Here is a 108,164-nt window from a genome sequence, read left to right as displayed (position 1 = left end):
ACGTTGTGGAAGCCGTCGGAGGAATTTTTATAAAAAAAATAAATGTTAAGTTACATATGAGGAGGAGTCTATTTTCAAAAACGACATAATTGGGTAAAGATTTTCAGGTTAGGTTCCTTGAGGATCGAGGATGATCCTCCCTTATCAGTAATTGATAAGAGGATTTTTATCAGTGTTTTTCTTATCAGTAATAACACTCACAATCACCCACAGATCTATATAAATATATAATAAACTAAATTGCTAACTAGCGATAAGAATTGAAGCCGACGGTCCGCCATTTTGGTGGGATTTATGTGTGTTATCAACGCATATATCATGTACCTGTATATATTTTTATATCAATATTATATAAATATATATATATATATATATATATATATATATATATATATATATATATGATTGTAATGTATGATTATAAATATATATTATTCTCGCGTGATGAGGTTCTAATTCCCACCAAGATGGCGGAAAATGGCTGCTTCAATCTTCTCTATTGGTGGCATGTACAGTTCGCAATCTAGTTTATTATATATATATCTGTGCGAACACCCTTTTTTAAGCCAAAAAACCCTTATCACTGATAACAACTCACTGATAACAATCCTTTTATCAATTACTGATAAGGAAGGACGATCCTTACCACTTATGCCCTACTAGACTTTACTTTATGATTTTATAATAAATATTTGTGAAATAAAAGCTCTGAAGTGCATACACGACGTTGTGTATGAAGATTTATTTTAAAAAATGATTATTATTATTATTATTTTTTTTTTACCAGAAAATATATTTACAATCTATACAGTAAGTACATTAAGCAAATGTGATGAAAAAATTATATACATGACATTGAAATTAACGTTTACGGGCAGTCACTCGGAAAGTTAATACATTATTTTACTTTCTATTGAGTTATTGTAGAAGATCTCTAGGCCATCTTCTGGGAGCATTATCGGGAAGAGAGGCCGAGGATAGTTGCTTGATTAGGGGACTAGGAAGAGTATTTATGATTGAATGGAAATTTGAGTACTGCGAATTTGCTAATTGGTAGAGTGTTGGTACGTTTAAATCTTTGTGCAATTTTTTATTTGTGACATACCAAGGGCAAAGGTCATTAGACGCAAGACGTTCGACTGGATAGTTTTAGTGTTTGAAGGTTTGGCTGTGTCCCATAGTGGTATGCTGTTGGACCCAACTGGACGGATTAAAGATTTATATATGATTAGTTTTTTGAAGAGAGCTTATATATAAGTAGAGGTCTGAGAAGATGGATCAAGTGAGTTTTTTTGTCCAAAGTAAGACTTAACTGCGTTTGCCGTTTGAAAGATTTGATTGATTATTATTACAAGAATTAAATAGATTTATAATTTTTATGTAGCTGGTATGGTTGTCGATTTCGTCCTATGGCTGTGTTTGAAACTAGCAATTTAAATGTTGTATTCACATATGGCCGGTTTTGAAACAAACATTGTCTGATGGGTAATTTTGAAACCAACCACAATTTTTCATTATCAGTTATGTTTGATGTTCAATATTTTTACAAACCGTGTGTAATACAGTGTGACCGTTTAGGAAATACAAAATAATCCTTTTTGAAAAATTCGTCTTTTAGCTGGTTTTGAAACTAGACGCCTCAAAAATTGTTTCTGTATGTGTTTATTTTTCCAAACCAATATTAATAAAGATTTAGTGGAAATAATATTATAACCGATGATGGAACTGTAAATTTGATGTTGGGCGGATTATGTACATAATATATTTTTCCAACGAGTTTTTGTAGCATTTTTGTTCTAATCTACACAATATTATATACTTTTTTAACAGTTTAATAGTTTTTGTCGTTTGGTTTTTATTATTATGTAATAACTGGCCGTGTAAAAGAACCAGTTATATTAATATGATGTCGACTTGTGGAATGCAATTAAGGCGGTTGTAAAAATGCGACGAGGTGACGTTGTTTTAGCGTAGGAAGGAATGTTTTCGTTTTACTCAATAACGTTTTTGCAAATGAATGATATTCTATCATTGTGTTGGGGTTTTTTGCTTAATTATCCAACGAGAGTCCGTCAGACCGAACGGGGTGTCGTTTTACAGATGCTTATAATACACAGTAGGTAGGTATAAAAAAATATATCAATTTACAACAGCTTTTTGAACCGTAGTATCGAATAACGTGCTTAGGTGTATTAGTTGACGAAAAACGACATTTGGTAGATGTATATTTAGGGGCACGTGTCTCGAAATTCTCAATAATATATAGAATAACAAACAAACGTTTCGGAAACAAGTCCACAGGGTTGAATAATAAGGGAAACGTTAGTTTTGGTGTTTCATACTTGAAGAGAGTCTGTCAACACTAATATATTGTTACAACTAAATAACCTTTTTTTGTTTGCCAAAATTGAAATACATTACCACTGTACACAAGTTTATGTCTTTACAGCTGTTTACTTGGACGAAAATTTCTGAAAATTCATCTTATAAGATAAGAGAGATAAGAGATAAGAGAGATAAAATGTCTCCCGTGATAGCGGACTGGTACGCAAGCTGTTTTTTAATACGATTTTATCGTAGTTATTTAAGTAACATCTTATAAATGGTCTAAGAAATAGTATTTTATTACAACTGGCAAGTATATTATTATAAGTCGAGCAGATTGAATTTTTACACGGTCTAAAAACTTTCAAGCGCTATTCATATCGGCTGTACAACGCAGGTTAATATGTTTTATTTGCTTCCTACGTGTAGCAACTATATTGTATATACCAACTATTATTATTTAGTTCACAAGTACACCACGATAAAATAGTATTTAACACGATATTTCCATCGCTTACTGACCTTCCTGTCACGGTTGTTTGCTCTTGGTTTTTTAATGCCTACCTACCTTCTTCGAAGCACAGCCCATGTAAGATTGTGGCTTTCGCTGTTATAAGCATATTCGGTTTATATATATAAAATATAAATACAGCATACCCAAGCGATTTGTTCCAAATCTAATAACGTTAAATCTATTACATTGTATATATGTATTTAGTTCTTTGAAACCATCAGGCCTCGGAATCGTCCCACATAAAACATCTGGAATCAATAAGCGCAATTATCTACTTACCTTGTATGCGTTAGATTTTCGGTTTTTTCCCTCCTGTCCTCTGTAAATTGAATATTATTATTATTATTTTTGATAGAATATAATTTTTTGTTTGGAAAACAGTTTAAAAGTTACTTGTATAAGTTGTACTGTCAAAGTATCATAATTCTCTTCATTTAAAGTCTGAGTGTAAAAACACATACAAGACATACATAACAGTATTAAAGAGTATTTTTTCTCTCAAATATATTAAAAAAGCCAACGTTTTAAGTTGAAGTTAGACTAAGAATTGCACAATATATTGTTATATCATTATAATTTAAAAAAAAAATCTATACTTTGCCATCTATTTGACTCTCTTTAGTTTATACCAATCATGTCTGTAGATTTCAAACACTGGTTTGGTTTTTTAATTTAAAAGTTGTAATAAACAGGGTAAACGTTTTTTAGTAGGTTTTAAAAGTTCTATTATTTTAGAATATTGGAGTTTAATGACCATAGTATATTTTTTGTCCATCTCTTATTATAGATTATTATTATAATAAGCATCACAAGAGTGTAATAGTATTGTAATTTTTACATTGGTCGGTCGTGATTCGCCCGATTTCGGTGTTAATATAATTATTGGGATGATATTATTATTGTATGTATGATGTCTACCTACTTATTAGGGCTAGGTCTACATAACGGACCTGTCAGGTCGGGGTTACAGGTGAAACACACTTGATGAGAAAACACGGCATAGCTAAATAATGGGTACATTTTTTTCTTTCTTAACGACCGTTTACTTAAGCAGTTTGTAAGACACAATAATACCGTTTTTCGGAGACGCTAGACCCGGAAACGCGATTACCAATTGTGTTATTTTTTTTTCTTTTATTTCCATCTTCTCTCTATTGTCTGTGCGTGCGTGCATAGACATATTATATTATATATTGTATTTTTTAACGCTATTAAGCTCGGTCGGACGAACACGGCGGTGAATCCATCCAAAACGGCCAAGACAGCTGCTGCAGTTGAAGAAAATGGATATATCTGTCTACCTATTTTCAACATACAGGGTGTGATGGTAGTTAAAACGTGAATGTCTCAAATTGTAGGACTAAAGTCAGTTGGAATACCATAAATACCGTTATCAATATATCTTGGTGATAAGAGTATCAATACGTAAAAACTGTTTTTATCACATAGAGTACCAACCGCAATAACGATGTGGATTTTTTTGTCCTCTTGTGTGGCCATACTGGTTTTAGTCCTACTGTTTACTTCACTATCGCATCCCTAGTTTTACAACTTAATAATTATTCAAAAGTGGTTATCGACAGTAGTCAAAATATGCAGTACTTTATTCTCAGTTTGAAAATTAAATTAAATATTTATCTTACCGTTTAAGTTTCAAAAGTCAGAGTTTCTTTGAATCTCAGTGTCGTCCAATGTGATTAATAGCAAGCAGTTTTGGTTTACTCTGCAGAATTTTCACACCGGATTTTTGGTAATGCTGCGTTTCACTTTTTGACAATTATTATTACAGCTGCATAGGCCAGTGTATTGTTTTTGATAAAATGAATGATTATATATTGTTATTTTCTATTCAATTATTATTTTGGGACCACTAGTTATAATATGGAAAAGGAAAACAATAGCGCACCAGTACTGTAACGGTACAATATAAATTTGAAACAATACTAGCTGCAATGTCGTCTCACATTCGGTTCACAGAAAGTATCCGTTTTGAAGTGTTCGTTCATTAATTATTATTATTATTGCCATTATTCGACCTACAAAACACTGTGTTTGCATTATATATCCAATTCAAACGGGCTTTGTACGCATATAATAATACATTGTAGGTATATCTGTAGGTAAAGGTAAATATTTCTATGACTAGGTAATTGTATAGGGGCCGCAAAAGTATATTTCCAGGTTAGTGAAACTTTAGAGGTTAATAACAATTATTGTTAAATGGTTGTTCTGCACGAATCTACTAACGTCGTAACAAGTCGTTTAAAAATCAAAATTACATTTAAATTGAACTATATAAACGCTTCAAAGGGAACACGCACAAGTTGTTATGTGATATAGGCAAACCGTGTTTTGCTATAGGACTATCTATAATAACACAACATACTGCGTGGTACCTATTCACTGATCATTTAAGACTAATAAGCAATATATTGTTAAGTACCATAATATAAAACGTTCAGTCAATATTGTATTAATAGTTTAAAGAGTAAAGTTTCGGTTTAGTTGTGGTTTTAGTGGCTCACTTTATGTTTTTTTGGGGTGCTTAACACAAATCTGAAGTTGTCCAACAAAATCATTCACTGCAAATCATCAAAAAACGCTAAACATTTTGGTTTTCGGCTTATTTCTTAAAAAGTAGGCTTTTTACGCAAAAGATAGTTCTATATAAAAGTAAAGAATAGAAAAATACCTACAATTCAACTACATATTATGTTTTTCTGCGACTTATGGTTTCCGAGCAAGAGGGCGTTGAAAATGAGGAAAGAACTAATAATTTTTGAAAAAAAGCGAAAAACACATTTTTTTTTTATAGCGATTTTCCTTTCATAACACAAAAAGTAAGCATTTCACTGTAAACATTATTCTATACTTAAAAAAGCGGATAAAATTCTCTACGATTTTTGTTTAAATAATATAATTAAATAGTTAGCTGCCTAACCTAACGTTAAAAGCTATCCATGGTTGATAAGTAAAAAAACTGTGTATTACAATAAACCTAACCTAACAATATAAAATTATTTTATTTTATAACCACGGTTTAGTACCTAAGAAAAAAACAATTTTACACTTTACTCTCCGAGTTGTTTCATTATTTCTCGCGAGTCGTGCGACGTTTTTAGACTTAATAATAATAATTAAAACATGTGTTGTGTAAGTTTAATGTTTTATTAAAAATAATAAATTATTTCGGTCCTAGCTGTGTTATGCAATACCGAACGCCGTGAATGGATAAGATTGTAAAAAAAAAAAAACGTACTAGAGAGGAGACGCTCCCAGCTAAGACGAAGGTGGTGGCCGGTTGAAAAAAATAATGGTTTAATGCAGTCAAGGTAAACTTGTTTTTGATTGTCGTGTGTTCCACAAATAGAGCTAGCAATACAGCAGCCAATCGTTTTATACTTTTAACTGTTTAACCGTGTTGCCCGGATCGGATAGTGCCTAATTTGTTTTTCGTGTGTGTGTGTGTATTAACCTACATAATAATACATTATAATATTATCATTATTGCACAGCCACGAGTCACCCAGAATGGCTGTGTTCCAGTGCCAAGTAACCGAAATTCTGGTAAAGATAGTAGGCAAAGAAAAATATGTGTCGTTCGTTGTAAATGTCAATATTATCTCCTTGTAATATTGAATTTTGAAAACAAACAACAAGTATTCATTTAGGGTTATCTGTTTAAAATGAAAGATATGACTGAATGTGAATGCAAGCCAAAAAATATGTGTATTTAAAAAAATTACAGTAACTCCACTTTTACATATATATTATCAGCTCTATTGGGAATTTTTGAAAGTCAACGCTAGCCGTCATTTGGTTATCTTGAATAGGTATTAAGACCAGACAAGCCAGAAAATCGGTTTTGACATGCTGCATTTTCTAAGATTGAAAAAAATGTGAAATATTTGACAAATTTTCATTGATTTTAATTTTGGACACAATTTAGCAAAATATTATAACAGTTAAATGTGTTTAGCTTAAAATTTGAAGTAAATCTATATTGACTGAAAAGCATCATGTGTCACTATTCTTAATCCATTAATGTTTTATAACTATACATTGTCGGTTAAAAAGTAATAAAAAATATATATATAAATAACATAAGTTGTTATATTAATTACAAATTCGTGTTTTTTTAAAAAATTTTTTTTTTTGTCGGCTGTAAAAACAAAAATGTGTTAATTTTTATCTTCGTTATAACGACAAACTGCTTGGAAGTTTTTTTTTTGTGTTTACAAGTTCAACCGCATTACTAAAAGTAAACGACCTACAATATAGTTATGACAGTTATAAAAACGATGAAAGCTATCTCATCAAAAGTTATAGCCTAGTTTAAGACATAAATTATAATATTGGAATAACAAATGAGTTGTATTATCTAAATTGACGTTATGAGAAATACAACTGGCATTATTTATTTAAAAAAAAAACCCCTATTTCTAACAGTGTTTATTAGTGTTATTAACTTGCAATTGTTCATCAATTTTTTGTAAGAGATATAAACTTTATTTACTCTTTTGATATTCACCTCTTTGATTGAATTCTGCACACCTGTCACCAACTCTTAGAATTATTTTCGTTGCTAAAAAAACATGTAAAGTAACTTTGTTGTAAGACAAGGAAATAAATTACAACAAATTAATTCACTTACCCTGTATAACCCAATTAATTGGTACAAGCCTAAAAAATATATATTTCATTGCCTTGTAACAGTCTAAATAGTATTTTACATTGAAGGTACCAAAAAAAAATTTTGTTATAATATAATCCTTGATTCGAGTTGTATGTTTATTTCAATGGAAATGTATTTGAATGTTGTCAAACTTGATTCAAATAAACATGTGAGAAAAACATTTAACAACCTCGACTCATGGGCTGTAGTATCTAATATATCAATAACACAGTTAAAACTTGCAGTTTTTTACATTAACTGTAAAAAAAAAATTTTAATTGTGCCAAGATCGATGCCTTGAAAATGTTTGTGAAGAATTCAAACGTTTTTCATAACATAAATCGCAATGTTTTTAAGTAAGTTCTCTTGCCTATACAATGCGCCTTAATAAATGCAAGTATACACGCTACTTAATGGTTAAAAATGTAGGTTGTGATTTAAAATTCTTGAACAACTGGCAATGTTTGTGATATTTATAATTAAATTTTTGTAAAAAAAAATAAACATCTATGTGCCGAGATTAAATCTGGGTTAGAACAACACTAGTTGATTGGGTTTTCCAACTTTAGGGGAAAAAAAGCAATTACAATTTTTAATCGATACTAAAATTCTAAATATAATTATAATATTCTAAATTATAAATAGCAGCCATTGCTCGACCCAGACAACTGACAAGTCATATTTTTCCATTTTGTGTAAGCCAATTTTAAAAGCATATCGGTATAATTACACCAATAAATTGAGCTTACAAGATAATAGTAGATTGTTAAAAATCACAGTAAATAGCTGTTTGTATATATATTTATTAAGGAGGCTCTACACTAGCAATTATTAAGGCGCATTGTATAGGCAATTTTTCACTAAAACAACATGATAATGGGTATGCAAAAGACGCTGTGTTATTATTCCAAATAGATATTAAATAACAGCTTTGTTCATAAAATATTATTTTTTTAATTTTATTTGTGTACAAAACCAGAATAGACATAGACTAGAACAGTGTATATAAATTAAATGTTATTATGGTCCTATTTGCGTTTTAAATTTGAAAAAAAGTATATAAAAATATATCCTTCTTTTCTATGGTAATATGTACGTTTAAAAATACTAGCTGAATGTTAAGGTTTAGTTACAAATCGCTTATACAATGTGCTTTAATCAATTCCAGTGTGAATGACCTTTAAGAAAGTATTGTGTATGTACTTGAAAACTAATAAAATACCATGATGATGTCATTTATGTGATTATCATCAATAGACATTGCTTTGGAGAGTGTGATTTTTTGCAAAATCATTAACTATAATGTGTATTTAATAAATACTGTCAATTAGTCAAAAAAAACTATTGTTCAGTTATTGACTCTTTTTCTTGGTACCAAATTATTAAAAATTATACATCATTGTTTGCAAAAAGATTTTTTTCTTTCATTTTTACCATTGATGATAAAACTCCAAAGCCACCATTATGGGTAAAACGTATTCTACCTAGTTAGGTTCAATGATGCAAGTCTTACTAAGTTTTAATCAACTAAAATATTGTCATCTGTCAGAAACATTGTTTTCGGGTTTCTTTTTTTCCATAAAAACAAATGTTGACTACTGTTTTTTTACACAATATGTTATAGGTATTACGTTAGACCTATCTTCGTACTAATTTTCAGCTCTTAAATCGTAAAATTGCGTCTGAAAAATAAAAATAAACACTTCCATATAATAATTATCCACGGTAATAATAATATTATGGCAATATATATTATTATATTAAATAATTATTATGGTTATTGTCAAACATTTTGATTCAACAGTTTCTTAACAATTTATCAATTCACTAAACCTAATTAACAAAAAGGTAAAATACATAACTACTAGGCCGTAACAATATATCTCATTAACTGCGTGTAAACACAATATATATATATAATATACATGTATCTAATGCGAGAATAGATCAATACAATAAATATAGATAGATGAGTATGAATATCGACAGATGTATCAGAAACTATCACATTCAGACAACAAAATTATTTATACTTAAATATCATTATAACAATATTAACATCTTGGTATTTCCATCGACGAAGGGATGTTCAATGGAAATACACATATTATAGTAGGTAGTATAGGAATATTTCTACAGTTGTATAAGTCTCTTATACGTTGTATTCGGAAAAAGAAATCTCCAAGAACATTATACAATCCAACGACCACATGGGTTCATTTGTTAGCATTTCTTGATTTTGCCGTTTCAAATCGTTTGACGCCATTTCATACCAGTTCGATAAACTCGAAGTCCTCGTCAGAACCTGCAAAAACAATTTAATTTTATATTACACGTGAAAATGGATACTAAAAAGGGGCAAAAAAAAAACAAGACAATTCACTTTAAGTTGAAACTAATATGCTCTATCATTATTACCAACTAAGCGTTCTAGTATAACACAAATTAGATAATGAAAAGAATTATTATAATAAAACATATTCAGCAGGTTTCACCGACTATTATTACGAGTAAATACACTTTTAACATAATGTTAGTTAACAATATTCATTTAAATTTAACACATCTGGTTAAATTAAGTAAGTTTCACCAAGACATTATTTTTAATAAATTCTATTTGTTAAGTTAACCGTTAACGAAATGGTAGTTTGGTTACCAAAGCGGTTACCTTAATTCCAGCGTTCTCATTGGTTATCGCGAAATGTGGTAACTGATAAGTGATAAGTGATTATAATTGTATAATCAAAACAACTAGTACAGCCGATATATTTAACAACTAGTTAGTGAATTAATCACCCGAAATAGGTTGTTAAAAAGTTAAACAGCAAGTTAAATCCTTAACAAATGTTGGTGAAATCGGCTTAAATAAATATTATTATTTGATTTCTGGCGTACATTGCATTGGTCAGTTTATAACAAGTATAAGAGGACGCCTTACAAAGGTATTGATAAAAGTAAATCCATCTCCAACTCCAACTCAACTTCATCCCCATCTCTCTACAACAGCTTGCGTACGAGACCAACAACCACGGGAAACATGTTATCTCTAATCTCTTATCTCTGTTATCTTATCAGATAAATCATCTGATATTTTCGTTAAGTTTTTTTCCCGTCGATTTTCCCCGGTTGTGCTAAAGTAAAGACATAAAAAAATGTCAAAAGTTTCAGGGTACGCGGGAGTTGTTGAATATTTAGACTTGAATTCAAGTACGAGACTGTTCTCACCCCAACCCCATTCCATCCCTAATCTCTTTTCTCTTATCAGATACCAGCGTAACACTTTTTTCGGTTATGTGCCTGAGCTAAGACATGAAAATGTCAAAAAAACCTACATTGAATCACTAGAAAAAAAAACATTTATGAAACACACATTGGCCGTTTTCGATGCATTACCTTGTTTGTGACGGCGAAACACTTGATTCTACTTTCGGTGTAACTGGCATAGTTGTACCATCTGGTATTATGTGCAGCAGCATTACTGTCGTCGTTGTAGTGCACGAATAATTCCACCGTGATAACGACAGTCGGTGAAGTCAACATGACTTCGCTGACGATATCCAAAACGTCTGGTTTGATTGCTCTAAAGAACTCGGACGCAGTCGTATGTTGTGCCCGGTGTTTGGGCAATAGTCTCCGACGACCTTTTACGTCGGATTTCCTATGCGACGTCTCCAAGTGTTCACTGTAGTAGTCCCGGTTGAAGAAGTTATTGCAAAGCTGACACCGCATCAGTCGCATTTTTGGGATTTCTACACAAAAAAAAAAAAATTTTAAAAAATACTTTATTTGAACGGTAGGGGAATTGCGACCACTTAAGTGGGAATTGAAATATCTTTGCAATTATAAGTCCAGAAATTCCGTTCTTTCTTGAAATCAAACTATATACTTGTTAGGTGTTATGCATATGTTTCAGATTTTTTTTAATTAAGTTAACTTTTTTTTTTTTAACTGCGAATGACCGCCATTACCCCCATATAGCTCTGGGTAAATACCAGTCGCCAAAAAACACATAGGGAAAAATTTTAAGTTCCTGAAAAAACATACAAATTATGATCAAAATATCATGTTATCAGTACAGACCTATTGTACAACGATATTGTTCAAAGACATTGTATGTTTAATGGAAATGTTAGTTAGGTAAGGTTATTACATAAGTTATGTTAGACCGTTATTACCCCATCAGTTTTTACTGGTAATTACCCCTATCAGACTTTTTTTTAAATGCATGTATTTACTTAAAAGCTGTAATATTTAGGTATATTTTGAGCCAATAAATGCAACCCTTGCCAGTTTGTGATATATTAGGAACAGTCAATATAGTAAAAAATTGGAAATTTGGAGGGAAAAAAAGTTTTTTATCATTTTAAAACATCTGGTATTAGGTTCTGGTAACAACAGTTATCAAATTGCGTGCTCGTCTAAATTTTAACTATCATATTTTAAGAGATATTCTATTGGCCGGTATTACCCACTGACTGGTATTCCCCCATTCTCCCCTACAGGGAAAAAAAACCAACAAAGTAACTTTTTTCTAATCAAAGAAAAACATGTTTAAGTAATGCTAAAAAATATTCAGAACTTTAAAAAAAATTGTTTGTTTATAACTGTGCTTAAAAATAAAGATCAGATTCGATTTGTATCAAAACGAATTTTATGACAAAAAAAATGCCATTTTTAAAAAGTGACTGCTGGGTTTTTCCCTGTACCCTTTCATTTATACGTTATTTTTACCAACTACTTGAAATTGCAAATAAAAGTATCAACGACAAAACATGCCGTCGATACATTTTTATAAAATTATTTTTATGACTAAGAAACCAAAATTAGAACATAAATTATTACATACACCACTGTATTGTGCACATTTAATTTAAGCTAAAAACATATATGATTACAATAACTACACACTACATACCTGGCATAGTGTTCTCGGTTGACTCGTTGGAAATAGAATTTGCCGGCATATTATGGATTACAGTAGTTTTGTTAGTAGACAGATGAACAATATCTATCAACGATTTGACTACATCAATTTTTAAACAAATTATTCCCTCCAACGACCAACGCGACCTTTGGAAATTCTCAGTTTGATACAGAAACGAGTTAACGATATCCTCATACAACCAAGCTATGTTAGTTTCACCGGACATTACCTGTACAAAAAAAAGAATAGAGTCCTAATTACTCAACTAATACATACACATCACAGTCTGACCTTTAAATTAAGATTTTGCAAAATAAAACAGTTGTTTTTGTTCATGTCGATTTTTATGATTAAAAAATTAAATAATTTGTATATCCCACGTTTGAAACTAAAATTTGTATTCCTTAATGAAACCTGTCCCAAGCATAAAAGTTTTGAATTTAGATACATATCTACAAATAATTGTATCATCTTGTCTTGTTTATGGCTAGAACCATATTTTGTTTAAATATTTTAGAAATTTCATCTCCAACATTCCCAAACTAAACCTGTCCCAAGTATATAAGTTTTGAATTTAGATACATATCTACAAATAATTGTATCATCTTGTCTTGTTTATGGCTAGAACCATATTTTGTTTAAATATTTTAGAAATTTCATCTCCAACATTCCCAAACTAAACCTGTCCCAAGTATATAAGTTTTGAATTTAAATACATATCTACAAATAATTGTATCATCTTGTCTTGTTTATGGCTAGAACCATATTTTGTTTTAACATTCCATCTCTGACATTCCCAAACCCCTAAAGCCAAAGGGTTATCCAATCTTTTTAATAAAAACATGTTAATCTAAATAGAAATGTGTTTTAATAAACAAATATTTTGGAGAAATGGAGGGAAAACTTTAAATTTGACGTCACCAAGATACGCCCAACAGCTGTTGTAGAATTTATTCATGCATAATGTCCATACCTACCAAAAAAAAATGATTCTTACCTTGTTTTTAACACTAAATTGTTTGCCTTCGGCTATGTTCTTACTGTCGTTGGACTTTTCGCGGTACAGCGCAAACAGGGAAACATCCACTTCGACGGCAATGTGTTCTTCGACCACGTGGTTGACCAAGACGGTAAACTCCTTTTGTCTGGAATTCAAAAACTCCAACATGGTCGAACACAACACGGATGGGAACACATAATAGTCGTCGAAATCGATTTTATCTTTGAAAAAAGCAACCTTGTGGTCGACTGTCTGAACGTGAGCCTGGTAATAGTTAAACCCAACGTCAATTTCACAGTGAGGGCAATGAATAGTCTTGCTTTGATTGGTCTTGTTGGCATCTATTACTATGGAAAATTTTTCAAAAAAAATCAATATTACCCTACAAAGGGTGCTGTGTTAGTACAACTGTATTTTATCAAAATCACATTAAACTCGTATTGCAAACGTATTTGTTTGTCAGTTAAAATTGTTCTTTGTTTTCATAATGCCATGTCATCTCTGTTGCACTAACAGTGAGGTTTTATCTTTTATGTGGTTTGTCATTGAGTTGCACGTTTTAGCTAACGTTTGCACGTTCTTTGAATGTTTTATATTACTACTAACGCGAAATTGAGATTTTATACATTTAAGAACAAATTTATTAGAAATAAATAAAGTTATACCGCACAGCCAAATTGCAAATAACCGGATAAATAAACCTAAATTATCGAAAACTCTATAGCTTTAAATGAGCTTTGCAGTTATACACATAAGATTTGAAAAATTAAAACTTAATTTCTACTTCAGCCTAAGTAGACAAGTCACTTGTCGTCTGTTGAATCTAAACTAGGATTTTTACTCAAAAAAAAAAAAAAAAAAAATGGTTTAAAATAAAATTATATTTCCTTGCTAGTAATAAAGGACATTGTTGTGTATGATTTCTTTGTGTACACTATTTTTGATACTTGATGTTTCACTGACAGATTTCACAAGATAAAATTGTAATGGGTTGGAATTAAATTAATGGGCTATTATTTTTTTTAAGATTAACCACCTCCTGTGGCTTCAAAGAATAAATATGTATATTTTTAAGCAAGATTATTCATTTAAACCGAACAGTGAGCCCTCTTCTATTCAACATTACAGATTTGCCACGTCGCTTCTTTGAACAAGGCACGTCTCGCCGCCACAAAAAAATGTACTTAGCAAGCAAACCTTGTAAGTTACAGCGTTATGTTATGTACAGTGTGCGACATGGAAAACTCGAAATAAATAACATTATATAAATATTTGAATATTCCCATTTAAAGGTAACGTAAAATAAAGTTTTCTTTTCCTTTTTATTCTCAATTGTAATGGTCGCCGGTTGTTAGCTTAGATAGAACCAGTCTATTCGCATTTTTTCGCTGTCGGTATTTAGATTTAAGTAGAATTTAATACACTTCACGATACTGAATTAATACACATGGATTAAAAGCCTAAACCGACAACAAAACACTATGCATATTGCATGAGGAGGCCAACCCTGGGCATATAAACTACTAATATGCACTATACTACTTGGGTTAGATACACAGTCTCTAAAAATAAAATGTGAAGTTGACCAGCTTAATTGTGATTTGAATAACGTGAATACGTTTTTAAATTACAATTTTTAATCAATTTAAGAGTAATTTAGAAACAAGTAGTTATGACTTCTCCATAGTAGTATTACAAAGAATACCATTTAACCCATCGCCTCGCTTCAATACTTAATTTACACAATTATAAAGAACTTTTTAAAACACCTAATGATTTTTAATCATTTTTAATTCAATAACTATATCGGTAATATATAAATGACTTATTGAAATTATCACGTTTCTTATATAGATTTGGAATTTTAGTATAAAAAAATATACCTAATAATAATTTAACGAATTAAAGTTTTTCAAATTTGGATTTTACATTATTGTAATTTGTTTATTACTTTGGTAGGCCTGTGAAAAATTGCCGCCCTCAATTACTAGACAATTAAATTTAATTAGGTATAAGTAAGTCGAACAAATTTTATTTAAATGCTTAAATACTCGAGTTGAAATATTAAAAATATGAACAAGTAATAATACTTTTACTTATTCATATTTTTAATGTTGGTTAGGTATAATATATTCGAACATGATAATTACTAATTAGACTACTGATTTACGTCGACATTTGGTTCTTGTATATGTGTTAATTAAATTTGTTTAAAAATGTGTCGATATTAAAAAAATATTTCAATATCTAAAGATTTTTCTCTTAAATACTTGCAAAATTGATACTCGATGGTGTCACTAGTGTTAAGTAATCTATGTCGATGAAAAAGTATTGTCCAAATCACTGGGATATATTATTTTTTGCAATATCTCAGCGCACTCAAGTATATTCAAATAATTTAAAGATGTAATTTTTAGCAGTGCTTTGAATACATCACAAAACGTTTTGCAAGACTGCAGTTGTCTTTTGTCAAGTTCATTTTATCAATAATAACGTTAAACGTTTCTTAACTCAGTTTGTAAGTGTAATTTTTTCTTTTTTTTGTCGAGTTGTATCCACATTGTACTCGGTAAACTTTGATATACATAGTTTTAGCTTTAGTTTCATATTTTTTTAAATTATCTAATGTACCATAGATGAATTGGTGATGCATAAATTTGAAAAACTTTATCATTTCCAATTTCAACACATTTATTGTGATTGCAATATAAATATTCGTACAACCGCCACGTGTTGGTAAATACTATAGATTGTATTATTGACTAAATTGTCATTCATACATTAAAATATACTACCTATTGATCGCTCACTGGTCGACTTTTTGACGGCAATAAGAAACAATAAAATAATAATAAATCAGTCTATAATTTATTACCAACGCTATTGTTGTCAAAAATAGTAAAAATAGATATCCTGTTGGCTGTTGTGATGTAGCTATTAGAATAATATACCTACATAATATATTTTACAATAACACAAAAAAACAATATGATAATAATTATTATCGCCGAGTCAATATGCAATACCTCTACTATCAATATTGAAAACAAAAAATTGCCTCTATTACTTACAGCTGTTTATCTCTGAAATTTAATTAAAAAAAAAAAAAACATTATAAAAAACCAGATGGACAAAAAATCAACGAATTTTTGCTTGTTTTGTCTACAACTTGACAGAACTGAATTTTTATAACAGACACAATATGATCATTATTTGACCACTGAACGGATTTCTTTGTATTCATAATCTATGGATAAGAATTAGTACACCCAAGGTACTTTACATGACAACTAAGGGAAAAGAAACAACACAACTCATTTACTGCGTTTAACTACTACAAATAGGTATAGTAAATAATTCTGTAGAAAAAATAATCAAAATATAATTGTATACTTACCATTAGACATATTTTCTAGTTTCATAAACGATTTTATATCTACGAATTCATCGACATATTTTGTGTTCATACAACTGTACATGTTATAAGTTGTATCTTTTAGATCCATGACGTCATCATTTGGAATGTCGATTGTAGTAGGTTTAATGTCTTCAAAATAATATTTTTCGTGCGCTCCATTGGAAGTTATAATAGCTGAAATAGTTTTTAAGTACACATTTATAAAAAAATTATGCAATAAACAGATAAATAGGTATGATTTTTTAATTTTTTTTTTTGTCTTAAAAACGCTGATTAGATTAGAATTAGATAGGTACATCGTTATTGGCAATATAAATATAAAAGTTTAAAATATTTCTGATAAAACTGGTGCAACGTCATTTAATAGTTATCAAACACATTATACTATTTATTATATTATTCCTTGTAGTTTTGTAGGTCCCTACAAAGAAGAGCTGATGCTGATCCCAATGGTTTTTTTTCGATAATCTATTTATTAAAAAGATAATGTATTATATATTACTTTTATTTATGTTATTATATCGTTAAACAACTATAAAAACTCGTTCCAAATTTAAACCTGGTTGTATAAACGTTCAATAAAAATGTTTGCTGAACCAATAGAGCGTTAATGAATGATTAAAATATTTATCGGTTAATTAAGAGCTCGTTGAACTTGTTGATCCTTTAATTTAATGGTTACCAGCAGTTCATTATATTAGAATAGATACTATTTTAATGTGTAAATACTAAATATTTTAAATTATTTTCACTTACCTGATACGCGATATCTCCTCTTAGTAAGATACACAAGACTACCACAATACACAAGACAATTATCATTTTAAGATAACACAAGGTGCAAAACCAGCAGCTGCTGCGGAAGGCACCTGCGACCTCGAATGGCGATTGGCGAGTGAACGAATATCAAGATTCAAGATTATAATACACCGCCTTAATCTAACAAAGGATATAGGAGATCCAAGGAGAATACAAGTGTACCAAAAAAAAAAACGTCGATGCAATTATTATTCTCATTATCTGTACTGTATAGTATATATTATATCTATATATCCACGCCCACAGGTTTGTACCACGAATATTTTTTTATTACTAACAATAATTTTTTTTACCTTTTAGGGGACAATCTTAAATAAAATCTTATCACGAGTAAATGACCTAAGTAAACATTACATTTGTGCGGGAAGTTGTGTAGTAAATATATATTAACGTCGATTGTTTTATGAGACAGGTTATAGTTTGTAAAACCTATTTTTTCAAAACACTAAGACAGGGGGTCTATTCTTGAAACCATTCGAAAATTATTCGTATACGACCGATTCGTATACGAAATGTTCGTATGCGAATATCAAGAATACCATTTAAAGCAGTGTTATATGACTATTCGTACACGAATAATTTTCTACTGCGGTCACTCAAAGCACTCGAATAACATTCTATTACGGGTCCAATTCGTATACGTTGCAACTACTGGGGTATAGGCAGTAGAATCTATGATTCGCGTACGAATAACGATTACTTATACTCATACTTATACTTATACGAGTACTTTAATCCATAATAACAATAATAATAATTTAATCTACATTATTTATAGTAAATAATATGTGTACTACATAAAATATATATTTAGAGTATAAATGAAATTTACTATGCTATATTATTATTATAGATTAACATAAACGTTTAGTATCAATATGACGTGAAATACTTATATTTGATAATGACAAATTATTATCTTTAAAATTATAATAATTATAAAAATCAAACAATAGTTTCACGTTATGACAATAAAAACTCAATTCATCGTTATATTACTTACATATCTAATATTATATTTATATTTGTTACATATTTATTAGTTATTAAATATGGTATCAAAACATATTTAATAGAATATATAGTCCGCGGGCATATGTAGTACGCCAAAAAATAATAATTGGATGCAACAAATGCATGGTTAGGGTTAATGGTATTACATTGGATTTTATTGTACCTATGTATATTGTATAACTTTCTATTATACCGATGTGACACATATATTGTCCGCCGTAATGATCACATAATTTTCGTATTTTATGCGATATTGTTTACAATAGAAAGATTTCATAAAAATTATTTATCTAGTCTCTCTAGTTAATCCATAAGATATATTATTGTACTTATAATACTATTTGCGGTGTTTGTACTTTGTTAACTACGGTGTCATAATTTATGAGAATGTACTACAATCAAAAACTTTAACTTAATCTTAAAAGTCGAAATTACCAATAGTTGTCAATTTGTATTGTATAGTCAACAGTGTCGACTGTGTAATGTGTTTTACTGAATTTACCATAAATTATTTTAAATAATGTGTCACCTCTATTGTTGACTACGTTTGTCGATATCCATTTATCGTTTAGTGATTACTGCCGGTGTCTGAACATTTCCGCAAGATTATTACTAAAGACCGAGAACCCACGAGATAAGTAAGGTCTGCCTTGTCTAACTATAGGTTTTAAAAAAGCTAAGTATTGTCATTACTGCATAACTTTTTTTTTTAAATGGATGATGATAATGATTTAATAATGCAATTATTTGCTATCGAAGAGTTGGAACAAAGAGAACTTGACGGAGAAGTAACTAGGCGAACTTATGAGCCTATTGATCCTTTTGAATGTAAGTACACAGATTTAATATTTTATGTTACTATTAAAATAGTTATTATATTACTAAAATGAAATATGTCTATATAATATAATATATTATATATTTTAACAATTTGCTGTCATTACTACGTACCCATAATTATTAGCATGCAAGACTGTTTGGAGAAGAATAAAAAAATACAAATTAATTCGAAAATTTCTAATCTATAAATACTAATATTTAGTAAGTACAACTTTCTAAGTTAGTTCTTCCTACCAATAATTTTCATAATAGTAATAAAGTCTTAGATAATTATAATTTTGTATTATTATTATATATTGTAATTAATTATCAACTAAAAAATATTTTCAATACAATATAATGAACATAAATCAGAACCAACCAACCAAATAAATGATTTATTAAAATTTAAACATTACATTAGTGTACTATAGAAAGTTGATAAAGTGCATTTTGTACTAAATACCACCTACTAAATATATAGACTATATTTTATAAAGTATACATTTAACTAAATTTAATTTTACTATTTAGAGTAATCATAAATATTTAGAATTATTAAATAGTAAACCAATTGTATATTTAAATATTTGACAAGATTTTAGACTAGATAATATAATAATTCAGGTAATATAACGTAATTCGTATACGAATGCCTAGTAGAATAGAAAGAGTAATAGAAAACGCAATTTCAAGAATACAGTTTTAAAAAACCAGTAGAAAGTCACATTTCGTATACGAAATGGTAGTAGAAAATTTTCAAGAATAGACTCCCAGATGAATTTACAGCGGAAATTGTTTTAATTTGCATTTTCTTAGTAACATCTTTGGATATACAAATAATGTATCTTTTTCTCAAACAATTTCAATTCGTTCCCTAATGGATCATCAAATTCTTAGAATTCTTTAAGCAATTTGTTAAATTTGCATTGTTTCTTACATTTGTTTTATTGCAGCAAATTACAGTATAAAGATGTACGAAGTTGTAATTACCGTTATTTGTGAAGGTATCTTCGACGTACTCGAGCTTAATTTTTTTCGTTATTTCATCAGTCACATGATTTTCCATTACACCTACAAAATTGTGGACAATTTTATTATCCATGCCAGGTACTGCCAAAGTTGACTTGTGTTCGTTTAATTTGTTAGCCACTTCGGAATTTGTAAGTTCTACAACATGTGAAATGAAAAAAAAAGGCATAAATTATAAAGCCAAAATCATTTATTATATTTACTATTGGATAATGAGCATACAGTTCTAAATAGAAAATAATTTATAAACTAAAAATCACAACAGCATCGTGCTGCTATATTCATACATTCGTATGTTATAAATTATATTTTATTTAAATTTTAAGTAGACAGACGCCTTACGGCCTTTTTATAATTTATGTACAATAAGAAAAAAAAATTATTCACATAACATTAAAATGCCTTATGAGGCCACCTTTTCTCTCGTCAAAATGACCAGACGCATTACCGTTGGGTCTTTGATAAAATCATTTCTTTTACGGATACAGCATCTTCCTTCTGACTTCTAAGCTTTGTGACTTAAGTAATTAGACCTTAATCGTGACGGGAATGAGTATTTTTCAATATTAAACAACCACCAGATAGTGTGGAAATTCTATAAGAAATGATTGCGTTGTCCGCAAATAAAAGTCCTAACCAAACGACAAGTAAAAACACACAAAAAACTACACTATCGTCCAAGATTGTCGATCCACTCTAACCATTACTCCAAATAATACACGGTTGTAAGTCGTAATTGGGGACTATATTTAATTATTCTTCGATATGGATTGGTAGTGGCCTTATCTGTAAATATCGAACCTTAGGGATAATAAACTTCACTTAGTTTTTGGCACAGAAAGAGTCTTCCCAGGATTATTTAACATTTATGCCTTTTACAGTAAGAACAGTTAATAGTATTGACATGGATATGTGTCTTACAGCTGGTGGTCATTCTGAAACTTTCTCCAGCTAGTGTTCTTTATGTCTCATTATCGGTGACAGTATTATCGATGGGGATCAATATTATTATTATTTGATGGCTAATAAAAGTGCTACTGTTGAAAAACCAAACAAAATATATTGATTTTAATTTCAAATCTTTACCAAGTCACAGAAAACGAAGAGATAATTCAAAATCGAAACGCTATTAAAAAAAAAAAAAAATTGTCTACATATTTGTGAAACTAAAAACATATGTTTCCATTTGAATAAAACGAGTTCCGTACATCTTTAACGCATGAGGGTTGAAGATAAATATGTACCTAAAAGTTTAGGGGGAAAAAAGTCTGAAAATATGAATATTTTCAGGAAAATGAGTGTCTTGCCTAAGTTGGATTAACCTTGTAGGTTACAAAATTATATAAATAATTAAATAGATATAGATATGGAGGGTCAGTCTGAAAATAAAGTTAAGAGTAAGACCATATATTATCTAACTGGTCAAGTTAGGTTAGGTTAGCTAACTGGCCAGAAACTATAATTATATGATTATTTCTGATCTATAATCTCCTTGCGATAAATGATGATAGTTTAGTCTTAATCAGGACATATCCATGTATTGATGTATCTGCATGAAGTGTGGATACTCTTAAATGAGTTAACTCAGTTACCAATAGTGGCATGCGTTAACTACATAAGGTTATACTTTGTTTTTTTTCAATTCATTTTCTATCTATGACGGTGTGCTTAAGTAGTTAATGCTTTGGCTCGGAACCCGTTAAAAATAATTTCTTACTAAATTTTGTTTTGCTTACTTTACAATAAGTTAATGTGGGTCATTTGTACCGATTTTCGAATTGGCGTTATTGTTATACAGTTCATAATATAATACAATTTTTTTTCCCCTTAATTTATTGACTTATATTCTACTCTATACTACACCCCCTTAATAAAAAAAAAATATGATCTCATATTTTAAAGTTTTTATATAAAAGTATAGATTTCCTTTTATTTTTTTAAAGGCTGTTTAAGATAGTAAGTACGGATAGATTCAATGATTTGTTTTATCTATATCTCGTTTTGTTTTTCTCAGTTTAATGTTTTAGTTTATGAACATGTATATCTACATTCAACATATATTTATAATGTATATTATGCATGAGAAAAACAAAAATCTTGCATTGATTAACAATTTTTTTTCAATTTCATGTCTCTTTTGCAAATTTAAGAGTAAATTTGTCAAACGTTCTAAGTGCTAAAGTAAAAAATTTGAACATCATAATTTGATTTGTATTTTATTCATTATTGGAAACAGTTTTGTAATTTTTTCAAGTGAGGAATATGAATAAAAAAATGTTTAAGTGTTTCTGGTAATGAATAAAATACAAATCAAATTATTAAGTTAAATTTGTATACTTTGGAACTTGGACCGTTTGACAAATTCACTCTTAAATTATTCTGTTTGTTTGTATACATTTTTTTTAGGGATAAAGAGAAAAATTGTAGTCGGTAGTAGGAAATGAGTGGATTCATGGCATGTTTTTTTTTTGTACAGTTTCTTAAAATTTAAATTCCATTTCTTTTTTTTTAATGTCCCATTTTTTTCTTAAAATTTAATCCCATTTTTCTAAAAGATTTATTAAATAATTTTTTTTTATTAACAAAAATTTATTAAAACTACATCACCAATTACGGCTCTTTTCTTATCCATCGTTTCCGGCGGAACTGCCTTTATTGTTTGGCTCGTTGCGAGTTGGTGAATTGCTTGTTTTCGTTTTGCTTCCCTCTTCTTCAGTCTCCTGATGTAATTTCTTCCATAATATGGTTTTCCTTTTAATAAAAACTTTATCTCGGTCTTCTTTCGTTTGATCATCCTATTGATGTTTTTTAACATTTTCTTTTTTTCTTCTGCGGTGACTATGATAACTTCGGTTTTTTGTGTCATGTTGTCTTGTCAAGTGGACGCGAGACACTAAATTTTGCTTGGGTTACTATTGTCTGTTGTAATATCCAATTGCGATTTTGATCAGTGTCATGTGTTTTTTTTATAAACGTTATTGTCAGTCAATTTGTTGTGTCAGTAATATAATATTATCACATTGTCACATTATCTCTCTCTCTCCCCCCCTTGTTTTTTTTTAATCTATCAACATATTTGTTTAATTTTTAAAACCTACCCTTTTTAATTGGAAATCAAAAACACATTTTGTGAGTTTCACGTCATAAGCCTTAGAAAAAGCTGTATACAGAACATCTACCTGTAAACTAGAGCCAAAGGCGTCCAAAGTTATGCTGGTCAATTGAGAGGATAGGAACAGAATAAATGATATTTATTCGAAATAAAAACTACTTAACCCATGGGTGTATTGTTGAAATTTACCAGTCTTTAATTTCTCTTCTATTATATAACAATTTGGTTCAGCAGATATAGAAAAGGCAAGGATAAGACTTAAGCGTCAATCGCGCCCCCTCCCTACCCCCCCCCCCAAAAAAACTCTTGATACGTATCGTTTATACTTGTATGGGTTATGTAACTTATGAACGATGATTTTAATCTTAAAATAAATAACACAAGATAATAGATGACCTTGAAGTTGATTTTAGTTAGGGACACAATGTGGGTCGCCGTTAAAATCCCATGGGTGGTCACCCATCCGAGGTGAAGAGACGGCGGACGTAGCTAAACTACAGTCTACAATGCCACACCTTTTCCAGATACTGTTACTTGTTGCCTAAAAGGTTAATTAATTGTCATAACGTAGGTATCGACAATCTTGTAGTAAAAATAGCTTCGACATTTTACGACTTATAAATAATATCAGAAATTATATAATAATAAAAAAAGTGAATCGGTCAGATTACCCAATGTGTGCTGTAAATAATCTAGACTTGGATATATAATCGGTTAAAACGTTATTACAGCGGTCGACGACGTTTAGTCGATCGCTTTAAAATCGTTTGTACAGCATAATATATTTTACTATATTTCATAATATTATACTATATTTAATTTGTGCTACAGGTTTTTTTGAACCCTTCGTTAGACAAGGTGAGGCGAATACGACCCTAGAAATGAATGGCTTTTGCGGCCGTACCTATTTACCCCTGGGTTAATTAAAACGTTATTTATTTAAATTTAGCCAGGTAAGTTTTCACAAACGGCTATTTTTTAGTTTATTCGGTCTAGTTTTTTTCCTACATAGGTATATTTTATACTAATATGGACAATAATAAAAATTGTTAAAACTTGTACTTACCGGTAGCAATGCCTTGGGCTGGTATTTTAGCGGGCGAACAAGACTTATGCTTTTGACCGTCATCCAAAGATCGTTTTACCTGCAAATCTGATACAATTACTCGGTTTTCTCTGCTATCCGTTTGCAAACTAGATTTGTCTGTTGTTTCTACCGGTTTATTAGCAGCAGCTGCTGTACCGCCAAAAGTTTCTGGACAATTATTTAAATCAGACATCTGCTGGTGCACCTGCTCGGTCGACCAATGATTGTTTTCCACCTTTAACGGTTTCGATGACCGTTCTGTGTTGTCCGTCACGGTCGGATTCATTCTTGGTAGCCAACGTTATTGGAAAACTTTTATTTTAAAATTTACAGCAGGGGTAAAACAAAAAAAAATTAATGAATGACAAAACAAGCTCGAAATAAATACACAAAACACCTTTGACCGCAATAAACGTCTACGTGTAACTATTGTTTGTCAGGTAACGACAACTGCGGTGTGTTGATGGTTCTCAGAAATAACCGATGGGATTTACCCCAAACGAATAATAATATTATTACCTTGGTAAGAAGTTTATCTTGGTAAGGCACGGCGCCGCACTACACTAAAACTACAGTCGATCGACTTCGGATATAATAATAATTACAATGCACAATGGTCAATGCCGAACAGACGAAATTAGATAACACATTATACTTTTATTATTCTGTTCGATTCGCAGAATAGTAAACACGCCCAGGCGAGTTCTAATAATATAAAGTAATATATTAATTTAAATTATACCACTTTGGTTTGTATACCTAATGTGTGGTATATATGGTTACCGCCAACCGTTGGTTGGTCACAGAGTAAATTATTATAATACAAAACGTTATAATTTTAAATTCAGTAAGCAATTTTTTACTTCCAAGTTGTAACATTATTGTTTTGATTATTGAAAATTGTTTTTTTTCGCTATGAACAAATTTAAATTGTTTACTCGGTATTTTTTTTTTCTAGTAACCTACTTTTGGTGTCAATGGCAAAAAAAAACAGAAACACGCCGTCAACGGTAAAACTATTAAAAAAATAATAATTTAATTATATCACAATATGTTATTAGGTAGGTTTAAACAATATATTTTATCAAAAGTTTAAATGGTCTCGAGAAAATTGTGTGCATCAAGGCCGAACGCGAAACCCTATTTTGTTTAATTATAAGCAGTCGAAAAACTAAAAACTACATATATAGTTGTTTTAAATAAAATGTATACATTTTTTTTGTTATTGTCAATAAAAAAAGGGATGCGTTTTTATTCTAAATGCGATCAAGTAATGTAACTAGAATACATTTTACTGGTCACGCTTAGATTTTATTATAAAATGTACAAAAACAAATTAAATTTTAAATTATATTATTTTAAAAAATATGCGTTTTTACTCCTCAAGTATTGCTGGTAAAAGCGAAATTTCCCTTGCTCATATAATTAACAAAAAAAAATACACATCTTCTAATATGTATTACTTTGTAGTTCGTCATAGAGCAATCAAGTATTTTTTATTTTTACATTATGTTTTGTACATTAAAATATTTTATCAAAACAGACTTCCTTGTTTTATTACATCCAAAAAAACCCAAAATATTTTTTAATTATTAAAACTAAAAATCAAAATTTTACTATTATTGAAAGACACAATTTTTTGCCTTTATAACGATTTTTATGTGGTTGACGTGAAAATGAAGTTTGCTTTAATAGTTCTAAAATTGTAGCCAAACATATGATTTTAAATGCTTAAATTTGAAACATTAAAATAAGTAAAGGATGTATATTTTTTTCATTTATATGGAACAATACTTGACTTGACTTTTCTAGGTGTGATAACTGATGTGAAATAAAATTCAAAATTTAATATGAGAGCAATAATTATACTTAATTTGCTTGATGTGATTTGTTAGAAGTGTGCTTCAGATAACACTATTAGTATAATATTGAAAATAAACTATCCCATTATGAAAGACTAATAAAAACATACTTATTTACAACTGAACAAAAAATCCTGTTTAGGATAATAAGTGGAAACTGGAATGTTAGATTGAAGAAAAACAATAAATAAAAAAATTAATATTCAAAATATAACTCATTTAATTTAATAAAAATAACAATAATGATTAATGTATAAATTAAAAGTGGAATGAAAGAAACAATAATAAATTACAAGTACACATTAGGGAAATAATTATATATTATGAGTATAACCTAATATGACTGTATTAAAAACTGAATTGGAGTTTTTGTTTGTATCAAATTATTCAAATTTTGTTGTTTCTTGTGAGAATAAATTAAATATGCGGTTGAACAATATTCAATTAATACATATTTTATAACAATGTCTATTAAGTATTCTACCAATTCAGTTTAAAATACAATCTTTAGTAATTATTTATACAATATAAAAAAATAGTTACATTCAAAAATAGTTACGAGTTGCATCCCTGTTTTCCGCATTTATCATTTTTTTTTTAAAATTATTTTTATACTCAGTAATTTTCATATCCACAGCCTTCTTTGTATCAAACAACATAACATTTGACCAACATAGTAATGAGGAGAAAAAAAAACACATAGGATAGTATTAACTTAGGACTAGACGCGTAAATCAAATTGTCTCAATATCATATCTTAATTTTGACATAATAATCAACAATGAAATGCACTGAAATGATTTATGATTATGATTATAGTAAAAAAAAAAAAATTAATATTAATTACATTTTTCCTTTAAATAATATAGTGATGACCAGAATGTTTTAAAACAAAAAACATACAATTAAGACGAAATTATAAACTGGCAACAATAATAAAAGACAAACTTAAAATCAGTAAACATAATGAAAGCGTAAGCCCTTATGTTTTTATATTTAAAAAATATATAAAACGGGTAATTAACACCAGGAGAAAAATGGGCTCTTATTTTGAAACCGTTGCGTAAAAGTATCACTGAACGAACGAAACTTGGAAGTCGTTCCTACATGTCCTTTAGATCTAAAAACAAAAAAAAAATCAATTATCATTTTTAATAGCATAAATAGTACACACACACACACACACACACTTTTTATTATCGATAAAAAGTTTTCAATTGAAGAATTTAATCGAATAAAGGCACAACACAGAATTGAAATCGAATAAAATTTGGATTGTTGGATATAGAAACATAAGTTTTTTTTAAAATTATTATTGTTCAAGTTCAATAAATCTAACTTATAATCTTCAATCACTCCAGAGTTAGGTTAGTAGTATTACAAAACTGATCCATAATTGTTTTTAGTCGAAACATTGATTGTTAAGGTTATAAGATATCGGAAATAAATGATCATATAATATAGTAAATATTACATTCAAATTATAGAAAGGTAAAGAAAAAAGAAAATATATTTGGACAATGGAAGAGTACTGTTATTTGAAAAAAATTGTATTCAGCTAAACTATAATATATTTCTTAATTTTTTACCGTTCAACAATAACAGCTGGCATCTGGACGAGTTGTACAGGACTTTTACCGTCTTTCAAAGCTTGCGTTAAGTTTAAAATTTGTCCACGCATTACACTCATCTGCTTTTCAAACATGTGCCTATCAAATCCCTTATCCATCTATAATATAATAACAATATAATTAAATTTATATTCATATATATATATATATATTTTTTTTTTGTATTGTATGATTGAATTTTACCTTGAAAAGTGTATAGAGATCGTCGCATAAATCTTGTACAAAATTCATATCGGACAAAAAAGGTAGAACGAGCTCTTTGGTTTCCTTACTAAATGGAATTTTCGCTTGTGGAAGCCACGCCCAATGATAAGGGTAAGCACGCCAAGAGTCGGGATGTTTGAATGGAAATGCTAAACCATTGTCGATAGCGGCTATTTTTATATCTGGCTCTTGTATAACATTCCATTCCTAAAATCATGTTGAAATTTAATAAATCATTACAAACAATACAATAATAACTAAATTAACAAAAACTGCCAACTTTTTTATACCATGTGATTCATCCTTTTAACAACCCAATGCTCAAAAAGATACAAAATTTGAATATTTTCTAATATTGTAATATAGCATAAGCAAAAGAGTTTGCATAAAGAAAAAAATGCAAAGTATCAGTTGTTTTAAGAGAAAAGAGAGTCGTTAAAAGAATCACCTGGTATATGTATACATATATTATACATGTCAACTTACCGATGAGTTTTCGCTTATTGTTGAGTTGGTTAGACTTGCATTGGGGCTTGAATTTACACTTGGTTGGTCATACCTAATTAGCCAGTTGTCATTACCTCTATCGGTATTACGAATGATATAATCTAAGACAACTAGCTTTTCAAATTGAATTTGAAAACGTGATTGCAGATTTAAAGGTAACGGAGCCAATTCTAATCTTCTTAACCAGTATTCAGCATCTTTGTAACCCTCCATGAACAATTGAAAAGACCCTATCTAAAGTAGTAACACACACATATTACATTGTGGATGATAATTTATACACACAAACAAAAATTTAATAAAATATATAAATAAATTATTGTAAACAGTAAACAAACTTCATATGTAATACACAATTAAACTTCAAAAATGTCTTCTTGGAATGTAACTTGTAGCTGTACAATCTTTATTATTATTCTTAGTATAGTTATCTTTGATGTAAAAATGTGAAAGTAATCTATTTTCATTTATACGTATACAAACAAGATATTAGATAGACCTTACTTTTTTAAAGCAATTCGACCCATCATTTAATGATTAGGTATTTATCTTTATGTCAGTTAAGTAAAGCTGTCGTTTTATAAAAATATTCGGGATTTCCAATAAGTTAGTAATTAAAATATACGATACAGTGAAACCTGTCTAAAACGGAATTACATACAAGAAACTAAAAGAAAATTCCATACTAAGCGCAGTAATTGTCCATCTTTTAATAGGATGTCCCATATGTATTTATATGTTGCACTTGGATATAAATAATTAAGCTATTATAAAAATATTGTCAAAGATAAAGTTTTTAACTTTAAAATGAAACAAGTAAGGTATACAAATTTCATCTTATACAATTTTCAGGCTACTTCAAAGTTCATTTTGGACAGGTTCCGTTCACTGGTATCTTTATGAATTTTATACATACTTTGGGTCTAAGGCCAAGCCTATGGAATCGTCGTCCTAATTTTGGAAAGTGATCATTAATTGCATGTTTCACTCTAGTCTTCTCTCTATCAATTCGGCCATAATTAAATGTTTCACTAACCAGCTTGGCTACCTTAGTCTTTGGCACAATATTCAAACCCAATTTAGTAGAAACTAAACTGGCACCAGCTTCAGACAAATAGCCTTGATTTGGTATTAAGCACGAACGGCCAAAACAACACGGGCAACAGTTTTTATGTAACCATTTTGTCCATTTGGGATTTAATAAACCATACGGTTCTTCGTCTTTAGGTTTGAAAACTCCGATAATTTTCTGAAACATTTAATCTTTTTTATAAAACACTATCTACAATAAGGTAATCAATTAAGTTACTAGCATAAAATAATAAAGTATACAGATTTACAAAAAAAAAAATACTTACGCAACTTGCATCTTTAACAAAGTAACTACCGCTGGATCCTTGATAAATTCGTTCTGGGAACACGCTATTGTCAATAGCGATCTCGGCTTGTTTGATGACCACACTGAAGGCTGGGTCATCTAAGAAAACAAAATGTTTAATCGGTAAACTAAAGTTTAACAAACAACAAATAGAATACTATTTTTAAGGGAAAAAGTTTGCAATAAATATCCATAATTAATAGTATGTCCCAAATATAAATACGTATACATAGCAATTTTATTTGATATAAAAAACAAGCGGACTGTCTAATAATCTTAGGTTTCCAGGGACGGACACAGCATACTTTTCAATACTAGGCTACATACATAAGATGTTCTTAAAATAATAATAATAATAATTAAGATAATGATAAATAACAATATTTTTAAAGAAAAAGTAGTAGTAGGTAATACACATTCACCATACTTATATAGATTTGGAACCGATCTGGAGAACAAATTCTAAGTATTTACCATTATTCACTGTATTGTCGTAACTAATTATATCAGACGTGCTGTCAATGTTGTCGTACATTGCAATTGTGATGGTGTAATAAAAGTGATTTACAATTTACATGTTCTAAAAATGCTAAACAATTTTTAAACAGGTAACTAGAATTGTGTATTGAAATCTACACACAATAGCTCACGACTATATAGATAAATGATTAATGAGTTATTTTAGTGTTAAAGCAGCTATTGTTTTTTTTTTTTTTTATATTAACTTCCCACTTTAGTATTATTGACGCGTCAATACAAATAGCTATCAAAAGCTAGAGGCGTGGCGTTAATTTTTTGTTTATTTTCTGTCACGAATCTAGTATCATTAATACGGTAAAAACATAATATACGAGTTTATCTTTTGTGTTATCTAAAATAAATACCTATAAGATAGTAGTTATTACCCAACTGGATATTATTTTTTTATTTGAAAACTCTACAGAATATGTGATTTTTAACCTTTGATACCAAACCTCCTAACCTTTGATGATAATACAATATAAACCTAATTGGCAATTTATAATATATATATATATTTTATTACTATCAATTTATCTCAATATTAAAAATGTATACTAAAATTTGTAAGATACACGTTGTAAATGCTGAAAATTATTTAAGATAAAATAAGTAGGTATAACTTTGGTGTTGTGTTAGGGTACCATGATTTTTATTTTTTAGTTTGATGACTCATAATTAATGAATTTATTATTTGTAACTATTAATTCCAAGTATAGGCCTATTAATCTGTATTTAAAATAACAATAAAATGTTAACATAAACTATGGGAATCGATCGTGTATAACACACAAACCAAATCAACATTATGAGTCAATAAGTATCTATTTTATAAACTGAAAATTGACAATAGTAATATAGTATTTAGCAACACTATAATTACTCGCATGTCTGGATTTTACAGTAAAATCTAATAAAACTAAAGAGAAATAAAAAAAAAAGCATCAAATGATACATAGGCAATTATTACTCATCTATAGGTAATATACATATTATTACAACCATGTGGCTGTATCAATAATGTAAAATTAATAAGATTTAAAAAAAATGTTCAGCTCTCTCAAATAATTAAAAACGTAGATAACAATCAATGATAGTTATACTTAGTTCTCAATGTGAAATTTAATAGCAAAAAAAATGCATTAAGATAAAGGAAAATGGCCTTGGAGGATGGATCATATTATAACATTATATAAAAATATACCCACTAAGAAATGGGTAGGTTAATTGTTATGGTAAATCTATACCATAACAATACTAAGTTAAGGCAATATTACAGCGTGTAATCTACACTTAATTTGCAAGTTAAAGGCATGTATTTCTGAGTTTTGAATAGTTACGTTCCAGAAATATAGTGTCTTATCAAAACATGAATAGGTTTATGAATGTGATGAAACTTTCATGGATTGAAATATCATGCGGACGAGTTTCAGATTTACCAATGCCGCTGGACTCTGCAAAGAATCCGAATCGTCGGCTTAAAACCAGTAAATAATGGATAAATCTGAAACTCGTCTGCATGGCGAACAGGTTTGCCCCTATGATCAAATACATTTTTTATCTATAGTGACAATCTATTTTCTTTCTCTGCGGTTTCTTTTTTTTTTATAGAGTTTATCGACAACGAACAATTAGTTTTTACAATTTAAACACGATTTACACTGAATTGTTGTTTACCTGGAAATAAATTGTAACCCGGAGTTTGCTCCATACGTCCCAGCAACGGTTGATTCTCCCTATCTTTGGTGTCCAGGTTGTCGCTAGACGGTTGCTCGAAATCAATATCGGGGACTATTGACTGATATACAGAAGACGTTGGCGAATGCTGTTGTGGTTTTCCGTTGAACTGTGAGCTATCCTCGTTCATTTAGAAGTTTTAACACAAAAACCGCACACACAAGGACACCGAGGGGAGGAACAATCGCTGCAGCGCGCCGTTCATAAATCCAATTGTTTCCATGCAACATGCGCTATTGTGTGATGTAGTATAAAACAATTGCAATGATTAATCGCGACAAAAACAACGACAATGATTCTCTTTATATTATATTTTTTTTTGTATACAACAGACCGCGTAGCAGACCAAGTTTAAAATCACATCACACACTCCAGTCCAGTCCATGGGAAACATATGTTATTTTGAAAAATTATTACCCAACATCGGACATGGATCCTTTCCATTATCTCTCTACAACGTTGTCGTATTTTGATAAAGAAAAATGTAACAATGACAGTAATTTATTCCTCCATGAAATTTATCATTCATTTATTCCTCCATGAAACGGCAACGTTGAAAAATAAGAATAATTCAGCAACACCAGTCAGCTCTGATCTCATACAGAGTAGAGCCATCTTACTATCTAGTATACTTGTCTATGCATCTGCCATGCACAGAACTGAAAGTTTAAATTTCACATACAAATCACAACACCTAAGACCTAGATTACCAACGTTACACATAAATAGACTGCTATATTGACTATCGAGTTACTTATTTTTTTGTAAATTACACGTTTACTGTGTAGATCATATTTACATTCTGTTTAGTGTTATATGATCTAAGCCCTAAAGTTACCGGACATCTTTGAGGCGATGTCCATTACACACATATACGACTCATTATTGCTCAGAAAATAATTACAACTATGTAGTTACTTTTTGAAAATTGTTTTTGTACACAAAAATATCACAACATTCCACCCCCTTTCTAAACTTAGGCAATTATTCAAAACTGGTTATCACCCAGTCAAAATTGCCAACAAACTATTCTTCGATGTCGGCATACTTAGGATTAAATTTGTTTTTTTTTCATTCCTTTGAATTCAGCTAAAACTGTTTATAATATTTACAAATTCTCTTCACTACATAGACACAATTTACATTTTTAAGATTTTGCTCTAAACAAGCCGATAAGCATATTTTAATTTTTTAAACATATTTGAATTGTTGCCAATGAGTAATTAGTATTGTGCAGGTACTGTCGAAAATTAAGTGTGTGAACATTTATAATTTATAAATAAAACTTAGTGTAAAACTAATAGCTTCTCTGCACCATAATTAACTATAGACATGTGTAAAACGTAGTTTTATTAATTTGTTTGAAAACAACATAAATAATTGTAACATATTTCGTAATAAACTATACATTAAGTGTAACTCAAACTAAATACTTAAACTACATTGTCTACATTTTTGTTTCCTTAAAGTAAATTGCAAAGGCCTCGTTTGAAATGTAATTACAATATTATACAATAATGATCATTATCTATAGGAACGTTGAATACATAATATTATTTTGTTATAATACTTGGCAAGTTAACTAGTAATTAATATTAATTTTTTTTTTTAAATATTGAATGCATGTCGTACATGTTTAATGTCAATAGGATTATAAAAAGTTTCATAGAAAATGTTTCCGAATAAATAATTAATTTATATTACAAATAAGTTAAGAACTATCGAATATCACAATGATTATTTATAACGTCAACAGTCGTTATATCAGTCGGGTGGTGTAAGCATATAACATAATTATATAGTTATACTCTAATATCCTAACTATATATATATAAAAAAAAATAAACAAACAACAATAATAAGCTAATGAACATTTAGTAACTACTCGAATGATATGTCAGATTTTCATCTATTTGCAGTGATGGCAATTTAACTAGGAGATTCATCAAAATCTGTACTTAAAATATTCCAATTAAATCTTTTATTAATAGAATTGGTTAACGGAGGTACAGGAGGTTCTACAAATGACCAGTTGTTAATACCGTCTGTCGTCAAAGCAACTAACCCACAATACGGAATGTGTTTAACCATTTTTATGAAGTTTTGCTTAGAACGTGGCACTTCTAAGTTTCGCTGCACTGGAAGGTGATTGTGTCCATCATGTTGAAGCTCAATGCGGTTGTTTGCATCGTCAAGCGTAATTGTAGCCTTGGCAGGACAGTAATCATTAGCCTTCTTGTTACGTTGCTTTTCGCAAACCAAATACCTAAACAAAAAGGTAGAGCTTTTAATAAACATTTAGAATTTTGTTATGTTATATACTTACATTTTGTTGCGGTATACACTTTTTTTATAGTATTTATAGTGCAAATTGTCTATGTATACATCGGACTTGTTGTGCACTCCGGGTAGTTTTCTGTAAGTATCTGGTCTTACAAATGGCACTTCCAAGTTTTGCTGCATTGGAAGGTGATTGTGTCCGTCACGTTGAAGCTCAATGCGGTTGTTTGCGTCGTCAAGCTTAATTGTAGCCTTGGCAGGACAGTAATCATCAGCCTTTTTGTTACGTTGCTTTTCGCAAACCAAATACCTAATCAAAAAGGTAAAGCTTTTAATAAACATTTACAATATTTTGTGATGTTTGTATACTAACATTTTGTTGCGGTATACACTTTTTTTATAGTATTTATAGTGCAAGTTGTCTATGTATACATCGGACTTGTTGTGTACTCCGGGTAGTTTTTTGTATGTAACTGGTCTTTGAATTTCTAAAAAAATAATAGATTTACAAATAATTATAAAGTTAACGTATTATTTCCACTAAATATTTATTACCGATAGCCGGTTGATCTTCATCATCTTCGTCCGTAAGCATGCCATCAGCAATCAGAACTAAAATCAAGTTTATATGTTATTATTAATATTGTAAGCCAAATTTAAATATTTTGATCAAAATTTCATAACCACGAAGTGTTTACATTATCATTATAATTAATTTTTCACCATATAACACAACGTTCGAATAGTTAATTACAATTTAGATGATAAAAAATATGTCATTCTCTTTTTTTTTTTGCATATAGTTATTAATTACCTTTATCAAATCCGTCTTCAGAATCTGAATTGTCTTGCACTACATCTAATTAAATACATAATGTATTAGATAATTTAAAAGTATATTGTATTAACAATAAGATATGTTACGAACAAATATAAGAAGAAGTACGCTTTAATTCACATTGCAAAACTAAAAGGAGCGACTTCTAAGATACAATTTTCTGATAATTACTTGGAATGTAGTAGTTGTGTTCGATTAGGTGCTCAGGAACAGCAATTTCATCCTCTACTCTATTGTAATTGTGATCATTTGCATCAACAATTTGAACAGCATTGATGTCCATGTCCATCTATTATTTCAGTCGGTAATAATATAATATTTAGGCTGTGGCCATTCAATATCGTTATCACTGTCTCTATCAAAAATATAGATTATGTTATAAAACTATTCAATTATTATCAAGACATTATTTATAGTATAAATATTTATAGTTATTAAGCAATAGGGGGTATTGTTAGGGGTTAAACTTACTATAAGGCTAATTTATTGTTTATTTGTAGAATCTATAACTATTTACTGCATTATACTCTGCATATTATAAATAATGATAACGGTGTCTGGACTTTATAATAAAATTTATATCGAACACCACATCATTGTATAATGTATACCCAAACAAAAAGAGTATTCAATATGTTAAACATCCTTCATTTGAACGCATTATATTTATATAATATCACTTAATACAATATACAGATACAAATCAGAGAGAGTTAACGTGTCTACGAGAACAGTTTTAGAAAAAATACATTTGGTTTACTTAATTTACTTTATTGTGTCAAAAACTATACATCTAAAACTAATGCATTCTAGAATTGGCAGACTGATAGAATGTGATTTTATATTTTGATGTGTCGAGGTTGGTCACACTGATAAGATAAAAATTTGTAATATCTTTTGGAAGAACTCTTATAATTATTCAAAACTGGCGACCAGTCAAAATTGCCAACAATTTATTCTTCGATGTCGGCATACTTAGGATTTAATTTGTTTTTTTCGTTCCTTAGAATTCAGCTAAAACCGTTAATAATATTTAAAAATTCTCTCCACCACAAGACAATTTACTTTTTTAAGATTTTGCTCCAAACAAGCTGATAAGCATTTTTTATTTTTTTAAACATTAAAATGTTACTAAATGTATATATTACTGTTATTATCTTATTGTTACATTAATACATTAGTATAAAAGACTTATTTAAATTGGTACCAATGAGTAATTAGTATTGTGCAGATACTGTCAAAAATTAAGTGTGTGAACGTTTAAAATTTATAAATAAAACTTAGTGTAAAACTAATAGCTTCTCTGCACCATAATTAACTATAGACATGTGTAAAAAGTAGTTTTATTAATTTGTTTGAAAACAACATAAATAATTGTAACATATTTCGTAATAAACTATACATTAAGTGTAACTCAAACTAAATACTTAAACTACATTGTCTACATTTTTGTTTCCTTAAAGTAAATTGCAAAGGCCTCGTTTGAAATGTAATTACAATATTATACAATAATGATCATTATCTATAGGAACGTTGAATACATAATATTATTTTGTTATAATACTTGGCAAGTTAACTAGTAATTAATATTAATTTTTTTTTTTAAATATTGAATGCATGTCGTACATGTTTAATGTCAATAGGATTATAAAAAGTTTCATAGAAAATGTTTCCGAATAAATAATTAATTTATATTACAAATAAGTTAAGAACTATCGAATATCACAATGATTATTTATAACGTCAACAGTCGTTATATCAGTCGGGTGGTGTAAGCGAGATTAATTTTTTATACGACATAAATAGTGTTGGTGGCAATATGTAATTATTAAAATAATTTCCCATCTATTAAGTATTTATAAAAGTTTGGAAAATATAAAATAGTAATAAATAAAAAATAATATTAAACATGTTATTAAACTTGAATAATAAAACTAACAATATTATCACGGACACAAAAAACAAAATTGATGCATACTTTAGTGTTGTATAGTATCAACATTTTAATACAACGTTGAATACAAAAGTTCACATAAAATTAACTAACAGTATAAATCATTATATTATTTTACAAGTTTAGGCTCATTAAATAGTAAAATATACTTTCTATTATCTACATTCAATATTTACAAAATATATACTAGTGTTAAAACAAATCTTCTAATAACAACAAAACTGGTTTATCCGGTTTGCATATAATTGCCTTTAACAATAATAAATAATCAATCTAAGTCAAAATAATTAATACTACATTTTAAACTAAGTAAAACAAGTTTGGAAACAGCTTCGGCAGTCCATGTTGGGCCATTGCTGGCCCCTCCTAGGGAGGTTTATTAAAGGATTCACTATCTGGAGAGGGTTGTTAGTGAGTGAGTATAACCCGTACATAATTAAATAATTATACTCTAATGTCTAAACTATATATACATAAATATATAAAAAAAAACAAATAACAATGATAAGCTAATGAACATTTAGTAACTACTCGAATGATATGTCAGATTTTCATCTATTTGCAGTGATGGCAATTTAACTAGGAGATTCATCAAAATCTGTACTTAAAATATTCCAATTAAATCTTTTATTAATAGAATTGGTTAACGGAGGTACAGGAGGTTCTACAAATGACCAGTTGTTAATACCGTCTGTCGTCAAAGCAACTAACCCACAATACGGAATGTGTTTAACCATTTTTATGAAGTTTTGCTTAGAACGTGGCGCTTTGTGAAGTAGCGGTCTTGATAGTGAATCCAAAGAACAAGCGTGAGCAACTAATAACATATCACCTCCTGTTGAAAACAATCAATGTTAACATGAATATATTAGGAAATAAAAAATTTTATCTCATCAATTATAGCTTACCTTTATTTTCAGTAGATTTTATAAATGCTTGTACGACTTCATCGCATCTCATGTAATATTGTTCGACAGTTTCCGACACATTTTCTAATAGCAAAGGCAGTGGTACTAAGGGTGAATACTTTGAGTTGATATTGTAACCAGCTGCTATAAGTTCTTCATTGGTCATCCAATCGGGAAGTCCGGACCGATTATACCAGCCCAACCATTCAAATAAACCAGGTTCCACACAAATCATCACGTGTTTTTCAATATCTAAACCTGAGGTATTTGATATTAGTACACATTTCAAAATATTATCAGTTAAATTTCCATAAACAATTCATTTCAACATACCAGCAAGAATATTATGACATGTTTGAACACAACGTAACGACGGCGAACAGTAGACGTGCTTAATAGCTTTAGTCAAATGAGCCGCTTTCATACCCCACCCTGTGAGTTTGGCTTGATGTTCACCAACACAAGTAAGAGGACAGTCAGTTTGAAAAGAATTTGGAAAATCTCGTCGTTGAGGAACATTAGGAGGCATGTTTAAATCTTTTCTAACGTATTTCCCATCAGAATCAAAACTATACGGCACCCATGTTCCAAAAGTAAAATCCACTCGCTCACCGTGACGACAAATATATATTTTACGAGGCTTGGGACCTTTAGACGAATCTAAATGCAAGATAAAATCGACCGAGTCATGGCCAGCACTGTGTTTGTCGACTACTTTTCCATCAGTCACACAGACGTTGGAGATATTTGTAGTTTGATGATAACTATTGTCCAAAGGAAGTGAGCTGCAAAAATACAAAAATTGAGAATGTTTTTTTAAAATTTATTTATTTTTTAATCAGTATTACCAGTGCAATGTCCAAGTGTCAGATTCGGCCGTTCGTTCAGTGTAGCACAGAGGAAAAAAACCAGTACAACCTTAAATTAAGAATAAATAATTTACACAACTATATTATTTATTCGGGAATGAGATCTTATAACCGTTTTTACAAACAAGTAGTGAACACGTTGTGTAACAGTTAGTCAGTGTCTCAATTACAGAGGGCGCTGGATATACTCAAAATCTTAAAACTTGTCATTGAAGGTAGTGATGTTAAAATAGGATACATTTTTATTATGTTTATTGTTTTTAAGAGATTTTTGTTCAATATGATCAATTGAATAACAGTTGTTTAAAATTATAGAATTTGTATTGTATGTAGGAGCCTCTGAAATTGCAACACTGCTTACACCGTACATTTGAAACACAATTATTTTATTACCGGTTAACCAAGAGGTTCCTTCTGCCCATCCGTCAACAGAGTTTTCAACAGATTCTTTTGAAACATAAATGTAGTCCCCGATTCTTAATTCCAATTCATCTGTAACTTGAGGAATATGTGCAAATATAACCTTGTACACCTGTAATATAGTAATCGGTTTAGAACTATGGCATTTAGAACAATACAGTTTTAAAATGTCTTATTAATGTAGTGTTTTAACCTGTTTATTAACTGCTCTCGATTCTCGGGAATATAATTTCACTTCCCACAAACACGGAACAGAAGTGTCGATTGTAGATTTGATAAGTGATTTTAATGTATCTTTTTGGTTGATATCAAATTGGTAAGCTAGGGTAAGATGCAAAGACTTGATATGGGGATCTACTTGTACTTTGACTGAAAATAAAGTTCCACCATTAGTTTCCAATCACTTTTACTCGGTTAGTTATTTAATTAACCGAGTTATTATTTATAACAATGTGAAAATGAAAAATGTAATCTTAAAAATTTACCAAGTTCTGTCACACGTTCAGCGAACAATATGGCTATTTTTTTTAATATGCTCGAGCCTTGGTCGCCGAGAAAGAATCCCATAAAATTGGAAGATGCATACGATTCCAAATGAAAACTATTGGTTGTCATTTCCTGTATCAGTTTATCTATAACATTCTTCAATAAAGTCACTAACACATCGGCAAATTCATCAGGCACCTGTGAAAAGTGAACTACAATAAATATTCATGTTACAAAACAAAAATAAATTTTTTCGTATAGTACAGGTGATAAACAACTGTATTTTTATGATACGGGTATTTAGAGAAATTTCGTACTTGAAAAAACGAAACCAATGTGATGTGTGGTAAAAAGTTATGAGCCCCGTTTCGACCGCAAATGCTAGCCGATTTATTCCAAAACGTTTCGAGTTCTTCCATAAAAGATCCACTTGGACAAGCATACAGAATATACTCTCTGAAACTACTAGAGTCTAACGTTGTATCATTGACGTGTGCCAAGAGCCAGTCTGCGGCTAATTGTACTCCTCGATTTCCAGTGGCGGCCAACGCTTTTTCTCTAAACCCAGAAAATACAATTTTAGGTACACAGTGATTAGCCGGATACGTTCTACACAATTTCTATCATCTATCGCCACATAGACACTTATTACATTATCATCTATTCAACTCACGCTCGGTTAGGAGGAAAGCCCATTTGCAAAAGAATCTGAAGAGGAGTCGTCGTCTGTTTAGAAATACTCTCAGAGGATATGCTCTTCGTTTTTCTGGGTGGAAGCATTGCCATAATAATATTGTGTATGATTATTCTGCGTTACATAGACATTATTCTATGTTGGCCCGAGCAAGGGGATTGATTTCAATTTTGAAAATTTTAATTTATTTGCAACCAAAGTATTGACATTTTTTTTTTTTTAAAGGATCCGCATAGAAAAGTATTTGATCAACACGCAAGTGCTGTTACTTAACGAACCGACAGCCACGAAAACTGCGAAAATACTGAAATCTCAACTGTTGTGTTACACCGACATTATAGGCATACGTATCACAGTTTTAACAGTTTTAAGGTTATCTTTTGAAGTTGTTAATATATTTTTTTTTCATATTTATTATCATCTTATCGTGTATTCAACAATCAACAATGATAATACCACGAAAACTTGCATGTGTTGAGTTCTTGGCGGTTTTTGAATTTTATTTGTTGATTTTTTTGTAATCGTTTTCAGTCGAGAATTAAAAAATGGCTCAAGGAATGGTATTTGAAGACATTTTCAATGTCAAAGACATGGATCCCAATGGCAGACAATTCGATCGAGGTAAAGTTTTAATATCTTTGATTCACAATAATTGTCTAAATAATAGTCGAATGGATCATTTGAGAAACGCTTTAAGTCGCTGAATCTAAATCTTACAGGACAAGGAAAACATTTCTTCTTACCAATAGTTTTTTTTGTGAACAACTCAAAATATACAAATCCCCCTATTTGAATACATCCCCCTAGATTGAAAGAAAACTCTGCGACAAAAGAGGTGTTTTTCCATAGAATTTGTGTCTGCACTTGTAGTATGAAAACAACAACAAAAAACGATTTTGGCTAAAATTGAGACTTGTGGGGTTTCTCAAATGACCAATATTCAGTTGTTCCCATATTGTTGCATTGCGATTCAAGTGTATTCAATTGGTTTTTAATGAATTTTAGACATAATTAATATGGTTCGTCTTTTCGTTAAACTGTCTAAAGTGCAATCTGATTTGTCCCTTCACCAAGACTATTAATGAAATATACGATACATACATGTTTCTATTTGTTTACTTTGTGCATTATTATAGTTAGTTGTACACTAAATAGAATATAATACCAACAAACAATTGATACTTGCTTATATATTATATAGTTATAAAATCTATATTATTTGAAATTTAACAGATTAGTATTTACCCGGTAAATGAAATATACGTATTATTTTTTTACTTTACATTATATAAATAGCGTATCTATTAAATATTATATACATATTACCTAGCAAATCAAATGGATAAACTTAAAAGTATTAATTAATTGAATCATATTATGTTGTACATTATGTATAATTAATTATCTGATAAAAGTAGTTTTTTCAACTTGGCACTTAATAATTTTCAGAAAAATTCTGAAGAAAACTCTTAAGAATTAAAATTTACTTACTAGGTACTTTGTATTACTAATGAGTAATTTCATACTCAAATGAGTTCTTGTATATTGCCAATTGAATTAGGTATTAATATAATATTTTTTATTTTAATATACAATTAAAAAAATAGTATAATAACTAATTCAATTGCCATTAATTATTCTCAATGTCTTAAAACATTTGTATTTTAGAATAATCTTTTATTTACCCATGCATTGTAGTATTAGAATAGTTTTTAATCTAAATACTAATATATTTAAATATGAATTTTCTTAAATATGTACTTATGTACGGATCAGGTTAGTGCCATGAAGAAGGATTTGTTAGAAAATCTGTACTCTAGTATTGAACCTTGATGCTATCTTACCCACGCCACACGACAAGAATAAAGTTCAGTAGTTCTAACGTAATATAATATTGTTAATCAAACTAAAGTTCTCTGCAAAGTTCACCCGCAATTTCTTCAGCCGGAATTTTTTTTTTTTAGATTATTGACATAAATTACCATTTATAACATTACTGAAATTTAACATGAAAAGTGTTACCTTCCTGAAATAAAATTTAGGGATAGTGTGGGAATTGTATAGAGTACTTAGACCTGATTAACATATTTTTTTTTTTTGTTGTTAGACTAGTAGGTATATTAAAATGATTTCAAAAATGCATTATTTTTGTTCAATTGAGTTAAAAAGTTTTGAGTTTTTGGCCTTTATGAATTTTTTTTTAAGGTGATAACATTAAACAAATCGAGAGAGGTGTTTTTTTGTTTCAAAAAACAAAACAAAATAAATATTACAACCACTCTTTTATTTTAGCAAATTCAGATGACCTTTTTCAAATGTATGTAAGTTTGTCCATTGCATTCACCCTATAGTGTAAAAATTGTATGTTAATATTTTATACTGCTTTTCACTATATAACTGTCGACACCCCACTCAAAAGAGGTAGTAACACCTTTCTCAAAATTTTGGACAAAATCGAGAAACGACTTTTTTTTTTATTGGGAGTGACGACTTATGTTTTCATTTACATTTGAAGATTGATAAAAATATTATGCCCAAATAACAACCATTGCTCATCTAAGCTATAACTAAAAATAGGAATCCCACATAAAATAGGCCTATGACTGGCTTATCTGTGCAAATAATAAAACCAGTACCAATACCTGTAACTTTGGTAGGTAATAGTTAAGACAGCGCAACACGTCCATTGTGTTTTTTGTAAGAATCTTTAAAAACTTTTATTTGCATTAAAATTAAAAAATTCTATTAAAAAAACGTCACAACATGACAAGTAAACTATATCTTATAGTATAGAAAACTATATTTTAACGACGGCTTAGAAGGGGAAGTCATGTGATCAACTGTTCCCCTCATTGATTTTGTATATTATATAAAAAAAAATATTTTAAGCGTCACCGAAATGTTGAAAATCTATGACGTTAATTGAAATAGATTAAATATGATGATGATGTACAACTGTCGAATAATAATGGAAAACAAAATAGTAAAAACGTTGTCAATTGACGCTATTACAGCAAATTGAGATTCTACGAAAATGTTCCAATTCTAAACGCCTTAATAAATTAGTTATGATTGGTCTCGCATGATGACATAATGCGAGACAATAGGTGGAATACAGTAATATTTTTCTTAAAAAAGGTAATTTACAAATAAAATAATTAAGAAAAAAAAATCCTAAGATCGTCTACACAAATTTTGAAGAAAAAAGACTTGCACTTCGTAAAAAAAAATGTATACAGTTATAACAGATAAAACTCACATCGCAATACTCTCTTGAAAGAAATATTTTATTGGTTTGTTAATCAGTTACTAAATTGATACAATGTATAACTATACAAATAAATACATATTTAACCTAAGAATGCACAGCCAGTATTTTGGTTCAGCAGCAAAAAAATGTCTCTGTTAATGTTTTTTTATGTAGAAATCGTTTCATAATTATCCAGTAATTTATAACTGCTAAAAACGCACAACAATTCCAAAATCAATACAAACACATTGCGTTTTTGGTCTATTTGTATTTTCTTATCGTTTGCCTCGTTGTTCCTAAAAATGTAATAAATTATTCAGCTATATACTATTGCTAAGATAATCCATGCAAAATATTGACAATTTATGAGGAGCATGTAGAAAACATTGATTTGCTTGTGCCGTTAATTTCGTACCATGCTTGTAAATAAATAATCATTGATTATTTCATCGGCCATGAAACTAGCCATCGCAGATCGCCATTTCTGTTGAAAAATATATTATGATAGGATAGATGTCTGATATTAATTATTTCATTGTCGTTGTTTGATCGCAAACATGGCTAGTGTGTTTTTGACGACGGTACCCTTTTGGGTGGTTTTAATCGTAGTGAAAACATAAAAAAAAAATATTCTACTACGATGCCTCAATGTCAAAAGGTCAAAGGGTGTGTCCGCAGCAGTCGCGTGAGTGGTTTTGATTTCACCAACAGCAAAGGCGCATGTCTGCGTGGAGGACTGTCATGGTGGTACGGTAGGAAAATCGATAGAGCCCGCGAGCCCGGGTTTGGACACGGTCAAGGTCTTCACCGTCACCCCTCCGGCTCAACAGAGAATACCGCCGACTGCCCTCCCCTACTTTGGCCTGCTGCCGGTCCATTTCAATAAAATTCCATTGTAGAGCCACGCCCACCGACACTCTCCTATGGTCTAACCTAATCTAACGACCAAACCTCACCACTGTCGAGAAATGTTCACAAAATTTCAACAATAAAAATAATGATAAAAAGCGGCACTTAAGCGGCGATTCCTGTCGATAATGTTTAAAAGACGACGTTTGAACACTTCGTATATTGTTTTGACAGTCAGATGATTTGTTTAATTTAACATTAGTATGTACTAAGATAGTACATAGTGTCCGTAACATTCGCATGTATTTCATTGTATAGTGTTGTTATGTTATAAGTCCATTTCAATGTACCCAATACCTTTAGGATTTTTCACTATAAGCCTTTGAGAATGAATAGCAATAGTAATAATAATAATTTAAAATAACGTCTCTAGAAAAAATAGGTACTACATCAATTTACCTGATTATTTAGTTATATAATATGTACCCAGGCATCCTCGAGTAATAGATTTTCATTGTTTTACGCCTTTTATCCGTCAAGAATTATTTTATTGATCAATGCACAAAGTTGAATGCTTTAAATTAGCGCGGTGAATTTTGTAGTATAATTTATAATTAAATACAAATGAAAACTTTATAATATTTTATAGTAAAAATGCATGTGCAGTACTTTGTAGTGCTCTGAGATTTAACTATGAGTTTTAGACCTCATATGTATAACTAAATTATATACATTTGCTAAACACTCCAGTGTAGTCTAAATTAAGTTTAACATTTTATTTACCTCACCACTATGGAGAAATGTTCACAAAATTTCAAAAAAATTATCAATAGCGGTACTTAATTAATTTAGACTCTTCTCGTTTATGTTTAAAAATAAAAAAAAATAAAATCTTTTGGATTTAGTATTATTACTACAAATTAAATTGTATAAAATTACCTTGCTTGTTGAGGTATTCTTTGAGTAGTTAGGTTGTATAAAAAATGTACCGATCAAACTACTATCATTATGATCGACACCTTTTGAAAGTATTTGTGATTAATGAACCTCTCATAATATTTACTAGCAAAAGTATCTTATCTAATATAACTACCACGCACTCAAGAGTGCATATAAAATAAATTAAAAATAAGGTGACACTGAAGGACTACATGCACAATGAGTATAATTCAATTTGGTTAAATTCGAACATTCTATTACAGTTGCATTTTAATAAATATGTATATATTTTTTAAATGCATCACTTGTAAAAACAATAAAATTATAATTATAACAATTAGAGGTGTAAAATAATATTTCCCAAAGCACTTACATTTCAAACTAATTTTCTTCAGTAGTTGTTATTGCTAGAAATGTCATACTTACAGAGGAAAATTAATTTACCTCTAAAAACTATGATTTTCAATTTGTTTGCTATTAATCATACTGCTGCAGTGGTTATAATTTGTAAAATATAAACACTGTCTGTCATTCTCACGAAAAACATTTACAGCAAAAAATATTTTTTAATTTGACAAGTTGTTTTTAAAAATATGTTTGTCAGTAATAGCACTATTAGCTACCCAGTTTTACCAAGGTTAAGATAAAACTTTTTGGCCCTGTAATTTTCACTGTTTACTTTGTAATGATAAAACTAATAAAAATGTTTATTTATTTTGTTATTATGATGTTGGATTTATAGTATAATAAGAATTTTTAAATTAACTTCACTTACGTGGGCATACTGGGATTTGTGTTATTATACAATATAGAAATAAATTCCATGTTTGATATTTCCTCATTAATTTATAATATAAGCTGAACAAATGTATAACATTTTTTAAAATTAAACAATAAGTTTGATTACATAAATTTAAGAATATGTTAAAACAATTTCATGGTATTATGCTATAGTTAAAAAGTTATAATTTATAAATTTTTTTTTAAACACAGTTTAGTGTATACATTATACATTAACAAATAAAATAGAAAATTTTTATTTACTAGACGGCCATTTTATGCAAGCGATTGCAGATAGAATCTATTGCCAATTAGTAAGAATACTAAATAGGTGTATCCTTATATATTTAACATTGCACTTATGGGTTTTAACTTGCATAATTGTAATAATACTCCGAAAATAATATATTTACCGAATAATGTTTCATACTTACTTAGAACGAGTCCCATCTCTTGTTTTTTACACAAGTTCCATTGTATTGCATTTTGTTTTAAATATTCATAAAAATAATATAATAAGTTTAATTTCATCAGGATAATAAAACGTTAATTTCGACTTACTTAGTTTTAATAATTCATTCTGTGTTGAGCATATGCGTTTTATAATTTTTTTTTTTTTTGACATTTTTTTGGGGTCTTTTCGAGTATTATTGTTTATCATATACCTATTTTTTAATATACATATTTAAAAACAAAAACTTAATTAATGTTAATATTAAATTATAATACTGCAGTAACAAATCTGGTACGGGTTACTTTTTTTCTTTATATAGTTGTCTACATAAATAAAAACATTATATTATAATAAGCGTTCTAGTTTAAATAAAGTACAGTGTACTGCTGAGTGCTGTGATTTGTTACATGTTTGGCTCTTTTAAATAATAAACTTAAAATTGTCGACTTGCTATATTGTTTTGACAGTCAGATGACTTGTTTAATTTAATATTACTATGTACTAGGTAGTGCATAGTGTCCGTAACATTCGCATGTATTTCATTGTATATAGTGTTATTATGTTATAAATCAATTTAATGTGCCCAATACCTTGAGGATTTTTCACTGTAAGCCTTTGAGAATGAATAGCAATAGTAATAATAATAATTAAAAAATAAAGTCTCTAGAAAAAATTGGTATTAAGGATGCCTGATCCTTGAGTAATAGATTTTCATTGTTTTACGCATTTTATCCGTTCAAGAATTATTTTATTGATCAATGCATAAAGTTGAATGCTTTAAATTAGCGCGGTGAATTTTGTAGTACAATTTAAAATTTAAAAACATAATATTTTATACTAAAAAAAATATATGTGCATTATTTTTTAGTACTCTGATGTTAAACTATGAGTTTTAGACTTCATATGTATAACTAAATTATATACATTTGCCTAAACACTCCAGTGTAGTCTTACTTAGATTAAACATTTTATTATAACTAGTTTTAGAAGTACGCTAAATAATAATTTCCCGCAATACTATTGGTGCTGATCTTTCGTTTGACCGACCTTCACCGAAATATGAGCTGTATAGTATAGATAAATAGTTAAAATAATAAAATTCGAGGACACATGCATTGCTATTATGTTTTGTAATTGCTGACACAATACATAGATAATTGTTTTACTTGATTTATTGTAATTTCGAATTATATTAATTATTATGTCTATCAAAATTTATTGATTAACCTAACTAATAATAATTTTTTTCATAAAAAATATTAATGTTTTTTTGCTACTCATTTTTTTGGATAACCAAATAATAATTATTTACCTTTTACACGTTTTTATTATGCTCTTATCAACTTATCACATTTTTGTACAAACATTTCTATTTTCGATTGGTGATGGTTGGTTTTAGTATTATTTAATAGTACCATTAAACTACCAAAAACGTGACCTAACTAAGTAATAATTTTTAGGAGCAATAATTTGTTTAAAGTTCGTTGTTGTAACAAACAATCATACCTGTTATAATAATTATACTAATTTGTTTTAAAAGTTATAATTAAGTTATACTCTATAGTAATTCTTACCATCATTTTATAAATTCATTTTTTGTTTATCTAAGTCATTAGTGGTTAACTTTCTCAAAATTATTCATTGCCTTAAAATGATAACTTGATAGAATCAAATGTGTATTAAAGGATTATTTAAAAAAAAGCGCAAATGTATGTGTACAACTCGTAGATAAATGATTTTTAGCAAGTATGTTAATTTTTTTTTACATCATCATCATGATGATGATGATGATGATGTTAATTTTTTTTTACATAAAACCTTTTATTAAGGTACATAGATTAAATTAAAATTAAAATTGACATTATAATAAATTTATAACTACTTTTAGAAGGCTAACCAAAACGAAATTTGAACTCATTCTTATTATATTATTAAGGTTGTAATAGGTATTATCTATGGTTCTCAAGGCAGGTAATACATACAAAATGTACCATGAAGTGTTGAATACCGAATGACTTAACCGTCTGTGTGGTTTCTCAGAATAGACAATGCATTTTATTCTATAGACCAATAATTTATCGTCGTAGCGCTATTCATTTGTAGACTAGAGTCAGTCGTCTGTAGACTGTACAATTTCTACAGTGAAGAATAACGATTATTTTAAATTATAAGTATTCGTCCATTGAAATAGATTTAAAACATTTATTTGTAATCCACTCCCCAACAGTAGGTATTTTAAAAATAATTTCTATTAAATTTTATTCTATTAAAATATTTTGGTAACTTTCTGTATAATTCTTATTTTGAAGTACTGCACAAAATATACCCAACGAATATTATAGAGAGGTTTAACGCTAAATTAAATTTACCAAGATAAGTAGAATTGATTGATGTAAGATAACTTTACATTCACTTAACATTATACTATTAGACATGTTTATTAAATTACATTTTTTTTGCCTCCCTTTTTCAATTTTTACTACGCTATCAGAGCTAAATTCATACTGAGCTGAGTTGAGATATTAGTTTATACCTGTTATTTCAGTTCCCAATTTGCGTCCTAAAATATGAATTAAATAATCAATTGTTTTTCGCAGAGTTGTGTAAAAATTAAAATATACACAACCCGTCGAATAATTGTAGAAGAATTAGTACAACTGTATAGGATTGCTGATCAACAGATGTGCGAATAAAAAATCTAGATTTAAAAGTTACAGTGTAAACCTGCAAGAACAGTATCTGGGCAATTTATTCCTAAGTATATATTTGTAAAATTTTGCACTAGATGTAATTTAAATATTGGAAAATATTATAATTTCAAAAATATATAAAAACTGTATTCATAGGATTCTGTTTTAGTGATTTTTGTTTTAAAAATGATCTTGGTTAAATATTACTTGTGTATAGTTATTTATTTAATTTCAATTCTAAATTTTTAAATTAGTTTTCTTTCTTCTCGTACAGCCTTTGGCTTTTGAGGAGATTCATCATAGCTACTGTAATTTGTTATGATGATAAAAAATAAAATATTATCATTATTAAACCGTCGTCACAAACAAAACATAATTCTAAAAATATTCCTCGTTAGCTTCGAAATTAATGAATAACAGCTGTAACATAGCAAAACGTCATTATCACATTCATTAGTTGATATATGCTCGAAGTGGGCCATTATGCTAATTTAAATTTATCAAATACTTATTTTGAAAACGTTATTCTCGGATGGTCAATAAATTGTATTATCGGTTAAAAATCTCTGTTCTTGGGTATATTTTATAGAGTTTCATTATGGATTTTACTTGTGAAAAGTTTATTGGCCAATAGTGTACCTACCAATTGAAATTTATTTTGTGTGGCAAATTATATATATATTTTTTTTTAATGCTACTAAAATGCAACTTTGAAATGTAATTATAAGTATGTCACTTATACTTCGTGTACGATACTAACTAAGTATATATATATGTATTTACATTTTATAAAAGATAGGTGAATTCCTATAGACCTATCGCCGTTGTTGCTGTCATATGGCAGCGGTGTGACGAAATGAGGCCCGGGTTAGGTTGTTGGGCACGGTTTTTTAGCAACCGACGTTTGTCCTTGGCACATCTGTAACGCACACAACAATGGGGCACCCGTGGCCCCCTCGTAATTTATATATACACACAATATTTTCGGCAACACTATGACCACCAAGGACGTATAAGTGCCAAAACAATAATACCACTAATCGAGGATCATTAAAGTGACTATCGCAAAATTGTCCATTTATAATCGTTTTAACCTTTGTATTGTTAGCATAATAGGTTATGTGTAAAAATCGACGACCGTGCCCTTAAGAAGAAAATGCTAACTACAAAAAAATAGTTTTCAAAGGCTAGATAAACAATAGCAATCGTATTCACTCCCTATTTTTACACCAATAGGCGATTTAGGCGACAGTAAAAAAAAAAAACATATTTTTAAAATAAATAGCCGTCTAGTAGCTGTACATACTGAGAAACTTCACAATCTTATTACTAGATAAGATACACGGTGATCAACTTATCGCGAACCACTCAATATCTCACATAGTGTTTTTATGAATTAGTGTGCTGTTCAATCATAACATATTACAATATTAACCACCCAAAATTAGAGGTAGATTACATCAGTATGTAACCTACCTCTACTGAGTTTGTAAATTCTAGCTAAACTTAAATTTTATTTTTATTTTACATATTAAAATCATTTTATGTAAAATGTATAAACATATTTCTATATTTTTCAAAACTGTATAGGTACTTAGTTTTAAGTGGTAACATGAATTTATTTCTTTTTTTTTTGGGCTAACCAATTTGGAACAAAACGTAGTTTAAAAAAACAAATAAAAAGACTTAGAACTTTTTATTTTTCATTTAAAAACTCAAAATAATTATATTTTTACATCACTATTTGCATTTTTATCATATTACTATATTGCGAATAATTAATTTAATTCAAATTCAAATAATTATACAATAATTTTATTATTTCAATATAAATACCTTACCTGAATTAAAATTTAAATAATTATGCAATAATTGTATTATTATTTCAATATAATACCTTACCTGAATGTATAATTTATCATATATTAATTCGTATGGAAGCGTTTATTTGAAAGTAAGCTGACGTTTAAATTTGCAACTGCTTTTCTTAAAATTTAGTTAAAATGGCTTTACCCTTTTTTTTGGCGCACTTACGTATTTCGTAATCAACAACTCCTCAAATTAAGCACAGCGCTTAACCGATGAATTTAAATAAAAAATAGTTAGTTCAAAACCAACATAGGGGAAAGAAACTGAAAAGGTTTATGCGGTTTCTTCCTTTGAAGCCTGTTAATGTACATAAAGTCATATCTGTTTAATGTCTATATAATGGTATATTTAATTTATTGAATAATATTTTATTTTTGAAAAGCCGTCGATTCACAGTACTGTCGGTAGTCGTTAAATTGTATTTATACTGAAACATGACTAACCGTATTTTTGAAATACGACACTGTGTCACGGTGTTTATGATTTTTCCCAATTTTAAAATTTCGTCTAATGGTCTAATTTCATTGGAAATATAATTTACAAAAAATTGTTATTTAACTATTATTTAACGATAAAATCGGTGTTGGGTTTTACGCATTAATTAGTGAAAGCATTGTGTTAATATTATAAATTGTCGAAAGGTCAAAATATGCGCTTTGTGTACTACAGAGTAATGTTATTATGCTCTACGGATTGGCCTGAAGTCAAAAGCGGGCAGGTGGTGGACCACGAAGGGTAATTTTTCGTTTTTCTTCAGCTGCCGGTGAGGTAGACAAACGATACTTTTTCTTATCGCGGTGTCAACAGAGAGTAAAAATTATTACAAAATATTTAAATTTACTCTCGTTTACTTCAAGTACCCACTAGTGTAATATTGTTATGCATTGGCAAACAATCAATTCCCCACTTTATATCCATCCTCGCTATGTACGTTCATCATACAAACAGAACAGATACGAACGAGTTATATTATAATATGTGACGATGCAAAGTGAGAGCAAGAGAGAGGGCACGTAGTGGGTTTTTTTTTTTGGCAATCTAGGACGGACCTTGGGACCTTGGAAGTTGGTACGCGCAGTCGTGCTCGATTTGTTGGTGCGTGCTGGTCGACAGCTGATTATTTTTTTTATTAGTTTAAGTATGGACATTTTTAAAAAAAAATTGTTTTACTAACTTTCATTACCGGCGTTTATGCAATTTTTTTTTTAACCCAAACCTGGTATACGTTTTGGCGATAAGTAACCGAGTCTCCGAGATGCAGAAAAATAAACGACGGCGGCTGTGCCGCCAGCAGCTGTTAGTAACGATCGTTCTTAACAAAAGGTTTACAATTTGTTTATAATAATAATAATAGTATATTAAGTAATTAATGCGCTAACGATTCGAATAGGAAATTTTAAATACCGTCAAATTTACAAACATATTATTTACGACAATGAATTTTTATTATTTTACTTTGACGACGGATAACGCTGTTGTAATTATTGTAATTTTTTTTAATCGTTCTTCGAATTGTTGTGTTTTAAGTATCGCGCGCCAAAAAACGTAGAAGTCTCTATTTGGTAAAAGTCCATGACTACTTCAAGTAGGACCACGCACACACACACACACACACACAGAACCAAAAAAGACCTTGCAGCGAGCGGTCTGTATTACGATCATTGTTGCTGTCTCACAACAAGTAAAAGTGTACTATGTACTATTATTTTTTCTCTCTACCAAACACGAATTCGAATCCTAATTACATCTCCTCGGTGCTTGACTTAATGGCCGCCCCAGACGTGGCCTTCGCCATCGCGCACAGCCTTGCAAATATATGATATTTCAACAATAGTATCTAGGTACATTAGCCCATCGCAGTGTAATATAATAAAAATGTATAACTCGCGTTCGTTTTTCGAAATTTGAAAGCGCATGATTAATAGATTGTCATAAGTCTAAAAGCTTTGTGAATAGCGCGAACAACGCGGACGTCGACGACGACCTTGACAAAAATATGTTCTAAACGTTTTTCTCTCATTCACGTTGCAATTTTTTTTCTCTCGAAACGTGATAACTCAATTATCATTATGTACCTGTATTATATATTATAATATTGTCTAATGATAAATACCACATTATTACCACCGTCATCGGTTTTGCACATAATAACATTGTCTGTGTTTTTGATTTCATCGCTTATCAACAATAGTAATAATTATTTGCAAAATTTGTATCTACTTACATCTCGAGTCAGTTGTATCATATACGTGTATACCTATAATTTAGGGCAGTTCATATAATAGGCTTAGAAGGCATTAGCATCTCAAATTGTTAAATAAAAAAAACCAAAACCTTTTTTTCAGAAATGATAACGGAATGCTAATACTATTCAATTTCAGGTGGCTCTCGCGCTTCCCGTTAGTTCTGAATCTTGTGAACGTTGGTTTTCTGCTCTGAGAAGAATAAACACTTGGCTTAGGGTTTCGACGGGATAGGACAGACTTACAGATTTGTCAATATTATCTATAGAAATATGTATGACAAATTTAATTAACACAAATATAGCAGTCACGTTTGCAGAACAAGATAGGCGTAGCAATAACTCTTGTATAAAATACCTGTAAATTTTAATATTGATTATCAATTATTATTATTTTTGTTATCAAATTAAAAAGTTAATAAAAAGTTTTAAAAAATGTAAAAATTGTCATACAACCTCCTTGCTCAAAAACCTCAGTTAAAAGTTAAATTTTAATATCTGAACATGCAGAGCTTAGCACCTGCGCCTGTGACCGTGGTAATGGGCTTTTGCTGGGAGCAGAAACAACAGATAACAACAGTGCGAGTGACGTTTTTTGTCTTTGTGATTTTATATTTAATGCGTCTCAAAAATTAACCAAATCGAAAGAATGCGATGCGTTTGACTAATAAAATACACCTACAGATATGATTTTCACTATAATTCCTTATGTATGTGATTATATTTTCTTCGCCGGTCATTTGTCACGTTAAGTATGCATTGGCCGTAGTATGCTTTTATGTGTTGGTATATAATATCATAAGCGTTTTGGGGCATATCGATTTATTTTTGTGTCGGTTGTTTATTTTTTTTCTCATGCCTGAGATAATTCTAGTCTTACCACTCGTTCCACCCTCCAAAACGCGCAGCACGAGGTGAAGTTTTCGATGGGATTACGTCATAGACCCTGCTATTGCCCGCTCGGTGCACAAAGGGTGGAAACAAGTGAAAGGGGATGATTGCGAAATATTGCGCCATCCTTTGACTCACCTAAGTACGTAGTTGATGCCTAACAAAGAGATATATTTCTCAGCGCAGTTATTCTTAAAATGAACACACTTAATATATTCACCAATAATTTCAAAATTATTTGCGTTAACCTTTGTTCATTGATTTCTGAAAATGTTGACTATATTATAATTTAGGGAAACCTATTCGTATCGGATAAATGCAAGCCTTATCTCTTTGGGTTTTACCCGCTAATTGTTATGTGTCCTTTTAAAAAAAAATGATAACATTACAAATGCAGTGTCTTATATCGTGTGCTTCGCGCAAGTTACCACCTATTCTTAGTAATTATTTAAAGGTTCGACTGACCAAAGGCACTTATGACAGATATTCCAGAACACTTTCGCTATAGCGTGACTTCACGTTTAACGCCCTTCCGGCGTATAATTTCAAGTCGAGCACCTTAAACATTTAAAACGATCGCATGTTGAATATATAACGGTGGTTCGGTAGACTGTTGGCTCTTATTTTTTTATTCAACGCTGTAAATTATTTTTAACTAGGATACAAACCTCTGCCGCAGCACTATAGCACTTACGCTTGTTAAGTTTTGACATTTTCGATAATTTTAAGAATACATTTTTAATTTACACGTATGTGGTTGAACTATTTTGTACACATTTGTAACCTATTTTTTTTTTTTTTGTGTTTTGACACTTGTTTTTAAGAAGTCGTATAGCAAATATTATACTGTCGACTGTCGTGCTATAAGTTATTACCCATTTCAATAACGTGTGTAGGTATATTATAATAATATTGTATACTTTTGCGTTTTAATCTTTTCGCTATTTAAATCCGAATCATTACCCCATACACAGGCCAAGCCGACGGTTATAAACTTGTCAAGCCTTGTGGCAAATTACATTATGTAACTATAGTGACTTAACTGTGTACCCACCACAAACCGCATGAAATGGAAATCTCTTTAAAAGCGATATGACAGGTGGCCTTGTACACCACCGACAGGGAGGGTGATAAGTGTTGAATAAAAAATATATATCACTGCTCGTCGTTGCTCTAGTTTGGATTATTATTTTGGCTTCGATGCGGAGCTGAGAAGGTATTGTTTTTACAATGATGTGTTTTTATTTTTGTGTCTGGACCCACGATGTCTCGTAAACCGCTGAACCGATTTCTTCGTGTAGCAACTCTATAGATCAGAAATCATACCTGAAAGGTACTTTATCAGGCCAAAAATTAAAAAAAGTCACCCCTTTCCTATCAAAATCGAGAAAAACGCCTAAAAAATTTACAAATTTTTCAACTTTAAATTACGATGCTCTATAACTTTTTTAAAAATGTCGAAAATGTGCCAAATTTATATGAATTGTTCTTCAAAAATAGTACTATCGATTAACAAACCAAAACAATATCATAAACCCTTTCCCTTAGAAGAGATAGAATTTTTTTCTTTATTTCACTTTTTTAAGCAAAGTTTTAGAGATTTAGATCTGAAAATTAGACCAAAGGTAGATCTAAAATGGAACTATAACATATACAATTTTCTCAAAAATCTGTGGTCAAATTTTTTTTTTTTTAAGGAAAAACCCCCAAAAAAGGGTAAATTTACACTTTGGCCGTAGTCAGTTTCTAGGTTGCTATGAGTGTGAATCCACAGTCAACAGGTAATGAAAATATTTTCATTATATTGTTAATTACGACGATATACGGGTAACTATGACGGTACATTTTTATAGACAGACGATCAACCCTTATCGTATCCACCCTGCTGCACAAGACTAAATATTAAATTTGAAGTACATTATTGCTGGTCCCACGATATCATCTAAACCATTATATCTAGTTTGAACATACTATCCACAGAATCGCATCGAAGCGTTTATTTTAAAAGTGATTATATCACTTTCAGTTATAATAAAATCTGCAGATCTGTGACCTCTCCGTGTCCCCACTATGCCCCGACCCCACCACTGTACTGGCTTTTTTGTATTCGCCCCAAAAATAACGACTTAGTCGTCGTCTTGAGTACAGCACACACACACACGCGCGATAACGTATTACTGCCTTTGGATTTTATGCGTATTTAATGTGTGTACATCCAAAGGGGGATGACGGCGGGGGAGACGTTGTGTGGGCTACACACACGAGGGGTTTGTGCTGGGCGGCGTCGGCCGTATGACGTCAATGAATTTGGGTACCGCCCATCACGGCACGGCGGCTAAGGCGCGTACCTGCTCTCCGAATCGAATTCTCATTCAGCAAGGCCACAAGTGTCAATGGGCAACGGCAGTCTGTTCAAGTACATAGCCGAATTTCAGCTGTAACTTACTGTTGAAAGTATATAATAATAATAATAATAATAATATAATATATTATTTAAAATACATTTTCAAAAAAACTTAACGCAAACTATTGTACCAAGACGACATACGCACACACACACATCACCGGACTCGACTGTCTGTGCACTCATAATGGAATTGATCGGAGGAAATGCATTCAGGTAATACATTTATTATTATATTTGTAATTCTATCGAAATCTCAACGTGTCGAGTATTATTATTAGGTTCGCTCTACTTGGTACTTGATAGAGATAGCGCAGCATTGTTGTATTATGTTTTCTTCGACTTCGGTAGAAAAATAAAAAATATATTATATTTAACTATAACAATATGTGTGCACTCCACATAGCAGTAGAGTGTGTGTGTGTGTGTGTGTGTGTATTGTATTACTCATCGACTCATCGACGGTATTAAAACTTGCGCATTGTTATTGGGTTTTTATTTTTAATAATAATAATTAGATTGCGGTGGTGTGTGTGTGTGTATTATAATAGAAGTAATCTTGCGATTCCTGGTAATCTCTTATGTGTATTTTTATTAGACACGCAAAACGCTCGCGGTCATTACTGAACTTACAGGTTCACCGCGCTTGTGTTTCTATGTACAGCAGCAGCAGCAGCAGCAGCAGTATAGTAGGTACTAGGTTTAATACTATGAAAAGAGCTAGTGCATAATAATATATAATATTGTCTGCTGCGTTCAAATCGTTCTTCGAGACTTGTATCTTAGTTTTATGTTTTGTGTTCACAAGAATAAACTAACACAAGCGGGGCCGGTGGCGGTCGAGTTTGATGTGCGCGTTTCTGTTTAAGCTGCCATCTGTTTCTTTAAACCCACTGATATTTTAACATGTTATGCATTTAATACCAAAATAATTACTAATTACTATTAAGATATTATTGCCGTAAGACATTGGCGCCGTGTAGTTACACTGACGGCGATTAAGTTGACTAAATTTGCTAAAAAAAAAATACTGTTGTACGGTTAATGCGTTAGATGGTAATAAATGGTACTAAAAAAATATATTTTTTATGATCGATTTTCAACAGGTTTTTTCGTTATACGCGTTAAAAAACATTCTGCACACGGTGTAATTATTGTTTGTTTAAATATACTATAAGATTAGACGATTGTAAACAATTGTCCATATTATTTTAGCATACCTTTTATACACTGGATTGAATAAAACTCCGTTTTGAGATAATATTTTAAACGATATTACACAATAAAAAATTGTAGTTTGCAAAAATAATTTAAAAAATACTACTTGGCGCCTTTTAATTATACGCCTACGTTAAAAAAAAAAAAAAAAAAACTGGAACAAATACATTTTTTCTAACTTTTATGTTGGTACTAAGATTGCGAATTTGTTTGTAACTACATCTGCGTACAAACTACAAAACCCATATAGTGTTTTTTTATACGCACGGGAAGTGTATTATATTATTGATATATACATGCGATTTTACTTGTGATAATAAACACAAACATGTGTTGTACACATATGAAAACACGTCAGTTGGAATAAAATGATTTTGTATAATATCATCATTATGGGAAATGTCAGGACGTGGACGGTTTACCCTTTATTTGTCTCTTGGTAAGATGAGAGTTATCTCCGAATGCGATCCGTATAAAAATATTATGTATTTTCAATGCTCACAAGGAGTTACGCTGTTATTGTATAGGTATTATACATATATATGTATTATATACAACAAAAACAACCATTTACCACCGCCATAGTTGTGGTTGAATTTAAAAATTGGCAGTAATATAAGCAATTTTTTTTAAAATCTTTTAAGTATCGCCGACAATTATTATTTTAAACAATCTTGTTCTTGTCAATTCGTCAGCTATTACAGACATTTTTGACTCTTTTAACAAATATAGCTTGACACGATTTGGTAATTGACCGAGACAACTCTCTTAGTGTTATTTGAGGTTTTACTCAGAGGTAAAGCATCCATGCTGTGGTCGAAGAGCAAGTGGTTAATAGAGTATAGCATTTTAAGTAATTAGAAAGACCATCAATGAGGTGTGAAAGTGACTAGGCGGTTACATGGATAGAACTCATAGTATGAAAAATGAGAGATGGTAGATTGATTGAGATGGTTTGGATTTTTTGAAAGAAATAGAAGGAAAATAAAATATCTTTACTATCAACAATAATCACTGTTGGTCTAATCAACTCCTTATCGAGTCCAATAAAACACATAAGACAGTTTGAGGGTAGAGAGTCTCGGAGAGACGGATATCATAAATAATATTGCGGATATGTGAAATAATGTTGAAGAGTAGAATTTTTGAATTTTTGTAGAGGGGAAAAATGTTGGCAGGTCGGCGCCATTTGCATGGAATGAGGTGAAGAAGATGACATGTTTTGTAATAATAATTAATTGGTTTAAATTTGTTCGATAATTTTCAAAACTAGTAGTCTAATTATGTAACTGTGCAAATGTTGGGTATAATATTAATTTTCAAAAATTTGTATTTATACACATATTGTGCGAAATTAGGCAAAATTTATGTTGATGATTTTTATAGTTTTTTTTTTTTTTTTTAAACCTTGCTGGTAATGTCGCCATGTTGGAAAGCTTCGGCGATCCTCATTTGCATTTGCACATATGGGCCACACCTGTGTGCACGATTATCACATTTTTTTGTTACACTTTTATGCATATATATATATTATATATATACAGAGATCAGCACTAGCAGTTTTTTTTTCGGCCGTAAACTAAAATTAAAAAATGAGGAGTTGTGGACTAGTTAGTACTTTACCTAAAATTAAGTAAATCGCTCTACATTTAAAGCTGAAAAATACTCCCAAAGGGTCCTCCTTTCCCCTTATGTATGGTTTTGTTTATCTTTGACCGTTTAGTATTCACTATACTTTCTTTACAACCGAGAGAATGTGTAGACTCGCGTTAAATGACCCGAAACCAAAAATCGAATGGCTTTTGATTGACTTTATTCTACGAGTTGCCCTTTTCGCTTTATTCGGGCTAATAAGGGTCCTATTCTTTTCTAGTAAGAGTAAATCGGCATTTGCTTGCCTACTCGCCCCCCAATCTTGTTGTTATACATTGTAGCTTTTTAAAATCGCTCTTATTATAAAATCTTAATGTTTTCTTATTTGACATGTTATTATTTTCAAATGCCACCGTCAAAATTAATTTGTGCAGTTTTCAGTAATAAAACGATGTTAGATGGGTAGAGATAAACGCAATAGACTATTTTATACTATACAATACAGTGCAGTCTATGTTCTATTTGTGTTATTCTGTTTAATATAATGACTCGGCGATGGTTTCGGTTAGATTGTCAGAATAAATAATTACAATAATATACTGGCTGCCGTTCACCTTGTCAGTGACCGTAAATTTTGTTTTGCTCAAGGTGTGTATTTTTTTTTTTAGCCTGCTTTATGATCTTCTTAAAACTGGACTTTACTGTTTTTTCTAAAAATGTCCTAAGACAGCTGTTGTGGTGTTGTACGGCGAGAGAGTGGAGTAGTAGTAGGCCAATCAATTGAGATTATACCGTTTTGTACCGCGATAACCTATAGTCGAAATCGCTGGTGTTTTTCATATAATATTTATTATTTTCCTTAACAAGTTCACTGCCGTGGAATTTTTATATTTTTCGCCCTGACCCATCTTAGACCTATCGCGTTGGAAAGCATGATAATAACAACATATTCTAATACAAGTGAGTTGTTTACATAATCCAGTGTTTATGGGTTTGAAAAAGTAAACAGAAACAATCTTAATAACGCCCTACTATATATAATATGTCGGGAGATGTAGATTGGAAAAAAAATATATATATATGAAATAATAATATGCATAAATGGTAAGACAAATTGTGAACTCTAGTTTAACCAGTCTAATAGTCTAAATACTATATTTTATTCATGAGTTGGTTAGGTTGCATAACAAATAATGTTTTCTCCGTTTCAAGTGTGTTTTTGTGTCATCGGTATCCGTTTACATACCATAATATATAATATGAATTAATATTAGCTTGATATGTGCAAAACTAAAAAATACTCCTTAAACCGTTGTATGTTATTTCACCGTATGTCGTTGATGTGTCTCTGCTATAGCTTCATTTTTGTGATTTTTACGATTTTGTTGTTTTCAATATTACTTTAATAAAAACGTGATTAATTACAGCAAGATCCGATATTGTTTTTTAAGTGTCTACGGACACTACAGAAGATTTATAGTCGACCAGTACCAATGAAAGACGATGAACACGGTCTGATAAAAAAAAAATATATTAATTACTCGCGAAGGGAAGGCCCACGTTAACGAACCGATTGAACAATTTAACTAGAGTTTTATTTTTAAATTAAGATTTCTGACAAAAATTGCTTTTACCAAACTCGTGTACCTACTCCTGATGATATAATCTTATTTTAAGTAATAATTACAGCATTATGTCCTAAGACTGTTGGATTGTCCAAAATGTATTAAATAGGTGTGTTATTGACATTGTAATTATTGTTAGATTTGAGTACACCAAAATATTAAGGTCGTACTTAAAAATCATAGATTTTGTAACTATCACAATGTAGGTCGCGCATGACGCGCGTAGGCTGTGTGTTTTTCGAGTGTATCGTTAATGTATATTGTGTGTATTTTGTTTTTTCGTTACAGTGAGCCGATTGCATTGCGAGAGCGAATCGTTCAAAATGGAACTGATCCTGGACATAAACTCGTGGATCTATCCGATGGATTTGGGTGAGTGTTATTGGATTATAATAACTACTTTCTCTTTTTTCTGCGTTTATCGCCGGACCGAAAAACAAACTTTTCTGGTGCGCGCGCGCGCGCGCTCTCGTCCCGACACACATGCGGACGCGGGCGGCAGTCGAAGCGCCTAAGCGAATTATACTCCTACGCCGTGCCAGCAGCCGCAGCCGCCGTATATTTGGCGAATCGTGAATGCGTGCGCGTGTAAAACGCGAGAGGCTCCGATTGGGTTGACATTGCCACAAAGCAAAGCTTTCTATACACAACATCCGTTAATTCGTGTGTGTGTGTGTGTTTTTTTTTCTTCTTCAAATCCGACTCCCCCGTCTGCTAGCGCGTCAAACGTATTTGTCCAACGTGCGTTATTTACACGTAAAATAATAATTTAACGCATAGTGCACGTACAACAAGTACAAGTACATGTTTTATACAGGCGAGCGAGCGAGCGCGCGCGCGCGCGATACGTCGCGCCGCTTCTCCTCCTCGTCGTCGTCGTCGCAGTAATTATTGTTATTTGTTATTATTGCAATGTAATATATAATATTATTTGGTCGTTTATCTTCAGTAATAATTTCGTCGACTGCTCGGCGGCGCACGACTAGTAGTCACGCGCACGCAATATGACACAACGCAGCCGCGATCCACGCATTGTGTCACGATACATTGTATACTTAGGAAAATCTCTTTACCGAACACATTTTATAACGTCTTATATAAATATTATACTGTAAATAATTAATCAATCTGTTTTTTTGGCCAAACGAAATTGGATTTTGGCGCCAGCGTCGGCCTAAGTATGAGGTTTCGTTTTTTTTTTTTTTTTTTTTATCAAACGGACTTAACGCCAAACCGTCGTGCGATTTTTGTATTTCCGCCGCTCCGAGCCAACGTTTTATCCTGGAAAACATAAAAACGGTAAAAATGTCAATAAAATAATTCTATTAATGTAAAATATATTATTACTATCATTCGACGGGTACTGTCGAATAATGACGTATTGCAAGTGTCACAGATACGTTAAAAAAAAAAAAAGATAAATATAAGTTCAAATCGAATATTCTTAACACAGTGATTACTTGTAATTGAATATATGTATAGTTGATAAGGATATTTTTTAGCACACTACAAGTATATAGTTTATAAGTGTTGCAGTGTCACAAGTTTTAATCCGCCCAACGCGAAAAATTAACAATATTGTTGCGTTTTTCTGGTTATAATTAAATAATTCAGTTGCATATTAAAACAAAACAAAAAAATGATATTTTTCAACAAAATTGGCAGTTATGAATTTTAAGGGAAAAAAATGATAACCTTCAGACTGTGTCGCGTTGGTCTACAAATCCGATGATTTTGTTAACGAACAAAAAACTATAATTACCACGTTACAAAAATTAATATCGTTTTTTAGGTTCGGTTCGGTTTACTGTTTTTTTTATTTTCCAAATACCTGTCGATTGTATATGCTTTTGCAAGAAACATAATATTCTCCAATTTAAATGTGTTTTTTTTTTTTACTATCGTTAGTTAGGTTTTTCTAGATAGTTATTATAATAGTTTTATGCCAAATTACACGACTACGATTGGCAAAAAAAACAATATCATCCAAGGTTGCCACCGTCAGCTGGTGCCACACCATCGCATCGATTAGCTCCTTCCCCTACTTGTCCCCCCGAAAGCACTGCCCCGTCCCCCCGCGCGACGACCCACGCACCACTCGGCCACTCGACGCAGCGCCGCTGCGGCGGCGGCGGCGTCGTGACGCAACACCGAGCATAGTGTGTCAGGCCTCTCCGCGCCGGTCCGGCGGACGGATCGACCGCCGCCCCCCCTCCCGCCGGACCCCTTGCGCGCTCGTTTTCAGTGTCTACGCCGCCGCCGCCACCGCCCCTACCCCGCTCCTATCGCGATTTTTTTTTTTGTTAGTCCTCTCGCCGCCGTTGTTTTTTCAATGCCAAGGTTAAACGACTGGACGCCGCGGCTCAGTGCCAAGGTTGTGTATAGGACGTTCCGCGCGCGCGCGTTTCTCACCGCCAGTCCGGCGGCGGCGGTGGCTTCCCCATTGCCCGTCCTAACGGCGATGGTGGTCACATAATCGCGTGGCCGCCGGTGACTAAGACGGAGAACGGAGAATGCCCGTCGTCTGCTGTGGTGGTTGTTCACGTCAGAATGGAGAGAAAGAGTTCGAAGGAAAGGAAAGGAAAGAAAAAAAAAAAAGTAAAACTGCCAGTCCGTTAAATTTGTGCAATGACGGGAAACGGTGGAGGAATATAATATTGTGTGTACGCTTGCAATAATAATATAAAATACGTTGCAAGCACACATATTATGCGTACCTACATTATGTGAATAAATTGTTGTGTATACTTTATAGCAATGTGTTCAAACATGTTGTGTGCGTCACCTTGTCATGTTTTTATTCCAATATTGTTAAAATAAAATCCGACGGATGCGTACGAGTGGTTTTTTTTTTTTTTTGTATACCGAATTGAATAAACAACTTGGTAAAAGTTTCTAACCGAGCTCTGAGTATTGATCCGCTTTGAAAAAAAAAAACAATTAATTCAATAAACCGTAGCCGGAGCAAGAACAACCGACGAAAACAATAATTATAGTCGGTTTTATTTACATAATATCTCAATAATAGCTGTTATGTAATTGAATTTGTATCCAACTCGCTCGTTTTAGCGCCGTTTAATTATTTTGGTATATTTTTTTTTTGTTGTGTTGTAAAATGTAAAATCCGTTTTTAATTCTCTAACATATCAACTAAAGAGAGTATGTAGAAGTGTATTCGAATGTTTTTTAATGCAAGTAAATAGTTGTACGTTAACTGACAATGCGGCTAAAGATTTAATTATATATTTTTATCTCGTGTACTGTGTTTTTTTATTTATAAATGTACTGGACTGACGGACCGAAATTGTATTACATCGTATATGTAGTTTGACTGCGGTTGTGTTTTGCTGAATTGAGTGATATGAAACATTTTTTTACAATTTTTTTTTATATAACATTTTGGTTATCTACTTTTCTAAATCTATGTAATATGTTTTGCCAAGTCAAGAAAAACGATGCAACTTTTTAGTAAACAGAAATATAACATGATACACATTTAAATTTTGCAAAAATTAAAAAAATATATATTATTTTCCATTCAAGTACATTATCAGAATTTCCGAATTGGTTTTAGGACTTGATACGATCTATTATGATTGACAAAGAATTGTCATACGTCGAAATAAGGTGGGAAAATCAGAGCCAAAGTAAATACAATTATCATCAAGAGTAAAATCTGAATCACTAGCACATATTGACATTGTCCGTGTATAATTCGACACCTTATACACAAATTAATATAAAAAGGTATCAAGTTCATTTTGATAAATATATAATATTATGTTTTGTGTGTTGTATCAACGTCCTACTCTGGTTAGGTTAAGCAAGATGATACGGCCAGACACGGTTGTTGGACATGTTAACGCTAAGTACACACAAGAATTTAATTTCCCTCCCCCTCCCTTTTAATGCGGTATTTTTAATAAAAAATCAAACATTTTAATTAGATTGTATTTTTTTTTTAATTTGCATTATTATATCTCAACAGCTTGGTAAAATTGTAGTTTTATTTTGCAATAATCGTGAACGGTTTTCCTGACAATCGTACAATATGTACTTGCAATCTTAAGATAAGTACACTATTTTCTTGGTACGAATTCTGCAATGATTTCTGTTGTTTAATAAAACATTCTATTTTTATGAATTTTCTTACAGTTTTCGGTGAAACTATATTAAATTTGTTGGTACACGATTATTTTATGACTTTTAAATAACATTATTATATAGTATTACACATTATATGATATTGTTTTGCGCGAATTTTGAGCGCATCGAATAAAACCGGTTTTTATTTTTTTAATGGCGGTACACACAGGTCCATATATATATCCAGAAACAGATACAAAATAATATTATACACTCGCGTCAGTATAACGGGCACTTAAGGATTTAAAAAATAGTGTCATTAGTGTTCGAAAAATCACTGCTCTCAGTCAATAACACAATATTTTATGTATTTTAAGATGTTTTTTTGTGATGTTGTTATTTACTATAATATTTTAGCACGATTCGATGGAAAAAAATATGATTCATAAGTGAACACAATTACTCTCTCTTTTTTTGAGAAAAATAATAACAATATATACATGTGTGTGTGTGTGTTGTTGATTTTTGTAACAACGTGTCGAATAATGATTTGGATTTTAAAACCACAAGTCTACGTCCTAATTCTTTTGCGGTTATTTTCCAACAGAAAATCGGTTTTTTTAAATGAGTAATCAAAAAATCTGCTGACTATAGTTTGAATACCTTCTCAAAACGTTTACTGTTTATATATTTGTTTGTGCCAGCTGCTGTATTCAGCTTTCTAACCATCTTAGTGGATCGGAGTCTTGACCCCTTTTTGCCTTTGAATTTTAAAACTAAAAAATTATCGGTAAATTCTTTTTTCAAAATATATACACATAATGTATTTGCTGGCCCGACAGATTTTTGTAGTCGATATTAAAAAATGACCACTTCTATGATTTCCTATAGTTGAAAATCTTATAATACTTGCCAATTATATATATTTTTTTTTTGTAATTTATCCGTCGCGTCGCCAGTAAAAATACATTGAAAGTATTATGTTTGACTTGCTCTGCTGTAAAAAAAAATTAAATTATTCTCATCGTCAAAATTTCATAATTTAGTCACTATTATTGTTGCTATTGTAGCAAATAAAAAAATGCTCTACCAATAAAGGCCCTAAACAAAAGCATTTTTTTTTGCACTTCCAAAGTTAATCTGACGTTTTTAATGTTAATCTATTACAACCTCCAAACTCTGATGACAAATCTCCACCGATGACTATTGGCGGCCTCCTCGACCAACTCTTCTTACTCGCTACGGTGCTGATTGTTTTTACTTTTATCGTTCCCTCAGCGAAAACGCAATAGCAAATCTTAGCAGCAAATCGAACCGGTTTTTTTCATTTTTTAACATCCTATTTTGTACGTGCATGCGCGTGCGTGGGTATCGACGTGGACCGGTTTTCGGGTAATTGGCCAATTCCGACCTGGGAAATAAACTTGTGTTTATTTTTTTTTTCCAAGCGCAAGAAAACAATTATTATTTTTCCAAAACGGATGTTCGCCTTTAATATAAATAATATATTGTAAGTGTGTGATGTTGCAGGTGATAAATTCCGCCTGGTTTTGGCCACAACTCTGCGCGAAGACGGTCAGCCGGACGCCGGCGAATGGAACCCCGTGGAAATGGAACAGAACGGTTGCAGGGCCGACAGTTTCGAGTACGTGATGTACGGTAAGATTTACCGTATCGAAGGCGAAGACACAGCAAAGGAATCCCACAAGAACAAACTGTAAGTCTTGTAGTACTACTTGTAATGTCTACCAAAAAGCCAGACAACATTTTGACTACTTAGGACTCGGGTCCGATTTCCGGTCTGCAAAGACATACCGAGTTCCAAAGGCAACTCTACTGGGTTATGTAAGAAACAGATTTTTGATATTTTGCTTTTTTTATTTATGTGTAAAATAAAATTGGGTTTTAATTTAGAAAAAAAAAATTGCAAATTTAAATTAGACCATCTTGTGTAGTCTAAATTTTGTCTGGCCTTTTTTCGGTCTAAAATAAACCAAAATGGCTTTTACTTGTAGAAAAAAACTGTTTATATTAAAAATAATACCTCGAAGCTTATACAAATTATACAAACGGTAAATTAAGAAGTGACATGGTCGAAATTAATTAAAGCCTCTTTTTCCCCTTAAATATTGCCTAGTATAGAAAACTCCTTTAAAAATGACCGCATGCAATATCCCCTCAAGCCACAACGGTATAGACAATTCTGTGATATCTATTTGCACGGCCGTCTTAGGCTAATATTGGTAGGGACCCTTGGGTACCCTTTAAGAAATGGAACAACATGTTTCAAAGGTGACGTTGCCAGAGTTTCCAGTAGAACGACTTTTATTTATTTAAAAAACCAGAAATATGATACATGTCTGCGCCCTATTTCACTGTCATCATTAAAATGATTCTGTTCACAAGCTAATTGCTTTACTTTTCTCACATAAAATAAACTTCCATCCAGCGTTTAAAAAGACAAGACATTTTAATCATTTTTTCTTAATACCGACAAAAAACGGTGGTTATTTCACATTGTCTAGAGGCTTTATATAACCGAGCCGAGTTTATTAATTTAACTCCCCTGAAAAATAAACCTGGTTACATAACTGATACTTGGGGTCTATGCAGGGAAAAATACATAGTTGGGGATGACTAAATAAATACATAGTTGCTTTAACTAAACATTTAGTTGGCCAAAATCTTTAACTCCCATAAAAAATTAGTAACTGTGTGTGTATGCAATATAATTGTAATATGTAAGTATATGCATATGTACGAATAATAGTATAATGTTATGCGTTCAAAATTCAAGAAAAACAAGATAAGTATGCTGTATGGTATGGTGTTTTACCTATTATTAATGTGGCCATGACTGTGTTTGTCGTGGATAATGGTACAGAGTACACAAATACATATTTTATAATAACACATATTAGGAGGTCTTATGTCGGAGGCGTTTTTCCATACTACTTAGTTTTTTTTTTTTGGAAAGGATTATAAATTATATTTTTTTCCTACCTAACCGAAATGAATAAATGGATATAAATCTTATGGCGATGTCGGCACACGTTTGATAAACGCAACGCCATCTGTTGTCGATCATTGGCGTTCGAGGAGTTGCCGGCCGACGATACCAGATGGCGTGATCAAGATCAAGATGTATCAAGATCATATTATTCTGTCGTGTGGGTCTGGGAACCCCGCTGTGTTAACTTGTTATTGCATTTCGATTTTTTTTTTTATCGACAGATCAGAGTGAACACAGCTGGTGGTATCTCAGCCTCATCGCAGAGCAAACACTACGGGATACCACCTCGCCGAATAGAAAATAGCATAATATAATAATTAACTGTAATGTGTTATTTAATAGTGTATAGTTTTAAGTAGACTTGTGCGCTAGTCTCCTCTGTCTAGAAATTGTATCGGATTCGGTTATTATAGATGTTGACGGCAATTAATATTGTAGATAATATATTTTTAAAAAAAAACTCAACACTTATTTAAAACATTTATCATGCCTTAAAATACTATCCAAGGTGTGTATGGCCATAACGGTTTTCGTTATGATTGCAAAGTACCTTCTTGAGATATATCTCTCTAAATGACTCACAATAGTCTACCAAGTGTTTATTTGCATAAACACTTGGTAGACTACCTTGGGTGTTTAAGTGTATCCAAAAAAAACCTTAGCCTGGACTGTTGTGGCTATTTGTCCACTCTGGTGTTTATGTCGTCTCGAAAAAGTTGGCGAGGTAATTAAAAAATTGCGTATACACTTACATATGTAACATACTACACTAACATGTAATACCAGTATTGTTTACCGGTTAGGTAAATCGGATAAAAAGGTACATTGGTTTTAATCGCTTAAATAACAGTTTATCGATCATTTAACGCCGCACGGACCACGTGATTTATTTTAAATGCAAATAAACTATCCGTATCATTATGTATATTATTATTATGTACAATTAAAAGGACTTTGATATTATGTTTGTCGGATAAAACCGTAATATTATTACCGTGATAGTATCAAAGCATAATATTATAGTAATATATGACTTAACAACGTTGTCTGCATGTGGACTGTGTAGTGCGTTATATAATTAATTGTACACTTGAATCAATAAAAGCCAGCAGCCTGTCCTTTGTGGAAAAAACTTAACCGAGTTTCTATAAACGCCACGTACAGTGTACATATTTTACAATACACATTGTATAAAAAACACATTAGATTTTCTATTTCATAAAACATTTGTTGTGTTAATTTCCCCCACCTCCTCCCTTGAGTTTGTTTGTGCAGTCTGTCTGTCGCCACATTTAACATGTCCTATAACGTCGTAGCGTTACCGTTTTTTTGTTTCTTCTTCTTCAAAGTAAGTTGTCCATAAAAAGGCGCAAATGCACAAGTGGGTGTGTAGAAAAACAAACGTCGATAAAGTGCTATGGATTTTTTACATTTAGATTTTGATTGTAATAACATTTCTAAGATTTTCAAGTGGCTTAAATAGTGTTTTTCGGATTCCCGTCATTAGTTTAGATACAACATGTAATATACCAGATATAGGCTGTTTTTGTTTACACTGAAAGTGACCGTTCTGCATTTATCCGTTCTGTGATTATTTGGCGCAAAAATTCCCTTTTGTCTTTTGTCCAATATATGTATTTTTCTGTTCTTACAAACCTTGGTTACACATTTTAACTATTGTGTCAGGATCTATCGGATGTTTTCTTAATTTCTGTTGTTTTCAACGAAATAAATGTCGTTTTGTAACCCACACAAGACAACACAAACCGTTGCACAACGACACGTCCAGAATAGAGTTTAAGACGTCCCAGAGGAGGGCGTTGTGTGTAGGCAATTCAGAGGCTCCGGTGTACTGCAGTGCAACCGGATATAAGTGTGGGCCTTGTAAACGGAAACCTAACCTAAGCTAAATGCTAACCGTTCCTTTTCCGTTGGTTTCGCTAAACCACACACTCGGTGTGTTATATTAACATAATAATAAAAATATTATAGTGTCGCGTTGGCGTCCTCTCTATCTGTCTGTCTCTTGTGTACGCTCATTTTCAGACCTTGGCCGATTACTATCAGTCGGATAGGTGCTTTAAGCATATATATATATTTGAAATGTTACTTGGCTAAAAACGTGTGCAAGTCAAACGGGCAATGTTCGATTTGCCGCACAACCGTTGTTGTATTATGCCCCGGCGTGTACCAGCTTAAGGCACTCGACTGTGCCAATAAAGAGAGATAGAGAGAGAGAGAGAGACGGGACAAAAGGGAAGAAACAGAGAATGGGCAGGGGGGGGGGTGCTGTTAAGGGCCAAGTCACGTGGCACGAAACCCCAAGTACGAACTGGGTCAGTGGTGCATTGCGGCGAGTCTACTTATACGTTGTCGTATCACCCTCCCTATTTTATTTTTGCTACGCCTTAAAAATCGTTTCTAATACTTTTTTTTACCTCAACCCCAACTCTCTTTCTCCGTCTTACACACACACAAGGTGTAGGAAAGGTGACTACACTATGTGTGCACTATATTAATCGAATAATGGATGTATACGCATCGCAGTCGTCGCATACTTTAACCCTTGTGCCAACTGGGCCACGTCCGTTTCGATTAGGAGGACACATGTCTGTATTGATAGCACAAATGTGTAGCCCGTTGCCAACTTGTCCGGCATAGGTCGAACCTAATTTAAGCGCCGCTCGGTGTGCATGTGTCCCGATTTGGTCTCGATTGAAAAATAATTCTCCTATTGTTGTTATTGCAAATTCTTCAACACCGAAAATTTGTATAATAACAATAAATATAGTTGATAATTAGTGTTCGTTTGAACTGTTGTGTTTTTCTTACCTTTTCTACACACAATCCGGGCGTTTCCCCGAATCAGAGACGATGATGACCCCTTAGACTCGGCGTGTAAAGATCACAAAGTCTGTTGAAATCGATACGCGGCATCTTATCTCGGTATAGGTATAGGTATGTGTAATTTCACACAGTACACACCGTTTGTATAGGAGGCCGCAATACGGACAAACGGCGCGTAGGTGACATCGTTGAATATTATCATGTTGATTGTGTGATTTATCGCATATGATTATATTTTGTACATTTTTCTGGCACGGTTTAATGTACGATTAATCATCGCGGTATAGCGTGGACTTTGTTTTATTTTAATCTATATTATGATGATGATGATGATGTTAACACCATTTGGTCTTTGTCCGTTATCGATCCGGCGCTGAGAAATACATGGCCGACTTTTTTATCATCAAATATTTAAGACTTTGTGTAAATAATTCATTATTGTAACCTAACCGAGAAACGTTTTTAAATTTTCTTCTATCTAAAACACCCAAAAGCCTCTTTAACGCGGGAGGTTAGACTTTTCCGATTGTCAACGACGCCACTTCTTACGTACGCTAATTGCGTACTTGGCGCGTTAATTGCGAATTTCATCGGCGCGCCCAATTAAAAATGTCGACACAAAAGCGCTTCGCGTTTCCGCCAATTATTTTTACCCGTTGCGGTAGTGCCAAAAAGCCAGCCGCGACGCCGCCGCCGTTTTTCGGTATGCGTCGGTAGCAGCGACTACCATATCTTTATCGCAGGTATAGTAGAGGTATCTGTGTGTTATCATAGGGCGGCCGGACGACGTGGTGGAAACGGAAGAGAGTTTAGTGGAACAACGGCGGCGGCCGTTATGTAAAGGACGCGCGAGACGCGAAAAAACGTCGCGCTGCCGTCTGTGGATGCATCGCGCGCGCCGCCGACGATACGCGTTATTGGCCGCCGTCGCCGCTGCACATACGCACGCACTCGGCCGTCGACGGCGGTGTGTGCGCGCATTGTGCAACGTTGTGGTGGCCCGGCAACACGGGCCGTCGCCGCTGCTTTGGCGCCCACCACAGTTTCGCCGCCTTACCACAGTACTAGTTGTAGTAGTAGTAGTAGTCGTTCGACGGACCGCCAGTCGGTGTTAAGCGGTACGCGCGTTCGTGTATTATTGTGTATATAACTAGTTAGTCTCGCGTGTGCATTTCAATAATTGCCGTTGTGTCGATGATTCGTCGTCAAGCCCGAAACTCGCGTGCGCCTGTTCAACGCGGCCGGCCATCCACAGCTTCGGCCGACTTCTTGAGTTGCACACACACGGTGCTCGAAGACCGTACCAGAAGTGTTTTTGACATGGACAAACGCGCGATGGTCTCCCGGACGTCGTTTAAGCATATTTCAAATCATGTAAATGCACTATCTGGTACGACACTTCGGCGCCTTCTTTGCCTCACTTTCTTCTATACGTTTAAGCAACGTGTGTGCCCATCTTAATATATTGTATTATGCTACTGTCGGGTGTCTGAATGTGTAAAACCGGTTAACTTAGATACCGAACAGAAGCTGCTGCTGCCAGCTGCGTTCGGTGTTATTTTTGTCCTTGGATTACGTTTGTTTACTAGCCAAGTTATTTTAAAACAAAAACAACCAATGATATTTGCAATTACTTAAAATCTTTGTGAATTTTCTTAATTAGACGGTCGATTTAGTCAGTACATAATTTATTGCTTCATCTTCCAACTGGGTCGGTCTATTTTTATAATAGGGCAGCCACTTTGTGTGTGTGTCGTAAGTACGTTTACAAGTTCACATTGTTTGTTGTCCGTGATATTATTATTTTCGTACATTTAGCCCAATACTCTCTTATCGATCAATATGATGATGCGTTTCTTCTAGGCGTTTACTAATGCGGTATGGAGTTTATGTGCTTTATATCTAATTGTACGTATGTATGTATGTGTGTGTGTGTGTGTATGACTTTAATATAGTCTAAAACGCTGTTGCGATATCGCCATTGTTGTTGTTGTTGTATATTTGTACCTAAATAGATATTGGTTTTGTTGATGTGAATCATTTTCTCTCAATGTTATTGTAAGTGTATACGCTATTAAAATGTGTAGGCAAACAACTCCCTAGACCTGTTTATGTATTTTGTGTGTTGTATGTAAAATATCCAATTGCAGCGTTGAACTTATTTTGAAAGTCAACAGTAAAAACCTAAGAGGAGGAGATAATCGTTTCCAATAGGTGGACGTTACATCGTTTTGTAACCCTTAATTTTACCTAATTATAATATATATTATATCAGTAAACTAGCGAATCTGTATAAGTGTTAATTAATGTCTGTGATGTATATTCAGACATCCAAATCTCAATGTAAGTGCATGCACACAATTACATAATAACTACATACATGGCCGTTCCACTGATGGATTCGATTATGTAAACCCCACTGCTTTACACTTGTAATAGGTCTACCCAATAGTTTTTTTATTTTCGTTTTGCTTTTGTTACTAAGTATAGTTATTATAATATATTATATTTGTTTTTAAGTTGTTATTTTTACATGTGTATTATATTATATATTATTATTATTGTACTTATTAATTATAAACAAAAATCAGGTACTGCACAATATAATGTATTACTTTATTTTAATTTTTTTATTATGATCTATTATAACTTGTTATTTAATTTTAACATTATATTGAATATTGTGGTTTGCATGAATATGTATGTAGGGCGTTCTCGGTTACTAAATCCTCGTGGAACTCGTCTATCTTCTTGGTAAATAAAATAAAATCCAACATAATATTTAATTGGATTTATAATTGAACTTTCTTTTTTTTTTGCTCTTATTACTTGACGTTTAAATTGGCATATCGGTGTTAACATATTATATTAATAATAATATGTATGCTGTTGTCGTTCGCCCCGTGTTATCGACACACATAATATAATCCCAAGAAATTCAATGGCGATTTTTATCAACAGCAACGTGTCGTCGTCGGGTCCCCGTTTCCGCATTCTTGGCGATAAGAAGACAACAGTGGGTAAAAGGCCAGTAATCTTTAGCTGATAATATTATACTCACTTCACAGGTGTAGTATCGTTTCTCTCTCTGTCCCCCCGGGATAGGTTAGGGCACCAAAAAGGGGGGGTGGGATTGCCAGGTCTCGGTTTTTTTTTGTAATTTGTTTGTTTTTTTAAAAGAAAGCCTTCTTGTTACAATTATTGCCATCGGCGGTCATCAGACGGGGGTCATCGTTTAAAAAATATATATATATATAAAAACCGTAGTGTATAATAATATGGGCGACGGTATAAAAGCGACACGACGGCGACGACCAGCATAATATTATATATCAATTATAATAACGCATGTACGCCTCGACTACGGCGGTTATTACTACTGTGTGTATGTTTTTTTAATAATGAACAATTTATTACCATTTGACGACGACGGCGGTTAAAGGAGGTATATAATGTGTGTGCGGGCAGAAAGGTCGACCTACGGTTTAACATTAATAATAATTATCATCGTTGTCCTTTTGAATTATTGTCTAAGACCTCGGCGTTTGCCACCTATTCGGCCAGGCGCATTCCATCCACGTGATTCCATCGATTAGACATTATTATTATTATTGTTATATTATATTAGATAATAGTAGTATAGTATAAATTATAACATGGCTTTATCTTGGCACACGATTTACTACATTCCTGCCTACATTAACCGCACAAATATCTTGGTATCATAATAGTGTCATATTATGACACTTGAATGGCATTGTCATAATTTTTTTTTTTGTATAAAACACAAGTTGTTTTAAATTATGCGAATGGAAAAAAAATGCTACTCACTTTACCAATTTTTTTTCTTATAGCTTTGATACGGTACCAAAAGACTAATTGGTTAACGTCGTTTATCCAAATCTATGCAAAGTGGTGTGCAACTGTTGTATTTGATCTGTTTAGTTGGTATTTATGAAAATAATAAGTTTTCGCTCAACGAATGATGGATGATTTTTCCAAAAAGGGAAAAGTAATATTTAATTCAATTATAATTGTCCAGCTTATTATTGTTGTGTGGTTAACTAATGTTGAAATACTAAAAATGTTTTTAAAATTAGAGTAAATATTACAATCTATAAAAAACTTGTGGTTACTTAAGTTTGTCTTACCTTTATTGAAATGTTAAAAAGAGTGAAATAATCTGTTTGTTTTTGTACAAACATTGTATGCCAAAAACACCAAACTATTTGCTACCAGATAAGTGTCAAAAGTTAAATTAAGTCCATTTCTTTTCTACAAAAGCGAGAAACATAGTCTAAATAACTAAATTCTTTATGTATTCAAAGTTTGATTGAATTATGTACATAAAGGCATTTAAGCATACTTTGGAAAATCTATAGTCGTCATTTGTTTGAAATAAGTGAAAACATAAAAATAGTTTTAAAAAAAAAACATTTGTTTACAAAATGTACACATTGCCTATTGGCTTTTTTGTCGTTTCTTGTCAATTATATAGGTATTTTGGCCATCCTTTTAATTATTTTATGCGGGTGACTTAGTATTATCATATTCAAGTGCAAGACGATAGCATGTAGAGTTGTATAATCATTGGAGTTTACCAAACATTGTTAGGCTTATAACGCACATAGCGGTGTACAATATTAATTAAATCTGATAGATAAATATGTACTAGGCCTAAATGCTGCCTCCATCAAATTTCAAAAACTTCTAAATAATATGCCCAACGACACGGTAGACAATGCTATAGATAGTATGCATATATTTTATGGATTTGATTGATTTTTAAATGTAAATCTGGTGTACCTCTGACAAACCCTCGTTGCTCACACTGTATGCATTATAATTATTTCAAACATATAACAGCAATATAAATATATGTGCTATCACCGTTCAAGGTTTAAGTATACACCTAGCAAGGTCGGATGATATTGAAACCGATATTGTACACTGTCCTTTGCATACCCAACTACCGAAGGTGATCCAAAAACTTTATCAAGTCGACCACTGGTGCAAAACGCTGCAATCGTTGAGATACATATTTGTATAACGTTCAATATGAACGCCTTCTTATAATAAACACACACACACACTCTCTCTAAAAAACATCACATACAATATCCTTGTTAGGAAAATGCCAGATTCTTTTTATCGTTGAAGTGCATACGTTATGCCAGTAGACCTTATAAGTATATAGTATATATAATATATAGCTTATGTACTTATAAGGTAAGCTCAGATAGTAATTGAAATATTATTCTCTGGACTAAAAAACATGGCCGCCTTGTTTTATAATCCATGTTTTTTATTTTTTTAATTAGCTTAGACAATTTCTTTGATGGCTCGAATCTAAAATTCTGTTTGAAACGATGTGTTAAAATCAATTTTGCATAGTCTATGATTTATGAATGTTTAAAAAGTGTAGACGAAAGGAAGGTGGTACTATTTTTGTTTTAATATTTAGCCATTGATTTTTTTTTTTAGCCACAAATACAAATAAAAACCATATTTAACAAGTGTATTGTGTTGTTTAACACCAAGAGAAACCGGCATTGGGTAAAAAATTCTCGGTGAACACGTTTTATGTCTAATTAATTGGAAACTTGCTCAATGCCACCAGATGGTGACACGTTCTTGTTTATCACTGTGGTAAAGCGTTCCTTTTAATTTAATCTAATCTACGCCCCTTCTGACAGCAGACTCGCTGAATGCTGATTGCCACAAACCATCATTAATCCAACCAAATCAAATTTTCTTTGTGTTAACGTTAAAAAGCTCTAATTACACTGCAGAACAAAAAAATAAACAACGATTTTATTATGTCTTATGTTCTCTTCGTTTTGTCAGAATTTTTGTGTTTTGCACTGTAATTGTACATTGTGGTGAACGATGACAATTTTATACACCTAGTATATGTTTAAGACACTGCAAACCACAATAAACATATTGTCTGTAAAACTATCAATAAGATTAAAATAATATGCGGTGGCGCAATTACACCTTGATGTCGCGTTGACAGCAGGTGGAGGGTTGTGGTGGTTTCCTAAACGGTTGTACTAAGAAAACTTGGCCCTCCCCATCCCCTAATTGCGCCACTGTTGATGTGTATAATTTTGTTTACAAATTTTTTTTGCAATAACAATAAGAAGGTATACAGGCACGATGAAGACTATGTGTGTCAGGCTGGAGTTTGCGCAGTGGCAGTGTGATTAGCTGGTTGTGTAGATTGATTTTGAACGCTACTCACGACCACTAAACACATTCCACTGCGCGCCCAGTCATTTTCTACACTACAACGGCGGTGGTTAGCAAAAACAATCATTTTATGTAATTTATGTGCAATTGTTAATTATCTTAATGTATTATTGTAATAATAATATGTATGTATGTATATAATAATAAATATTGTCTTCACACAAACTTGCGGTAGCGCCTTCGACCTAAATATATGTGTACATCTTGTATTATACTGTGTAATATCACTTAATAGGTTTTTTTTTTAATTGATAAAAAAACAATAGTATAGTTCACCAAGCATACACACACACGCAGTAGGTCGGTGGTTAATCGAGCCGACGTTTTATAATCGATTGTCGTTATAATATGTACCACAGAATGGATAAAAGCAGAAGGGTCACTCTAAAAGTAAACAAAAACGTGACGGCCATGTTGAAAAGGCATACAATGACCGTACCCTTACCTTTTCTTATCTATTTAGTGCTATCAATTTAAAATATCGATATTACGGTTTGTATTTTATAAAATGTATGTATATTTCGTTTAAATTAGTTATAACTTAAATTTTTCAATTGCTATTACATATATATATATATATATATATAAGTATATTAAAACCTCTTGAAGCAATTTTACCAGTCATTAAATCAATATTATTGTTTTGACTTTCGTATAACAGTAATTATACTCTACTTTTAGTTTTACGAAAATGGTCACACTGCGACGCTCTAAGACTATGGCCGTCGCGTTTTTATGTGATAAGTATCTTGCCCGTGTTAATTGGGCCTGGGGTGCCTCTTAACAATGCACTTAAACTGCATGTCACACAATATTACACCAGATCCAATACTATTATTATCGACACTACTAATAATTGTGTCGTTTATTGTAAAAGTGAATGCGGACTACTCCGTTAAGACAAAAATTGTATATTTTAACAATTTCTAGTCTCCCTACTTTTACACAACAAACGACCAAATTGTTGTGTGTGTGGATTTGCATTTTTTTTTTCAAACATTGTTCATCATTATTCTTATTATTTTTTTTTTAGCGCCGCCTACGTGTCGTTTGGAGGACTTTTGATGCGGCTCTTGGGCGACCCCAATAACTTGCACGGTTTTGAAGTGGACCAGTGTGTGTACTTGCTGATGAAAAAATTAGCTTTTTAAAATTGCCTTTTTTTGTTTTTTTTTTTGTATGAACAGGCTTTGTTTACCTTAATAATTATTTAAAAAAAAAAAATCGACGATATATATATATATGTATCGTTTTTGCAATTTTTATAACGCGTTGTTAGGAAATAAAATGTACATGATATTCTAAGTGATAAAGTCGGTTTTTTATACTATTTGATTGTTGCAAGGTGTGCAAAATGCTTATAGTTGTTACTGGATAATATCTATATTGAATATCTGGCCTCTGACCCGTCACAACTGCCGTTGTTAAAAAAAAACAGTCATCAGCTGTTGTGAAAAAAATGTTGTTATAAAGCCGTCGGTCCTTTTGTTTAAAGACTACTGTTTTAACTAATGTCCAGTTGGTTAGGTCAACGCTTATAATCATACAGCTATACTAGATACAGAGTACAGAAAAACAGATTGTTTAATAGTAATTAATTAAGAAGATGATTGTCTTCGTTAAATGTGTTTTGGAGAGCATAGCAATCACACTCACTGCACTCGTTTCTGGGTTAAGTACCTATTTAATTTATCTTAGTTATTTCGCGTTGCCTTGACAACGACATTATTTAATCGACCAGCAATGATATAATATGAAATAAAATCAACTCATATATAGAATTATTTTCCGTCTATAAAACGTTGATAATTGCTATTTGTCCTAACTCCCTTTAAAGTAGGTAAGTATAATACAAACCAGATAGCATACTACTGTGAACAGTAGAACAATAGTAGTACTCGGATAGGTTAAAAATACAATGCAAAAGGCAAATAGAAACAAAAAAAAAAAGCCAACAGTGTAGTACGGGTTCACTTATAGGTATATACGACAACACTATGAAGGTAAGGTATTGATTATTCTAGAGTACACTATAAAATAGGTATACTATTATGAAATTCTCATATTAGGTTGTTTTGTGCACCAAGTTTGATTTTTACAAGAAAAATTTGATTTAATAAACTAATTTCCGAATTCTGTTCAAACTGTATATATTATTATAACAAACTAAGATTTATATAGTGTCTAAACGTGTGTTGCACGTTTAGGTTACTAATGAAGTTGTTTACCTCTGCTTTATTAAATATTATATTAGCGTGGATAATTATGCCTGAGAAATTTTGTTTGTTACCACAATATTACTGTAATAGTAATAATTATTATATAAAAAAATGATACCTAATAGGAATAATTCAATCAAAAGTAAATCTTATGTTCACCAAACGGCTTTTACCAAACACTTGGCTATAAGTTAAAAATGGTTCAAAAATATAATGGTTCGATACTCAAATGTTTTTTGCAAGTATTTTATCTTAGAACTAAATTTAAAGTTTCTAGTCATAGCATTTTTGTTTTGCAGTTGAGCTTGCTCAAGTTTAAAGGGGATCAATTGAATGCTACTTAATATTAAACAATTTATTCGAAGTAATACTTTTTACTAGGAATGTGACCTTTGATATCCAAAACCGATGATGTCATTTTAAATCTCGGTATCAGGTAAATACGTGTGGAATTTAAAATTACATCATTGTTATTGTATAACATATTAGTATAATATATATAAAAAAAAAAATCAAGGATTTTTCCTTACAGGATAAGGTGGTTTAAATTACAGTTCCATCAATTTCTCGACAAAACAAACATATTATAAACGGAATATCGTCCACGAGACATTGGCAATCAAATGGTGTATTTTAAAGGTGTGTATTATGTGTAGGTAATAAGTATGTACTAATAATTAGCAGTTGCTACAAAACCTATTCACTAGTCTATTTACTCTTATTTGTATGCTTCCAAACACATTTATATGTATGTCAATGTAATCGTATTACGGTCAAATTACCACTCAAACCGGAACCGATTAGAAAGATAATTATTTACATATATATCCGGTACATACTATAGTAATAACCTGTTAGTGTAGTTAATTCTAGCTAGTCGAACGTCGAGGATTATACATATAAGGCATGGAGTTGTGTTTTTTTTTTTAAAAACATACTAAATCTTTACTAAATTTAAAACGGTCTAACGTCTTCCGAGTTATTGACTTGGTCACAGTTAACCGATCGTAATAGTATACTTATTATAACGACGATTTTTAACTTCCTAGACGACAGCAGGTCAAGGTTGTTGTTAACTTATTATGGTTGTAATTTTTAAGAAAACTTAACGTTGTCATATCGAACAAACGTCTCGGTACACGGTGGAACGGTCGCCATGGTAAAAACTTTAGGATTATCCATAAATTATAATGATGTTTCGAGTACAATGCATTTACCTACTACTATACAAACAACAATGTTGTAATTTTCATAAATAACGTCTTAATCAGAACCGTTTGGTGTAAAATGGGGCTCGATCAATTGGTGGTGGCCATTATTCGTGTATTGGACACAAATATTCAACACAATTTAAAGGCTAAAATATATCCTTATTATACTCGTTTCCAAACCACCCATGGGGTAGAGTATTTGGCTCGTTTTTTTTCAAGTGGTATCTCCGTGTAAGATGATGTTTTAAATTATATATTTACTGTGTAAAACCACCCAAAAATGTGTGGTAAGGGCGTCCAAGTACTTAATTGATAGTGTTGCACTACTAGTGTGTGTGTGGACTATTAAATTTTATTAAAAAAAACAAATGTCAATAATGACAGGATCACTGCGGTTTATAAGGAGAGAACTGAGAACAAAATGTACATCATCGTACATAGACCTAATCCACACAATACTTGCCACTTGGTGGGGAACCACTTCTTGTTATGAGTAAATCTAAAAAAAAAAACAAATTATAATATTAGTAAATAGTATTTAGTAATAATTGGATTCGGACTTGGTAAGATTATACTATTATATTAAGAGATTTGTTATGCTTTTAAATGCTAAAATTAAATAACAAATTATTATATTGTGTTATATAATAGCACTTGGAAATACCTACCATCAAACCTGCAGGCAAAGATCCAGGCTTAGGATCTTTTTTTGAAATTACTTGAGGGATGTTGTGGTACACTGTGATGGTAAATTGTTCCTTTTTTCCAAATAATCGCCAACTGTTACTTCCTCCCAGAATGGCTGACGTTCCTGTGGATATCACATTGCCTAGCATTTTGAACTGCCACGAATTTGGCTTTTGGAAATAAAAATACCAGCTACTTGCTATTTTTTTATCGAGAAATCAACCTAATACTATTTAATACACTATAAACCTATTATATTTGTTACACACAGCTTGTTATTAAACAACTAACGAGCAGAAGTCAACATAGAAACCATTCGATTTCAGCGTTTAAAAACGCACATTAGATTTTGGCCAGAAACGGATTGCACATTTTGTGTTTAAAGAGGTCCTATATTTAACATAGGAGTCAAATAATCTAACTAATTCGACAGAATGATCATAATTGAAGTATATGTAGTAGTTTTCTCAATATACACAAACAGTGTCGTTATCTGAATTGTATTTCTGTTTACTACTTGCATGACATATTAGATTCTCTACTCACCTCAAGCTTTATCTTTTTCAACGCCTTACTTAATAAATCTAAATACTCGTTTGTGTATTTATAATTACCCTTTAATACTTCTGTGTAATCTATTTCCATCCGGTATCTATCCATTTACTATTGATGACAATTTGTTTAGCTATTATTTCCTGTATATTCCATAATTGAGTTTCATACAAGACTTTAATTATGCATTTAATTCAGTCAGTTAAATTGAATCACTTCCACGCCATTATTTTAGTATTTAAGTGTGTATTTCTGCAGTCACTTACTATTACACTGTACCGAAAACAGAATGAGCTTCTATTCTTTGTTTAATTATTCAGTCTTGTGTTTTGCCATTCAGCAAGGCGAAATTATTATTTTAATGTCCTCTTATCAAAACCGTTTTTTAATATAATAATAATAATTATAGTATGCTAAATACAGGTGTTTTTCCCCTTTGCCCATAGAAATTATCAGTTAAATTTGTCACTGGCATAATAATTGATTATGGATTTGGTATCTAACTGTACCCTGTACTCAATTGTAATAATCATATGTAAGTAAGCCTAAGTTCAAAATATCGAGACCGAAATAAGAAACTATAGAAATATAAACAATTTTTGAGATTAAAAAAAAAATCAGATGGTCGAGTATAATAATTATAGAAATAATTATTATTTCTCAAGATGTATAATATATGAAAAAAACTATTATAAAAATTTGTATGGAAACCTAATGTACTAAAAATGTCGACAACCAGTTTAGGATGACTATTTTTGAAGTATTGTAAAAGCTATAGGTGAAAACTAAAAAAAAAAAAAATGTGAAAAATTGAGATCACACATATTGCATTAAAATGAAAATTCTTAATAAACGCTAAGAGATACACTGCGAGTGGTTCGCGATAAAATGATGACTGAATTGTGTATTTAACATAATCTTGCAAATGTTTTTAAAAAGAAACATCAGGTTCTTATTGGTTCTCAGTTCAATAACAAAAAAAAACCAAAATTAGATTAAACAAAATTTGCATTACGTTATAATCGTTTAATTGCAAAACTTTTGCTTATTTATCAAAATAAATTTACATGCCGTGACAAAAACAAACTTTTTATCGAATTTGGGTCCAAGAACAAAATATGAAATATCGTTCAATATTCCTTAATACTTCATTTTATTATTTTAAAAATGTGTTTTGTTAGAGAGAATAAAATATTTATGGGGGTAAAAACTAAACAAAATTGTGAAAAATTGAGATCACATTTATTTACTTGGTTGTTTCCAAAATTACTATGAATTTTATATTATGTGTTTAGAAAATGGGATGATACATTTAGCATTTTTTATTACATTTTTATAATTCGAGATGTACAATAACACAAAGTTTTTAAATACAAGTATAAGCGTAACACCTTTTTTTGTATGTTCAAATAATTAAGGCTCGGAAAATATTAAACCGTAGAAATGACAAATTATACATTTACTTTAGTATGGCACTAAAATTATTGCTGAAATCAACACGACAACAAGAAAAATCTGTTTTTATTATTAGGTTTATCTAAATCTAATATTTTTATTGGCTCGTGATCAAAAGTTACATTAATTAAACGATTGCAAATTATATTCTCACCCACAACATAAAATTAGTTGCAGACAAAAATGATAAGTCTCAATTAACTGTGTTTGAATATAAATTACAACAATATTGTGTATATTTATAAATCGCTATCTAGCCGGCAATGACAGTATTTTGTCCAAATTATACCTATAATTATTAAAATACAATCATTATTATGAGCATTTGAGTAGGTATTTTCATTATTTAATATTACAATAAAAAAAAAAAAAAAATAACTTAGTTTTATTAATTATAAAATATTTAAAACCGGTATTATTTCAGTTATTCTCATGTATGATGTACCTATGTACATAAAACATTACATTTTTATTGAATTTACAGAGTATATTATAATTATGTCTTATTGTAATGGCCTTGTTTGCTATGTATAAAAGTAACAAATAATACATTTATAAAATCTACTGACAAAAATAAATAATTAAAATGAAATAAAATGTTGTACAATGTAAATTTAACATTTTTTTTTCGTTTACATTTTTAACGCTTGAGCTATAGAACATAATAAATTCAAAAGAGTTACATATTCACTGCAACCTTCCTGCAATCTATAAGCACAAATGCTGATTACTCTGCAAATCGCCGATTTCTGTTTGTCAGTCATATTTGAAGCAAACACTATCTTATCGTGCAGTTGTTCCAAAACCTGAGTAGCCGAATAAGCTTCAAATATTAAATCTTCTACAAAACCATCCATTTTCTGGTAGTCATTGGTGCGGCCCATTTCGATCATCCGGTCCAACCATACGTCCGGAACTGTGCCGATGACCTCGAGGACATCATCTTCTTCGATTCCTTCTTCTCCCTTCAATCTAGCTGTACTCTGGAGAGACGTAATTGCTCTGCGCATGTCACCGCCCGAAGCATCCACGAGTCTTGCCAGCACTCGTGGAGCACATTTTATACCCTCTTCTTTCGATATGTGTTCCAGGCGTGCCAACATTATGTCATGTGATAACGGTTTGAACCTGAACTTTGAACAACGCGACGTCAACGGATCTATTATGCAACTAACGTAATTACAAATCAGACAGAACCGTGTAGTTTTAGTCTCTCGTTCAATAGTACGTCTAAGAGCGGCTTGAGCTGGCGCTGTCATAGAGTCGGCTTCATCTAGTACAACAATTTTAAATGGTGGACAAGGTTTACCATCGGGTCTTTTATCAGACGCTGTCAGTTGTGCAAACGTTTTTACTTTGTCTCTGATAACTTGAATTCCCCGATCGTCGGACGCGTTCAACTCTAACATACGCTCTTTGTACATATCTCCAAACAGCTGACGGGCAGCTGCAATGATGGTACTAGTTTTACCTGTACCAGGTGGCCCATAAAATAACAGGTGTGGCATATCGGCCCCTTGTTCCAAACACTGTTTTAGGACAGCCACAATTTCAGTTTGTTCGGATACCTCGTCCACTGTGCGTGGACGATATTTTTCAACCCACGGAGTCGTACTATCGGATATTCCTCTATATGCGGTTTTAGATTTTTCGAGCCCATCAGACGAACCCTGTTGATCTTGGTTAAGTTTTCCAGTTTTTAAAAATGACTGCATTTTATGGATGTTCTGTAAAATAAAATAATTATTATTGTTTTATTTACAATTTTATTATTGAGTTATATTATTAAAAAGCAATTATAGTTGTTCTAACAAAACATGAACTCAGAAACAAAAATCTAATAACTAAAACCACCTTTACTATTGTAAATGTATATTATGAATAGTTCTAGGAAATAACACACATGATATTAGTTGATGATGATATTTATTATGACAAGTGTACAATAATATGTGGTGGTGTATTCGGAAAGATTGGGGGTATTGTTTATAATCTCTTCAGAGATACCTTCTCAGCTAAAAATTGCCGTTTTATTTTATTAAGTTTGTTTAACAAATAAAGAATATTTAAAAACCCTTAACCATTAAATAATAAATTGTCCACGTATACGTATTTAAGCAACAATGTTGTCATCTTCAGCGCTAACGATAGACTCTAGTTTATTCTAGATTGTTTAACAAACCTTAAAAAAATATATTTCTACCTAATTACATTTAAGCATTGACAAGTAATCAGAATCAGCGTGGCATTTAATATAATATGGAAAATTTGTTAGATATAGAAAATGTACATATAAAATTGTTTTGGGGGGCCCTTTAGAGATTTAGAATACGAGGTGCTTTAAGCGACAGGTCGACCCTGCTATTAATACTTCACAATTAGGCAATTTAAGCAATTAATTGTTCACAAATAGTAGTCAAGTATTAGTTCATCGAGTTTTTGTATTTCCAGTTCATAACATTTTTTTAAAATACATTATTGCTTTCAAATATAAAGTAGAATGAGCTAGTAAAATCGTGGTTGACTTTTTTTAACGAAAACGAGTAACAAACATAATAATACTTACTAACTAACAACTGTTCATTCACCAAGAGAGTTAAAATTACACGAATTATGAGACTTAGGCAAGTACATGAAGATTGTATACAAAAATAGGGGGGTATTTAAGATTTAATTATGATATAACTAACACCGGGGCAATGGGTATTTAGATGATAAAATTACCTCCAAAAAAATATTGATACTCCAATCACAGATTAGATTACAGCAGAATGCTACAATCTCCATGTGATAGTCAACGTTATCTAAATTTAGGTTATGTTCTTATGACAAATTTTCCTTCAGTTACGCTTACCAGATTGATAACATTGTGTTATTCTTTCAACTACATACAGAATTTTTTATTTTTTATTTTATTTCTAGTCTAAAACGTTAAACGTTTGTTATTAAGTTGCTCCGATTGTAAATGCTTGTAAATAATAATTACAAATCATATAAATAAAACGATTTTATGTGAGTATAAAAATAATACTTATGATTTATATTATTCTAAACTTAGGGCTGTGTGTTGCTTAGGTAGTAAAAATAGTACCAAATAATTATTGGGTAACTGGGTAATTACATTTAAATTAATGTCAGCTAATTGGAATTCCAAAAAAACTGTGTAATACCCCTTATTAATTTCACTTATCATAAAAAAGTCCTGACGCTTTTATTTTAGTACAATGGCCGAGGAGGAGTCAGATTCTAAACCTTCGTATCCACTTAAAGTATTTTATTGTGGAAATTGTTCACTTCCACCGGAGTACTGTGATTTTTCTTCAGACACAGAACGTTGTCGGGAATGGTTAGAGAAGTATTTGCCCGATGAATTTAATAGGTTAATGACAGCCAGTGGTTCGGTTGGTGGGGACGACTCGGACGAAAAAAAACGTCAGAAACGTGGTGGCAAAGGTATGGTGAAGTCCAAAAAAAAAGAAGAGGGACCAAAACAAGTAAATACACATTTTGTTTGCTTAAAATGTTAACTATTATAATCTTAATAGATAAATTTGACCGTTGTTTAAGGTGTGTTTGTCGAGAGCACCCCGTGGCAAAAAGAAGTCTGTTACTGTTGTTACGGGCCTAAACTCTTTTAACATCGACCTGAAAGTAGCAGCTAAGTTTTTCGGTACAAAATTCGCCTGTGGGTCTAGTGTGACGGGTGACGATGAAATTGTCATACAAGGGGATGTCAAGGATGACTTGTTTGATATTATTCCTGAAAAGTGGCCGGAAATTGATGAGGATTACATTGAAGACCTTGGCGATCTTAAACGATGATTCTATGAAAATTGTCGTTAACATTTATTAAATGTAAAACAAAAAGTATGATAATGTATTTTTTTTGGATTACCAAATGAATTATTGATCTTCAATTTGTTTTATTCTCAATGCATTTAACAGTAATTGAAGAGAATAAAAATTTGTTTTCATTATGATTTAATTTATTTTTTATTACTTATTAGTGTGGCCAGAAATTGAAGATGACAATTTCTTAATTGTAATCATTAAACAGTTAAAAAATTCTAGAAAAGTAAATTGTTCGATGTAACTTTGCGAGAAAAATAATTTTGTAAATTTAGTTGTACATTAGTTTTTAATGTATTGCAACAATAGCCTGGTTAAATTTAAAAAAATTACCTTGTATAGAAAAATTGATAACAAATTTAAAATAATTATTAATTATGTCTGGCTAAAATGTTGAATAGAGATTTTATACAAAAAAAAATTTAACTTAAGCAAAACATATAATAGTGATATGTAGAATAACTTATTTTATTTTAAAAATGTTTTTACAATACATTCGAATGTTTGTATAAATTAAACAAATGATAGTTAAATATTTAATTTATTTTCTCGTTTTCAATTAAAATACTCTCGAGTATAGGATTTTTTTCTAATAAAATAACTATGAGCATAAATAAGTATAAATAAGAGTAAAATTTCTTATAAAGTATTAAGACGTTTGATCTCAATATGAGAAGGCGTTTGTGTATAATTACAAACTACTGTAGTTGTTTCTCTGTGCTAAATATATGTAATTTTCCAGAAGCGTTTCCTCCTACATATATGGCTTGTGAAGGGTGGACTTCAATTACTGGACAGTAGGTTGTCATAACATCATCCGCTATAAGTGCATGTAACAATGCTCCCTTGGAATCATAAACTTGCATCTATAAAAAAAAAACATGTCAACTCAGTTAAGCAATTTACAGTTTTATACACTATGAAAAAAATAATTGTATTACAATGAAATATTTTTGTGACTTATAAACTTGTCAAATAAGTGATCTTAACATAATATATTTGAAAAATTATTAACATAATCTGCAGTTAAAAAAGTCAATTGGTATAACTCGGTTAATTATTTTGACTCGATTTGTAAATGTGTAAATAGGTCACACAAAAATGTTCTAGCGGGTACAAAAATTGAGTTCACAGCTTAGTCCACTGTTTATGAATCCTCCATGGATAACAAACTACAGAAAACGTGACGCTTATAAATTTTAGGGTCATTTCATACCTAACGTTTCCCTTGGAAATTCCGCGTAAGACTTAAGGACCGACGAGCTGTGAAACAGGCTTAAAAGTAATTAGTTTACTCAATTCATTGGCCTTGGTCAACCAACTATTCAAGAATATTAAGAAAATTAGAAATAATTATTTGCGAAATTATGTTTTTGGCATAGTTTAATATTTTAAGACATTTCGGTAGCTAACAACTGGGTATAGTGTAATGTGTACGGCCTACATTCTCTACAGATATAAGATAACATAAGAATGCATTATTATTTAATGAGCATACTTATAAATAAATAAATACTGATTGTGTACCGCTATAAAATATACAAGTCGTAATCTAAAAAAATCTGCTTTTAATTCTAATTTCTGTCGTTTGCTGAAAATGTTCTATAAATACAATCAATTTAAAATGTTACAAAAACATATCAAACACTTACTCTTTTAGGTTTTAACAAAGAACTGATAAAAAAAGTGTCATCTCTGCCTGGCTGCCATTTAGCTTTGAACACCGAAATCCAACGACCAGTGTGATTGTCATGAGGGATGGTGCGTACAGCTTCTAAACATGATAAATTTATAACATTTACAAATATTAAATAGCAGTGAAGAATTAATATTTATTTTTAGTAAATTGGATAGGATAAATAAAAATGTAATATATATATATGACTAAATTACCCGAAGCAGTGGTCAATTGACTGGTATCAAAAATTCTTAATTGATCATCATTACAAGTCGTAACCATGTTTATACCAGTCGCCGAGAAGAATGCACTTGTTAATGCTCTGGGATGATCAAACCTTAGAACTGGATCGACTTTTTCTGTTGTCATTTTCCTTACGTCCATTAACAATACTTCTCTGTAAAATTATTATGTTTGTATTAGGATTGTTTGGAAATATTGTCAATAAAGGTAAATACAAGAATTTACCCCACTCCGGATGAAGTTAAATAATAATGTTTTTCCAAAGGGTGCGACTGGACCGTGCGCACTGATCTCTGATGACAACTAGCTCTACCCTGGACTTTCATTGGAGTGCGTGTATCTATCAAGTCTACATCACCAGAACCTAAACATAGATTATAAATTATTAACGTTTCATTAAATTACTCATTTGTGTCCAACATAAATAATAACGGAAATAAATTTTACCTACCACAACCTATTAGGAGGTTTCTTTCGTACTCTGAATGCCATGTTACATGGCTGTCTTTGTTTGAACCACTTGGCCACAAATTAGATGTGTAAATCTACATAACATATTCAATCATATCAACTTAAATAAATAAATAGTACAATACATTTATATATAAATGGTATTAAAATGTTTATTATCATTTTTTTAAGAAAACTTAAGTATTTCCTTAAATATTGTTATTAGTTTTAACTTAGTATAAAAAAAAATGACTAAGTTTATTATGTAATATTTACTAACAGTGTCAAATGTACGTTTGACAATGTCACCACATCTGACCGATCCATCATGGCTAGTAGAGAATAACTTGTAAGGATCCCAAGAGCAAAACGATAGGCAGTTAACCGGTGAATGGTGTACCCGATACTCTCTCGCATCAGTTTCTTTTTGATTAAATAATGCTAAAAAAAAAAAAAAACATAATAAATATTTATGTATAAAATTAACAAACACATAATTAAACGATAGACCACTTTTTTTAATATTCAAAATCTGTGGTTTGGGCCATTAAGAAGTAAAATTGGTCATTAATATGTTAACTGGTAAAGTTGGACAAAAAACAAGTAACTTAAAACACTCTGTATTTTGTATAGAAATGACACTTAGCTAGCCAATAAGAAACAAAATATTTGACGAGTCTTTTTGATCTAAGCAACACAAATATGTTATTATTTTTTAAACATAAAACATGTTCATAATATTTACCTATATTCCCTTTTCTATCACCAGCAGCAATAATCAGTGAGCTTTCTGAAGGATGGATGGCAAGTGAATAAATACGGTCATTAATGACTTTCATTGGCATTTCATTAATGGAAAGGCTTTTTAATACTTTAGTAAATCTAAAATGTATCAAGTAATATTGATTTATGAGACATTTTTTGTATAAATTCTTACATTTATATACATGTATATAGATTAGTTTGAAACTCAAATGTTGCACAAATGTTTGAAAAGTAAATTAATGATATATAATAATACCTCCTTATACCACATGAATGATAGTCGTTAACTGGCTCTTTTATAGCTAAGTCAGAGTTAAGTTTTTCAAAAAACTCAGAGTCTTCTTCTGATATAACTACAGGGTCTAAAAGTGTCAAGAAGTATATTTTTTATTTGATGTGTTATGTATTTTAAATTAAGCATAACTGGTTTATACTTAAGAGAATAACTATTATCATTGAGTATATAATACAATATATACTCAATGTTATTATGTTAGACATAATACTGAAACAATAGTCTATTATGTTTGTACCATTTATGTTTAATTCAGAATCATTTTCATCTTCATTAATTAATAATGAAGTATGTTTTGATCTTAAACGATAAGAATGGTTTGTGTCATCTAAATCTTCTTTAGTGGTTTCTAGTGGATTAGACTGTCTTGCTATTCTCATAGAGCGTCTAATGGGCAAAGCTCTAAAAATTAATATGATTAAATTTAGAAAACATTTGCAGTAATATAAAAAACAACAAAGCATAATACTTACGTATTTGTAGGCTTAGACACAATTTTAGTAGTTATTTTGTTTACTGGTTTTAGTTTTTTCAAAGTATTTGCCAAAGCAGTAGCAGCTTCATTCACTCCCGTAAATCTAAAAAAAAAAATGGCTCATTACATTTTCTCCTTAAAGTTTTTTTTATTGTATTTGTTTTTTTACTGTAAGTTATTAATTTAATACTCCTGAAAGGAAGAGGTATAGGTTATTATTTACCAGCTGGCATCTAGAAATCATGGACTCAGGAAAAAAACAATCAGTGGCCAAGTTAAACTTTGATATAACAATTTTAGCTATTTAACCCTTCACTGCACAATGTTCCATGTATGGAACAATTGTATTTATTGTTTATATCTGCTCATGCTATACATCTTTGATGCACAATGTTCCATATTTGGTACAATTTAAGATATCAACAAATTTAACAGTTGCATACTTCCAAAATAATAAAATAGTATTACTTATTCAGGCTTAAAATACATATTTAAAGAAATAAAAATCAAAAAATAATTAACAATAATGCATTTTTTAATTAAATATATAAGGTTGAGCCTAACTTATATATTATAATCTAAATATTGTACTCACTCAAACATATCCATATTTTCCCTCATTCTTTTTTCTCGAAGTTGTTCGTATGTTAAATTTTCATCATTTTCATCATCATCAGTATCATCGTCGCTGTTTGCCATAGACATGATGTGTAGTTTTGCTACTTTTGGTGGTGTTACGTCTTCATTTTTGCTGTTCATCATTCTTTTAAGTAAATTAATAACATAAATCATTAATTAATTACACGTTTGACATAAAATACAATTTTGAAGTAATAACAATTAGTAGTCGTGAAAGATAAAACAAGAAATAAGTGAATTATTATCACTCCACTTACTCGTTCTCTTGATCTAACATCTTACGACAGTAAGTAAATGGAAGTCGGTTTACAACTACTATCTGGTAACACAAATGGATAATTTCATATAATTGATATTATTCTATTATTTACTATGGTTGGGTACCTATTTGGTTTTATCTTAACCTTAAGGTTTGTTTGATTTGTAGAAAGAGTTCGAACTTTGCAGACTAATAGTAATAAAGCAATTCTCTATAACTTTTTTTTCATAATAATATAACGTAACGGTATAAAACACAAATAACCAACTTTATGTAACAACAACAATTATAGAATAAAATGTTTTAAAGTTACTAATATTTTCGAGAATAAGAGCATTCACCATAAAACTGTATACAAGCCGGGGATATGATGGCTGTTAAGTTGATAAGTAAAATGCGCGCGAATCTGTACAATGTCTTTGTATTCAGTGATAAAAATTAACACGGGGAAGATACTTATCACACGAAAACGCGGCGGCCATCTTTTTAAGGCTACACTACTATAATGTTACATCTATACAGTAGTAAATAGGTCTTTACAAAATGGTCGTCACTTTTTCGTTTACATTGAAAGTGACCCATCTGCTTTTATCCTGTGGTAAATGCATAAACCTATCTTTATAGGTCTATGAGTTTTATCAATCATCAATTAAATAGTGATAACACTGTTATTCAATTTTTAATCAAAATAAACAAAGATAATATTTGAACAGATATCACTTATCACATAATATATCGGTAGGTTATATTTTTCGCGAAAACGTAACATAATTAGATTTTACTCACCATTCCCAAAAAACTAAATTATTTCAATAGACATTTCGACTTAGAAATAATAGTATAATACTTGTGAAATGGCTACCGAAGATACATTTGATCAGGTAATATAAATGGTGATATTATGTCAAAATTGTATTATCTAATTAGTTGTTGTCACCAACAATGTTTCAACTTTAATACATATTTTATCTCAGCAATGTGTATTTAATCTCAATATGTAGTTTACATAAATCAGTATAACTTGTATATGCACAATTTTTAAATTACGATTTCAACTAATTTAAAAATAATATGAATAATATTTTACATAAAAACCATTTGAAACTAAAACTAATATTTTAATTTCTATTAAAATGTAAATTTAATCATTCTTTAAATTATATAATATTAAAATAGTTTTTAAAAATTATAATACTTATACGTTCAATATATTTCGAAGAAAAAAAATAGTTTGTAATTCCAAACAGTTTTGTGTAAATAAAAAACTAAGGCTACATTTAGTTAAGTTAATATTATTTACATTTCAAAATACAATTTTAACTTATTTAGGTATAATCTTATGAGTTGTGAACTTAAAATGTCCTAGCTATATTTAAAACTATTTAAATTAAATTAAATTTTATCTTATTAATCTATTACTATCATTTTATTTTTTTGGGGCTATAATACCTTCTAATTGAGCTTTTAGTTGTTGATTGGATCTTTTTAAAACATGTATTGCTTCATTATGTCTTTGTTGTTCAGCAATCTGTTTTTCCGTTGCTTGTCTTTGCGCCATTTCATATTTTGCAATTGCCGTTGCTAAATCATCCTTTAACTTTTGTTTATCTGCTTCTAATTCAGTTAACCGATCTTGCATGTCTAACTTATTGTGTTCAGCAAATAATGATTTTCTTATACCAAATGCTATACTACTCTCATATAACGTTTTATATGCATCCATTGTCATGTTTAATTCATCGCGAACTTTTAGCAGTAATAAACCTCGTTCAGCACAATTAATAGTTACCTGTAAATGTAGGTATAGTAGCTAAATGTATGTAAATTATATTAGGTGCAAATAATACCTGACGAATGATTTCATCAAAACATTGTGAATACAACGCTCTTCTAATTGGACAAATACCAGTTTCTCGTGCTTGTAAATGTTGTAAATTCATGTCTAACATTTCCGTCAGTTTGATTACGTCCATTCTGGTAGCCGGTTGATTTGACACTTTTTGTCGCCAACGTTTTCCGTTTTCTTCCCATTCTTTTGGAGGCAAGATACAATTCAATATTTCGTCACATTCCTTGATCTTGTCTTCGTCTCTCCCATCTAATTTCTAATTTCAAAATATACATGACATAATTGGATTAAATCTAAACAAAGTGTTTAGTTAATATACATACAATTTTAGGTAATTTTTCTTCTCGTTCTTTTACTAAAACTGGGTTACTATAATGCACTAAATTCAGTTCAAGTGGAACAATTTCTTCTGCCATTTTACTTTCTTTCTCTTTTGTGAGTAAAATGACAAAATTATCTAAAATTTTTTATACCTTCGAACTAATGGAGTTGAAATAATAGTATTAGACCAAATAACTAGGTGTAAGGTAGTTTGAGGCACTTTGCAAAGCGTAGTAGTCATGGTAACATCGCTTTATTGATTAACAGCATTCAATTGTAGAATTATCGTAGCTCATAGTTGTTGAGTACCTATTATGGCTTTATGTCTTAATTGAAAAATAAATAATACTTAACTTTAAGCCTTTATTTTGTAATAATAAAGGCTATATAAAAAAAAAAAAAACTAACCCTTATAATAACTTGATAATTTTTATTCTATAAAAATGAAATATAGAAATATATTTAACAAATTTCAGTCATAAAATTGTAATTTTAACTAATGACGTCATTGCCCTGTAAAGTAATTACCAATAAATATAATTATTTTTGTAAATATTTAAAACTAAACAAATTATATTTAGTTTGACGAAGAAGAACAACAAGTAGAGAGTCAATCATTTACCAAAGCTGGCCGAAAAAGACTGTTTTCAAAAGAGTTGCGTTGCATGATGTACGGTTTTGGTGATGATGAAAACCCGTACACCGAAAGTGTTGACATACTCGAAGACCTTGTTATTGAATTTATAACAGAAATGGTGAGTCATTTAAGGTTATATATTTTCTTAGATCACATTTTCAATGCATTTTTTTTTTTTTAGACACACAACGCAATGGAAATTGGTCGGTCAGGAAGAGTACAAGTTGAAGACATTGTGTTTTTGGTTAGAAAAGATGCAAAAAAATATGCTAGAGTTAAAGAATTATTAATGATGAATGAAGAATTGAAAAAAGCAAGAAAAGCGTTTGACGAAGGAAAATTTGCTGGTAATGATATAAATTTAATTAATTAAAAAAAAAAATTCAAATTAAACGTCCTCATTAATTTCATTTTTGTTATATGAAATTTTAGCTACGAATTGAAAACAATATTTACTAGTCATAATATACATTACATTCTACATCAAAAAAAAAAATATATATAATAACATTTTTTCCAAATTTATTATTTTGAATTCTGGCCTTGGTTAAAAAAAACAAAGGAATAAGTGTGAAAAATAAATAAAAAAGTATATTTATATAATATTATAACTTTATTTAGTATTGTGTAAATAATTCATTTGTATACAATCTATATTGCATAAAATGTTTACATGATATTTGACTGTTAAATCTGTAAATTAAAATTTGTACTTCCAAACTTAATTATGTTATCAAGATATAATGTATTCATTTTTTTATAGGTACTGAAGGTGCAGGAAGCAGTGGTAATATAACTAATACTAATAAATAATGAATAAATTACTTGTAAAGTCCTAAAATTGTAATATGCCTAGATTTTTTTTTTTGACGTGTACATATTTAAATTACTTATTATGACAAATTTTATTACATTTTTTGTAAACAAAAATAAACAACTTTATTGTCTTATAACTAATTTTTATGTTACTTATATTTATATTAAATCATAAACACACATATTATGTGAATATAAATATTTTAATCAATGCCAGGCTGAAAAATGAGAGTGACAAGCTGGCGCCTGCCAGGAGTGTAAATTATTAAGTATAAGTGAAGGCAGCCCTACATTTGACTTAATTTTGTTTAAAAAATGTCCCATGTACTTTAATCTGGGCTTGATTTTAATAATGTCGGAGGTTTACTAGATGTGTATCTAACTTCTTATCTGATTAATAGTAATAATAACTCAAAACAATTGTTTCATCAAATCATCAAACTAACAAAAGGCGTACTCCGTGCATTAAATAGTTATAATTAGGGATGGACAGTATTTTAAAATAAGTATTTAAAATTAATTTTGTATGTTATTACTAATTTACACTATTTAATACACATCTTTTAATAAGTAATTTTTAAAGGTCTTTACCTAACTGCAGAATTTAGACGAAATTCACCTATTTTGTGGTTCTTGTTTAAAGTAATTTTTTCAGTATATTAGTGATACAAAAAAATTGTCTACTCAAAATAAGAAAACAATTATCAATTTAAATACAAATTAAAATAATAATTAAACATGGAAATAAAAGTATTTAAAAAAAAAATACAATTTTATTTTTATTTGAACAAAAACCCAAATCATAATTTTAAATTCAGCCTAATTAACTTTTTATTTAAATAAGTGTAGTAGTAATTATTCAATTAAAATTATTTTTTGAATAAAAGTATGTATAGTAACATGAAAATTCCAGTACATTTGTATTGGAGAAGGTCACACAAAAATACATTTAAATAACTCATTATTTTCAAATGTTTATTGAAATAAAAAATGCCTGGATTTAGCATGTATCGCCCCAAAATGTCGATGCTATCAGAAGTCAACCCATATTTAAAAATTAATAGTTGAACTTTTATAAAAAATTACAAGTTGTATTGTATACTATATTTTATATTAATTATACTAAAATTATTTGTACATACAAATTTTAAAAAATATATGTATATTGTATATGCAATTGCAAATATAGTTTAAAAAAAAATGATTTTGTATTTAATTTTTAAATGCTTGGACTATTTTGTTTTTTTTTATAAATATTTTATAATTTAAATATTAATAGTTAAATATTTTGCTCATCTGATTATAATTAATTATAATAAATAGTACCGACTGTTAGACAAGCCGTAAGAGAGATAACGTAAGCAACGTTTTTCATCATTTTCAGGAAAATGAAAACAAGTAAATGGTAACCTAACATAGTTGTATTCTATAGTTTATATAAACTATAAATTTGAGTATTAAAGGTAGACTTTGTACGAAGGTAAAATAACATGTTCTCTATATTACTTTTTATTGAACCCAATACTTAAAATTGCCAAACTGCCTTCTTACTTTTCATAAATGTGTTTTTAGCTGATACCTGATTGCTTAGCGACCATTTTAGTTACACTATCTCATATTTAGATAGTGTCAAAGAATTATCTATAGGAATCTTCTTTAGTACTTCTTTGAAGTTTGATCGTTGAAGGAATAAGAAGTTCTTACTAATTTTTTTTTTTACTGATTATTAATTTAATACTTCTTATAAAGCTACACTGTTATACTAGCGCGCTACGTGTCTGTTATCAATTTTTTTGAAAAATCAACGTAATCAACGTTGTAGTGTTTATATTGTTACTCTATAGTTTACAAATTACAATCTTCATAAAGTATAACATTTTTCATTACTTAGTAGTTGGTTGTAATTTTGAATTTACTAACTATAATGTTATAATAGTTCTAAAAAATTTGGAAGCCCGATTATTGAACAAAATCTTTAATAATGGAAAATTTGTATCACCAGACAAATCGGCTCGTATTAGAAACCCAAGAACTATTTAACAGGTTGGAGAGCTCCAAGTCTGAAGCTATCGAAGCTGAAATTCAATCGAAAATATTAACTATTTCTAAGTAATACAATTTTTTTTGGAAAGGATTCCTTTCTTTTCTTTGATAATTATTTTATGTTTTATGTTTTCCATATTAGGAATTGTGAGCAACTTGTCGTGTTAGTGCACAAAGAACCTGTGTCTAGGCGAAACAATGCTAAACTTCGTGTCGATCAACTCAAATATGATTACCAGCACTTGCAGGTAACAAAAGTCTAATGAGTAATGACTAATTTGACAGTATAATGAACATTCAAAAATATTAAATCATCAATTAGATAGCACTAAAAACACACCAGCAAAATGTACTCCGTAGACTGAGAGCTGAACAAGAACGCGAAGAATTGCTAAACCGTCGATTCACCAGAAACTCGGACATAAATGATACAACAATACTCATCGATCATACCATACAACATCAAAATTCATTACAGGTGATAATTGTATTTATTAAAAATATTGAGTACTCATTTAAATTTGCAACACCAATTTGAACACACTCGGTCAGGCTGCAAACTGTCTAGTATTAGGAGTGCTACCATCCTCCTTTTTCCAGCAACTGATAGGCCTAACGTTGCCATCATGATATGGTTTTTAAACAAATTCCCTAACCGGACGGGTTGCTGGAGAGGCGACTCTTTTTTACCAGACAAATTATCGCCCGGCAAACAGAGTGCCCGTAACCGAGTGTCAAACTTTCAACAGTGAGCGCCAAACACACTGACACAATACCCACATTACGACTATTAGTGTTAATAAAAAAAAAAAATAACTTAATTGTTTTTGTTTGTACAGGGTGCACATCGTGGAGTTGACGACTTATTAGGTTCTGGCGTGAGTATATTACAAAGCTTAAGAGATCAACGTGACCGTTTGACAAGTACACGGAATCGATTGTCTGGAATATTTGGTAATCTTAGACTATCTAATACAACGATGAAATATATTGAGAAAAGGCTAAAAGAGGATCGATATATACTATACAGCGGAATGGCTGTTACCATTCTTATAATTATAATTGTTATGATGTATTTCAGTTAGTATTTTGAATAATCACTACTTTGTTATTATTTAAAATATTCAGTATAATTTTATTATATATTGTACACAATTATTCTACTAAGCTACACATAAGATATTTCCTAACTAGTCGTTGTCTATTATTTTACATTTTTGCTTAGTTAAGTTAATTTAAAATTTTATTATTAATATTATACTATTATATTATTAATACATATTGTATTAATAAGCTGAAGTGTTATAATTTTACTTAGTAAAAAGAAATCTTGCCTATGATAAAATTAATAATTACGGATTGTCCATCCCCTCATTTATTAAGGCGTAGACAATTATTTTTTGATTATATTTATTACAAATTGACATCTGAAGGCATGTTGTCGGTAAAACTTTGGAAAAATTATGTAATAAAATTTTTAATTATTTTATTCTATATTTAAATGTGTTATATACTTTTTTAAACTCTATGTGAAATGTATTTGTACCATAGTAAAGAAATTAATATTTTAACCCTTAACCATACAAATAATACACTCTATGTGTATACGTATTTCGGCAACAATTATGTCATCTTCAGCGGTAATGATAGACTGAGACTTGAGTCCATTACAAAACATTTTATTAAAATGTATAAAACTTGTTGACAATGAGTCATCATTTCTGGTATGACGACGCTGTATATGTATATAGGGAGCTGTTCGACCATGATCAGTCTTAGTCTGTCTTTAGCGCTGAAGACGACAACATTGTTGCTGAAATACATAAACGCATAGAGTGTATTATTTTTATGGTTAAGTGTTTAAATATTAATTTCTTTGCTATATATATAAAGCCATAAGTTGTTTAAAGTTTTTTCTAGGTGTATTAATTCCATTTAGAAGATTAATAAACCTTTATTTTATGATAATTCTTCACTAAAAGAATTTTTTTATTTTTCACATGGAAGCATAAAAAAATTCATATTTTTCAATTAAATTTCCTACTCTTAAAACTGTAAATCTTGTTTCAAACTGAGTTCCATTAGCACGACAAATTGAATACTTAATAACAATTTTGAAAAAAAAATGGTTCAAAATTATCTTAAAATTGTGATTATATCATGCTTTTTACATTTTTAAAAATATCTAATGATTGTAAAATTATATAGCAGTACAATTTAAAGTATAATTTAAAATTTACTAAAACTAAATGGTATAGAAAATGTAGTATGTACAGAAAACAAATTTTTATGAGACACAAATAAAATATAACATTATTGGCTACTGAAACCAAGAAAGATATTTTTGGTATTAGGTGGCTTCTAATTTTAATATTTAGACTATACTGCGTTAATAAAAATAAAAATAATCCGTATAATGATTAAAAAAGACGCTTTGTGGTTTAAATTTTGAATATAACCAGCCGTTTGCATTGTAAATTTGATGTATTTCTGTGTATGGCTCAAAAATACACATATTTTGTTAGACTACCCTGTAAAATCCAATTAACGATAGTCCTTAATAAGTAAATCAAAAAATAAATTTTAACTCAGCTTCTTACTACCAATTTTTATCTTTTTATAGAAAAAATGTAATTAAAACCGTAAGTTTACCTATAAAGGGAATTTTCCAGGCTTTTTTATTGAAAAATCTTTCTGGCTCATGGAAACGTTCAACTGGTATAATAAAAACAACTTTTTTGCAAACCAGTTACAAGATGGTTTACTTGACCACTCCTGGTAATTTGGTGTACCTACCTACAACATTTTCTAATAAAGCGATTTATCATCAGAGTGCACAAATTAGTTTCATCCAATTTCCAAACACTTTTTAACGGTTTGAAATTGACACAAGTCACAACTAAAGTTTGCCGGTGAACAAATTTTAAACGCCTTAAAAATAGCCGTACCTACCCGTATAAAACCGGACATTTTCTAGTAAAAGAGAGTAGACACAATAATGTTCATCTTAGTTGTTCTCTTTGCATCTCAAAACAACGTTTATTGCGCGCACTGCGCTGTGACCTAGTGTTTGTCGATGTCAGACTGCAGGCATAGACCTAAAAAAAAAACGTTGAAGGTGTTAAGTGAATGGGGCTAAGACCCAGACACGGGATTTGTTTTTCCCAGGGGAGGACTCTCAGGAGTAATTTCAAATCTATCGTTTAGAAGAGCCAAAAACAAAATCAACATAATATTATTCAATCTACGGCCTTAGATTCAAACCCACATATTCGTCCGTGGCAGTAGACATTATTTTTGGGCGAAGGGCTGGGGTTATTATAACCCACGTCCCATAGTTACTGGAAAGGCCCTCACTCTGTACCCGACCAACCGTGTACCCGACGTCATCAGCGATCGGAATTCAAACCGGCGCGCGCGGTTCAACATTACCAACGAAATACATTGCAAACCGGTCGACGGCCCCAGCGCGCGCACCAACGCCACGTCTCGGTGGCTAGTGGTGATTCCTGAAATTCCCACTACGGCGCGCGTTACGCGATCGCCGGTTCCACCGCCGGACGGCGGACCGCGGACGACGCCGCGCCGTCATTCGGCCGTCGTCGTTCGCTCACTCGTCACGTCCGTCGTCACTCTCGCCGCTCTCGTCGCGTTTCCCCGCTGCCAACCGGTCCCACCCGAAAACCGGCACACAAAAACCCCTCCCCCTGCACCGTTCCACCCTTTACCCCCACTCTGGCCGGCCGGCCGCGCGGCTGTTGCACGTCGAAAAAACCGGCGGAGAAAACGTTTATACATGTTAATGTACGTTTCTACTACATTTGTTTTCCACTTGTCGTTTTTACTTTTTTGCGCGTACGTCGCAAAACCACGCACGCTGTCGTCTGCGTTGTAAGTATTGTTAATAATATTTTTAATGATGTAACACCGTAGTTAGTAACGTTCAAAACGTTTGTTTTCTTTCATAATTATTGTAACGCGCCTGTATAATAATAAATTATTGTTAATCGCCGATGCGCGAAACCCCGTCGCCATCGTGCGAGGTTAATTACTGTTTCTTTTTTTTTTTCGCGCGTCCGCCGTGACGACGTTTCAGAATTGTTTTAATTCATTACTTAGGGTTTTTTTTTTTTTTAGTAATAATCTAAAATATAACCATGGTTGGTGTATCGTGTTGGCCGCCAGAGGTCTTGCGCGCAAACCGCGTGCACCGCGGGATTTTGCCGTACGACCCCGGACGGGATTGTCGATGGGTGTGCGTCTTGTGACATGCTTTTTACAATTATCCGACATGACTAGATCCACACTCATCCATATTCCCGGTTTCTGTTACTACCGGCAAAATTATTAAAAATGTATATTGTATATACCATAGCGGCGGCGACGGCACGGAGGTGACCCGTCGCGACGGCCAACTGATACAACGACACGCAACAAGTGTGTGGCCGTGTGCTGCGAGATGCCAACGAAGAAACAACAGCAGCCCTTTGATTTGTTATTTTTTTTTTTTACTGATAAGTTTATTGTTTTTTTTTTAATTATGTGTTTTAGCCATCGGGGACAATAGCGTCAAGGGTGACTTGACGGCGGTGATAAAGGTCGCGGTCTTCGGTAGGATAGATGATAGCGGTGGATCACGGTAACGTCGACCTAACAACAATAATTTTCGATTAGTGTTTTTTTCCTTATAAACATTTCTCATTGCTGCTATAACATTATAGTACTCGGAAACTAATATCGCGTCTCAAGACTTGCAACAATTAATATGTACAATAAATATATTACTGGTCCCCCCCCCTTCTCCCAAGACTACAGGCATGGCAAAAATCGCTTAATATTATTTTTCCGTTCAGACAACGCTCCGATTGACCGGACGGCATGCTGTTGTCGGCGTTATGTTGTTTAAAGATATTTTTGTGTTGTGGGGATTTTTTTTTTATTTGCACAACGTTCTATTTATTGCCCGTCAACCAACCGTTATTTCACAGAACTGTTGACACTGTAGCGTGTATAGTTTGTGGTATGTTGTTAATTAACGAATGTCATGTTTGTTTTGTCAATATGTTATCAATATTTATCTAGAAAATAATCTACACCGCGTTTACTATGTAATAATCTTTATACCACATAGTACACATAATATGTATATAGTAATATAGTATATTATACTCGTTTAGTTGTAGTATTATGAAATCAATTATTAGTAATCTGCTGTAGGAAAATATACATTTATTGAAAAATTGTGTTTATTCACGCACAGACTTTAATTGTATTTTATAACGTAGATTGAAATTATGTTTCATTGATACTAATCATATAATCTTAATACTAATTAGGACTGTAATAATTTATGTTCACATACAATCCTGTACTTTGGGTCTAATAACCGATCTCGATTTGTGGCCAAAATGAGGTAAACTACTCAGTAATTTACATTGTGTTTAACTTTACATACCATATACACCGCAGGTGTAAAATGTAATAATTATTTATAAAATTTTATTTATAAATCGCAAATTTAATGCAGATGCTCATATAAAAAACAAAATAAGATGTTTTAGTGGTAATTTTTTCAAAATTTCTAGTAAAATGGAGTTGGCCCATTTAATACCAAAAAACAGAATCAAAACTGCTATTGTTGAATCTAGATCCAAGTTTAATATTTTAGTATAGGTAACATAATATTTTACTATAGGTCTAATATGACATTTGGAAATACGGTTGACAAAATTAATAACATTAAAATCTATATGTGACATTTTGCAGCCATACAAAATGTTGTGGCATCCTCGGGCTGGCCTCTTATTGTTATGACATGTGTGCATTGTTCAAATATTAAATATATTTTTACTTAAATTTTATATGCGATAGTAACTTACAATAAGTTACTATAACTTACAATAGATTGACAAATATGGGTACCAGGTAATTTGGTTGAACTCAACACCAATACTACTTAACTTAGATTCAAATCTCGAGTTCATAATAAAAAAAAAAACATTAATCGTTTTTAGTTTAACTGTCAATAAAAATAATATATTTCTTACACTCGACTATTTACGATAATTTTGTTGAATAAATTATTGTTGATATCGAATGTTAAAAGTTAAAAATTACATATTTAAACGTTATCACCGCTATGATTATCTCGTTACAACAAAAGTAATTCTCGGCATGTTATTAACATATTTCCAAGGTTACACTTTTTTTAACCGACTAAACGAATAGCCGTCCTATAGTATACTATAGAGTATAGGTAGTAGCCTTTTTTACCATTTTGTTTTAATTTACGTGTGAACTGGATATTACATTTTACTAGCTGACTACTAAATCGGTATTTCGTCAACACCTTTATCAAATAGTTAATTAATAATTGTTTTTATGTATATTTTCCTCCATAGGGTACAAACAAAAGCCAAAAAATTAGATTAGTTTTTTTTGCTTAAGTTGAAATTTAATAGGAGGTTTGAGATAATAAAAACCTAAAAACTTGAAGTTAGTGCTGTTCAAAATACTTATATTTTTCAATTGATTATATCTGTGAGAGTGACTCATTCAAAAATATGACAAATTTAACAACTCTATTTTAAACTTGCAAATTTAGAGTAGGATATTCACCAATGTTTTTGGTTATGCGCAAACCCTTCAAAATCTATATTTTTGGACAATTACTGGACCCTAAAAAAAACGCGGTTTTTTTTGCAAACTCTAGACCATTATAAACATGACCTGTGACAGGAGGAACGCTGAAAACTGTTTTTTTTTTTTTACATTAAAATTTATCTGTTTTCGGATTTGAGTAGAGATTGTAAGAAGGAATTCGGCGGACGACGTTAACTGATGGGTTTTTGAGTGAGACTGCTTTGGGATTAACCAACCGCAGACTTGATTCGCTTTCAGACAAAAGATGGCGGCCGTTTTGCCTACCTGAGTTATGTGTGTGTGTGTGTGTGTAGCTCGCCGGGGTGAGTTTTTTTTCTCGAAATTATAACCGCCAAAACCGTACCCGACGGGGTTGTTTTTACCCTGCGGATGTTCTCACGATAACGCTGTCGTCAGTCGTGTGGATGTAGAAACAAAAAAATGTTTTGTTTAGCCCGTGCCGGTTTAATTGGGGTTAATTTTCACAACACTGGGGGGGAGGGGAGGTGGCAGTTTTTCAAAAACGCGTGCCCCCTATGCGGGTGGCGGCGAAATTTAAATCGAGTCCATCGCGTGTCGCCCGCATCGGGAAAAAGCATTATACTTATTTTTTTACCCTTTGCCATCCCCCACAAATTGCATGTTCACTACAACTAATAAACTATTTATGTTTTTTTCGCGGCCCGCATATACCCTTCAATTTGATCATCTTGAAAATCCCATTTTTGTCTAATATTGTTTATTTTATGAGCACGTGTCCCCCCCCCCATTATTTATTCAGAATCAACCGTGGAAAAATTAACCACATTTAATAACTACAGGGTGGACCGTAACGAATCCATTAATAAACGGTTATTACTTATTAAAATAATATTGTGATACGGATAATGGAACACATTTTGTTGGCGCCGTTGACCGCAATACTTTTCCGTTGTTAGTACCCGTCGTTTATTACAATTATTCAAATGTTTTATCTAATTTTTTAAAATTGTCAAATAAAATTCAAACAAATTACTCCTCGATCACTACATTTTACTGTCGAGTTTAAAGTATATTAACTATTAGTTATTACCAAAAGAAGTATTAATATTTTTGAACTGTTATTTAACAAAACATTGTGTACACAATAATATTATAAGACATACTAAAGGTTGCGATATTTATTACTACTTAAGCAGCAAAAGTCATGCAAAATCCCCTCGCTTTAATTTCTCTATTCGTTCATTTCTTTGCGATTTCAGTAAAATCCTCTAAAAACTCCGATGAAATCACTTTTTACTTAATTTGTTTAAACTCTATTATTTCTTTAAGGGAAAATAAGTATAATTTTGTTAAATTCTGATATTATAATAATATGAATTATTTTGTTTTTGTTAATATTTTAGCATCATTTCTACTTTTAAGACGAGTAGTAATTTTAAAAAATGTTTTATAATGTACGACGTTGACACCTGTCCCCTAATAAATGCATTTAATAGAATTAAGGTGAAAGTGTCAGCTTTTAGAATTTTTTCCAAATCTAAAAAATATCGACAAGTTCGGTACAAACATTTTTATGAACAATACTTATTTCACGTGTAAATTTGGGGAAAATATTATGGTTTTATAGAAATTAGGAATTAGGAACTATTGGAGTTGACCTAGTAAGCTGAAATGTTATACATTGCTCATTTTTGATGAACGAAAACGATACAGCCTTACAGGGGGCCAAGAGAAAACAATTTTTTTTTGGTGATAGTCATATACCTAATATTATAATATAATAACGTAAAAGTCGTCAGAAAAATAAAAATAAAATCGACGGAACAATTTAATTTTCCTTGTCGCTGCAATCGCAAAAAACTCCTGACCTTACGTTATACCATTAAAATAATTATTACAAAAACCAGGATTCATCGGTTTGCCGAAAAGAAGGTACCTCTAAATATCGGTATTGTATGATTTTTTTTATCCCCTTGCCAAAATGGTGGACGGCGTCGTTTCACGGGCCGTTTTTATTATAGTACACGAGTGTTGTTGTGTATTTCTTTTATTACATTCGGCCGGAGAGAACGCGAAGAAGCGACCGCCGAAAAAAAAAATGTGACTATACTCAAAGAGGGGGAAAGACGGTGGTTTTTAAGACCGTCGCCGCGGTTGCGGGCTAGAGGGACGGGGGGCAGAGCAAAACCGGTTTCATCATGGTAGGTAGGTAGAGCGAGAAAGATGGACAGCATACGATTATTCGGTTTCTGTATTATGCGTGTGTGTAACTGTATATAAAAGAGGCTTATACATTATATTTTATACGTCTTGTACACAGGCGGACCCTAGCGACCGAGAGAGCACCTGGTCGGTGGTGGCTGACCCAGACGACTTCTCGGGGTCCGGATCCGAGTGGATAATATTTTCAAGACTTACCTACGACGATATTATTGAAGCGGTACCCGATGATGATGATGATGATGATAATAACAACAAAGATATTACCTTAACCTAACCGTATGGCAAGCGGCTGCTCGCACCCCGACCGGGGAATCCTTGACCAACAAACCATGTAATTATTATTAAGATCCCCTTCTCGGTTCACCGCGACGCGTCGGTCTGTGTTGCGTGCTTCTCTTGAAGAAAAAAAGCCGTATTTTATTCTTTACATTAATATTATTTTAGTGCCTTCGGTGAAATCGCCCGTTGACGCACAATACACGATATTGTTGATCAAACACGGTGTCCTAATCACGCTGAGTATAAGGTCTAGCTAGGTTAATGCAGAGTGATAGCGTTTTAGTGTGTACTTTTATTCATGTAATATACATAATATTTATTTCTTATTTTTTTAAAGATACTTAATTTTAAGTGACTAAGCTGTCATATAGGTGTGAATAAAGAGGTTACTGTGAAACACATTTGTTGGGGTATATTTTTCGGTTGTGTTCAATGAAATATTATTTCGCACATGTTTCAAAAGTAACAAGTCCAAAAGAAAACAAAAATTAAAACATAATTTACACTAATGGATTGCTTTGCTTCTTACCTTAATATTCAACGGTGATTGCAAAAAAAAAATAC

General features: G+C 31.1%; 11 protein-coding genes across 22 annotated transcripts; 4 read left to right on the top strand and 7 right to left on the bottom strand.

Annotated features, from left to right (window-relative positions):
* Positions 1–9,259: 9,259 nt before the first annotated feature.
* LOC126844398 (uncharacterized) lies at positions 9,260–25,320 on the bottom strand. Of its 4 annotated transcripts, none has more exons than XM_050582591.1 (7): positions 23,148–23,437; positions 20,502–20,678; positions 16,836–17,030; positions 13,436–13,785; positions 12,430–12,667; positions 10,908–11,263; positions 9,260–9,819 (listed from the first exon to the last, which is right to left on the bottom strand). In XM_050582591.1, the coding sequence occupies exons 1-7, from the start codon at positions 23,404–23,406 to the stop codon at positions 9,667–9,669; spliced, it is 1,728 nt and encodes a 575-aa protein (XP_050438548.1). In that variant the 5' UTR covers positions 23,407–23,437; the 3' UTR covers positions 9,260–9,666. The 4 variants fall into 4 exon arrangements, with proteins under 4 accessions (XP_050438548.1, XP_050438555.1, XP_050438539.1 ...); XM_050582582.1 differs by lacking the exon at positions 23,148–23,437 and adding an exon at positions 24,719–25,320 and having other exon boundaries at positions 9,263–9,819; positions 13,436–13,779; XM_050582573.1 differs by lacking the exon at positions 23,148–23,437 and adding an exon at positions 24,719–25,313 and having other exon boundaries at positions 9,265–9,819.
* Positions 25,321–26,930: 1,610 nt separating this feature from the next.
* On the bottom strand, positions 26,931–32,986 carry LOC126844159 (phosphatidylinositol 4-kinase type 2-beta). Of its 2 annotated transcripts, none has more exons than XM_050582076.1 (7): positions 30,796–30,993; positions 30,302–30,420; positions 29,860–30,192; positions 28,923–29,177; positions 28,416–28,643; positions 28,191–28,330; positions 26,931–27,721 (listed from the first exon to the last, which is right to left on the bottom strand). In XM_050582076.1, exons 1-7 carry the CDS (start codon positions 30,854–30,856, stop codon positions 27,622–27,624), a joined length of 1,236 nt encoding a protein of 411 aa, XP_050438033.1. In that variant the 5' UTR covers positions 30,857–30,993; the 3' UTR covers positions 26,931–27,621. The 2 variants fall into 2 exon arrangements, with proteins under 2 accessions (XP_050438033.1, XP_050438024.1); XM_050582067.1 differs by lacking the exon at positions 30,796–30,993 and adding an exon at positions 32,518–32,986 and having other exon boundaries at positions 26,936–27,721.
* A 1,043-nt stretch (positions 32,987–34,029) lies between these two features.
* LOC126843422 (uncharacterized) lies at positions 34,030–36,424 on the bottom strand. Of its 2 annotated transcripts, XM_050580967.1 has the most exons (7): positions 36,167–36,423; positions 35,867–36,050; positions 35,672–35,716; positions 35,413–35,469; positions 35,231–35,345; positions 34,904–35,167; positions 34,031–34,843 (listed from the first exon to the last, which is right to left on the bottom strand). In XM_050580967.1, exons 2-7 carry the CDS (start codon positions 35,982–35,984, stop codon positions 34,507–34,509), a joined length of 936 nt encoding a protein of 311 aa, XP_050436924.1. In that variant the 5' UTR covers positions 35,985–36,050; positions 36,167–36,423; the 3' UTR covers positions 34,031–34,506. The 2 variants fall into 2 exon arrangements, with proteins under 2 accessions (XP_050436931.1, XP_050436924.1); XM_050580974.1 differs by lacking the exon at positions 34,904–35,167 and having other exon boundaries at positions 34,030–34,843; positions 36,167–36,424.
* A 743-nt stretch (positions 36,425–37,167) lies between these two features.
* Positions 37,168–41,361, bottom strand: LOC126840005 (protein UBASH3A homolog). The gene is made up of 9 exons (XM_050575488.1): positions 41,006–41,361; positions 40,650–40,890; positions 40,332–40,530; positions 40,040–40,215; positions 39,820–39,958; positions 39,406–39,475; positions 38,891–39,342; positions 38,558–38,815; positions 37,168–38,484 (listed from the first exon to the last, which is right to left on the bottom strand). The coding sequence occupies exons 1-9, from the start codon at positions 41,116–41,118 to the stop codon at positions 38,225–38,227; spliced, it is 1,908 nt and encodes a 635-aa protein (XP_050431445.1). The 5' UTR covers positions 41,119–41,361; the 3' UTR covers positions 37,168–38,224.
* A 106-nt stretch (positions 41,362–41,467) lies between these two features.
* LOC126838176 (DNA-directed RNA polymerases I, II, and III subunit RPABC3) lies at positions 41,468–79,188 on the top strand. Of its 3 annotated transcripts, none has more exons than XM_050572353.1 (4): positions 41,468–41,647; positions 62,119–62,202; positions 67,447–67,633; positions 79,065–79,188. In XM_050572353.1, exons 1-4 carry the CDS (start codon positions 41,572–41,574, stop codon positions 79,180–79,182), a joined length of 465 nt encoding a protein of 154 aa, XP_050428310.1. In that variant the 5' UTR covers positions 41,468–41,571; the 3' UTR covers positions 79,183–79,188. The 3 variants fall into 3 exon arrangements, with proteins under 3 accessions (XP_050428310.1, XP_050428329.1, XP_050428320.1); XM_050572372.1 differs by lacking the exon at positions 41,468–41,647 and adding an exon at positions 57,268–57,444; XM_050572363.1 differs by lacking the exon at positions 41,468–41,647 and adding an exon at positions 57,463–57,610.
* A 5,352-nt stretch (positions 79,189–84,540) lies between these two features.
* Positions 84,541–86,877, bottom strand: LOC126842388 (replication factor C subunit 4). The gene is made up of 2 exons (XM_050579352.1): positions 86,722–86,877; positions 84,541–85,882 (listed from the first exon to the last, which is right to left on the bottom strand). The coding sequence occupies exon 2, from the start codon at positions 85,868–85,870 to the stop codon at positions 84,788–84,790; it is 1,083 nt and encodes a 360-aa protein (XP_050435309.1). The 5' UTR covers positions 85,871–85,882; positions 86,722–86,877; the 3' UTR covers positions 84,541–84,787.
* Positions 86,878–87,024: 147 nt separating this feature from the next.
* Positions 87,025–88,912, top strand: LOC126842390 (density-regulated protein homolog). Of its 2 annotated transcripts, XM_050579378.1 has the most exons (4): positions 87,025–87,167; positions 87,376–87,649; positions 87,723–88,022; positions 88,747–88,912. In XM_050579378.1, the coding sequence occupies exons 2-3, from the start codon at positions 87,380–87,382 to the stop codon at positions 87,975–87,977; spliced, it is 525 nt and encodes a 174-aa protein (XP_050435335.1). In that variant the 5' UTR covers positions 87,025–87,167; positions 87,376–87,379; the 3' UTR covers positions 87,978–88,022; positions 88,747–88,912. The 2 variants fall into 2 exon arrangements, with proteins under 2 accessions (XP_050435335.1, XP_050435325.1); XM_050579368.1 differs by lacking the exon at positions 88,747–88,912 and having other exon boundaries at positions 87,723–88,135.
* LOC126842371 (WD repeat-containing protein 76-like) lies at positions 88,449–93,162 on the bottom strand. 3 transcript variants are annotated; one of them, XM_050579322.1, is made up of 13 exons: positions 92,934–93,162; positions 92,807–92,868; positions 92,506–92,673; positions 91,909–92,013; positions 91,674–91,837; positions 91,397–91,502; positions 91,121–91,257; positions 90,656–90,816; positions 90,377–90,470; positions 90,151–90,289; positions 89,898–90,079; positions 89,657–89,778; positions 88,449–88,870 (listed from the first exon to the last, which is right to left on the bottom strand). In XM_050579322.1, the coding sequence occupies exons 2-13, from the start codon at positions 92,824–92,826 to the stop codon at positions 88,703–88,705; spliced, it is 1,566 nt and encodes a 521-aa protein (XP_050435279.1). In that variant the 5' UTR covers positions 92,827–92,868; positions 92,934–93,162; the 3' UTR covers positions 88,449–88,702. The 3 variants fall into 3 exon arrangements, with proteins under 3 accessions (XP_050435279.1, XP_050435295.1, XP_050435286.1); XM_050579338.1 differs by having other exon boundaries at positions 92,954–93,162; XM_050579329.1 differs by having other exon boundaries at positions 92,807–93,162.
* Positions 93,163–93,532: 370 nt separating this feature from the next.
* Positions 93,533–96,572, top strand: LOC126840362 (transcription initiation factor TFIID subunit 13). 2 transcript variants are annotated; one of them, XM_050576052.1, is made up of 4 exons: positions 93,533–93,689; positions 95,560–95,733; positions 95,797–95,962; positions 96,048–96,169. In XM_050576052.1, exons 1-4 carry the CDS (start codon positions 93,663–93,665, stop codon positions 96,056–96,058), a joined length of 378 nt encoding a protein of 125 aa, XP_050432009.1. In that variant the 5' UTR covers positions 93,533–93,662; the 3' UTR covers positions 96,059–96,169. The 2 variants fall into 2 exon arrangements, with proteins under 2 accessions (XP_050432009.1, XP_050432000.1); XM_050576043.1 differs by lacking the exon at positions 96,048–96,169 and adding an exon at positions 96,379–96,572 and having other exon boundaries at positions 93,535–93,689.
* Positions 94,235–95,073, bottom strand: LOC126840354 (axonemal dynein light intermediate polypeptide 1-like). Its single transcript, XM_050576031.1, has 3 exons — positions 94,981–95,073; positions 94,656–94,913; positions 94,235–94,597 (listed from the first exon to the last, which is right to left on the bottom strand). The coding sequence occupies exons 1-3, from the start codon at positions 95,071–95,073 to the stop codon at positions 94,235–94,237; spliced, it is 714 nt and encodes a 237-aa protein (XP_050431988.1).
* Positions 96,573–98,253: 1,681 nt separating the features above from the next.
* Positions 98,254–99,694, top strand: LOC126843105 (probable Golgi SNAP receptor complex member 2). The gene is made up of 4 exons (XM_050580431.1): positions 98,254–98,540; positions 98,617–98,722; positions 98,797–98,952; positions 99,314–99,694. The coding sequence occupies exons 1-4, from the start codon at positions 98,413–98,415 to the stop codon at positions 99,557–99,559; spliced, it is 636 nt and encodes a 211-aa protein (XP_050436388.1). The 5' UTR covers positions 98,254–98,412; the 3' UTR covers positions 99,560–99,694.
* The last annotated feature ends 8,470 nt before the right edge of the window (positions 99,695–108,164 follow it).

This window comes from Adelges cooleyi, unplaced genomic scaffold, assembly GCF_023614345.1.
Source record: "Adelges cooleyi isolate 19-005CV unplaced genomic scaffold, UGA_ACOO_1.1 ACOO_flye_CR_arks_rails_tigmint_CR_PRNA_108, whole genome shotgun sequence".
Lineage (NCBI taxonomy): Eukaryota > Metazoa > Arthropoda > Insecta > Hemiptera > Adelgidae > Adelges > Adelges cooleyi.
The sequence above is the reverse complement of the archived record's forward strand: the minus strand, read 5'-3'. Positions and strand labels throughout refer to the sequence as shown.

Bases quoted from the DNA above. Each gene is read 5' to 3' on its own strand.
- LOC126842388 (XM_050579352.1), bottom strand. From the start codon at position 85,870: ATGCAGTCATTTTTAAAAACTGGAAAACTTAACCAAGATCAACAGGGT.
- LOC126840005 (XM_050575488.1), bottom strand. From the start codon at position 41,118: ATGGCAATGCTTCCACCCAGAAAAACGAAGAGCATATCCTCTGAGAGT. The intron at 40,891-41,005 runs GTGAGTTGAATA...TTCTGGGTTTAG, and splicing joins GGCTTTCCTCCTAACCGAGC to AGAAAAAGCGTTGGCCGCCA. The intron at 40,216-40,331 runs GTAAATTTTTAA...CTTTATTTTCAG, and splicing joins TGAACGTGTGACAGAACTTG to TCAAAGTACAAGTAGATCCC.
- LOC126843105 (XM_050580431.1), top strand. From the start codon at position 98,413: ATGGAAAATTTGTATCACCAGACAAATCGGCTCGTATTAGAAACCCAA. The intron at 98,541-98,616 runs GTAATACAATTT...TTTCCATATTAG, and splicing joins AAAATATTAACTATTTCTAA to GAATTGTGAGCAACTTGTCG. The intron at 98,953-99,313 runs GTGATAATTGTA...TTGTTTGTACAG, and splicing joins AACATCAAAATTCATTACAG to GGTGCACATCGTGGAGTTGA.
- LOC126843422 (XM_050580967.1), bottom strand. From the start codon at position 35,984: ATGGACATGGACATCAATGCTGTTCAAATTGTTGATGCAAATGATCAC. The intron at 35,717-35,866 runs GTAATTATCAGA...GTATTTAATTAG, and splicing joins ACACAACTACTACATTCCAA to ATGTAGTGCAAGACAATTCA. The intron at 35,346-35,412 runs GTAATAAATATT...TTATTTTTTTAG, and splicing joins TGAAGATCAACCGGCTATCG to AAATTCAAAGACCAGTTACA.
- LOC126842390 (XM_050579378.1), top strand. From the start codon at position 87,380: ATGGCCGAGGAGGAGTCAGATTCTAAACCTTCGTATCCACTTAAAGTA. The intron at 87,650-87,722 runs GTAAATACACAT...CCGTTGTTTAAG, and splicing joins AAGAAGAGGGACCAAAACAA to GTGTGTTTGTCGAGAGCACC.
- LOC126840354 (XM_050576031.1), bottom strand. From the start codon at position 95,073: ATGGCAGAAGAAATTGTTCCACTTGAACTGAATTTAGTGCATTATAGT. The intron at 94,914-94,980 runs GTATGTATATTA...TTTTGAAATTAG, and splicing joins AAGAAAAATTACCTAAAATT to AAATTAGATGGGAGAGACGA. The intron at 94,598-94,655 runs GTATTATTTGCA...CTACATTTACAG, and splicing joins TTGATGAAATCATTCGTCAG to GTAACTATTAATTGTGCTGA.
- LOC126838176 (XM_050572353.1), top strand. From the start codon at position 41,572: ATGGCTCAAGGAATGGTATTTGAAGACATTTTCAATGTCAAAGACATG. The intron at 41,648-62,118 runs GTAAAGTTTTAA...TTTTCGTTACAG, and splicing joins TGGCAGACAATTCGATCGAG to TGAGCCGATTGCATTGCGAG. The intron at 67,634-79,064 runs GTAAGTCTTGTA...TTTTTTTTTTAG, and splicing joins GAATCCCACAAGAACAAACT to CGCCGCCTACGTGTCGTTTG.
- LOC126842371 (XM_050579329.1), bottom strand. From the start codon at position 92,826: ATGTTAGATCAAGAGAACGA. The intron at 90,817-91,120 runs GTAAATATTATG...TTTTTTTTTTAG, and splicing joins TGATAGAAAAGGGAATATAG to CATTATTTAATCAAAAAGAA. The intron at 90,080-90,150 runs GTAAATTCTTGT...ATAATTTTACAG, and splicing joins TTAACTTCATCCGGAGTGGG to AGAAGTATTGTTAATGGACG.
- LOC126844398 (XM_050582573.1), bottom strand. From the start codon at position 25,025: ATGAATCCGACCGTGACGGACAACACAGAACGGTCATCGAAACCGTTA. The intron at 20,679-24,718 runs GTAAGTACAAGT...CACATGTTGTAG, and splicing joins AGCCCAAGGCATTGCTACCG to AACTTACAAATTCCGAAGTG. The intron at 13,786-16,835 runs GTAAGTATACAA...AATTTTCCATAG, and splicing joins ACTAGAAAATATGTCTAATG to TAATAGATGCCAACAAGACC.
- LOC126840362 (XM_050576043.1), top strand. From the start codon at position 93,663: ATGGCTACCGAAGATACATTTGATCAG. The intron at 95,734-95,796 runs GTGAGTCATTTA...TTTTTTTTTTAG, and splicing joins TTGAATTTATAACAGAAATG to ACACACAACGCAATGGAAAT. The intron at 95,963-96,378 runs GTAATGATATAA...ATTTTTTTATAG, and splicing joins TGACGAAGGAAAATTTGCTG to GTACTGAAGGTGCAGGAAGC.
- LOC126844159 (XM_050582067.1), bottom strand. From the start codon at position 32,707: ATGAACGAGGATAGCTCACAGTTCAACGGAAAACCACAACAGCATTCG. The intron at 30,193-30,301 runs GTAAGTATTTTT...TAAATGTTTCAG, and splicing joins TTGTTAAAGATGCAAGTTGC to AAAATTATCGGAGTTTTCAA. The intron at 28,644-28,922 runs GTAAGTTGACAT...ACATGATTTTAG, and splicing joins CAATAAGCGAAAACTCATCG to GAATGGAATGTTATACAAGA.